This window comes from Oncorhynchus mykiss, chromosome 7, assembly GCF_013265735.2.
Source record: "Oncorhynchus mykiss isolate Arlee chromosome 7, USDA_OmykA_1.1, whole genome shotgun sequence".
Lineage (NCBI taxonomy): Eukaryota > Metazoa > Chordata > Actinopteri > Salmoniformes > Salmonidae > Oncorhynchus > Oncorhynchus mykiss.
In genome coordinates this window covers 73,066,079-73,210,257 of record NC_048571.1, presented here as the reverse complement: position 1 = coordinate 73,210,257, position 144,179 = coordinate 73,066,079, and the positions used below count along the sequence as shown (strand labels likewise).

The window sequence follows — 144,179 nt, the reverse complement described above, 5'->3', positions numbered from 1 at the left end:
AACAGTGATAACCGATTCCATACAACAAGTATTATCAGACTGAGGATCTAAGGTAAGAATTGCTATGATTTTTGCTATTGGATATCAATAGGTAAAAAGTGAGCTCTGAGAGAATTTTTGCATTTGCTTTAGGTTTTATGCTTTCTATGAAGTATACATTAAACCCATAGATAGCTACATTTTTTGGTTCCATTGTATGGTGAATGAATGGTGGCAGTACCAGTATATATTTAGGAATTAACAACCTAAAATTACACTTACTAAGCTCTTCATTTTCAATCCTGCCTTTCTAAGTGGGATCTTGAGAAGAAATTACCACAACAATTGCCTATGAGAAACGGATCTTTGAAGCCCACTGTAAACGTACTGTTTTTGTTTGTGGAGATTTTTCCCTGTGTATAAATATTATTAATATATTGTATTAAATATTTATCCTGCATAAAATTAAGTTATGAGCTGAACACAAAAAAAACTTTCAGGCTTATTGCTTTTTGTTTCTCCAATTGTGCCTCTTCACCAATATTTGAATAATTACCCTCATTTGCCTGGCAGATCAGACGCCGCCATCACACTTCTAACACCAATGTAGCGACCATGTAGCAGTAGGTATGGCCACATCGGGATGTTCAACCCCAGTTGTCTAACCCCAAGGCAAGCATAGTCTCCCTAGGCAGTCAGTTGCCTCCCACAATGTATCCAATGCTACTGTTGCCTAGGGTCGGGTTTACGAGACTAAGGCAAGCATGCAATCCCAAGAGAATGAACTCTCTAGAGAGCTCTAGCGTCATCACAGTATTCTCCCCCTTCTCGCACTTTCTCTCGTTCCCGTGGCGTGAATTGTATAACGATCCCCCATCCCACCCTTTCTTTCCTTGTGAAAGGTGTGCAAGCCTGACATGTGTCTCATGCTCTCTTACCCACACCCTCCCTTTCCTTACATCTCTCCAGCTCCAGTGATGGTGAGTGTGGCTAGGCTGGTGTTGATGCTGGGGCTGCTGCTGTGTCTGGGAGCCCAGCTGTCCTTCTCCCAACACTGGTCCCATGGCTGGTACCCAGGAGGCAAGCGGGAACTGGACTCATTTACCACCTCTGAGGTGGGTCACAGTACTACAATCACAATGACTCAAATGGATATTATGCATGTGTAAAATACACAGTAGCCATTTGTGTCACCATCATTCTATTATCTCTCTCTCTCTCTCAGATTTCAGAGGAGATTAAACTCTGTGAGGCAGGAGAATGCAGCTACCTGAGACCACAGCGAAGGAACATCCTTAGGGACATTCTTGTGAGTGCAGGGGCGCCCTTATGAAAAATATTGCAGTCAGAGTGCAGTATAACTGCAGTATGCAGCAAATACTACATCCAAAATCACACCGTTTTTTTTTACTGCAGTAATTTTGCAGTGTAACTGCAGTTAGAGTGCAATATAATACTGCAGTTATGCTGCATCCAAAATAACACAGTCGATGTATCAGGTGGCATTCACATAGGCCAGGGATACAGTACCTCAAATCTGAGCCTGGGAGGCCGGAATACTGATAGTTTAATTTTCAATGATCGGCCACTCAGAGCCTGAGAGCCATGTTCCGTAGCCAACCGTTGTGGAACATTGCAGATTCTAATCCTTATTCAATGTGTCAGAGAGGCATGTTTGTTGTACATAATGTATTTTTATATGAACGTTCCATAATAATGTTTCATTGTCACATACACCGGATAGGTGCAGTTAAATGTGTTGTTTTCAAGGGCATATGGACATATTTTTCACCTTAACTGCTCAGGTATTTTAACCAGTTACTGGTCCAATGCTCTAACTAACTGCTAGGCTACCTGCCACCCTTTAATGTTGTGCCCTGCTGAATGCAGCACTGGTGTCCCAGGTCTAAATCAGTCCCTGATTAAAGGAGAAGAATAAAAACCCACTTGTATGTGAGCATAGGAGTGTATTGTATCTACATGTGTTACAAGCATGCTGCATAGAGGTGGAAATGGGGGGGGGGGGGGGGGGGTAAATTGCACCTGTAATTCATATGGTGTTACTCTCTTCGCAGTTGGATGCCCTGGCCAGAGAATTCGAGAAGATAAAGTAACCTTACAACTGAAGCTGACTTAAATCCTTCCTTGTCTATCTGTTTATTTCAAATAACCGCTATTCTAATCTTATGTCCTTTGATCCAATTTGATGGTTTATCAATTTTGATAATATGTCACATCCCTCCTTTACCCTTGCACCCCCTTTATTGTCCCTTTGGACTCAATTACAGATGTAGCATCATGCACAAGCCATTTCCTGTAATAAAGTATCTATTTTGTTATTAATGTCTTCATCTTTGTCCTCTTCATTTAATTTGATCCAAAGAAAGAATAGGTATAGAAATATACTGAACAAAAATATAAACGTATAATGCAAAGTGTTGGTCCCATGTTTCATGAGCTGAAATACCATACATTTTCCACACGCACAAAAATGTTATTTCTCTAAAATGTTGTACACAAATTTGTTTACATCCCTGTTAGTGAGAATTTCTCCTTTGCCAACATAATCCATCCACCTGACAGGTGTGGCATATCATGAAGCTGATTAAACAGTGTTACACAGGTGCACCTTGTGCTTGGAAAAATAAAAGTCCACTCCAAAATGTGCCGTTTTGTTACACAACACAATGCTAGACATGTAATTGGCATGCTGAAGGTCCACCAGAGCTGTTCCCAGAAAATGTCATGTTCATATCTCCACTATTTTGAGGTGCTGATGAGTATTTCTGTCTGTAATAAAGCCCTTTTGTGGGGAAAAACTCATCCTGATTGGCTGGGCCTGGCTCCCCGTGGATCGACCTGGCTGCCAAGTGGGTGGGCCTATGCCCTCCCAGGCCCATCCATGGCTGCGCCACCGCCCAGTCATGTGAAATCCATAGACTAGGCCTTAATTAATTTATTTAAATTGACCGATTTCCTTGTATGAACTATAACTCAGTAAACATTTGGAAATTGTTGCATGTTGCCTTTATATTTTTGTTCAGATTTGAAAATACAATTGAGCAGAAAAACATAAACAATACAGTAAAAGGTTCTCAGTTATTATATGCAAGTTGAGCACACAGAATTCCCAACCAAGTCAAAACAAAACTTTAACTTTACAGAGAGTAAATCATGTTATGTTTCACTATATTGGATTGGAGTGATCCATATAGCTCACATAACCGTGGTTAAATACGTAATCTTAGTTATCATGTTCTGCTAACATGTATCGACACATTGCGCCTGCGTTGTTCAGATAGGAAGAAAGATGGAGAAGGGAAGTATCTGTGCTCCGCTGCTAGCGGAGTCAGATACTGAAAATAACATTATTTCTACTCATAACGTGGCTTCTGTATCAGATGCTGACACAGTAATAAACACTAATAATACCAATAGTTCACAGATTGAAGGTGAGTTCATTAAGAACGCGAAATTACAGCGTCTGGTGAATGGATGCCCAGTTCGTAGCAAGCTAGCTAGCAATGCTGACGTTAGCCAAGGGCGTTCTCAAAGTTAGCAAGTTAGCTAACTGTTAAATGTCGAATTAGGCACTTTTGCCTATGATAGGATCAACTTTAGCGAGCTAGTAATCCGATATGACCACTTTCTGTCGGTTAACAATCGTGTCTTTCCCATGTGAACGTCGTTTTACGCATATCCTTGTAATCACTGCCAGCTAGCTAACTATTAGCTATACGTTAGCTAATACGTATAAACACTTGACTGGGAGGCCCTAAAGTAGCTGCCATTGCATTGAAGCCAATTTGCTAGCACAATCCCCCCACTACAGTTGCTGTCACATTGGATGGGTTAGCACGAAATTATTGACTAGTTATTCAACTCCTATTCAATCAGAACCGGTGCCTGGGTTAAGAAACTAGCTATACACAGCAAGGCACATTGTTTTTGTCTTACCTGGGTCACCAGTCTTGAAATAGGGTCTTGGCTAATTTATTCAAAACACTGCCTAACTAGCTATACATGTATTACCTCTTGTGAAACTTTTTGACTTGTCTAGTATTACATTCAATTCCATTATTAGGTATAGGCTATCTCTTTACACAGTGCTCAACATGACTGTCTGGAGAGAGTATGCAATACCAATAGGTTGTCAACATGAACAAACAGTTGTTTTCAGTTCATTGCTATACTTAATATATCTTGTGCAGTAGTAAGGGACTTGTATGCCAATTCTGTCAATTCACATCAGCCATATTGAAAATGCCCACACACTGGTGTTCAAACCTTCTGAACATCAAGTTCAGTTCTATTTCTGCTATCTTGTTTACCATCACTAAAGGGTGCGGTTTACATTTGGTAAGTACTGTACTTTAAAGTAGTATATGTGTGTAGAAATCCAGTTTCTTAATGGGACATTTTGAAAGTAAAGGTTGTGGAAGCAATAGCCATTTTGAGTTCTAGCAATAGCACGAAGTGCATTCTCAATTGTAGATGGTTTTGAAACGATGATTTATAACTCCCAAGATTCAAGCATGGGCATGCGTCAATGAACCTAGTATGTAGCCTGCCGGTGAATTATTCTCCATGGAGTCAAAATTAGGAGAGCAAACAAGTGGGAAAGGAAACATAGTTGATTTCTAAATTAATATTACAGGGTGTAGTCAAGGCAAAATATAGGCTCTTTATAATCCAGACAGATAAGTTATCAGTAACATTGCGTAGTGTTTTTAAGGCCTAATTTACGGTTTATGATTGGGGTACAGTTAAAATGATTTGTGATTAGGCAGAGGACCAGTGCATTGTCTTCACCCAAAGTTTCAGCCACATCTGTGAATTCAATTTTAGTCCTTCCTTCTACAGAAAGATGGTAGTGTACATGATACACCGTCTGCATGCAAGAGATTACAGTATGTGTTGCTTTCTGTTATTATATTTCAGAATGAGCCTTGACAGCATTTGGAATGATCAATTCAGTAAAAGTGATAGTAAGAGTGTTATGGCTTCAGACATCTGATACTTGGAATACATTATGTAGTGAAGTAGATAGTGTACATGTAATGAACTGAGCTTTCACCCTACACAATTGACACAGTAGGTTAGAATCAGTGATTTTCATACCAGTTTATCACATTAAAGGGGCACTTTCTAACCTCACATTCATGATCTCCAGCATCATATCAGTGTCTACGTTATGTGCGAACAGTGATTTGTCTACGTTCTGTTGTCAAAATGATCAGTAGAAAAGGTCCTAATGACCCCCAAATTAGATTACATCTTATCAATCTAATATGAATCAAATAGTGCATTAGTGTTACTGTAGATCACATATAAACATTTAAACATCAGTGGGGAAATTCACTTGCAACAAAGACTGACATTGATTTATTGCAAGACTCAGGTTTGGCAGTCATTGGGTCGAGAAAATTGAATCTGAGTAGTGAGGTTGGTTCTTTATAGTTGTACTTCATATTGTTTCTTCCAACGAAATGGTCACATTTCCTTACTCTTACAACTTGCCCTCTCCATTTTGTCAAATGTCCAAACATTTTCTCATTCATCTGCACACGTGGACTAAGATGTTGACTTGAGTGAAGACCTATGGTCGCTCTTAACTCAGATGCTGCTTTCAATAAGCTCAATGTTTCATAGTTGTTTTATTTGTCTTGGTTATGTACAGTACACGTGTGGGTCGATGTCCCAGGTTTTCTCTTTTGTATTTTCTTTCAACTTTATTATCCATTTCACACAGTGATTCATGCAATCACAACAACAACAGATGTACTCTATTTTTCACAGCATGGTGCAAATATTTATCTTCTGTTTTGAGGATTTCATTTGTATTGTGTATTTTGTCTTTCATCCAGCCAGTCTTTTGTTCAGAACGTTCTCTGAACATTCAAAAATGTTAAAGGAGCGTTCCCTGTTCCCAGCAGACTTGGGAGAAAGTGACCTGAAGGGTCTCTTCACGGACAGCCACTGCCATGTGTGTGAGGCTTCTCTGCTGTTCGAGTCCCAGAGGATCGCACACTACGAGGTATGTGAGTGTGTGTCCGTCTTCCACGTCTCAACACTTGTGTTGTAATTATGATAACCAATAACATTTAAACGGTACATTCCTTTAGGTCTCAACGCACTTGACATTGTTTGGGGGTAACTTGCTCCACCCACCACCAATGTGTCTGTCTACCCACCAACCCAAGTTTAATTCAACAGATACCATCTTCCTCATCATATTTTAGTGTGTTCATTTTACGAGCTGAATGTCTTAATGTTAGCCAACTGTACAGTTTGAGCTCTGCAAAGAAGCTAGAGAAAAAAATTTATAATGCCCTCTGACTGCAGGGAAAGAAGCATGCTCAGAAAGTGAGACTCTACGTGCAGACCAAGAAAGATGAGAAACGAAGTAAAGACTTCCAGGTAAGACTTTGATGGACAAAATGTTATTTGCATTTTTTATTTTTTTTATTTTATTTTTTAAACTAGGCAAGTCGTGTGTGTGTGTGTGTGTGTGTGAGTGAGTTGTCTGTTGTACAACTGAATGCCTTCAACTGAAATGTGTCTTCCGCTTTTAACCCAACCCCTCTGAGTCAGAGAGGTGCGGAGGGCTGCCTTAATCAACATCCACGTCTTCGGGCGCCCGGGGAACAGTGGGTTAACTGGCTTGCTCAAGGGCAGAACGACAGATGTTTACCTTGTCAGCTCGGGGATTTGATCCAGCAACCTTTCGGTTACTGGCCCAACGCTCTAAACACTAGGCTACCTGCAGTGAATGCCATGATCACATCCCTAAAGTGTTGTTGTAATGGGTCCGACATGGTCCAATGCGTTCCAACCCGATCCAGGTGAAATCAATAAGCTTCTAGAGAGCATTAACCTCTGAAAGGTTGTAGACTATCATGTTATTGTTACAGTTATGAGTGTGGGTGTGTGATGTTGTGTTGAGCAGAGAGGAATCACTATGGACAAGGACCGCTTCTGTGAGCTGTGCAGCATGGTATTCAGTTCTCCGGTGGTGGCCCGCTCCCACTACGACGGCAAGGTCCATGCCAAGAACCTGAGAAAACAGGCCCTCTATCCCACCACCCAGCCAGCAGGTTAGTACGGTCTATATCACACTGTCTAATAGATAGGTTAGTACAGCCTATATCACTCTGTCTAATAGACACGCTAGTACTGCCTATATCACACTGTCTAATAGACATGTTAGTATAGCCTATATCACACTGTCTAATAGACAGGTTAGTACAGCCTATATCACACTGTCTAATAGACATGTTAGTATAGCCTATATCACACTGTCTAATAGACAGGTTAGTACAGCCTATATCACTCTGTCTAATAGACACGCTAGTACTGCCTATATCACACTGTCTAATAGACATGTTAGTATAGCCTATATCACACTGTCTAATAGACAGGTTAGTACAGCCTATATCACACTGTCTAATAGACAGGTTAGTATAGCCTATATCACTCTGTCTAATAGACAGGTTAATACAGCCAATATCACACTGTAATAGACAGGTTAGTACTGCCTATATCACTATGTCTAATAGACAGGTTAGTACTTCCTATTTCCCTCTGTCTAATAGACAGGTTAGTACTGCCTATATCACACTGTCTAATAGACAGGTTAGTACTGCCTATATCACACTGTCTAATACACAGGTTAGTACAGCCTAAATCACTCTGTCTAATAGACAGGTTAGTACTGCCTATATCACACTGTTTTATTGACAGGTTAGTATAGCCTATATCACACTGTCTAATAGACAGGTTAGTACAGCCTAAATCACTCTGTCTAATAGACAGGTTAGTACTGCCTATATCACACTGTTTTATTGACAGGTTAGTATAGCCTATATCACACTGTCTAATAGACAGGTTAGTACAGCCTATCACACTGTCTAATAGACAGGTTAGTACAGCCTATATCACACTGTCTAATACACAGGTTAGTACTGCCTATTTCCCTCTGTCTAATAGACAGGTTAGTACTGCCTATATCACACTGTCTAATAGACAGGTTAGTACTGCCTATTTCCCTCTGTCTAATAGACAGGTTAGTACTGCCTATATCACACTGTCTAATAGACAGGTTAGTACTGCCTATATCATTCTGTCTAATACACAGGTTAGTACTGCCTATATCACGCTGTCTAATAGACACGCTAGTACTGCCTATATCACACTGTCTAATAGACAGGTTAGTACAGCCTATATCACTTTGTATAATAGACAGGTTAGTACAGCCTGTATCACTCTGTCTAATAGACAGGTTAGTACAGCCTATATCACACTTTCTAATAGACAGGTTAGTACAGCCTATATCACACTGTAATAGACAGGTTAGTACAGCCTATCACACTGTCTGATACACAGGTTAGTACTGCCTGTATCACACTGTCTAATAGACAGGTTAGTACTGCCTATATCACACTGTCTAATAGACAGGTTAGTACAGCCTAATCACACTGTCTAATAGACAGGTTAGTACAGCCTATATCACTCTGTCTAATAGACATGCTAGTACTGCCTATTTCACACTGTCTAATAGACAGGTTAGCACAGACTATATCACACTGTCTAATAGACAGGTTAGTACAGCCTGTATCACACTGTCTAATATACATGTTAGTACTGTCTAATAGACAGGTTAGTACTGCCTATATCACTCTGTCTAATAGACAGGTTAGTACTGCCTATTTCACACTGTCTAATAGACAGGTTAGCACAGACTATATAACTTTGTATAATAGACAGGTTAGTACAGCCTGCATCACTCTGTCTAATAGACAGGTTAGTACAGCCTATATCACACTGTCTAATAGACAGGTTAGTACAGCCTGTATCACACTGTCTAATAGAAATGTTAGTACTGCCTATTTCACACTGTCCAATAGACAGGTTAGCACAGACTATATCACTTTGTATAATAGACAGGTTAGTACAGCCTGCATCACTCTGTCTAATTGACAGGTTAGTACTGCCTATTTCATACTGTCTAATAGGCAAGTTAGCACAGCCTATATCACACTGTCTAATAGACAGATTAGTACTGCCTATATCACTCTGTCTAATTGACAGGTTAGTACAGCCTATATCACACTTTCTAATAGACAGGTTAGTACAGCCTATATCACTCTGTCTAATAGACAGGTTAGTACAGCCTATATCATTCTGTCTAATAGACAGGTTAGTACTGCCTATATCACTCTGTCTAATAGACAGATTAGTACTGCCTATATCACTCTGTCTAATTGACAGGTTAGTACAGCCTATATCATTCTGTCTAATAGACAGGTTAGCACTGCCTATATCACTCTGTCTAATAGACAGGTTAGTACTGCCTATATCACTCTGTCTAATAGACAGGTTAGTACAGCCTATATCATTCTGTCTTATAGACAGGTTAGTACAGCCTATGTCACACTGTCTAATAGAAATGTTAGTACTGCCTATTTCACACTGTCTAATAGACAGGTTAGTACAGACTATATCACTTTGTATAATAGACAGGTTAGTACAGCCTGCATCACTCTGTCTAATAGACAGGTTAGTACAGCCTATATCACACTGTCTAATAGACAGGTTAGTACAGCCTGTATCACACTGTCTAATAGAAATGTTAGTACTGCCTATTTCACACTGTCTAATAGACAGGTTAGCACAGACTATATCACTTTGTATAATAGACAGGTTAGTACAGCCTATATCACTCTGTCTAATAGACAGGTTAGTACAGCCTATATCACTCTGTCTAATAGACAGGTTAGTACAGCCTATATCACTCTGTCTAATAGACAGGTTAGTACAGCCTATGTCACACTGTCTAATAGACAGGTTAGTACTGCCTAAGCACACTTTCTAATAGGATGGTTAGTACAGCCTATATCACTCTGTAATAGCCAGGTCAGTACAGCCTATATCACACTGTCTAATAGACAGGTTAGTACTGCCTATATCACACTGTCTGATATACAGGTTAGTATAGCCTATATCACGCTGTAATTGACAGGTTAGTAATGCCTATATCACACTGTCTAATAGACAGGTTAGTACTTCCTATATCACTCGTGTCTAATAGACAGGTTAGTACAGCCTATATCACTCTGTCTAATTGACAGGTTGGTTGAGCCTATATCACACTGTCTAATAGACAGGTAAGTACTGCCTATATCAGCCTGTCTAATTGACTGTTCGGTACTGCCTATATCACTCTGTCTAATAGACAGGTAACTATTGTCTATATCAATCTTTCTAATAGACTGGTATGTACTGCCTCTATCACACTGTTTAATAGACTGGTAAGTTCTGTCTAATAGACAGGTAAGTACAGCCTATATCACTCTAATTGACAGGTAAGTACTGCTTATATGACTGTAGTGTGTTCATTGTGTTAAAGTTTATTTCACTCTGCCTAATAGGCAGGTTAGTACAATTAATCTAATACTATTATAGTCAGTGGTTAAAACTGAACCCACACATCTCTCTTTCGCTATCAGACACTCTCCCTCAAAGGGGCCTCGGGTTGGCCAAAGCAGGCCCACTCCAGGCCTCTGGCATTGACCAGGGAATGGTCGAGGAGGGGGGGAAGGGACCCCAGAACACCTCAGAGACTGTGGACCTGAGTGACCCTAACAAGCACTGCCGCCTGTGTGCCGCCTCCTTCAACAACCCCCACATGGCCCAGCAGCACTACGCCGGCCGCAAGCACCAGAGGAACCACTCCCGCCAGCAGCTGCTCAAAGACCTGGGAGAGGACCCTGCACAAGGTACCCATGCCCTACGCTGTCTGTCTCTCTGTGGGAATAGACCTGTCAGTGAAATGGGTGGAAAGGAAAGCATGCCCGGAGAGGAAAGGAAGTAATTGGCCAAGGTTTTTAATCCCTCAAATAGCTCCATCTTCTCCCAAAATGCAAAAACAAGGTTTCTGTCTCCTCTGAGGAGTAATTATGATATTCTGTCCACTATTCCTGTTTGCAGCCAACTCCTTCACATGTCCGGTGTGTAACATTAAGCTTGACTCTGTGGAGATGTACCACGCTCACATGCAAGGAAACAAGCACCAGATCAAGTAAGAGGACAGCCACATTCATTTTGTCCTCATACATTTCATGAAGAACACACTTTGTTTCCTCAAAACAGATAATTTTCACTAAGTTCCCAGCTATGCACTATGTCAAAGCATGTAACCCTTTGGCTCTCACCCTGTGTCCCATCAGAGAGAAGAAGGTTGTTGACCTATGCAAGTCTCAGAAGAAGGTGTATGATTCGTTCGCAGATGAATTGGCCGACTACATCCACGTGCAGAAGGCCCGTGGTATAGCCCCAAAAACCAGCTTCGGGGCTACCGGGGAAGAGGAGGAAGAAGAGGGAGAAGGAGAAGCGAACCTCAGCAAGGTTGACGGCCAAAATAAAACCACCTTGGGCCTTCCTCCTTCTTCCCGCCCTCCTCTTCCTCTCACCTCTCTTCCTCTGCATCCTGCTGCTGCCTTTTATCCTCCTCCACTTTGGTGCCCGCCCTATCAGGCTCCTCCCACTCACTTTGGGTTCAAGGGAGTCACCTATGAGCAAACGGCCTGGGGCCACACTTTCCCTCAGCCCTTCCCTCCAGGATCTGCTCCGGCAGGCTTTATTGGCTGGCCTAAAGCCAGGGGGAGGGACAATGAATGTTCAAGCTCCTCCTCTTCCTACACAAGCTCCTCCTCTTCCTACAGCAGCAGCAGTGACAGCAGTGACAGCAGTGACAGTGACTACAGGCACAGAGAGAGGAAGAGGAGGAAAAGGAAGATGAGGAAGGAGAGAGGGAGGAGGGCGAGGGAGGAGGACTCAGAGGAGAGGAAGAGGAGGAGGAGAGGGAAGAGTCTAAGAGATGATGACACAGAAGGGAGAAGAGGAAGAGAGCATGACGAAGAAGCGGAGGAAGAGAGTAAGAGGAAGAGAAAAAGACTGCACTATAGTAGCAGGAGTCACAGGGAGGGACACAGGGCAAAGAAACGCCGGGAAGAGGATGAAGAAAAAGAAGGAAGGAAGGAGGAGAAAGAAGAGAGTACAGAGGAAAGGGTGGGAAGAGGAGAGGAGAAGGAGGTGCATATTCAGGCTGAGATTCAGGAAGCGATAGAAGAGAGGGAGCAGGCCAAGGAGACCAAGGCCAAACACAGGAAAGACAAGAAGAAGACCAAGGAGAAAGTGGACACCAGGACAGAGGAGGAAAAGCTATGGGATGAGTCCATCATAGGCTTGTGATGCAGAGAACCTCCTGGAACCCACCATCTGAAGACTAAAGCCAGGAACATACTCAATGCAAATATGTCTAGTGACATGATAAAATGTATACAGTTGGTGAACATGAACAAAAGCAACCAAGTTCTACGTGCTTCCCGAACTTTGTTCCCATGTTCTTGTTTTTTTATGTTCACCAACTGTCAGCTCTTGATGATGTCACTAGACGTCTTAACGCGTTAAGTATGTTCCAAGTTTTACAGCTGTCAAGCCGGACATTGCAGACGTCAACAACGACAACAACATTGGCTTACGACGACTGACTTTACACAGTCATGACACAAGCAGTAGTGTAGTAATGCTAGCTGGCTAGCCATATGCTTAGTGTAAAATAAGAGTTTGTGTCATGAATGTAATATAGTTTATTCACATCAGCTGCCATGACTGTTTATTACGTCTGCTATAACGTGCTTCTGACAGCGAGATGATGGGTGTACAAGAAATATGTCATGTTGTCGGCAACCTCGACACGCAACTCTATTGCACATCCATTTTGAAGTAACAGCACACTTCACGGCGCAAAATAATATAATGTTGCAATGACATTAAAGGCCCAGTGCAGTCAAAAATTTGATTTCCTGTGTTTTATGTAAGGTTACAAAGGGAGGGTATATTACTAGAAACTTTTTAAGTTTACCTTTTAAATACCATAGTTTTGGTACTGTATCTTTCAAGGGTTTTATGTAACCTGCCACAAAACATCTAGTGGCCCATTTTGGAACTTCAGATTATCACAGGTGTCTGTAGTCATCTCTGGCCCTCTGTGTGGCCTTAACACATGTCAAATGTATGAAATAATTAAATACGATTTAAAAATAGACTGACAAACCATTAAAACATTATCCTACATATAAACAGTTAAAACTGTTGAGTTTTTACTCTGAGAATTAGAACCATGAAAACTTAATAACTTCTTGGTGATGGGGCAGTATTTTCACGTCCGGATGAAATACATGCCCAAATTCAACTGCCTGCTACTCATCCCTAGAAGATAAGATATGCATATTATTAGTAGATTTGGATAGAAAACACTGACGTTTCTTAAACTGTTTGAATCATGTCTGTGAGTATAACAGAATTTATGTAGCATGCGAAACCCCAAGGAAAAACCATTCAGATTTTTTTGTTTTTTTGAGGTCACTCTCTTTTCAATGGGTTTTCATTGGGAATTCAGATTTCTAAGGGACCTTCTTGCAGTTCCTACCGCTTCCACTGGATGTCACCAGTCTTTAGAAATTGGTTGAGGTTTTTCCTTTGTGTAATGAAGAAGTAGCCCTGTTCAAAACGAGGGTCACTTCAAGTGTATTGTTTGTTAGAGGCACGTGACCAGAAAGGTAGCGTCAGTTTGTTTTCTTCCTGTATTGAACACAGATCATCCTGTCTTCAATTTCATCGATTATTTACTTGAAAAAATACCTAAAGTTGTATTACAAAAGTAGTTTGAAATGTTTTGGCAAAGTTTACAGATAACTTTTGATATATTTTGTAGTCACGTTGCAAGTTGGAACCAGTGTTTTTCTGGATCAAACTCTCCAAATAAATGGACATTTTGGATATATATCGACGGAATTAATCGAACAAAAGGACCATGTGTGATGTTTAATGGGACATATTGGAGTGCAAACAGAAGAAGCTCGTCAAAGGTAAGGCATGATTTATATTTTTATTTCTGCGTTTTGTGTCGAGCCTGCAGGGTTGAAATATGTTTTCTCTCTTGGTTTACTATGGTGCTATCCTCAGATAATAGCATCGTTTGCTTTTGCCCGAAAAGCCTTTTTGAAATCTGACATGTTGGCTGGATTCACAACATGTGTAGCTTTAATTTGGTATCTTACATGTGATTTCATGAAAGTTAGATTTTTATAGTAATTTATTTGAATTTGGCGCTCTGCATTTTCTCTGGCTTTTGGCCAGGTGGGACACTAGCGTCCCACATATCCCAGAGAGGTTTTAAACTAAGTTTATTCTTCCCAAAGGGTCAATACAGCTACATTAGACAAAAACATGTTTACAATAGTTGTGGTATATATACCCCACTTTGGGTGGAGTCTCCTCACTAAACATTGTATCTTTATTGGTAGGCAGGAAACTAAGTGATACAGGTAATGAACTTTTCTTCTACCTTAACGTGACCTGACCTGTCCTCGACCCCCTTCATCACTAATCCATGGCTCTTCCCCCCATATCAATGCCTGCCACATGTGATCGCTTTCCCTACACTCAGTACATTCCAAGCTTAATTGCACCCCCCATATACCTTCTTCCTACAGATAATCATTAACCTCTGGTGTAGCCCCTCGGCTATGGCACCCCTCAGATCCAAACATATCAGTCCCCCCTTTTTGAACACCTGATATCATACTGTTCAACGTTACATACACTTGGAAAGTACTTAAAAATGGACAAACAATGATTAAAAATATATAAACACAAAATTAACCTAAACATGATTAACATTCACCATGAGGTTTACAAACTCAGAGACTTATGTCCTCTGTTCTATGATCACACCACACACAATCTTATTTCCATTTCTCATAGAACACTGATATTATGTCCGCTGGAGCCGTTGACTCCTTTCATTTCACCTTTCTCCTTCTGGTTCCTAAGAGAGTGATAGCACAAGACTTGAAAAGCAACGAGAAACACAAAACATAACAGTATTAACAATGTGGTAAGCTATGCATAATTATATATGCATGAAAACCCAAAGTTTGATAGCATGACAATTCCCACTCTATTCACGTTACTATGCCTTCAGGACACTTTTCTGCTGAGTTTGGTAAAAATGGAAGCCCTAAAAAGCCTCCTCATGCTTTCGCCCAGTTCCCAGTCAGACCACAGGATCCAAGAGGTGTTCCCAAGCCATGGCATTATCACTTTGCTCCACATCTCCTTCTTTGTCACCTGATAGGCACGTCACCTGATAAGCAAGTGCATATCCCTAATCAACGCTACATACTCATGAGGTAACCCAGCACTGTATAGACTTTCACATCAATGCCTCCAAAATGTTTAGAGCACAATTACCCCAACATCTATCCTTTCATATGATGCATTAACCAATAAAGCAGCTAACCCAACCCAACTATGGTGGTTAAAGTAGCTCCTAGACCCAACCCATCTGCATGTCTACAGTGGAAACTAGTCTTCCTTTCACTCTTTAGCTCTGCTTCCTCTGTCATGGCGTCTTCAAGCTCACCCATTATGCAGCTGGACCTCACTTCACGTGAGAACTGTGAACCCACCAAGGAGAGACATGACGATCTTTACCGCTGCAGGTGCTGTAAGGAGTACTGTGTGTGGACCAGACCAACGCTGTCCCAACACCCCGGCCTGGTGTATCTGGATGTACACTCAATCTCCAGAATTCATCCCGTGCCCTCGGTTATCTCCTGCTCCTCATGTGCTGCGTCCACCTGGGTATATACACACTGCAACGCATGGGTCATTTCCTGACAACAGTACAACAAAAACTCCCAGTATGGCCAGATTACTAATTTGTGACGTGAATAACAGCCCCTTGTACTCCCATCGGTCTCCCAATTACCAGCTACCAAGCCATGTGGCACAAGTCCTCATAAAATGATTTCCCAACAATGGCACTAAATTAACCCCTGCTACCACTGACACTGCCCATGACGCATACCTCAAACTCCCTCATTTGTGCCGTAGTCCAATTCCATGCTGTTACCATAGCCTCCTTTAATTACTGTCCCTACAGCGACTGCCGTGACTAACTACTGTATGGAATCTGTCAAAGGGTTCACTGGCTGTTTGAAATTGGGAAAGATTAATGACATTGAAATAATATCCAACCTAACAAAACTCTGAGTCACAGGTTTCTTGAAAGTTGACAATAGTGTCTGAAATGCCAACACTATCTCTGCTACTTTCACCATGATCTGGGTATGTGTAACGTTCAATTTAATATCATAATTGTCCCTATATTGTGCACAGTTAGCTGTCCTCCCTCTCCTACTCCTGTAGCAATATACATACAGTGCCTTGCGAAAGTATTCGGCCCCCTTGAACTTTGTGACCTTTTGCCACATTTCAGGCTTCAAACATAAAGATATAAAACTGTATTTTTTGTGAAGAATCAACAACAAGTGGGACACAATCATGAAGTGGAACGACATTTATTGGATATTTCAAACTTTTTTAACAAATCAAAAACTGAAAAATTGGGCGTGCAAAATTATTCAGCCCCTTTACTTTCAGTGCAGCAAACTCTCTCCAGAAGTTCAGTGAGGATCTCTGAATGATCCAATGTTGACCTAAATGACTAATGATGATAAATACAATCCACCTGTGTGTAATCAAGTCTCCGAATAATTGCACCTGCACTGTGATAGTCTCAGAGGTCCGTTAAAAGCGCAGAGAGCATTATGAAGAACAAGGAACACACCAGGCAGGTCCGATATACTGTTGTGAAGAAGTTTAAAGCCGGATTTGGATACAAAAAGATTTCCCAAGCTTTAAACATCCCAAGGAGCACTGTGCAAGCGATAATATTGAAATGGAAGGAGTATCAGACCACTGCAAATCTACCAAGACCTGGCCGTCCCTCTAAACTTTCAGCTCATACAAGGAGAAGACTGATCAGAGATGCAGCCAAGAGGCCCATGATCACTCTGGATGAACTGCAGAGATCTACAGCTGAGGTGGGAGACTCTGTCCATAGGACAACAATCAGTCGTATATTGCACAAATCTGTCCTTTATGGAAGAGTGGCAAGAAGAAAACCATTTCTTAAAGATATCCATAAAAAGTGTCGTTTAAAGTTTGCCACAAGCCACCTGGGAGACACACCAAACATGTGGAAGAAGGTGCTCTGGTCAGATGAAACCAAAATTGAACTTTTTGGCAACAATGCAAAACGTTATGTTTGGCGTAAAAGCAACACAGCTCATCACCCTGAACACACCATCCCACTGTCAAACATGGTGGTGGCAGCATCATGGTTTGGGCCTGCTTTTCTTCAGCAGGGACAGGGAAGATGGTTAAAATTGATGGGAAGATGGATGGAGCCAAATACAGGACCATTCTGGAGGAAAACCTGATGGAGTCTGCAAAAGACCTGAGACTGGGACGGAGATTTGTCTTCCAACAAGACAATGATCCAAACCATAAAGCAAAATCTACAATGGAATGGTTCAAAAATAAACATATCCAGGTGTTAGAATGGCCAAGTCAAAGTCCAGACCTGAATCCAATCGAGAATCTGTGGAAAGAACTGAAAACTGCTGTTCACAAATGCTCTCCATCCAACCTCACTGAGCTCGAGCTGTTTTGCAAAGAGGAATGGGAAAAAATGTCAGTCTCTCGATGTGCAAAACTGATAGAGACATACCCCAAGCGACTTACAGCTGTAATCGCAGCAAAAGGTGGCGCTACAAAGTATTAACTTAAGGGGGCTGAATAATTTTGCACGCCCAATTTTTCAGTTTTTGATTTGTTAAAAAAGTTTGAAATATCCAATAAATGTCGTTCCACTTCATGATTGTGTCCCACTTGTTGTTGATTCTTCACAAAAAAATACAGTTTTATATCTTTATGTTTGAAGCCTGAAATGTGGCAAAGGGTTGCAAAGTTCAAGGGGGCCAAATACTTTCGCAAGGCACTGTAGTCTCTGGGAATGATACCACTCATTCACCACAACCTTCATTTATGAGCCCCCATAGATCTCCACCCCAGTCACATTCCATACCACTTAACAGCCTTATCTAAACATTCTGTCTCAACCACAGGCCTTGTGTACCTCGCCTCCTGCTACAGATACATTTACACATATATCATTCCATCTAACCCATCACGGCACAAACGGGTTACAAAATGTTTCGATTTAGGCTATAAAAATGGATTTTATCAAAGAAAACGGCACTTCATTTGATCACTGGGACCCTCAGGAAGAGAAATAAGAGCAAGATATCAGAATGTAAGTCATAATTTTACCTTCAGATGTGAATGTGTAAAAACTGTCATGGCGGAAAATGTTTTTGTTGTTGATTGCTCTTCTCAAATAAAAGCATGGTATTTGTTCTCTGTAATAGCTATTTTAAATCGGAAAACATAGTTTGATTACCAAGATCCTAGTCTTTTGAAGGATGTATGACACTTGCATTTTCAAGAATGTTTAATGTTACGACGTTGTATTTTTAGTTGTCACAATGAAATTTCCCCTGATGTTGATCCCTGTACGGGGATCGCAGCCACAAGAGGATTTATTAAAGGACACATACTTGAACACATTTGATATTTTCTAACAAAACAATCTACGACGCTATCATTACTTCATAAATCATCATTATAAAGAGACACATCATCTTCAGAAGAAACTCCACGGGCTCAATGGCATAGGAAGAAAACACAGTGTTGACCACATGTAGTGGAAAGGTTATCTTGTACTTGTTTGATGCTGTAGTAGATCTTTGATCCAGTTTTGCTCAAAAACTGTTTAATAGATGGGGGAAATGTGAAAATCCGGGGGGAAAGCCGTAGGAATCAAAAAAAGTTTAGATTTTTCTTCCTCCTCCAATGTCAAAGCTAGACAATGTCACCCGGCATGTGTTTAGGATGGGTACTGACAATAAACATGGCCGGGTCGCTCCTTCCATTTCTCAATAGGTAGTTCATCACAAGCCCATACTCCACAAAATTGTTTTCCAATCAAGCGGCTCATTAGACCTTCTAACTCTTGGGAATTCATGTTTTTGCTCAACGATCCTTAATATCTTAATAATAATCCACTAAGACCTGTATTCGGGCATTCACTTCCAAGATTGAATCAGAGCATGCATAAACAATCATACTAACTGTACAAGCTAAAGGTGTACGGAAACATATTTCCAGCCTGAGGTTACCTTGGGACACCACAGACAGATATCCTGAGGTGTCATCATCAGGTGAGAAATTGAACGCATACAATGTGTAACCCATTTCTGTCAATAGGTAAAGAGAGATCTTTTAGATGCCTCCCGGTAGCCAGGAATAGATTGTAAAATTCTCACACGATATGTTATTAAATTGTGGTTGGAAAGCCTTAGCAGGGACCTGCCGACCGTCCTGACAGAGAGCTACATACTCTGCATTGAAATGTTGAAAATTAAAAGGGTTTTTATGTAAGCTGCCCGTATTAGAGGCATGATCAACCAAGCCTATAACGATGTAGCGGGGTAAAGGGCCTAGAAACAGATTCTTGACTACAGATTCTACTTCCCACTGGTATGCTAAATGTTTTCATGGTAACTCTCTGGAGAGGGGAAAGGGAATTTCCTTTCATCAAAGCCTGTGAATCACCCAGACGAACGGCCGGAGATACAGACACTTTTTAAATAAAAAGTGTAGCCCCCAACACTTTTAAACTAAAGTTACCGTCTTGGGCAGACATCAGACAAAACTCATCCTTGGCCCTGGTTAATTTTAGCCTTAAATCAACTGAATTTAAGAGTAAACGTCCTTGAAAGAAAATGTCCGAGTGTATAGGCCCTAGCAGATGAAACTCTCGAGATTCAGCACAGTAGCGAGCACATGCCTCCAGTCCTTTGTTTTCACCTGTGCTGGGGTCTATGTCTTCCATAGATGCTCCTGCAGTATCCTTGCTAAACAGCCCGGGGCTGAACTGTGTCTTCAGAGTGTCTTCGGAGTAGTTTAGTAAACATTCCAGGATAGCCCTATAAGGATAGGTGGCACTGCTTTGACTGATTAGGCGTTCACCCAATGTCACATCCACTTGGGAGAAGATGGTCGCCAAGGGGTAATTAATGAGACTCACTTTGGCATCATTTGCAATATTAGTACCATCTCTTTTGGTGACTTTGAGACGTAAATGCACCAAGGTGTTGTTGAGGTCCAGGTAGTTGTCACCGTGGCCTGGTATGAAAAATTCTGTAGGACCGTTGTCTGTAATGGCCGAGAATGGGGCTATATCCACAAAACTGGACCTCTCTATTGAATGTTGGGTTAAGGGGGCCGTGAAAAGATCGAGCTCTGTCTTTATAGCTTCAGAGGACATGCGTTTTTGGTCCAGACCTACTCACTTTACGTCGCCTTCGACTTACTGGGTTTCTTTTAACGGTTAACCTGCACTTTTTAAGGGCTGGCCTGCATCTTGGAGGTCTCTTTTTTGGTCTTCGAGGCAACAGCATAAAACCCGAGCCTTCTTTATGCTCGGGATCTGATGAAGCCCGTCTGGTCATAGCATTGGATACAACCTCACAATTTTGTCCGCTGATTTTAAATGTGGTTTGGCTATGCTGAGGCCTCTCTTCATAAACGGTAAAACCATCCTAAAGAGGTTACGAAATATACTTTCTATACCCCCGAACCGTACATGGTACGGAATCCTTGATAGCTGGGTAATCCATTACCCGCTTGATCAACATAGAAACATATTGGTTAGGGTCGAGATGGTGGTTGTGTTCCATAACCATTTTAATTTATTTGTATTATGTTTATAAAATATATATATATATAATACTAATAATATATTATATATGTAGAGAGGTTTTGGTGGGTCTAAAGTGGAGTTTTACAATCGTTTTACCATAAGTAGATTCGATATTTTCGTTCTGATCCGTTTTAAGCTCAACCAGAATGTTTTCAATATATTTCTTGCTTACAGGTACATAGTGCGGCTTGTCATAGTTAACAGTGACTACATCACCATCCTTTCCCTGTATATGCACTGTTCTCAGGAGGGGCACATACAGTGGGGAGAACAAGTATTTGATACACTGCCGATTTTGCAGGTTTTCCTACTTACAAAGCATGTAGAGGTCTGTAATTTTTATCATAGATACACTTCAACTGTGAGAGACAGAATCTAAAACAAAAATCCAGAAAATTACATTGTATGATTTTTAAGTAATTAATTTGCATTTTATTGCATGACATAAGTATTTGATACATCAGAAAAGCAGATATATATTTGGTACAGAAACTTTTGTTTGCAATTACAGAGATCATACGTTTCCTGTAGTTCTTGACCAGGTTTGCACACACTGCAGCAGGGATTTTGGCCCACTCCTCAATACAGACCTTCTCCAGATCCTTCAGGTTTCGGGGCTGTCGCTGGGCAATACGGACTTTCAGCTCCTTCCAAAGATGTTCTATTGGGTTCAGGTCTGGAGACTGGCTAGGCCACTCCAGGACCTTGAAATGCTTCTTACGGAGCCACACCTTAGTTGCCCTGGCTGTGTGTTTTGGGTCGTTGTCATGCTGGAAGACCCAGGCACGACCCATCTTCAATGATCTTACTGAGGGAAGGAGGTTGTTGGCCAAGATCTCGCGATACATGGCCCCATCCATCCTCCCCTCAATACGGTGCAGTCGTCCTGTCCCCTTTGCAGAAAAGCATCCCCAAAGAAATATGTTTCCACCTCCATGCTTCACGGTTGGGATGGTGTTCTTGGGGTTGTACTCATCCCTCTTCTTCCTCCAAACACGGCGAGTGGAGTTTAGACCAAAAAGCTCTATTTTTGTCTCATCAGACCACATGACCTTCTCCCATTTCTCCTCTGGATCATCCAGATGGTCATTGGCAAACTTCAGACGGGCCTGGACATGCGCTGGCTTGCGCAGGGGGACCTTGCGTGCGCTGCAGGATTTTAATCCATGACGGCGTAGTGTGTTACTAATGGTTTTCTTTGAGACTGTGGTCCCAGCTCTCTTCAGGTCATTGACCAGGTCCTGCCGTGTAGTTCTGTGCTGATCCTTCAACTTCCTCATGATCATTGATTCCCCACGAGGTGAGATCTTGCATGGAGCCCCAGACCGAGGGTGATTGACCGTCATCTTGAACTTCTTCCATTTTCTAATAATTGGACCAACAGTTGCCTTCTCACCAAGCTGCTTGCCTATTGTCCTGTAGCCCATCCCAGCCTTGTGCACGTCTACAATTTTATCCCTGATGTCCTCACACATGTCTCTGGTCTTGGCTATTGTGGAGAGGTTGGAGTCTGTTTGATTGAGTGTGTGGACAGGTGTCTTATACAGGTAATGAGTTCAAACAGGTGCAGTTAATACAGGTAATGAGTGGAGAACAGGAGGGCTTCTTAAAGAAAAACTAACAGGTCTGTGAGAGCCGGAATTCTTACTGGTTGGTAGGTGATCAAATACTTATGTCATGCAATAAAATGCAAATTAATTACTTAAATATCATACAATGTGATTTTCTGGATTTTTGTTTTAGATTCCGTCTCTCACAGTTGAGGTGTACCTATGATAAAAAAATTACACACCTCTACATGCTTTGTAAGTAGGAAAACCTGCAAAATCGGCAGTGTATCAAATACTTGTTCTCCCCACTGTAACTGTCTCCTACCCTTTGATAGGATATGATGTCAGTATACACAAATATGTTGTAAAACCCTGCATGTATATACGCAGGGAATGGGACTAATTTATCTCTCACATATGTCCATTTATTGGAACTCATTCCCAACATGTAGGCTAAATTACCACTGGTCTTTATACCCCATCAGCATCCCCTGAGATTTGTACACGTTTATGAATAGGGTTGTGGTTCAAGAGTATTTCCATACTGTTCGGGGTTACGAGGTCATTCAACTCAGAGATGATCCTCTCTACAGTTCTATAGAACCCTTTTTTAAGCTTTATTACCTTTGGGGATTCCGATATCCTTTTGCAATAAAAATCACGGTCCTTATCCTTGATATTATACCAACTATGGGGGTATGTAATCTCGCTGAGGCCTACTTCCCAGGCCTCTGATAACTCTATAGGCTTTGTAAAAATTGGTTGTATATTTCAAACTTTGGTTGTTCATATATATATGTGCAGACTCATTACTGGGGAGAGTCATGTAAAATCCATTGTGCTCCATATGCACTCCTGTGTACACGCGAATGATGGTGTTTTAATCATGCATGAGGGTTTAAGTTAACCCCCACTGCCTCCACCACCGTGTCCTCTAATACCCAACTGTTGAACTTTTGGAGCCAGTTTTTCCAACGGACCAACATCCATTTTTTACACTTTTCTCTCTTTTGATCCAGAATCTCCTCCACATAAAACACTTTGTCTTTACCAAGCTGTACCTTCTGGAGTTCCTTCTCATAGGAATAAAAGGAACCCTTAATGAGCTCCCCGTCGTAATATTTTAACTTGTAGACGGGGTATACATGGTAGACATTCGGCAACTGTGAACAACTCATCGCTGTAACCTTGTTCATATATATTTTTTAAATCCCTCAACTTGGATATACGTACCAAGTCCCCCACTATGAATTTAAAATCAATTTTTTTCTTACGCCGAAGGGGGAACAAACCATAAAGATTTTTAAAGACTTGAAAAGAGTTTTCAGAAGAGACCTCGGAGGGCTTCATCCGTATACTCTTATGGTAGCTGTTGTTGTACCCCATTACTAAATCTTGAACTATATCCACATACTGTATCTATGGGTGTTGTGAGCCGTAAAGTATTTCCACATCCTCTCCTTCAAAGTTCTGTTAAAGCGTTCAACAACTGAAGCTTTCAAATCCAAAATGTACGATATTGTGCTTCTTCAAGAGTTTCTGAAAAGTATTATTACATTTTTTTTTACCGCCGTCCGTCTCCTTCCTTCAAGATAGAGTCAAAGGCCCGGGGGACCTCTGCCCCACTCTTATTTTTTAAGACCCTTACAAATGCTATTTTAAAGAAAATATCTATATCCGTTAGCATGTAGTGATTTCCATCATTTCTATCTGCAAGACCCTGCATGTCACATTGATCCGCCTGAAACCGGGACAAGGGATGAGTAGAAAAAAGTCTATTTAATGGAAAATTTTTCGCACAGATTTATGCAGAGTGTAAGCAACCTGCTCTGCAAACCATTCATTCACTTGAGCAGCGCCTAACCTGCTACCTGTTTCTTCGGCTATAGCTCTCTGGAACCTCTCCAGAGAGGGGGTATAATAAATGTTTTTCAACATCTGCTCCAGAGTCCTTCTTGCCTCTGATTTTCAATAACATTATTGAGCCCCTTTCAAATAACGAGAACATTTCATTTTCATTTAGCATTTTATTTTTGCAAAAAAAAAATTAAGTATTACGCATCCATACAATTCAGGATACATAGCAAGATACTTGTCCCTATTTTCTCAATGACCCATGCAACACCTTGTATACTTAGTTTACATTTACAGGCTTATATCGCTGAATTTTTAAAACACATACATCCGTTATATAAGTATATAAACAACAAATATCATACATGTTACAATTCAATTATGTTTCAAACAAATAAACTAAAATCTTAGACAAGGATGTTTCTAGTTCTTCAGAATCATCCACAAGACGGGATACCAGTTGTGTCCATTGTAGAGTCTCCCCCGTATGTCTTACCTGACTCATGATTTGCTCCATTTTTAGCACACACTCTGCATTAGCCCTTTGTGGGTTGTGTAGAGCAATATATTGTTCATTTTATTTTCAATAATTTGCTGCATAACATTTGTAAATGTATGAATTAAAAATGTATTTATTCTCTCTAGCGTCATATGCATATTGCTTTACATCTAAATAAAAAATATATATTGTTCCTCATTCTCTTGGTTTATTGAGCCAGAAAGTCACCACATCAGCCACCAAAGCCTGATTTCTTTGAGTTTCTCATGGATGTAGATCACCTCCTTCAGTTCATTTAGGAAAGCATCGGTTACACCATAAAACCTTGGAATAGATGACTCAAGGCCCATAGACTCCAGGGCTCTGACTATTAATGGTATAAAGCGGCAGGACCACAGTCTTTTCACCAGCTCCTCAACATGGTTGAAGAAGTAGTACCGGGGTGGGTCGTATAAACACGGAGGTCGTCGTTGGCTGGGATGACTGATCTCACAACCATGGCATTGTTCTCTTAAATACTCTCCAATCACCACATCTAAAAGTGTGGCTACAGAGGCCTTGATGGTGCCCAGAAAAATAGTACTGACCACCCCATCAAACACATCCTCAGGCTGTGTACATGTAGGGGATGTCAGGGGGCTTGCCTGGAGGGAGTAGAAAGGAGGTATGTGAGGCATAGAGTCCTTAGGGTCTGGTACCCATGACGTATCGGAGTCCTGATATGGTATATGAATATCCATGGTATATGCTGAAATTAAGAACCAGAGGCTTTATGGTCACCCCTTTTATTGTCGAACCATTCCTTTGGTATCGGGGCGTGGTTAACGTAACAGCCACGTACTTAGTTCTTTTCAGGGGATGACCCTTCTGAGGATGACCCTTCTGGGGGTTCCTTTGAATAATAATCCTTAGGATTCGTACATATCATGCGCTTCCTTAGTTGAACAATACTCTGCGGTTGTTGGCTCTGTACAAAAAGATCATCCACTAGCTCTAGCATTTTCAATTCCATTATATCCCAACTTTTAAAAAGAATAAGCATATGCAACGTAAAATCCCCAGTGAGGCCACCTTCACGGATGTTATCGTTGTGGGTTTCCTCGTTGCTGATATAGAACTCCACACCCCCACATGGAAGTCCATTCTTTCTTTTATTTTCACCCTATGAAATATTCTTCCTGAGGAGTCAGGGGCACCTTCCCAACGGGCCTCGTAGCCAGTCTTCAAGCCTGTAGTCCACTCCTAAAGTCTGGTCTGTATATTCTTCTCCTTTGGCTACAGTATAGAGTTTCACTCTACAGGCAGGGTAATCAAACAGATAACCCCATAGCTGTCCATTAGACATCAACACTTGATCTTTCAACACAGTTGGGGGCAGTATTTGGGGTATATACATATTTAGAAAACGCTTTTTTTTGCGCATCATATATTGATGCTTTATACTCTTCCCTTTCTCTATGTTTTAACCGGGGTCCTGCTTCCGTTGTTACGGTCATCACGTGTGTGTCAGTGATCACAAAATCCATGTTTAATTTCTTCTTTAGTGTTCTGGGGTTTATCGAGGTCGCTCGTAGTGTTCACAGATCTTACTTATCTTATCTTACAGATCTTACTTATACTACGGCTGTCCAATACCCCTGGACATTACTGTTTCATATACAACAAGCCCGGCCCTAAGTTCACTACAACAGGGGGGGGGGCATACTCTTTGAAAAGCCTTAACATAAACAGATGCACTATCTGGTTAAATAAACACTCACTCGAGAGCGTGAGAACGGAAGGACAGAATGTACATATATGGGCATAAGCACTCACTCATACCGTGAGAATGGATGGACAGGATGTACATATATGTGCGTAACCACGTGACCCATAAAATAGGTCATAAATCACTGCTTTGACGGATGCCGTCAAATTTGTTGAGGAGTCATTGATGGACAACTATATTAAAATATTGTCTCTGATTGTCAATCAATTTTAAGTCAGGACTGAGGCTGGACCACTCAGGAACACTCCACACCTCTTGGAAGAGCCATCCTGGTGCGTTTTTGGCATACAAAATTGTGTCATTGTCCCGCTGAAAAATGTACCACTAATTCAGGATTAGGTTTTCAGAAGACTGAGGCAGGTTTTCTTCAAATGTTTTACCTGGACTTTGCACCTTTAATATTTATTTTGATCCTGACAAACTCACTAGTACTAGTACTAGTAGTGATAAGCATACCCATAATATCATGCTGCAACAATATTCTGTACATAACATGTGTTTATCTAAGAATTTGGTAGAATGTTATTCAAAATGTTTCACCCCTCTGTAATGGCTGCCAAAGATGCTTCCACACAGATTTAACTTTGGGGTGTAAAAGCATACGCAATCAAGACATCTTTGTTTTATATTTTTTATTTATTTGGAACATTTTCTCTCATTTTTCTTTCAGTTTGGAAATGTGGAGTAGATTGTGCACATTGGTCAGAATAAAATCTAATTAAATCCATTTTTTAATTTAATTTGAAGGCAGCAAAATGTTAAGACTGTGCAAAGGTTGTGTAGACTTTCCCCAGGCACTTTATATCCTTAATTCTTATCACACCACTGTCATTGAAAAAGTGATCATTGTCATATCATTGATGCAAAGTGTTATATTTTGTATTACAGAACTATCCTCCTCCATCATCACCACCATCTCCCTTTATCACAACACGGTGGCAAGGGAATCTCTGTGGTCCTCCAATACCTGCCCCAACTTGTTATACAAAGAGAAAAGGTGAGTGAAAAATATAATCTTTCAACAGTGAGCCTAGAGGTCTGTGTGACTTTGAGTAAAAGTGAGAGTAACTAACAGGAATAGTGTAATTTTATTGAGGCTGATGCTTTCATCATACTAGTGGCCTGTACTTAGCAGAGAGGAGGTTGTGTCCTACTTGTCACTGACCCACAGAGCAGATATGTGTCGTGGACATCCTAGGCCAGCGATAGTCCTGCAGTCCACAAAAGCCCAGTTCAACACCCCACGCAGATTGAACCAGCCTTTTAGCCTCTCCATGTGAAGCTCAACAAGGGCTACGTCAGCTAGCTCTTCAGGCAGAAGGAGGCCAAAAAATCTTTATGAAACCTACAAATCATATCCTGTCCAGAAACATCAGTGGATTAGTACACAGAATATTTGTCCATATTGGTTATACATGTTCTCCCTACTCTTCTGTTGACATAATGGGCTGCTGGGCTAAGGAAAGCTCTTTTTTGTTGGTCGTTACTAGACTCCCATTAGTGCTTTTTCGTTGGGCCACTCTTAGTCGGCATAAGCCAATTAAACTCAACTCCATGGTGGAGTTGACCGGCAACTAATGTGGGCGGACTGGATCTCCAACGTCACATAAAATTAAATAAATGTAATGGTAAGGCAGGTTTGGAAAGGAGAGCTCACCTCTTTGCTGTGCTATGGCCAAGATGTACCATAGGGGGGAGCAGCTGGTCAATCCAACTCTGTAATCTCAGGGCCTCTTTCACTACCATGAAAAATACTTCAAGAAGAGCAAACACACCCATGTTGTCTTCAAGAAAAGTCCTATTCTAGTTTTTAAATTACAATGTAAATCTGTTATGTTGGCTAAAAAACATCAGATCCTTCTCAGGAATCAGGGCTACAAATAGCGTACTATTACCGCTAGTTACCGTAGCTACAATACTGTAGGATTGTTAATCTCAGTGTAATAAAAACCAGTTGAAGGAGGTAATACAACTAGTGAATCTGGTTAAATATAGAGGAGGCCTGATACCTCTATCTACATGGATCTAATTTTGAGTGTCTAGACTCTAGAGAGAGAGAGAGCGACGTCTGCAGAAAATGTGTCTGTGCGTGCATGTGTGTGAGCTTGCATTTGTGTCGGGTCAAACAGGTGCAGGAGGTAAAAATGAGGACACTTGGCATACTAAGGTTTATTGTAGAATGAATGAAAGTTCATATACAGCAGTTACATCTGGTGTATATTTGATCAATGTCTATTGGATCATTGTTATCAAGTAAACATATAGACTTTTAACCTTTCATTCAGAATTGTTTTGCAAACAGCAATACAAATCATACAGATGGGAAGAAGACTTGAACATTCTTAGGTCTCCTTGTCCTGGGATTTACTATGATCTTCTATTCTTAGGTCTCCTTGTCCTGGGATTTACTATGATCTTCTATTCTTAGGTCTCCTTGTCCTGGGATTTACTATGATCTTCTATTCTTAGGTCTCCTTGTCCTGGGATTTACTATGATCTTCTATTCTTAGGTCTCCTTGTCCTGGGATTTACTATGATCTTCTATGTTGCGTCATAGAGCAAAACAGAAAACATGTGTGTGTTTGTGAAAGTCTCAGCTCAAACCTTTCAGATGTTACAGAAGTTTTTGTAAGAATAGCCATTTTTGGGATTCGCCCTTGTCTCACAAACACTGTTCTAGTTCAGCCCCGTCAACCGCACATGCTAATGGTTGGTATTGGTAGATGCAAAAGAAATGGACAAATCCAATGTAAAAACAGGAGTCTGTAGCTCAAACACACAATATTTAAGAGGGGTTAGAAGCACTAAATCACACCAGCGTGACCGTGAGACTCAAAAAAGCTTTCCCACAATATTCTGAAAATCTTGCTTTAAGTTTGTGAACACAAATGTGAACTACTATATTTATCAAACAGCAATATTGGTCATTCATTTTAATATCACTTTATTGTAGGAACAGTGACCTAAAAAGCTGCTTCATTACATCGTACGGTAGAGTTCATGCTCTGATGAAATGGTCAAGCCTTAGTACTTTATTGACAGAGTCAATTCATTTAGATTTTCTCAGATATCTTTGTTTTAGCAATGACAGAAGTACTCATTAAGCACCGTTGTTGGTTGGCTGTGTATTGCTTTAACATGAACTGGAGTTAAGGTAGCTGGATCTGCAGCTGTGCTCCAGTACTCAGTGCTGCTGCAGCTGGTCTAGGTCACACACCTGGGCAGAGCGGTTCGGGTTAGGAGAGGTGATCCACACTTGGCAATTGTGCAAACTAGTCACACCATAAAAAAATGAGGTCTTGATTTTAAATGTGTTGGTATAAAACAATACAATATAGTGCTAAAATAGTGTTGACAAGTACTATTTATACGGACTCTAAATACTTTCGACCTTCACTGAAATTTCTATGCCGGTGGTTCTAGAAGTCCAGAGGTTGGTTGAGACATAAAGTCATTGTTGATATTATGAAATTGTTCACTTTGTAAAGGGCAGCAGCAGCAGCGGCCGGAATCGCAGGACTCCTGGACATGGGAGGAGATTCTGGACTGCAAGGGACCATGGGCACAGGCTGGAGAATATCGCCGCCCCAAGGCTGAGCTGGAGGCAGCGACAGTTGAGAGGCGGTGGTATGAGGCAGCACGGCGGCGCGTTGGAAGCCCGAGAGGCAGCCCCAAAAATGTATTGCGGGGAGGCACACGGGGAGTTTGGCGAAGTCAGGTAGGAGACCTGCGCCAACTCCCCGTGCTTACCGTGGAGAGAGAGGGACTGGGCAGGCACCGTGTTATGCCGTGAGGTGCACGGTGTCCCCAGTGCGTGTGCATAGCCCGGTGCGGTACATTGCAGAGCCTCGTATCAGCAGGGCTAGAGTGGGCATCGAGCCAGGTGCCATGAAGCCGGCTCAGCGCATCTGGTCTCGAGTGCGTCTCCTCGGGCCGGTGTACATGGCAGAGTTGCTGCCAGAGTCTCCCGTCTGCCCTGAGCTGCCGGAGTCTCCCGTCTGCCCTGAGCTGCCGGGTTCTGCCCTGAGCTGCCGGAGTCTGCCCTGAGCTGCCGGAGTCTGCCCTGAGCTGCCGGAGTCTGCCCTGAGCTGCCGGAGTCTGCCCTGAGCTGCCGGGGTCTCCCGTCTGCCCTGAGCTGCCGGAGTCTCCCGTCCGCCCTGAGCTGCCGGAGTCTGCCCTGAGCTGCCGGAGTCTGCCCTGAGCTGCCGGAGTCTGCCCTGAGCTGCCGGAGTCTGCCCTGAGCTGCCGGAGTCCGCCCTGAGCTGCCGGGGTCTCGAGTCCGCCCTGAGCTGCCGGGGTCTCCCGTCCGCCCTGAGCGGCCGGGGTCTCCCGTCCGCCCTGAGCTGCCGGGGTCTCCCGTCCGCCCTGAGCTGCCGGGGTCTCCCGTCCGCCCTGAGCTGCCGGGGTCTCCCGTCCGCCCTGAGCTGCCGGAGTCTCCCCTGAGCTGCCGGGGTCTCCCAGTCCGCCCTGAGCTGCCGGAGTCTCCCGTCCGCCCTGAGCTGCCGGAGTCTCCCGTCCGCCCTGAGCTGCCGGAGTCTCCCGTCCGCCCTGAGCTGCCGGAGTCTCCCGTCCTCCCTGAGCTGCCGGAGTCTCCCGTCCGCCCTGAGGTGCCGGAGTCTCCCGTCCGCCCTGAGCTGCCGGGTTCTGCCCTGAGCTGCCGGAGTCTGCCCTGAGCTGCCGGAGTCTGCCCTGAGCTGCCGGAGTCTGCCCTGAGCTGCCGGGGTCTCCCGTCTGCCCTGAGCTGCCGGAGTCTCCCGTCCGCCCTGAGCTGCCGGAGTCTGCCCTGAGCTGCCGGAGTCTGCCCTGAGCTGCTGGAGTCTGCCCTGAGCTGCCGGAGTCCGCCCTGAGCTGCCGGGGTCTCGAGTCCGCCCTGAGCTGCCGGGGTCTCCCGTCCGCCCTGAGCTGCCGGGGTCTCCCGTCCGCCCTGAGCGGCCGGGGTCTCCCGTCCGCCCTGAGCTGCCGGGGTCTCCCGTCCGCCCTGAGCTGCCGGGGTCTCCCGTCCGCCCTGAGCTGCCGGGGTCTCCCGTCCGCCCTGAGCTGCCGGAGTCTCCCCTGAGCTGCCGGGGTCTCCCAGTCCGCCCTGAGCTGCCGGAGTCTCCCGTCCGCCCTGAGCTGCCGGAGTCTCCCGTCCGCCCTGAGCTGCCGGAGTCTCCCGTCCTCCCTGAGCTGCCGGAGTCTCCCGTCCGCCCTGAGGTGCCGGAGTCTCCCGTCCGCCCTGAGCTGCCGGAGTCTCCCGTCCGCCCTGAGCTGCCGGAGTCCCCCCTGAGCTGCCGGAGTCCCCCCTGAGCTGCCGGAGTCCCCCCTGAGCTGCCGGAGTCCCCCCTGAGCTGCCGGAGTCCGCCCTGAGCTGCCGGAGTCCGCCCTGAGCTGCCGGAGTCGGCCCTGAGCTGCCGGAGTCTCCAGTCCGCCCTGAGCTGCCGGGGTCTCCCGTCCGCCCTGAGCTGCCGGGGTCTCCCGTCCGCCTTGAGCTGCCGGGGTCTCCCGTCTGCCCTGAGCTGCCGGAGTCTCCCCTGAGCTGCCGGAGTCTCCCCTGAGCTGCCGGGGTCTCCCAGTCCGCCCTGAGCTGCCGGAGTCTCCCGTCCGCCCTGAGCTGCCGGAGTCTCCCGTCCGCCCTGAGCTGCCGGAGTCTCCCGTCCGCCCTGAGCTGCCGGAGTCTCCCGTCCGCCCTGAGCTGCCGGAGTCTCCCGTCCTCCCTGCTGGAGTCTCCAGTCTGCCCTGAGCTGCCGGAGTCTGCCCTGAGCTGCCGGAGTCTCCCCTGAGATGCCGGAGTCTCCCCTGAGCTGCCGGAGTCTCCCAGTCCGCCCTGAGCTGCCGGAGTCTCCCAGTCCGCCCTGAGCTGCCGGAGTCTCCCGTCCGCCCTGAGCTGCCGGAGTCTCCCGTCCGCCCTGAGCTGCCGGAGTCTCCCGTCCGCCCTGAGCTGCCGGAGTCTCCCGTCCGCCCTGAGGTGCCGGAGTCTCCCGTCCGCCCTGAGGTGCCGGAGTCTCCCGTCCGCCCTGAGCGGCCGGAGTCTCCCGTCCGCCCTGAGCTGCCGGAGTCTCCCGTCCGCCCTGAGCTGCCGGAGTCCCCCCTGAGCTGCCGGAGTCCCCCCTGAGCTGCCGGAGTCCCCCCTGAGCTGCCGGAGTCCCCCCTGAGCTGCCGGAGTCCGCCCTGAGCTGCCGGAGTCGGCCCTGAGCTGCCGGAGTCGGCCCTGAGCTGCCGGAGTCTCCCGTCCGCCCTGAGCTGCCGGGGTCTCCCGTCCGCCCTGAGCTGCCGGAGTCTCCCCTGAGCTGCCGGAGTCTCCCCTGAGCTGCCGGGGTCTCCCAGTCTGCCCTGAGCTGCCGGGGTCTCCCGTCCACCCTGAGCTGCCGGTGTCTCCCGTCCGCCCTGAGCTGCCGGAGTCTCCCCTGAGCTGCCGGAGTCTCCCCTGAGCTGCCGGGGTCTCCCAGTCTGCCCTGAGCTGCCGGGGTCTCCCGTCTGCCCTGAGCTGCCGGAGTCTCCCGTCCGCCCTGAGCTGCCGGGTTCTGCCCTGAGCTGCCGGAGTCTGCCCTGAGCTGCCGGAGTCTGCCCTGAGCTGCCGGAGTCTGCCCTGAGCTGCCGGAGTCCGCCCTGAGCTGCCGGAGTCCGCCCTGAGCTGCCGGGGTCTCCCGTCCGCCCTGAGCTGCCGGGGTCTCCCGTCCGCCCTGAGCGGCCGGGGTCTCCCGTCCGCCCTGAGCTGCCGGGGTCTCCCGTCCGCCCTGAGCTGCCGGGGTCTCCCGTCCGCCCTGAGCTGCCGGGGTCTCCCGTCCGCCCTGAGCTGCCGGAGTCTCCCCTGAGCTGCCGGAGTCTCCCCTGAGCTGCCGGGGTCTCCCAGTCCGCCCTGAGCTGCCGGAGTCTCCCGTCCGCCCTGAGCTGCCGGAGTCTCCCGTCCGCCCTGAGCTGCCGGAGTCTCCCGTCCACCCTGAGCTGCCGGGGTCTCCCGTCCGCCCTGAGCTGCCGGAGTCTCCCCTGAGCTGCCGGAGTCTCCCCTGAGCTGCCGGGGTCTCCCAGTCTGCCCTGAGCTGCCGGGGTCTCCCAGTCTGCCCTGAGCTGCCGGAGTCTCCCGTCCGCCCTGAGCTGCCGGGTTCTGCCCTGAGCTGCCGGAGTCTGCCCTGAGCTGCCGGAGTCTGCCCTGAGCTGCCGGAGTCTGCCCTGAGCTGCCGGAGTCCGCCCTGAGCTGCCGGGGTCTCGAGTCCGCCCTGAGCTGCCGGGGTCTCCCGTCCGCCCTGAGCTGCCGGGGTCTCCCGTCCGCCCTGAGCGGCCGGGGTCTCCCGTCCGCCCTGAGCTGCCGGGGTCTCCCGTCCGCCCTGAGCTGCCGGGGTCTCGAGTCCGCCCTGAGCTGCCGGGGTCTCCCGTCCGCCCTGAGCTGCCGGAGTCTCCCGTCCGCCCTGAGCTGCCGGAGTCTCCCGTCCGCCCTGAGCTGCCGGAGTCTCCCGTCCGCCCTGAGCTGCCGGAGTCTCCCCTGAGCTGCCGGAGTCTCCCCTGAGCTGCCGGGGTCTCCCAGTCTGCCCTGAGCTGCCGGGGTCTCCCGTCCGCCCTGAGCTGCCGGAGTCTCCCGTCCGCCCTGAGCTGCCGGGTTCTGCCCTGAGCTGCCGGAGTCTGCCCTGAGCTGCCGGAGTCTGCCCTGAGCTGCCGGAGTCGGCCCTGAGCTGCCGGAGTCCGCCCTGAGCTGCCGGAGTCCGCCCTGAGCTGCCGGGGTCTCGAGTCCGCCCTGAGCTGCCGGGTTCTGCCCTGAGCTGCCGGAGTCTGCCCTGAGCTGCCGGAGTCTGCCCTGAGCTGCCGGAGTCCGCCCTGAGCTGCCGGAGTCCGCCCTGAGCTGCCGGGGTCTCGAGTCCGCCCTGAGCTGCCGGGGTCTCCCGTCCGCCCTGAGCTGCCGGGGTCTCCCGTCCGCCCTGAGCTGCCAGGGTCTCCCGTCCGCCCTGAGCTGCCGGGGTCTCCCGTCCGCCCTGAGCTGCCGGGGTCTCCCGTCCGCCCTGAGCTGCCGGAGTCTCCCCTGAGCTGCCGGAGTCTGCCCTGAGCTGCCGGGGTCTCCCAGTCCGCCCTGAGCTGCCGGAGTCTCCCGTCCGCCCTGAGCTGCCGGAGTCTCCCGTCCGCCCTGAGCTGCCGGAGTCTCCCGTCCGCCCTGAGCTGCCGGAGTCTCCCGTCCGCCCTGAGGTGCCGGAGTCTCCCGTCCGCCCTGAGCTGCCGGAGTCTCCCGTCCGCCCTGAGCTGCCGGAGTCCCCCCTGAGCTGCCGGAGTCCCCCCTGAGCTGCCGGAGTCCCCCCTGAGCTGCCGGAGTCCCCCCTGAGCTGCCGGAGTCCCCCCTGAGCTGCCGGAGTCCGCCCTGAGCTGCCGGAGTCGGCCCTGAGCTGCCGGAGTCGGCCCTGAGCTGCCGGAGTCGGCCCTGAGCTGCCGGAGTCTCCCGTCCGCCCTGAGCTGCCGGGGTCTCCCGTCCGCCCTGAGCTGCCGGGGTCTCCCGTCCACCCTGAGCTGCCGGGGTCTCCCGTCTGCCCTGAGCTGCCGGAGTCTCCCCTGAGCTGCCGGAGTCTCCCCTGAGCTGCCGGAGTCTCCCAGTCCGCCCTGAGCTGCCGGAGTCTCCCGTCCGCCCTGAGCTGCCGGAGTCTCCCGTCCGCCCTGAGCTGCCGGAGTCTCCCGTCCGCCCTGAGCTGCCGGAGTCTCCCGTCCGCCCTGAGCTGCCGGAGTCTCCCGTCCGCCCTGAGCTGCCGGAGTCTCCCGTCCGCCCTGCCGGAGTCTCCAGTCTGCCCTGAGCTGCCGGAGTCTGCCCTGAGCTGCCGGAGTCTGCCCTGAGCTGCCGGAGTCTGCCCTGAGCTGCCGGAGTCTCCCCTGAGCTGCTGGAGTCTCCCCTGAGCTGCCGGAGTCCGCCCTGAGCTGCCGGGGTCTCCCAGTCCGTCCTTAGCTGCCGGGGTCTCCCAGTCCGTCCGTGTCCGTGGCTGGGGTCCCCGGTCCGAGGTCGGCGGCGAGGGTCGCCGCTCCAAAGAGGCCACGGAGGCGGGATAAGAGGCGCACAAGGACTATGGTGGGGTCCACGTCCCGCGCCAGAGCCGCCACCGTGGACAGACACCCACCCAGACCCTCCCCTATGGGTTCAGGTTTTGCGGCCGGAGTCCGTACCTTTGCAGGGGGGTACTGTTACGTTCTGACCTTAATTCCTTTTGTTTTGTCTTTTGTTTTAGTATGGCCAGGGCGTGAGTTGGGTGGGTTTGTCTATGTTAGTTTGTCTATGATTTTCTATTTCTGTGTTTTGGCCCGGTATGGTTCTCATTCAGAGGCAGCTGTCAATTGTTGTCCCTGATTGAGAACCATATTTAGGTAGCCTGTTTTCCATTGTGTTTTGTGGGTGGTGTTTTCAGTCTTTGTATTTGCACCAGACAGAACTGTTTTGGTTGTTTCTTTGTTGTTCAGTGTTCAGTTTTGATTATTATTAAAAATCATAAGCACTTACGACGCTGCACCTTGGTCCTCACCTTCTTCCACCGACGACAGCCGTTACAGCATCCCAAACCGCATCCCAAACGGCCGCTGCACCAAAAGCAACTATCAAACCCCAAAAGGTAAGATTCATAAGTTTAACAAGTCTGTCCAATAAGTTGTTTTATTGTAACAGGTTGAATGTTTTAAGCTAAATCCACAAATATTATCCCATTAATTAGTGGTCTCACTCTCTCTTTTGGAGAACCAGGGCTATGTTTGTAACCCCAATGTTATGGAACTAGTTACGTTGACACGATATACGTCACAGCAGTTTAAACATTATTTAACAGGTTTTCTGTTGTGGCTCCAAGGCCAAAGACATACTTGAGATGCGGATGCTTAACTTGGACTTTTGTATAAAATGTGCATTGTTGTCAAAGGAATATTTTTGTGAAAATTTGAGTTACAAGTATGGATAACAAATTAGGAACCCAGGCTCAGAGGCCTTAACAGACACAAACAACATTTCACATGTTTGACAAAGCAAAGGCAATAAAGTACACTTGGGCATAAACAATATCCAAATGTATGCATTCTGTATGGGATATCGATATACATGGAGGCAGTAATGTATTCTTGTTTAATACAGTTTTTGTATGTAGCACATAAAAAATGAAATATATTAGTTACTCTGCTGTTGTTCTGAATTCGTTTTTTGCATGTGCTACCGGACTACCCAAAAAGTGTCGACATCAGTTTGCCAAGTAAGTTCTCGTGTAAACTTCACAAATCTGTGACATCTTTCACTTCTCCTCCTCTCCCCTTTTCTCACGACACGATAAAATCTATCTTCCTGCTGCTGTATCAATCTCTGGGACTTACTCTTTTTCTCAGAAGTAGATCTGAGCCTGTATTCATAGTGTCTCAGAATAGGATCAGTTTGTCCTTTTAGATCACATGTGATTGATCACTTTCTCTATTTGACAGTGTCTTTGTCCCTGTATTCATCTCTGTGTATTTGGCTTTCTTTGACTGTTTGTATCTGCCTCACAGGAAAGGACCATTGGAGTAATTCAGAGCGCCCACACTGCAGACTCAGAGACAGTGCTGTATGTGTCCTTACAGGGATCTCCGTCCACTTTATGAATCTGAAGACTGTTTTTATTAGCATCTTACTTTTCTATTCTTTGTTCATTACAACGAAGAAACAGCCTGAAGTTCCAACTGTCTAAAAGAAAACATTTAGGATTCTGTTCAAAGTTAATGTCTCTGGCTATGGATTTGTAATTAAGTAGATGTTTCAAATATAAAAACCTTTATATTGAGCAGGTATTACTCTCATATGTGCTAGTATTGCACCAATGCTATGCATTCTGCTGCAGTAGCCTAATGTTATGATTATTGGATGTGTGCAACATGTATTGATGATAAATAAAAGCTGTAAAAAACATTTAATTACTTCATGTCTAGTACTGTCATCTTATCACAGGGACCAGAGAAAAGTGTGTGTGGTATTTCCTTGTTTAGCTGTTGAGTTGGAGACTTAATCTCACTGTGTTTAAACAAACATAATCAAGCCTGCTCTCCACTATTTCACTTCACATTGCGGAGAGCAGGGACATTCTGTAACACTGTATATAAAAAGTATTTATTGATGTTAACCACAATATTAGTCTACATGATACACACAAAGATAACGACTGTAGAAAACAGCATGCACACCTTTATCATTTGAATGGGGTGATAAAAACATACCTTTGCTGGTTCTTCGGTTCTCGACGAGTGAACAAGACCATTTCCAAATTTTAAACTGCGAGTCCCTCAACTTGACGCTGAAACAAAACCGCAGCGCTACCACAGACCACGCCACAGGCAGAGAGAGAGAGAGGAAAATAAAGTGAAAAGGCATGTACATTTGTCAGACATTACAAACCCCTCAACTTTATTTAAACTCCTGTCATTGCATGTATGTCACATTGTTTATTTATGTGTCCTAACAAAATAAATTGACAAAGTTGACTGCAGTCGTTGATGGTGGAATTCGGCATCAGAAAAGTGTACTTGTGACACGTTCGCTGGAGTAATTACCGGACCAAGCTGCAGCGCGATATGGTTTCCACATATCGCACAAAACGATGTGCGTTCCACAAACGCACAAAACAACAAAGAAAGAACGAAACAAACAACGAACCGTAACTAAGAGTTGTACCATACACTAACTCAAAACAATATCCCATAAAACACAGGTGGGAAAAAAATGCTCCTTAAATATGATCCCCAATTAGAGACAACGATAGACAGCTGACTCTAATTTGGAATCATACCAAACACCAACATAGAAAAACTAAATTAGAACCCCACATAGAAAATAATAACTAGAAAACCCCCCCAGTCACGCCCTGACCTACCTACCATATAAAATAAGGGCTCTATATGGTCAGGACGTGACAACATGTCATTTTTGTTCATAGTTAGACTTTATTTTACAGTGGTTATTACCTATTCACTTTGTAATAATTACAATTTGGTTTCTTTGGGATTTATTGAAAAAATCATCACTACGTATTTGATATAGTAGCTGACAAACTCTTTCTTTGGCATTGCTATCATATTATTTCCTATTAAATAAATAGGAAACACTTTAATTTACACTCTTGGGTAACACTTTATTTTACAGTCCCCTAAACACCAGTAGAAACAGGACTGTCAAATAAAGAATGACTCAGTTCACTTAAATCAAGCATTCTATGTACTCTGTTTATCAACATGTTCTGGTTTAGAGAACACGTTCACAACAGTCCTAAGACATTACATCTATCTGGAATGGTAAGTGGTTATCCTGAAGAGAGATGTGCTGAACATTTCATAGAATCTGAAGATATTCTAAGAATACTAATAAATGTACAAGAAATATGAATGCTTGTTGCCGGAGCATAATAAAACGTGACAGTGAAAACTATAACTGAAAAGTAATGCTGTCATTTAATCCATGATGTCTGTTTGAGCATAGTACAAATAATGTATATCACTCATAAATATACACTTGAACAAACAATGTAATATCTATCAATGTAATATTAGGATTACATGAAACACAACAGCGCTCCTAAAATTATTATTCTATTTTATTTGATTTGAAAGATATTTGAAAAGAGAATATTTAGTTAAACACATATATAATATATAGTTAATCCTATGTACAAAATCTAATGTAACTATGGTTGAAGATATTATTTTTTATATTTCTGCTATTCTCATCATTTGTAGCATTTGTAATCTCATAACTGTATTTATTTATATTTCCTTCTGACAATATAATTGTTAACTTGGGCTCATCCATTTCTGTTACTATTGTTACACCAAAAGGAAATCAACAGCAGTGGCAAGAACCACTTTAATTTACATTTGTCATTCTTTCATTTTCCACAAGCTTAAAATCCATACAAATAGCTTTTTGAAAAATAACAATTATTAAAAGCCAATCATAGTACTGTACACAAAAGTCCCCTATATCAAACATTTGGTTAAATACTTTACCAAACATTTTTTTTGAAACGTTTAGCAGACACTCTAATACAAAGTGACTTACAGGAAGGAGCAAGTTGCTTAAAGGACACATCGACAGATTTGTCACGTAGTCGGCTCAGGGATTCAAACCAGTGGCATTTCGGTTAATGGCCCAACACTATTTTATTTTAGGGGGTGGATCAGCTTTAATATGCAGATAGATTGTTGCTTCCATCAATGTAATTGTCTGCATCATTTCCAATCCCCCATATATTTTTGGGGTAAATATATATATATAAATATTCATACATATACACATAAATACATACATACATATACACACTTTTTTTTATAGAATATACCTATTCCCAGCAAACCCTACCACCTCTCCCCAATTGGAGTAAACTAATAAACAATAACACTTAGGCTTCTACCTTCAGCTCATACATATTATACACACTTTACAGACAAAATCCATTTTAAAATAGTTATATTTTGTTTGTTTTTAGTCCTTCCTCTATTTCTGATGTCCATCCAGTTTGATTTCTATTTTTAACTGCTATTGAACCTATATACATTTTACAGTCCCCGTATGCTTTACGTTGGTTATATTGTTGTTGTTAGTCCCACCCTTCAGCTCCATTCAATCCGTCCCATCTATCTCAACACCAATCATTTTGGACTTCTATTTGCTATATATTTTTCAACTGTGCTGTGATGCTTCACAAAAGTACTGAACCTTTCTATTCTCATAGCTACTACAGATTGTAAATTAAAGAAACATGTTTGCTAAAATAATGATTATATTATTGATCGATTGACTGTGCCTTTTCAAATCACCCAGTATTGTTATCTGCAGCTTTAGTTCTAGGTAAATGTTGCAATTCCTCAGCCATTCCTGGACCTGTGACAAAAAACGAGCTACATATGGACAATACCGAAATAAATTATCTAATGACTGCGTCCTCGCAGCAGAATCTGCAGAGCTGGGAAGAGTGTATCCCCCATATCAATAACATTCTATTTGTTGCAAGAATTTTGTATCATCATTTAAATTTAAAAATTAGAAGTTTTGAATCAGGCGTCGTTTTGCGTGTGAATTCATAAACCATCGTCCGTGGAGTCGGTTCATCGAAAATCTCTTCCCAACTATTTTGCAATTTATATGGCACATCTGTAAATGTTTTGGTCCCTAAATTAAATTGGTACTTATTTTTATTCATCACAATTTTCTTTAACCATTTTTAGTATTTAATGCAGGGCCGACAGACAAGTTGCTTTCCCCCCCTTCCACTTGCATGTTCCATTTTTGTGGTAATGCTGCAATTAGTTGGTTGTCATTTTGGGTAGAGCAGACATTTCCATATGTCGCATGTGTGACATAACTCCACCAGTCCAACTTATGATATCATTTACAAAAATTATACCTTTTTAAACATTTTAGCAATTAGCATATTTTAGTCTTTTCAGGTTGATTAAACTGAGATTGCAACCAACTTTCTAAGGCTTGTTTTTAAAAAAAACGGTATATTGTTTTCAAATAACCAAATGTTAAGGCCCAACACTCTTAACCACTAGGCTACTTGCTATGATTGGTTAAGTACTGTAAGAAACATTGAAATATAGTTCACCTTGCACAAGCAATTCATTAAACAATGCTAGATGGAACATGTGTGTGTGTGTGTGTGTGTATGTTCGTGTGTATGCGTGTTTGTGTGTGCGTGTGCGTGAGTGTGTGTGTGTGTGTGTGTGTGTTCTGTGTTTGTCTGTGTCTGTCTGTCTGTGTTGGTTATCTAGCTCTAATGATGACAGACAAGGCAAGCTATATCACAGCTAGTCAGCCATTGCTACTTAATGTATGTGAAATGTATTTTATTTCACCTTTATTTAACCAGGTAGGCTAGTTGAGAACAAGTTCACCCAACTGTAGCTTCTGTCTCTTTCCTTCCCACAATGCATAGAGCCCCTATAAGGGCAGGGGAAATTATCCTTATACTGCTGCTGTTCCATCTCAAATGAGAGGAGCCTTCTTCTAACTACATTTGAATGGCAAGTTACTCACACACTCTGTCTAATGTAGTGCTAAATGTTCAAGGAACTCTCTCTCACAGGCATCCCCCGGTCATCCCTTCAGACACAAACAACGCACGCACGCACACAAACACGCAAACACACACACACACACACTGTTTGGGGTCGGAAAGCCCTCGTTGTGAGTAAGACAGGGAAGCCCAGGTAGGGGTAGAGAGAAAGCACTATGGACAGTTAGGTGAATCAACACAGATACAAAGGAATAGAAACTGTCTGACTGGTTCTTCCTAGACACCCACCTTCTAACTACATGACCCACCATCACATTGCACAATCCCCCTGTGGTTACGAGTTATTGTGTCACTTATAGTCCTACAGTATTAGGCAATGACATTCAACATGACATTCAGATCTTTTGTTACTTTAGGCTACATTAAAGCAAGTAAAAGTGCTCTTTCCTTTTCCAATGTCAAGGAAGAGCATGAGGTGACGCAAGACATTATTGCAACATGAACAAGGTGAGAGGAGCACTTAATTGCATCTCTCAAATGGAAAGTCAAATGGAACAGTTGTTATGCCCACAGCCACCCCAGCTAGCAAATTTGGTTCCTTGGAAGTTGTGGGAACATATGTTCTTGGTTTCACATTGGTTGAGGGAACAAAGCCTCAGTGGTGTAAAAAATACCCAATTGTCATACTTGAGTAAAAGTAAAGATACCTTCATAGAAAATGACTAAAGTAAAAGTCACCTAGTAAACACTACTTGAGTAAAAGTCTGAAAGTATTTGGATTTAAATATACTTAAGTATCAAAAAAAAAATGTAATTGCTAAAATATACTTAAGTATCAATAGTAAATGTATAAATCATTTCAAATTCCTTATATTAAGCAAACCAGACTGAAAAAGTTTCTTGTTATTTTAAATTTACAGATAGCTAGGGGAACACTCCAACACTAATTTGTAATTTGCATATATGTAATATGCTGTATACTCAATATACTGTATATTCACAACTCAACTACTCATATGCAGACTTGCCTACAGACCAATCATTCACTCAGTCCATATCTCAGTCCGTAATTTGCAAATGAAGCATTTGTGTTTAGTGAGTCCACCAGATCAGAGGCAGTAGGGATGACCAGGGATGTTCTCTTGATAAGTGAGTGAATTGGACCATTTTCCTGTCCTGCTACGCATTCAAAATGTAACGAGTACTTTTTGGGTGTCAGAGAAAATGTATGGAGCTAAAAGTACATCATTTACTTCAGGAATGTAGTGAAGTAAAAGTTGTCAAGAATATAAATAGTCAAGTACAGATACCCAAAAAAACTACTTAAGTAGTACTTTAAAGTATTTTTACTTAAGTACCGGTAAAACTGAGCGTTTTTTTAAAGTCCTGAGAAATTACAATTTCGCCTGTTCTGGGAATGCTTATTTTTTAGGTTGCAGGTAGGTTCTGAGAACTTTTTACTCTGGTTCCTTGAAAGTTTTCCTGTGAGGTTTTATGCTCTGAGAACAGAAATTATATGTTATTTTGAGGTTTTTCAATAACTTCCTTAAAACTTTCACTGAATGTTCGAATAAGTATTTTAATAACACTGATAGCTTATTTGGGGTAAAAAAAATATTAAAAAAAATAAAAGTTTACTCCAAGCACAGACAGGACACACAGAAATGCACTTCCTTAGGCATTAATCATATAAAATCATCTTTAAAAAAAAAATTGTGACAAGGCATCAGTGAGATTGGAACTTGTAATTTTCGGTTCTTTATCCATGGAATTAGTCCACTGCACTACCAGGATGGAGCTAGCATGCCATTTTTTTTTACGCTTGCGAAGCTGATCATTTTAGTCTATTTTAACAAAGCCCAGCTCAAAGGGAACAAGCACTCATGAAGATCAGGTATGGCAAATTAGTGGGCACGGCCAACACACTGAACAGGATAGAGAGTTTTGTTGACGCTGAAAGGAATTTTTTTAATAACATTCTTAGAATGTCCTCTGAACATTACTAAAGTTTTCATAACGTTCTCTGAACAATTTGAGAACATGACTTTAAATAGAACCATCACAAAACCTGTAGAAAACCTGTAAAAAAGTTGAAGTACTGAAATTCCCACAGAAGAATGTTGTTTCTTAACATTCTCTGAATTATTTGAGAAAAGTCCCAATGTCAAACCAGTTGTATAACATTCCTAGAACAATACCAAACATTTAAATGAAATGTAACCACGTTTGAACCTTTAGGAAAATGTTTTGTTCAAGTAATGAAATACCAAGAAATTGTATTTTTGTTGTCAAGTTCTTAAATGTGCTGAGAATGTTCCAACGCAACTATCCTGCACGGGAAGGTTGTATGCAAAATAACTTTAGGACAACCACGCTCTCACCAATCTCTAAGAAACATGGTTTTCAGAATGTTAAGTGCTAGTGTAATATCCTTGCTTACATTTGGAGATGTTGGCCAAACTACTAATATAATGCGGCCGACAAATTCGACTATGCCAAACAATTGGCAAAAGACAGGTCATTCATTATAACTATAGCCTGTAGGCCAGTAAGACTGACGTAATATCTATGTTGATAGGCATCTAGTCGCATGCGTATAAGGTGGTCAATGTGTCTACAATGAGTCTAGGCTACAATTTAGTTGTTTTTTTGAAAAACGTAAATGCCTCAAAACAAAATATTGGTTTCTGCAGGCGAGTTTCCTTGTTATTTTGACTCGCTTCCTCGTCGAAACCTAGGTCCCCACTGAGTCATTGACAAGAAGTGCAGCCATTTTCATTATCTCGATTTGAATCATAAATGGAAGTAGACTGTTGGCTATTTCCCCAAAATTAGATTCGACTATTTCTTACATTTAGGGGGCAATATAACAAAACATGTATTCACATCATTCAATATCTCCTCGTTATTTTTGATTGAAATGTTATCAAAATGAATTTTGATTATATTTTATTTGCACAAGGGAGGAACCCTAAATGATCTTATGAGCAGAGTCTCACCCTTTAAAACAAACTCAAACATGTATTTGCACGTTGTCTCAAATCATGTGATAATATTCAATCTATTATTTATTGACCATCTGCTAAACAAAATTATTGAGAATCCTCGACTAATACAAAGCCTACTCACAATTTGTGATAAAGAATATGGTGCTGCTGTTTTTTCTATTGTAAAAAAAAACATGAAATAGATTTGTTTCAAACCAGCCATACCTGTCTCTTTTTCAAACACCCAGGTTCAAGTCAATATTTAAACCTTTTTTGGGAACAACTATGGCTGTGCGAAACGATTCCAGGGATATTTCTAATCTGCTATAGCCTATCTATTAAACTTTGACATAACATTACTGACATAGGCTGTAGATTAGTGAATCACAGCCTACGTTTGGCATGATAGGCGTAGGCTACTACATCATGAATACATTATGCAGCAAAAATAATAGTAATAAAACAAATAAATAAAATATACTATTTATTTTGTGTGTTTTTATTTATTTTTTGGGGGGGGATTTTTTTTTATTTCCAAGTATCCAATAGCCTTAATGATTACAGGCCTATTGATAATATTCGGTTATTCTTGCAATATGATGTTTCTCAACAGGTCAACACAGAGTCACGTCCTCAAAAGTGTCTGTAATGATCTGTTGCTCTTGGATTAAATTCCCCCTTTGAAATGTTGACTGCATTCGTATTTACCGTCATCACCCAGTTTATGTCGCCACATTGGGCGGTGTGAGTGCTCAGAGCGCGTACGGTTTGCACGCAAAACCAGTCGGTCGCGAAGCGCAGCGCGGATTGGTGGGCTCTGCTCGAGCAGCCTTGCAGACCACCTTTGGGCGCACGAGCTCTGTGCAATACTCATGCAATGACTTCTTTTACCAGTGATGAAAGAAGACTTTGGGCGGGTTTAAGGTCGTGTTGAGCTCCTCATCACACCTGTTTCTACATCCCATGAAGAAGAGCTTGAACGTGTTGCTGTGCAAAAATACATGAAAATGGTCCAAAAGTGGATGCAGACACTTGTTTAACTGTTCTTTTGTCAATATAAATCAGACTTTTTCATATTACTATACTGTAGTACGTTTATTCCCTTCAGATTATCTTTTTTAAGTAATCGATTTGATGTTGCCAGAATACTTGAACTCTCACAGGTAAAAACTCAACTTGTCGTGTTTGGAGGACAAAGAATGCTGAGTTGCATCCAAAGAACACCATACCTCTTGTGAAGCATGGGGGTGGAAACATCATGCTTTGGGGCTGTTTTTCTGCAAAGGGACCAGGACGACTGATCCGTGTAAAGGAAAGAATGAAGGGGGCCATGTATCGTGAGATTTTGAGTGAAAACCTCCTTTCATCAGCAAGGGCATTGAAGATGAAACGTGGCTGGGTCTTTCAGCATGACAATTCTCCCAAACACACCGCACGGGCAACGAAGGAGTGGCTTCGTAAGAAGCATTTCAAGGTCCTGGAGTGGCCTAGCCAGTCTCCAGATCTCAACCCCATAGAAAATCTTTGGAGGGAGTTGAAAGTCTGTGTTGCCCAGCAACAGCCCCAAAACATCACTGCTCTAGAGGAGATCTGCATGGAGGAATGGGCCAAAATACCAGCAACAGTGTGTGAAAACCTTGTGAAGACTTACAGAAAACGTTTGACCTCTGTCATTGCCAACAAAGGGTATATAACAAAGTATTGAGATACACTTTTGTTATTGACCAAATACTTATTTTCCACCATAATTTGCAAATAAATTCATTAAAAATCCTACAATGTGATTTTCTGGATTTTTTTTCTCATTTTGTCTGTCAGAGTTGAAGAGTACCTATCAGGAAAATTGCAGGCCTCTCTCATCTTTTTAAGTGGGAGAACTTGCACAATTGGTGGCTGACTAAATACTTTTTTGCCCCACTGTATGCAAATATAAATTAATAAGACATCTTCAATAAGAAATAAAGTATTTAGTAATTTATTGAATCTCTAATTTGTACTTTCTTCCCTTAAAAAAAAAAATCACAAACGATATCAGAAACTCTCCAACGGAATGATCTAACAGAGAAAAGGGATGGTGACCATGCACCTTGCTTGGCCAGGTGAGTAGGCTAGCTAGGCTACATTACATAAATCAATTGTATCAGAATAGTAAAGTTCTAAACATCAATGTTTTTTTTAAATCAGAGGTTATTTATAGCCTATTAACAGTCTGAAAGTTATCCATGCTAACACATTCACTTTTTAGCCCCTATGACAACAACAACCACGACGACTACACCAATGACCACAACCATAGAGCTAACCAACTACAACTGCCAAGTCGTACAAAGGTAGAATATTTGACATTGTCAACATCACAATTATTCTTATCATTATATAAATGCCCTCATATCTTTGATAGGGTTGATTTGGATAATCAATGTTGAATTTTCCATTATTGAATGGGGTTGAACATTGTAAATGATTTATCCCAAATGTCTTCCGTGTTTGACTTGTGTTTTTGCAGTGGGAAAGGTGGAACCTAGTGCTCCTGTGATTTGATTGTTTGGGCCCCATTTGGCTGCTGGCTGTGGCCTCCTCTTCAACATCACCGTATCCCATTGCAACCCTGAGTCCTGCATTCACTCACCAATATAGCCCCATGTACCCATTCACTCACCAATATAGCCCCATGTACCCATGAAACACACACCCACCAAACAAAACAAGAGTATTGAACCAACTGATGTAAATATGCTGCCTTCATTTTTCTGTTAGAATGTACACTCTATGACCAAAAGAATGTGGACAGCTGCTCGTTGAACATCTCATTCCAAAATCATGGGGATTCATATGGAGTCGGTCCCCCCCTTTGCTGCTACTCTTCTGGGAAAGCTTTCCGCTAGATGTTGGAACATTGCTGCGGGGACTTGCTTCCATTCAGCCACAAGAGCCTTAGTTAGGTCGGGCACTGATGTTGTGCGATTAGGCCTGGCTGTAGCGTTAAGATTTCCCTTCACTGGAACTAAGGGGCCTAGTCCGAACCATGAAAAACAGCCCTAGATCATAATTTCTCCAACACCAAACATTACAGTTGGCACTATGCATTGGGGCAGGTAGCGTTCTCCTGGCATCTGACAAACCCAGTTTAGTCCGGTGGACTGCCAGATGATTAAACGTGATTCATGCGTTTCCACTGCTCCAAAGTCCAGCGGTGGCGAGCTTTCATATAATTTCCACCACTCCAGCCGATGCTTGGCATTGGGCATGGTGATCTTAGGCTTGTGTGGGGCTGCTCGGCCATGGAAACCCATTTTTGGAAGCTCCCCACGAACATTTATTGTGCTGACATTGCTTCCAGAGGCCGTTTGGAACTCGGTAGTGAGTTTTGCAGAAATGTTGCAACACTCACAGAAGTGTTGCAGAAATGTGACAAACTTACTTTTTGGAAAGGTGGCATCCAATGACAGTGCCACGGTGAAAGTCACTGAGCTCTTAACGCCATTCTACTGCCAATGTTGGTCAAATGAGATTGCATGGCTATACACCTGTCATCAACGGGTGTGGCTGAAATAGCCAAATCCACTAATTTGAAGGGGTGTTCATATACCTTTGTATATATAGTGTAGTAACATTTTCATATACATTTCCATATTTCCATTTTAAATTAATTATAAAAAATATTAAATCAATATTTTTATTTGTTCATTTAAAACGTTACAATTATTTTAATTTAGAACGAAGCAATGCCCACATTACAAAAGACAGGACATTTTCCTTCTTTAATATGTCAAACATGAGTCCTGTTATGATGTATGCAGCCTATAAAATTAGTAGTTGAAAAAAGAGAAGGTCCACACTTTTGGGAGTTTTCTCCCCTAAAAGTCCAACTGAGTTTGTGGTTAGAAAGACAAGTTTCTCTTATTTTTCTATTGTATTCAGGCCGAGAATGGCAACAACATCCTATAGCCAACAACATACTTTTCTAATCCTGGTTAGTGTTTATTATAAAGTAATTACAAGACAGCCCCCCCCCATTGTTTGAGTGATTACATTTTTTAAATAACAATTGAACATATGACATTCACAATGTAGTTAGTGATGCTTATAACACAGGTGATTTATGTAGCTTACTACGTTTGTCTATTCTTCTCACAGGCACAGAGAGACGGAAGACGGTGCGACGTCTCTACTATCAACCATTTAGTTTGTTCTATTACATACATTTTTACTGAGACATTTGTTCCGTAACACCATTGAAATAGTAGAATTCTCGCTCTCTTCATTTAATCAACATAATAGCTTTATGGCAGATTTGTGTAGATGATTCATGTCGTCACTCAGTCTAATGACGAGATATGTATTGCTTATAGCTTAGTTTAAAATGATGTTATGAGATACTTTTCTCCTTCTCATGGCCTGTAAATTAAACCAAAGACAAAAGCTCTGCAGTGAAACTTCAATAAAACCAAGGTAACATTTTCTAACTCAAATTGTTGGAATTCTTCCCGATACTCATATTTACTTTCTTCCTAGAATTCTATGAATGTTTGGTAGAAATGTGCCATATAAAGCAATATTTTGGAATACTTTAATTATTGAACCATAGTGTACGTAATTGTGCGTGTTCTTGTTACTGTAGGACCATGTTAGAGTGAACCTCTATCTCCGTTACTCTCTATTAGTAACCTCTTACAAATCTGAATGAAAAGACAGAAATGGTGAAACCACATCGATTTTTTTGATGTTTTATTTACGACACTCAAATTCTACTCCTCAAGCGCCGAAGGCCGTTGCTTAAACAAAAGACAAAAAAAGAAGACTTGAGTCGAGGTTGAACACACATTCCAAAACTCAAGAGGTGGAAGGAGCTTTGTAAAATAAAATTAAAAACACCTGCGCTGCTTTGTACAAGCGAAAGATGGTCCTAATATTACATGTGAAAATGTTTCTAAAATAGTATGACTTTCTTCCCTTTAACTGCAACACAGATATACAGTAAGTTCCCTATACCGAAAGACCCTCTTACACAAATGTATTATAATACTGTCATGTCTTGTTATAGGCATTCATTTATTTATTGGCAATGTACATTTTAGGTTACCCCATGTTAGTTACAAAAAGTATTTTTCTGTTTTCGATTGTTGAGGGTGCCACAAGGAGTTACTCCAGACACATGAATGCTGAATACACACAACACCATTATTATTTGTATTTATTTAATTAGAATTCCCATTTCCAAAATATCTCTCAAGTTTTAAGTTTGAGACCTGCACCTAAATATGTATAATTCTGTGATACCATTTTGGGGAAATAATCCACAAAGCTTTGGACTTTTTGACTAGAAGTGATAGCCCTTTAGACTGTGTAAATGACAGTGTCCTCATATCTAGAGCAAGTCTTTACAGTATACAAACAAAGACAGTTTACAGACATAGTGAATGCCTAAGTTAACTTCTGTGTCCACTTTCTGAAACCAATAAATGTTTTTATAAGGCAAAGTACACACATATATAAACCCTTCTTAATAGATATTGCTTTACAGAAAGTAAATATATAGAATTGCTCACAGATGCATCCATATCAAGCAGATCATTTCCTGTAAATCCTTTTATAAATCGTTTCAATATTGAGCAGACTATGCTGTACACTAGTGTATTATGGTGGGTGTCCACTTAAGAGAAAACTCACTCTTCTGTGTACAACAATATTGGACAGACGTCCCAATCCTACATAACCCCTATATACTGTTCCTAAACACATGACACTCACTATTACCCCCAACGCTGTAGCAATGTTGCAGCAACATCACTGCAACGTTGGGGCAATGCAGACAGTTAGCTAGGATGGACAGTCAGTCAGGCCACTTGAAAGGCAAAGCCCAGATTAAATTTTCCTTACAGGATTGGACAGATTCTCTGTTCAATCCTGGGAAATAAATCAGGACAAACTCCCTCCCTCGCTCGCTCTCGTTCCCTCTCTTTATTTTGCTCTCCTCATCTCAAATGAAAGAAACCAAAACCTAGTACAATCTTCTGTCATGTGCGAAACCAAGCAGGAAAGGCGTTGCACACTGTGGTGTGTGTGTGTGTGTGTGCACATGTGTGTAAGTGTGTGGTCATGTTTTTTTTAAATCCAGCATATGTTCTCCACCATTTAGAAAAATAGAGTCATTCACAGCAGCTCCCTCGAGTGGCGCCACCGTGTGGCAGGGGACTTGTAGTGCGCTAGAAACCTGCAATATATCAGAAACGTACATCAGTCAATGTCACAGGAGAATAATCAAAAACCTGTCATAATAAGTATGCCAGGCCAGTAGATTCAGACTAAAAAGTATGTATGCTAGTACTTTAGGGAATAAGAGACATGCAAGCATGCATTACAGCCACATTGTCTCCCAAGTGGCGCAGCGGTCTAAGGCACTGCATCTCCGCTAGTTGCGTCACTACAGACAACCTGGTTCGAATACAGACTGTATCACAACCGGCCGTGATTGGGAGTCCCATAGGGCGGCACACAATTGACCCAGCATCGTCTGAGTTTGGCCGGTGTAGGCCGTCATTGTTAATAAGAATGTGTTCTTAACTGACTTGCCTAGTTAAATACAGGTTAAAAAATAAATAAAAACTGTTTCAATAAAGATGGTTGAGTCTTGTAGTCCTTACATAGATGTCTAGCTCTTGCCATCCTTATTTGTGGATGCTGACACTACGTCTGAACTCAGCTGTCCAGACAGATGGTCTGTGGATGACGGATCCTCCTTCCTTTGTTTCTGAGGCAAAAGTTCAAGTCAATTAGAGGACATTGATATCAAATCACATGAATATGGGCATGTATCTCAAATTATTATTAGGATCTAATTTCATTCATGTTTTCTATAGTATCCTTACCTTTGACTTTGACCTTGACTTGGTCTGCAACAAAAAAAGTTGAGACCTTGGTCAGAGTGGATTTAACTTCAGGGGGCACCATGGTCATATGTGATATGGGAGACTTGTAAGAAGTCTGGTTAACACTAGAGGGCGCTGTAAGACAATCAACAACGACTGTCTCTATAACCAAATAATCAATGGTTAGTTAGACTGGGTTTCAATTAAATCGAGGGTTATAAGCAATGTATTTTAAATGCAATGTCTGATTGAGCTGACAAAAGCAGCTTTTGCCGTGAATGCAATCTCCGCGACCGCAGGAACATTGCCTTTTAAAGCTGAATTGCCTATAACCCACAATTGGATTAAATCTCGGCCTTCGTTTGCTTTTCCTAAACTAGAAGTCTACATTAGAAAAATGTGTGAATGTTTTGAGACATAACTAATATGAAAGCCACGGAGACATACAACTACAATGGTAAAATGTTACTATTTTGACATAATTATTGTAATGAGACCATGTTGCTGCTAGATACCCTCCTCACCTTTGGCTTGTCTCCCTTGGATTTGAACTCGGGGGTGTCTGGGAGCAGGGTGCCTGCCAGGTCATCCAGGACAGGGGCAGACATGGGCTGGACAGAGAAACACAAACAGCCAGTCAATTCATTAACCTGCCAACCAACAGAACATCTCAGGGCCTGTATTCAAAAAGCATCTCAGCGTAGGAGTGCTGATTTAGGATTAGGTCTCACCCCTGTCTATATAATCTTATTCATTATGATCTAAAAGGCTAAACTGATCCTAAATCAGCCCTCCTACTCTGAGACTCACTTTAGTGGTCTGTTAGGTTGTTAGTGTGCAGTAGGTAAGTACCTCCAGTCTGGGCTGTCTCTGCTCTGTTGTCACGGCTACTGAGGCTGCAGCTGGACCAGCGGATGAAGACAAGTCTCTAGACAAGAGGTCAAGGGCCTTGCTGTCATCCATCGACGGCTGTAAGGAGAGAAGAAGATGGTCGCTTATGTACTGTACATCTGGTTTACATGACTTAAACATGACCTTTAGGAGTTGCAACACAGTATGACATTGAATATGACGGATCTGTGCGTTTCTAGATACAATTGGACAGAAACCTCACCTGCTTGCGTCTAACATCAGCCTGGACTTTGACCTCTGCCATTGCCTTTGAAAATAAAAGAAACATAACCTTATTCAGCCTTGTTTACACCCTATATCCACCTCACATAACTTATTGGCACAAGGTAAACTGTTTTTTATTATTTAGTCCAAAAGTGATCTGAATGGTACAGTACTATTTATGGTTTATTGCAAAATGTTCTGGGTGTGTAGTGGAGTGTAAATACACAAAGGTTGTTTACCCATTTATTTGCACACCTATTAGCATTTATGTTAACATTAGCACATTAGATTAGCATGTTCAGGATTCCCCATTTTATTTCCTACTACAACTATGGACATATTACCTTTCGGTCTTTCTCTGTGGGCCGGTACTCAACTGGAAGGCTATCATCCCTCTCCCCCACTTTGGTAAGCTTCTCCTCTATAACCTTTTTCTCCTAGGATGAGCAGAGAGCAGACTGATGTCAAATAGCCAATATGAGCTAATGCTATCTGCTACAGGTTTAGTTGCATTGCGGTAAAGCTTCTATTTTGACCAAGGAATAATCTCGAAAATGCAGATTATTTAGCCTTTGTGCAACAAAACTGCCTAAGGCAATTTTCCGTCACACTTTAAACTAAGTATAACTTATGTAGGCTTAATGAAGCATGCATAAACCCTTTATAAAACCTAAGTACCTTGACGATGTCTCTGACTGAGACAGGAGCAGGCTCTGGGATAGGAGCCTTGTCCATCAGGGAGTCTGACAAGGTATCCAGAGCATCTACTGTCCCTCTAGATAGCTACACACACATACACTGACAAGTTACAATGGGAATCTGACTGACCCGATATCTTGGACGTGAATGAAGCATAAGACAACAATGATGTCACATGAAGTGTGTCTCAGTACCTGGCGGTCAACAGCAGATTTGACTGCAGGAGCAACAGCTGGGGCTACAAAGTCCCCTGCCAGGGCATCCAAGGCAAAGTCATCTGAGGCCTGGAGACAGAAGAGAGAGAAATGAAAAAACAAGAACACGGCATGTTAATTAAGCTGTTATACTACTGATAATGAAAAAACGAAGAGACGTAAGCAGCTAGACATAAAAACACATATTGGATGATCATAGATCTATACAGAGCAGACCAATCAGCGGATGGTTTGATAAGTGAACGATCAATCGTAGAGAGTGTTGTTCACCTGTGTGGGAGGAGCTGGGGGGCAGAGGACAGGAGCATGGACAGCTGGAGCCACACAGGAAGACATGAAGTCACCTGACAAGATCTCCAGAGCCTCACCAGAGTCCATGGAGGGCTGGGGGGAGAGAGAGAGAGATTCCCTCGCTTCAAAAATTCCTGGTTCTCTTTAGTGCTGGTTCCTTCTGGTTCTTCTAAAAGTGATACAGAATTTGTCCTCTTATCTCCCAATGACTTGCATTCTGCCAATATGAGACTCACCTCTGGCTTCAGAGGAGGCAGGTCTTTGACTTTGTTTTCTGTGAACCTGTACTTTGGTGGGAGTGTGTCATCTCGCTCACCCACAAAAACTCCCTTCTTCGATGTGAGTTTGCCCTCCTGAAGAGCAGAAATTAACACAAAATAATGTCACACACAAGTTTCGCACCTGTGGCCATACGAAATACCACATTAACTCTTTCCGTCACAGCAGGAGTTTCTGTCATCTTCAGGCTAAACAATTCAGCTATGAGCCCCATAAATAAAGAATAAAGAAAGGGAATACAAGTCCGTGTGAGTATACCGTGACTATGTCCTCATGTCTGATCTTGGGAGGTTCAGGTGCTGGTTCTGGTGCAGGCAGAGAGTCTCCCAGAGCACTGAGAGCATCCAGGGACATGGAGCCACCCTGGAGACACACAGACAGAGGGGGGAAGAGGGGACAGAGAGAGACACACAGACAGAGAAAGGAACACAGAGGCAGAGAGGGGGGAAGTGGGACATAGGGAGGGAGATTAGATCATGTGATCAACAGTACACTGGATGGTGCATAGAACATGAACAACTGCAATACATCTCTACTGGTCTTCCGTAAAATACTAGTATTTCATTGGTTGTTAGATAGAAACTTTAGCCCTCAAATGACAAACCCCATCTGTCTTGGGCTTCACAACCCGACATAAGTATAACATAGAATAGTTGAAGAGTTTGTTGTCTATTTGCATGAATATAGCATTTTTGATGACAAAGTACTCCACACAACAGTAGCACAGCGTCAGCTGCAACATTGGACATCCCAGTTTAACACTGGACATAAGCGTTTGTCACTGTTTATTGTGTATTATGCATGGCTTATGTTATGTAGTCTTGCAGGATGTAGGACCTGCTTTCTTTGGTGTTATTTACCTTTTCCACCTTAGCTTTCTTGTCAACGGGGGGAGCAGGAGACTTGGTCACAGGTGCAGACTTAAACTCTTCAGCTTTCTGGAAGAAGAAGAGAGATTATTTGGTTTGTTAAATACTGTTTCTTAGGTTCTAGTTAAGAGGAACAGGGGAACGTTCATTTGAAGCCTTCACTAGAAAGCTGTCTTTACAGAACATTAAAATTACATCACAGTTGTGATAAACTATTACAGCTGACACTGTCAAAATGATATGACATGTACATCTTGTAAGCATCATTAATATGTCATGAGATGATAAGCAGTAGGTGGCTAGGAAGTCAGCTGTCCAACAAGATAGCCTATATTGTGCTATGTGTCATTATGACTGTGTTATGTCAGTTGACACAACTTGATATTGGTTCTCATAACAGTTTACCATCTCATGCTAATAACAGTTTTACAATGAAGGGTTGAAGAAAAATATTATCAGTCTTTGTTTACCTTGATGGGAGCGGGTGGAGGTGGAGCAAACTTTGAGAAGCCAGCAGACAAGGCATCAATGGCAGCCAAGTCTTCCACTTTCTGTCAACAGATGAAATATCATTGGGTTATAATGACACCTCACTTCTTATTTACAATATCACTGGTCAGGACCTCAGTCTCACCCAAAAGACTATGGGACTAATAATCATTCTGTAACCTTATGCATGTTTTAGGGAACAGGGCTCTAAATTATTTATAAGTGATTATAACCTGTTAATAGTGCAAAGTCTCACCTTCTCCTGTTTCTGAGGGATGGGAGGCATAGAGGTTGTGAACCCAAAGGACAGGGAGTCCAGAGCCTTATCTGTGCTCATGGGTTTCTGATACAAGTAAACAAACAAGCAAACAAATAACCTCAGTTATACACAAAGCATTACAGTAACAGTTTTGCCTTCAACTGCACCACTAGAGGGCGAGTCAAAATAACTCAAACCATTTAAAAGAGACCAGGAGCAAAAGAACCGACACACCCACCAATGAAGAAGAGTTTGTTGTCTATTTGCATGGATATAGCATTTTTGATGACAAAGTACTCCACACAACAGTAGCACAGCGTCAGCTGCAACATATGACATCCCAGTTTAACACTGGACATAAGCGTTTGTCACTGTTTATTGTGTATTATGCATGGCTTATGTTATGTAGTCATGCAGGATGTAGGACCTGCTTTCTTTGGTGTTATTTACCTTTTCCACCTTAGCTTTCTTGTCAACGGGGGGAGCAGGAGACTTGGTCACAGGTGCAGACTTAAACTCTTCAGCTTTCTAGAAAAAGAGAAAGATTATTTGGTTTGTTAAATACTGTTTCTTAGGTTCTAGTTGAGAGGAACAGGGGACAGCTAATTTCAAGCTTTCACTAGAAAGCTGTCTTTACAGAACGTTAGCATGACATATCAGTTGTCATAAGCTATTACAGCTGACACGGTGTTAAAATGATATGTCATGGTCATCTTGTATGTATCATAAATACAACATGTCATTAGCATTAGCAGTAGGTGGCTAGCAAGTTAGCTGTCCAACAAGCTAGGCTACATTGTGCTGTGTCATTATGACTGTGCTATGTCAGTTGACATTGGTTCTCATAACAATTTACCATCTCATGCTAATGACAGTCTGAAGGGTTGAAGAACAATAATTATCAGTCTTTGTTTACCTTGATGGGAGCGGGTGGAGGTGGAGCAAAGTTGGAAAAGCCAGCAGACAAGGCATCAATGGCAGCCAAGTCTTCCACTTTCTGTCAACAGATTAAATATTATCGAGTTATAATGACATCACTTTAGGGCTGGGCGATACATTGAATTCATTCGATTTTTTGTTCTTGCGCGATATTCCAAATGCCTGTACCGCAAGAATCGAGGTTGTTATTTATATTTTTTAAGAGCGTTTACTTCCGCTTGTTCTCGTGTTGTATTTTTGGTCTCGTCTCTTTCGCTCCTTCTGTGCGGTGTGCATTGTTATGGGTGTAAGATGGCACAGTGATGCCATCTGTTGGTAAATGTTCATTACTGCAACTCTTGTGTTTTACCGGGGTGCTTGAGATACCCGGATGTGTTGTGATGTACTGAACAAGACTGGTAACTCGCATCAATGCCTCTGTCTCGTCATTTAGCATTCAAACATGGTGTCAGAGTCGGATAACTAACCATGCTTTCCGCAAATTAGAGTCACCTGCTCTGGTTTACAAACAAATGCTTATTTGTGTAAAATTTCGCCCGGAATTGGCCTTAAGCTAGAGTGAGTTTGCTAGTTAGCTTCAGTGTTGTTAGCACCGGTTAGACATGGCAGCGAACATTCCCCCTCCCGCCGTTATGAAGCTCAGCGGGGATTGGAGCACGAACTGGGATACGTTTAGAGGTGAATGGGAGGACTACGCGCTAGCAACGGGACTTCTGGAAAAGGAAGATGAGGTAGTGGCTGCCACTTTGAGGACTATAATGGGAACTGAATGCCGACACGTATACAAACACAACCTGAACCTAACAGCAGCACAGCAAGGTAACGCTATAGCTATTCTTGATGCTCTTGAACATTACTTTACGCCAGCAAAGAACGTCATCTACGAGCGTTATGTTTTCGGTCGTTGCAAACAGGAGGACGGGGAGTCCATTGACAGCTTTGTCACTAGGTTAAGGGAAAAGGCAGCTACATGTGACTATGGTGCTTTAAGAGATGAACTGATCAGAGATACGATTGTGCTTGGCATAACGGATGAGGGCACCCGCAGACGTTTGCTGAGAGAACGTGACCTGACGCTGGCCTTGGCAGTGGAGACATGCCGTGCAGCAGAGCTTACTGATATACGGATGAGGTCCATGGAGCTAGAAAGGCAACATACGGACAATGTAAATGCTACATTCAGGCAGCCAGTAAAGAAATTCCCCTTTGCCACAGCTAATGCTAATACTACAGCCAACTCTGCAGTAGACAACCTCAATACATGCCGATATTGTGGCATTTCTCATGGACGAGGAAAAGAACACTGCCCAGCCTATGGAAAAATATGCAAATCCTGTGGTACAGCTAATCACTTCACAAGGGTCTGCATGAAAAGCAAGAGAAAGGAGGGTAAAGTGCACTCCATGGAAACAAACACAGATGAATGGAACGACAGCACAGAGGATGTACATGCTAGCGAGTGCATAGGGGCAGTGAGGGCAAAAGGACAAAAGTGGTTTGTCACTCTGCTACTTAATAATAAACCACAGCAATGCCAGCTAGATTCAGGGGCCACATGCAACGTTATGAGCCTTAAAGACAAAAGGAGGCTTGCGCCCAGAGACAAACTCACACAGAGTAGCACCAAGCTGAAACTGTATTCAGGCCAGTTCATGACCTCTTTAGGCCTGTTTGTGACAGAGTGTGTTTTACGTGGCCAGAAATACACCCTTGAGTTTGAAATAGTTGAGGCTAGTCAACAGCCATTACTGTCAGGTTCTACATGCGAGCGCCTTGGACTTATTAACTTCACCATCCCAGCTGATCTTAACATTATAGACAAAGTCCAGGCTGGGCCCCTGAGCAAGGAGACACTCCTAAGCAAGTACCATGATGTCTTCAACGCACCGGTCGAGTCAGTTCCTGGGGAAGTCCACTTTGAGTTGGACGCAGAAATCCAGCCTGTCCAGTGTGCACCCCGCAATGTACCAGTGGCCATGAAAGCAGCTACGAAGGCTCAGCTTGACAAATACGAAGCAGATGGCCACATCATATCCGTCACCGAGCCTACGGACTGGATAAGTAATATGGTTATCGTCAAGAAACCAGACAAGCTACGGATATGCATTGATCCTAAACACCTCAACCGGGCTCTGCGACGTTCACATTACATTATGCCCACGTTGGAGGATGTTCTTTACAAGCTCCCAAAGGCCAGAGTCTTCACGCTCGTGGATGCCAGAGATGCCTTTCTGCAGTGCAAGCTCGACGAGCCCAGCAGCTACATGACCACCTTTTGGACACCCTGGGGCAGGAAGAGGTGGTTGAAGCTTCCGTTTGGTGTCTCCGTGGCTCCAGAGGTGTATCAGCGGAAACAGCATGAGCTGTTGATGGGACTTAGTGGCGTGGAACCCATAGCAGATGACATTCTCGTAGTGGGCTGTGGGGACAGTGATGAGGAGGCAGAATGTGACCATGACGCCAAGCTGCTGGCCCTGATGGTCAGATGCAGACAGGTCAAGCTAAGGCTAAGCATAAAAAAGCTTCAGTTTAAAGTGCCAGAGGTCCGCTTTCATGGGCACATCTTGTCCTCCACCGGATTGAAGGCGGATCCTGAAAAAGTGAAGGCTGTCTTGGAAATGCCCCACCCATCTGACGTGAAGGGAGTGCAGCGCTTCGTCGGATTCGTCACCTACCTGGCCAAATTCCTACCGCGGCTCTCTGAAGTGTGTGAGCCACTGAGGAGGCTCATGGACAAGGACACCATCTGGCATTGGCTCCCAAAACATGACGCAGCGGTGAGGGAAATAAAACAACTGGTCACCCAGACACCTGTACTGCGATACTACAATGTGTCAAAACCTGTCACGATTCAGAGTGACTCAAGCCAGTATGGACTTGGCTGTTGCCTCATGCAGGAGGGCCAGCCTGTGGCATTCGCCTCTAGGGCACTCACCCCAACAGAGCAGAACTATGCCCAGATAGAGAAGGAGTGCCTCAGCATTGTGTTTGCATGCCAACGCTTCCACCACTACCTGTACGGGCGCGACAATATTACCGCAGAGACCGATCACAAGCCCCTTATTGCTATATTCAGCAAGCCTCTCCTGAATGCCCCAAAACGACTGCAGAGCATGCTACTGGCCCTACAAAACTACAACCTCAAGGTGGTGTATAAGCCAGGGCCAGAGATGTATGTGAGTGACACGCTCAGCAGGGCTACTGCATCAGGCACTCACACACGCTCCATGCATGAACAACACGCAGTGTGCAGCTTGCAAACAGAGCAAGTGGATGTTGAACACATCAACCAGGCTGACTACCTTAATGTTACGGACCAGCGCTTTATACAAATCAGACAGCACACAGACAGGGACGGGCAACTCCAGGCATTGAGGTCTGTGATTCTGATGGGCTGGCCCGACTGCAGGGAAGAAACTGCTTTAGCCGTCAGGGAATATTGGCCAATCAAAGAGGAGCTCAGTGTTCAAAACGGAGTGATATTCAAGAGTCAGAGAGTCGTTATTCCCCGGTCTCTGCGCCCTGAGATGTTGGCACGCGTGCACTCAAGTCACATAGGAGGTGAGGCCTGTTACAGACAAGCACGTGACACACTGTATTGGCCAGGAATGCAGAGTGAAATTAAAGACTATGTCAGTAAATGCACAATCTGCAATGAATATGCCATTGAGCAACAGAGAGAGACGATGATGTCCCACGAGCTACCGATGCGCCCCTGGCAGATAGTAAGTCTAGATCTCTTCCAGCACAGTGGCAAAGACTTTCTGCTGGTAGTCGATCATTACTCAGACTTTTGGGAGATCGACCTCCTCCCCGACCTCTCAGCAGAGACAACGATCAAACGCTGCAAGGCTCAGTTTGCCCGCTATGGACAGCCAGATAGGGTAATTTCAGACAATGGACCCCAATTCTCAGGAGTTGAGTTCCGAAAATTTGCTGCAGGATGGGAATTCGAGCACGTCACTTCATCACCACGACACCCAAAAGCTAATGGGAAGGCAGAGTCCGCAGTAAAAATCGCAAAGAACCTCTGCAAAAAGGCTCTGCGAGAGGGCAAAGATGCCTGGAAAGCAATCCTGCAGTGGCGCAATACCCCGACAGAAGGCATGGACAGCAGCCCGGCACAGCGCCTCATGGCACGGCGCTTAAAAGCAGCTCTGCCAGTAGCCAGCACTCTCCTGGAGCCATGTGTGGTGACAGACGTGCTGGTGAAGCTACGTCACAGAAGACAGGTCTCCAAGTTAATCTACGACAAATCAGCAAAAGACTTACCTGAGCTCAGGGTGGGTGAAACGGTGCGAATGAAGCCACTACCAGGGGACCGGGCAGGCCTCTGGAGACTCGGATCCTGTGTACAGAAAGTGGCACCACGCTCCTACTTGGTCGAAGTGAATGGATCACTGTACCGTCGTAACAGGGTTGACCTTCGGATTGCTGAGCCAGCACCTACTCAGAACCCTGATGGTCAAAGGGGTCGCATGACAAAAGACAGAACCCCAGCAAGTCACATGGGCCCTGAGGCACTGGGCGAAGAGCCAGGGGATCACAGGTCGGCCGCTCCCTCACCCATCAATTCTCCCCTTAGACATTCAGGTGACACGCCTGTGCGGGAACCCGCAGTCCTCGCAGACAAGCCCCCTGTCTTTTCACGATGCGGGCGTCTGTCCCAGCCACCAAAAAGACTTAATCTGTAGGTTTCCCATCAGGGATTGTTGACAGAGATAAAAGTGAAGAGAATATCAAAATGTGTTGTTGTTCTGGAAAAAAAAAAAAAAAAAAAAAAAATACTAAACTGTTCATGTTGGAAATTGTTACTAGGTTTGTTTTGTTAGTGAATTGACACCTCCTGTCCTATTTTATTAAAGGGAAGATGTTATGGGTGTAAGATGGCACAGTGATGCCATCTGTTGGTAAATGTTCATTACTGCAACTCTTGTGTTTTACCGGGGTGCTTGAGATACCCGGATGTGTTGTGATGTACTGAACAAGACTGGTAACTCGCATCAATGCCTCTGTCTCGTCATTTAGCATTCAAACATGCATCTCCCCATTTACACGAGGTCTATATATAATGAAGAGATGCACGTCTCCGCCTTAACAAGCTTAGGTCCAAAATAAACCCATAGAAACGCATTGATTGGGCTTATTTTGGACAGATTTGATCGAGAGCGAACCCTTTCGCTTTGCCTCTCTCTCTATGATTTACACACTTGTCCTCTCACGCCTCAAAGTTGAGAGATCACATCTTCCTCTCTGACAAGCGGTTTCAACTCGCTATTTGCATTTTAGTTTTGGTGCAACAGAATCGGTCATATGGACACCAAAACACATTGAAACATTATTTTACTGTAATAGGGGATAAGTTAACTTTTCTAATGATATCCTTTTTATATCTCAACTACTCAAATTGCGCGCAGAGGCGACACGTCTAAAACTAGAGTATTAAAGAAATTGATTGAGCTCACGCATTGGGTACCGCTAGCAGCATTTTAGCCACATTCTGTTGTACTCGCGGTCTCGCCAGTGTTTTATAAATGTGCAATAAGCATAACAAACTATTATATACGGAATTGGCAATTCGTTCTCATTCTGAGAAATAAGGTAGACCACCTGAATTCAACATCTGAACAAAGTGGACAGGCTAACATGCTTTAAAAAACGGTTGGAGACAGACAAAAGGGTGTGTTCATAACAATTAAACTGTTCAACCTTGCTACCTAGCAAATAGATCCAAGCTGGCTAAACTTGAAATATAAAAAGATTAGCTAAAGATTAGATATTGAGACCTGTGCTCATTTTATATAGCCTAATGCCTACTACAAGAACTTAGTCATTATTAGTGAATGTGCATTATGCTTGGTTCTACTTACATTTGTAACAAAAAAGGGCATTTTCACAGACAGACTTGAAAGCCAGATCAGTAATTATGGCAAAAAAAGCAGGTTAAACTATTGTGATAAAATAATGAAATGATTAGTTGGTCTTATGGTTGTGGAAGGCTTGTACACCAAATACAGTGCATTTGGAAAGAATTCAGACCCTTTCCCTTCTTCCACATTTTGTTAAATTACATTCTTATTCTAAAATGTATTACATAATTTCTCCCTTTATTAATCTACACACAATACCCGATAACGACAATGTGAAAACAGGTTGTTTTTTGTTGTTGCTAATTTCTAAAAAATAAATACTGTATTTACATAAAAATGTAAAATGGTACAGTAGACATCCTTCACTGCGTCCAATGCACTTTGAGTCTCTGTTACTGTGCCCATCTGTTAATTCATGATCTTGGATACATTGTGTGAAAACAGCGAAAAAATGACAATGACACAAACAAGTGATCAATGATAGCCCCCTAACCCCAGGGATAGCTCCACCCTCAAGAGCCTTGTACTGTAGCGTGGTTAATACACCAAAGTAAACTGGAGTCTACCTTAGTCTGTGGCCCCTTCAGAGAGGCATCTCCAGCCGCAGCAGCTGGTGCAGCAACAGCCGTAACCAACTTAGCAGGATCCTTTTTAGCCATGTCAACTTGGCTTGATGTGGTGGGCACACTCTATAAACGCATATGGTTCAAGCCATTAGACGAGGTGCAGAGAAGAGTTCAGAGTGCTGCGCATAATCTCACAGTCAGTTTACTGGAGTGATAGGATGATTGTTAGCAGCTTGTCTGTTATTGGTAATGGAAAGGAAAGTTGCCGTGAGAAGAGAAGTACCTGACCAGAATTTGTAGTCACAGTTTAGCAGAGTAAAAGGAAGGTAAACAAACCCCATCAACCAAAACCAGGTAAACAAACCCCATCAACCTAAACCAGGTAAACAATCCCAGAAGCAATACTATATATGGTGTGATGCAACCAGAAGAAAAAGTGGAAATATATTGTGGTTTTTCTGTGGTGACAACAGATGTGACAGACATGGGTTGTCTTGACGTGTTGAGCATACCACAAATGTGGGCATGCTGGGAAGACTTAAAAGTAAGCATAAGAGTGTCTGTCCACTTCCCACTTAGACACAGACACCTTCTAGGCCAGAAGTAAGGAAGTCCAAAGCAGAGATATGTTTTGAAATATATCGGCAGAGAGAAGAGGAAGATAGAATACCATATAAAGGGGTGGATGAACGACTAAAACCTCAAGATCACGGGAGAGATGAGGAAGACATAACACATGGAATAATGACCCAGGAAGAGTGTGTTGAATGGGGAAGTGAGCGTAAAGAGAGCCAGGTCGCGTAAAGAATAAAGATCCAAAGAGAGAGGCCCCACACTCCTCGACTGTCTGCCATCTACCTTGGCTGTCTGTTCCGGAGATTCTTGAAGCTTTGGTACTTCAGCTTTCCATGGCGTTGTTGCCTCCCCTACAATATTGCCTCCTCCCGTGGTAAGAGGTGTAGCTTTGGCTGGGTACATGGGTGCTGGCTACAATCAAGGATTAATTAATACTCAATGTATACAACAGAAAAATAATAAATTCAATGTATTGACACCCTGTAACAACAGTTAATGCAATAACACTGGTTAATGTAATAACTTATCTGAATGTAATAAATATAGATGTTTAATGTAATAAAATTGGTAAACTTAATAACTAATAATAGAGAGAAAAGTGAGAGATGTTTTACCTCTTTGGCTGCCTTAGCTCCTGGGGGAACTACTTCCACCTGTACCTGTAACCCAGAGCAGGAGAGGTTAGTGAATAAAACACTAGGCTACTATCTGGGATACTGCTCAGCTCCTATACCCAACTGAGCTTCTGGATGGCTGTGGGCTCAATTCAACCAAACCTACATAGGTAGAACTCATGCAGGAACAAGAGCACCCTCTTTCTAATGTAGTCAAAAAAAATTGCAGAATGGTAAATCAGGTGGCAGGTAGCCGAGCGGTTAAGAGCTTTGGGCCAGTAACCGAAAGGTTGCTGATTCGAATCCCTGAGCCGACTAGGTGAACAATCTGTCGATGTGCCCTTGAGCAAGGTACTTAACTCTAATTGCTCCTGTAAGTCCCTCTGGATAAGAGCGTCTGATAAATGGCTAAAATGGTACAGTAGAAATCCTTCACTGCATCCAATGCACTGAGGAGTCTCTGTTACTGTGTCAGTCTGTTAATTCATGATCTTCGATACATTGTGTGAAAACAGCGAAAAAATGACAATGTCACAGTTTAGTAGAGTAATAGGAAGGTAAACAAACCCCATCAACCTAAACCAGTTAAACAAACCCCATCATCCTAAAGCAGATAAACAAACCCCATCAACCTAGAAACTGTAGCCCTCATATGACAAACCCCATCTGTCTTGGGCTTGGTGGCCAGTGGGGAGTCCAATCCGGACATCAGAGAGAAGTCATCAGCAAACTGAAACACAAACACAAGTCAATAGATAACAGCTTCACAACCCGACATAAGTATAACATAGAATAGTTGAAGAGTTTGTTGTCTATTTGCATGGATATAGCATTTTTGATGACAAAGTACTCCACACAACAGTAGCACAGCGTCAGCTGCAACATTGGACATCCCAGTTTAACACTGGACATAAGCGTTTGTCACTGTTTATTGTGTATTATGCATGGCTTATGTTATGTAGTCATGCAGGATGTAGGACCTACTTTCTTTGGTGTTATTTACCTTTTCCACATTAGCTTTCTTGTCAACGGGGGGAGCAGGAGACTTGGTCACAGGTGCAGACTTAAACTCTTCAGCTTTCTGGAAGAAGAAGAGAGATTATTTGGTTTGTTAAATACTGTTTCTTAGGTTCTAGTTGAGAGGAACAGGGGACAGCTCATTTCAAGCTTTCACTAGAAAGCTGTCTTTACAGAACGTTAGCATGACATATCAGTTGTCATAAGCTATTACAGCTGACACTGTGTTAAAATTATATGTCATGGTCATCTTGTATGTATCATAAATACAACATGTCATTAGCATTAGCAGTAGGTTGCTAGCAAGTTAGCTGTCCAACAAGCTAGGCTACATTGTGCTGTGTCATTATGACTGTGCTATGTCAGTTGACATTGGTTCTCATAACAGTTTACCATCTCATGCTAATGACAGTCTGAAGGGTTGAAGAACAATAATTATCAGTCTTTGTTTACCTTGATGGGAGCGGTTGGAGGTGGAGCAAAGTTGGAAAAGCCAGCAGACAAGGCATCAATGGCAGCCAAATCCTCAACTTTCTGTCAACAGATTAAATATTATCGAGTTATAATGACATCTCACTTTAGGGCTGGGCGATACATTGAATTCATTCGATTAATTAGATTTTTTGTTCTTGCGCGATATTCCAAATGCCTGTACGCAAGAATCGAGGTTGTTATTTATCTTTTTTAAGAGCGTTTACTTCCGCATGTTCTCGTGTTGTATTTTTGGTCTCGTCTCTTTCGCTCCTTCTGTGCGGTGTGCATCTCCCCATTTACACGAGAGGTCTGTATATAATGAAGAGATGCACGTCTCTGCCTTAGCAAGCTTAGGTCTAAAATAAACCCATAGAAACGCATTGATTGGGTTTATTTTGGACAGATTTGATCGAGAGCGAACCCTTTCGCTTTGCCTCTCTCTCTATGATTTACACACCTGTCCTCTCACGCCAACAAAGTTGAGAGATCACATCTTCCTCTCTGACAAGCGGTTTCAACTCGCTATTTGCATTTTAGTTTTGGTGCAACAGAATCGGTCATATGGACACCAAAACACATTGAAACATTATTTTACTGTAATAGGGGATAAGTTAACTTTTCTAATGATATCCTTTTTATGTCTCAACTACTCAAATTGCGCGCAGAGCCGACACGTTTAAAACTAGAGTATTAAAGAAATTGATTGAGCTCACGCATTGGGTACCGCTAGCAGCATTTTAGCCACATTCTGTTGTACTCGCGGTCTCGCCAGTGTTTTATAAATGTGCAATAAGCATAACAAACTATTATATACGGAATTGGCAATTCGTTCTCATTCTGAGAAATAAGGTAGACCACCTGAATTCAACATCTGAACAAAGTGGACAGGCTAACATGCTTTAATAAAAGGTTGGAGACAGACAAAAGGGTGTGTTCATAACAATTAAACTGTTCAACCTTGTTACCTAGCAAATAGATCCAAGCTGGCTAAACTTGAAATATAAAAAGATTTGCTAAAGATTAGATATTGAGACCTGTGCTCATTTTATATAGCCTAATGCCTACTACAAGAACTTAGTCATTATTAGTGAATGTGCATTATGCTTGGTTCTACTTACATTTGTAACAAAAAAGGGCATTTTCACAGACAGACTTTAAAGCCAGATCAGTAATTATAGCAAAAAAAGCAGGTTAAACTATTTTGATAAAATAATGAAATGATTAGTTGGTCTTATGGTTGTGGAAGGCTTGTACACTATATACAGTGCATTCGGAAAGAATTCAGACCCTTTCCCTTCTTCCACATTTTGTTAAATTACAGCCTTATTCTAAAATGGATTACATAATTTCTCCTCTTATTAATTTACACACAATACCCCATAATGACAAAGTGAAAACAGGTTGTTTTTTTTGTTGCTAATTTCTAAAAAATAAATACCGTATTTACATAAAAATGTAAAATGGTACAGTAGACATCCTTCACTGCGTCCAATGCACTTTGAGTCTCTGTTACTGTGCCCATCTGTTAATTCATGATCTTGGATACATTGTGTGAAAACAGCGAAAAAATGACAATGACACAAACAAGTGATCAATGATAGCCCCCTAACCCCAGGGATAGCTCCACCCTCAAGAGCCTTGTACTGTAGCGTGGTTAATACACCAAAGTAAACTGGAGTCTACCTTAGTCTGTGGCCCCTTCAGAGAGGCATCTCCAGCCGCAGCAGCTGGTGCAGCAATAGCCGTAACCAACTTAGCAGGATCCTTTTTAGCCATGTCAACTTGGCTTGATGTGGTGGGCACAGTCTATAAACGCATATGGTTCAAGCCATTAGACGAGGTGCAGAGAAGTGCATAATCTCACAGTCAATTTACTGGAGTGATAGGATGATTGTTAACAGCTTGTCTGTTATTGGTAATGTAAAGGAAAGGAGCCATGAGGAGAGAAGTACCTGACCAGAATTTGTTGTCAGTTTAGTAAAGTAATAGGAAGGTAAACAAACCCAATCAACCTAAACCAGGTTTTAAAAAACCCTGTCAACCTAAACCAGATAAACAAACCCTGTCAACCTAAACCTGTCAACCTAAACCAACCTAAACCCCATCAACCTAGAAACTGTAGCCCTCATATGACAAACCTCATCTGTCTTGGGCTTGGTGACCAGTGGGGAGTCCAATCCTGACATCAGAGAGAAGTCATCAGCAAACTGAAACACAAGTCAATAGACAACAGCTTCACAACCCGACATAAGTATAACATAGAATAGTTGAAGAGTTTGTTGTCTATTTGAATGAATATAGCATTTTTGATGACAAAGTACTCCACACAACAGTAGCACAGCGTCAGCTGCAACATATGACATCCCAGTTTAACACTGGATATAAGCGTTTGTCACTGTTTATTGTGTATTATGCATGGCTTATGTTATGTAGTCATGCAGGATGTAGGACCTGCTTTCTTTGGTGTTATTTACCTTTTCCACATTAGCTTTCTTGTCAACGGGGGGAGCAGGACACTTGGTCACAGGTGCAGACTTAAACTCTTCAGCTTTCTGGAAGAAGAAGAGAGATTATTTGGTTTGTTAAATACTGTTTCTTAGGTTCTAGTTAAGAGGAACAGGGGAACGTTCATTTGAAGCCTTCACTAGAAAGCTGTCTTTACAGAACATTAAAATTACATCACAGTTGTGATAAACTATTACAGCTGACACTGTCAAAATGATATGACATGGTCATCTTGTAAGCATCATTAATATGTCATGACATGATAAGCAGTAGGTGGCTAGGAAGTTAGCTATCCAACAAGGTAGCCTACATTGTGCTATGTGTCATTATGACTGAATTATGTCAGTTGACACAACTTGATATTGGTTCTCATAACAGTTTACCATCTCATGCTAATAACAGTTTTACAATGAAGAAAAATATTATCAGTCTTTGTTTACCTTGATGGGAGCGGGTGGAGGTGGAGCAAACTTTGAGAAGCCAGCAGACAAGGCATCAATGGCAGCCAAGTCTTCCACTTTCTGTCAACATATGAAATATCATTGGGTTATAATGACACCTCACTTCTTATTTACAGTACCACTGGTCAGGACCTCAGTCTCACCCAAAAGACTATGGGACTAATAATCATTCTGTAACCTTATGCATGTTTTAGGGAACAGGGCTCTAATAGATTTATAAGTGATTATAACCTGTTAATAGTGCAAAGTCTCACCTTCTCCAGTTTCTGGGGGATGGGAGCCATAGAGGTTGTGAACCCAAAGGACAGGGAGTCCAGAGCCTCATCTGTGCTCAGGGGTTTCTGATACAAGTAAACAAACAAGCAAACAAATAACCTCAGTTATACACAAAGCATTACAGTAACAGTTTTGTCTTCAACTGCACCACTAGAGGGTGAGTCTAAATAACTCCAACCATTTAAAAGAGACCAGGAGCAAAATAACCGACACACCCACCAATGAAGAAGAGTTTGTTGTCTATTTGCATGAATATAGCATTTTTGATGACAAAGTACTCCACACAACAGTAGCACAGCGTCAGCTGCAACATTGGACATCCCAGTTTAACACTGGACATAAGCGTTTGTCACTGTTTATTGTGTATTATGCATGGCTTATGTTATGTAGTCATGCAGGATGTAGGACCTGCTTTCTTTGGTGTTATTTACCTTTTCCACCTTAGCTTTCTTGTCAACGGGGGGAGCAGGAGACTTGGTCACAGGTGCAGACTTAAACTCTTCAGCTTTCTAGAAAAAGAGAAAGATTATTTGGTTTGTTAAATACTGTTTCTTAGGTTCTAGTTGAGAGGAACAGGGGACAGCTAATTTCAAGCTTTCACTAGAAAGCTGTCTTTACAGAACGTTAGCATGACATATCAGTTGTCATAAGCTATTACAGCTGACACTGTGTTAAAATTATATGTCATGGTCATCTTGTATGTATCATAAATACAACATGTCATTAGCATTAGCAGTAGGTGGCTAACAAGTTAGCTGTCCAACAAGCTAGGCTACATTGTGCTGTGCCATTATGACTGTGCTATGTCAGTTGACATTGGTTCTCATAACAATTTACCATCTCATGCTAATGACAGTCTGAAGGGTTGAAGAACAATAATTATCAGTCTGTTTACCTTGATGGGAGCGGGTGGAGGTGGAGCAAACTTTGAGAAGCCAGCAGACAAGGCATCAATGGCAGCCAAGTCTTCCACTTTCTGTCAACAGATGAAATATCATTGGGTTATAATGACACCTCACTTCTTATTTACAGTATCACTGGTCAGGACCTCAGTCTCACCCAAAAGACTATGGGACTAATAATCATTCTGTAACCTTATGCATGTTTTAGGGAACAGGGCTCTAATTGATTTATAAGTGATTATAACCTGTTAATAGTGCAAAGTCTCACCTTCTCCAGTTTCTGAGGGATGGGAGGCATAGAGGTTGTGAACCCAAAAGACTGGGAGTCCAGAGCCTTATCTGTGCTCATGGGTTTCTGATACAAGTAAACAAACAAGCAAACAAATAACCTCAGTTATACACAAAGCATTACAGTAACAGTTTTGTCTTCAACTGCACCACTAGAGGGCGAGTCTAAATAACTCCAACCATTTAAAAGAGACCAGGAGCAAAAGAACCGACACACCCACCAATGAAGAAGAGTTTGTTGTCTATTTGCATGAATATAGCATTTTTGATGACAAAGTACTCCACACAACAGTAGCACAGCGTCAGCTGCAACATTGGACATCCCAGTTTAACACTGGCCATAAGCGTTTGTCACTGTTTATTGTGTATTATGCATGGCTTATGTTATGTAGTCATGCAGGATGTAGGACCTGCTTTCTTTGGTGTTATTTACCTTTTCCACATTAGCTTTCTTGTCAACGGGGGGAGCAGGAGACTTGGTCACAGGTGCAGACTTAAACTCTTCAGCTTTCTGGAAGAAGAAGAGAGATTATTTGGTTTGTTAAATACTGTTTCTTAGGTTCTAGTTGAGAGGAACAGGGGACAGCTCATTTCAAGCTTTCACTAGAAAGCTGTCTACAGAACGTTAGCATGACATATCAGTTGTCATAAGCTGACACTGTGTTAAAATTATATGTCATGGTCATCTTGTATGTATCATAAATACAACATGTCATTAGCATTAGCAGTAGGTGGCTAGCAAGTTAGCTGTCCAACAAGCTAGGCTACATTTTAATTTTTAAAATTTTTTTATTTCACCTTTATTTAACCAGGTAGGCAAGTTGAGAACAAGTTCTCATTTACAATTGCGACCTGGCCAGGATAAAGCAAAGCAGTTCGACACATACAACGACACAGAGTTACACATGGAGTAAAACAAACATACAGTCAATAATACAGTATAAACAAGTCTATATACGATGTGAGCAAATGAGGTGAGATAAGGGAGGTAAAGGCAAAAAGGCCATGGTGGCAAAGTAGATACAATATAGCAAGTAAAACACTGGAATGGTAGATTTGCAATGGGAGAATGTGCAAAGTAGAAATAAAAATAATGGGGGTGCAAAGGAGCAAAATAAATAAATAAATAAAATACAGTAGGGAAAGAGGTAGTTGTTTGGGCTAAATTATAGGTGGGCTATGTACAGGTGCAGTAATCTGTGAGCTGCTCTGACAGTTGGTACTTAAAGCTAGTGAGGGAGATAAGTGTTTCCAGTTTCAGAGATTTTTGTAGTTCGTTCCAGTCATTGGCAGCAGAGAACTGGAAGGAGAGGCGGCCAAAGAAATAATTGGTTTTGGGGGTGACTAGAGAGATATACCTGCTGGAGCGTGTGCTACAGGTGGGAGATGCAATGGTGACCAGCGAGCTGAGATAAGGGGGGACTTTACCTAGCAGGGTCTTGTAGATGACATGGAGCCAGTGGGTTTGGCGACGAGTATGAAGCGAGGGCCAGCCAACGAGAGCGTACAGGTCGCAATGGTGGGTAGTATATGGGGCTTTGGTGACAAAACGGATTGCACTGTGATCGACTGCATCCAATTTGTTGAGTAGGGTATTGGAGGCTATTTTGTAAATGACATCGCCAAAGTCGAGGATTGGTAGGATGGTCAGTTTTACAAGGGTATGTTTGGCAGCATGAGTGAAGGATGCTTTGTTGCGAAATAGGAAGCCAATTCTAGATTTAACTTTGGATTGGAGATGTTTGATATGGGTCTGGAAGGAGAGTTTACAGTCTAACCAGACACCTAAGTATTTGTAGTTGTCCACGTATTCTAAGTCGGAGCCGTCCAGAGTAGTAATGTTGGACAGGCGGGTAGGTACAGGTAGCGATCGGTTGAAGAGCATGCATTTAGTTTTACTTGTATTTAAGAGCAATTGGAGGCCACGGAAGGAGAGTTGTATGGCATTGAAGCTTGCCTGGAGGGTTGTTAACACAGTATCCAAAGAAGGGCCAGAAGTATACAGAATGGTGTCGTCTGCATAGAGGTGGATCAGAGACTCACCAGCAGCAAGAGCGACCTCATTGATGTATACAGAGAAGAGAGTCGGTCCAAGAATTGAACCCTGTGGCACCCCCATAGAGACTGCCAGAGGTCCGGACAGCAGACCCTCCGATTTGACACACTGAACTCTATCAGAGAAGTAGTTGGTGAACCAGGCGAGGCAATCATTTGAGAAACCAAGGCTGTCGAGTCTGCCGATGAGGATGTGGTGATTGACAGAGTCGAAAGCCTTGGCCAGGTCAATGAATACGGCTGCACAGTAATGTTTCTTATCGATGGCGGTTAAGATATAATTTAGGACCTTGAGCGTGGCTGAGGTGCACCCATGACCAGCTCTGAAACCAGATTGCATAGCAGAGAAGGTATGGTGAGATTCGAAATGGTCGGTAATCTGTTTGTTGACTTGGCTTTCGAAGACCTTAGAAAGGCATGGTAGGATAGATATAGGTCTGTAGCAGTTTGGGTCAAGAGTGTCACCCCCTTTGAAGAGGGGGATGACCGTAGCTGCTTTCCAATCTTTGGGAATCTCAGACGACACGAAAGAGAGGTTGAACAGGCTAGTAATAGGGGTGGCAACAATTTTGGCAGATCATTTTAGAAAGAAAGGGTCCAGATTGTCTAGCTCGGCTGATTTGTAGGGGTCCAGATTTTGCAGCTCATTCAGAACATCAGCTGAGCAGATTTGGGAGAAGGAGAAATGGGGAAGGCTTGGGCGAGTTGTTGTGGGGGGTGCAGTGCTGTTGACCGGGGTAGGAGTAGCCAGGTGGAAAGCATGGCCAGCCGTAGAAAAATGCTTATTGAAATTCTCAATTATGGTGGATTTATCAGTGGTGACAGTGTTTCCTATCTTCAGTGCAGTGGGCAGCTGGGAGGAGGGGTTCTTATTCTCCATGGACTTTACAGTGTCCGATAATTTTTTTGAGTTTGTGTTGCAGCAAGCAAATTTCTGCTTGAAAAAGCTAGCCTTGGCTTTTCTAACTGCCTGTGTATAATGGTTTCTAGCTTCCCTGAACAGCTGCATATCACGGGGGCTGTTCGATGCTAATGCAGAACGCCATAGGATGTTTTTTTGTTGGTTAAGGGCAGTCAGGTCTGGGGAGAACCAAGGGCTATATCTATTCCTGGTTCTAAATTTATTGAATGGGGCATGTTTATTTAAGATGGTTAGGAAGGCATTTAAAAAAAATATCCAGGCATCCTCTACTGACGGGATGAGATCAATGTCCTTCCAGGATACCCCGGCCAGGTCGATTAGAAAGGCCTGCTCGCTGAAGTGTTTCAGGGAGCGTTTTACAGTGATGAGTGGAGGTCGTTTGACCGCTGACCCATTACGGATGCAGGCAATGAGGCAGTGATCGCTGAGATCTTGGTTGAAAACAGCAGAGGTGTATTTAGAGGGCAAGTTGGTTAGGATGATATCTATGAGGGTGCCCGTGTTTAAGGCTTTGGGGAGGTACCTGGTAGGTTCATTGATCATTTGTGTGAGGTTGAGGGCATCAAGTTTAGATTGTAGGATGGCTGGGGTGTTAAGCATGTTCCAATTTAGGTCGCCTAGCAGCACAAGCTCTGAAGATAGATGGGGGGCAATCAGTTCACATATGGTGTCCAGAGCACAGCTGGGGGCAGAGGGTGGTCTATAGCAGGCGGCAACGGTGAGAGACTTGTTTTTAGAGAGGTGGATTTTTAAAAGTAGAAGTTCAAATTGTTTGGGTACAGACCTGGATAGTAGGACAGAACTCTGCAGGCTATCTTTGCCGTAGATTGCAACACCGCCCCCTTTGGCAGTTCTATCTTGTCTGAAAATGTTGTAGTTTGGAATTAAAATGTCTGAATTTTTAGTGGTCTTCCTAAGCCAGGATTCAGACACAGCTAGAACATCCGGGTTGGCAGAGTGTGCTAAAGCAGTGAATAGAACAAACTTAGGGAGGAGGCTTCTAATGTTAACATGCATGAAACCAAGGCTATTACGGTTACAGAAGTCGTCAAAAGAGAGCGCCTGGGGAATAGGAGTGGAGCTAGGCACTGCAGGGCCTGGATTCACCTCTACATCGCCAGATGAACAGAGTAGTAGTAGAATAAGGGTGCGGCTAAAAGCAATAAGAATTGGTCGTTTAGAACGTCTGGAACAGAGAGTAAAAGGAGGTTTCTGGGGGCGATAAAATAGCATCAAGGTATAATGTACAGACAAAGTTAAGGTAGGATGTGAATACAGTGGAGGTAAACCTAGGTATTGAGTGATGAAGAGAGAGATATTGTCTCTAGAAACATCATTGAAACCAGGAGATGTCATTGCATGTGTGGGTGGTGGAACTAATAGGTTAGATAAGGTATAATGAGCAGGACTAGAGGCTCTACAGTGAAATAAGCCAATAAACACTAACCAGAACAGCAATGGACAAGGCATATTGACATGAAGGAGAGGCATGCTCAGTCGAGTGATCAAAAGGGTCCAGTGAGTGGAGAGGTTGGTTGGGGGTCACGGCGATTTAGACAGCTAAACATTGTGCTGTGCCATTATGACTGTGCTATGTCAGTTGACATTGGTTCTCATAACAATTTACCATCTCATGCTAATGACAGTCTGAAGGGTTGAAGAACAATAATTATCAGTCTTTGTTTACCTTGATGGGAGCGGGTGGAGGTGGAGCAAACTTTGAGAAGCCAGCAGACAAGGCATCAATGGCAGCCAAGTCTTCCACTTTCTGTCAACAGATGAAATATCATTGGGTTATAATGACACCTCACTTCTTATTTACAGTATCACTGGTCAGGACCTCAGTCTCACCCAAAAGACTATGGGACTAATAATCATTCTGTAACCTTATGCATGTTTTAGGGAACAGGGCTCTAATAGATTTATAAGTGATTATAACCTGTTAATAGTGCAAAGTCTCACCTTCTCCGGTTTCTGGGGGATGGGAGCCATAGAGGTTGTGAACCCAAAGGACAGGGAGTCCAGAGCCTCATCTGTGCTCATGGGTTTCTGATACAAGTAAACAAACAAGCAAACAAATAACCTCAGTTATACACAAAGCATTACAGTAACAGTTTTGTCTTCAACTGCACCACTAGAGGGCGAGTCAAAATAACTCCAACCATTTAAAAGAGACCAGGAGCAAAAGAACCGACACACCCACCAATCACATTTCCTAGAATCTAAATCACAACAAAGCACTCCGCAAAGGACTCCGAGCAGAATCTCTTTACAAAACATCAGATTTGGCAGGAAGCCTAGTGGTTAAGAGCATTGGGCTAGTAGGTTGCTGGTTCAAATCCCTGAAGTGGACTAAAATGTAACTGTAATTTAAAAAAAAAACGCTTTATAACCAAACGGGCAACTTTAGATAACTCACTTTTTTTTTTTGACAACTCACACAACACACTTCAGGGGTAAAAGAGTTTGCCTTCTGTCCTAACAAGCTCTTAGAAGCAGAGGTATACTACACAGAGAACTACAGTACAAAACAAGGTGTGGCCCAGAGGGTGAATGTGTGTGCAAGTGTGTATACGTGAATAGGTGTGGAGTAATGAGTGATTGTGTGTTGACTATTTATCTGTTGTTAGTGTGTGGGTGTGTTTATAAAGGATGGGTTTAGCAGAACCAGAGCCAGCTGGTTGAGGTGGGTCTAATGTTGTTTGCAGAGCCAACACCCCACAGCGCAAAGCAACATTCCACACTGTAGGAGGTACCCAAAACTGTCAGAAGAGACCATGGGATGACCTATGGTTTGGTTAGTACCTTTAGTGTGTGTGTGTGTGTGTGTGTGTGTGTGTGTGTGTGTGTGTGTGTGTGTATGCACATGCATTAGTATGTGGGTATGTGAGAAAGATTGAGAGGAGAAAGTCAATATCTCAATATTTCTCCCCAGCATACAGTGTATCCCCTAGCAGTAAATACAATGACTTACCGGGACATCTTTTGGCTTGACATCTGCAACTGGGGCCTATGAAAATGTAATTTAACATTGTAATTCAATGTAATAAAAGTACATTAATGATATATTCTAATTGAGTAAACCTAGATTTAAATAAAATCTGATCATGTTCTGACAAAAGATTGACAAAAGAATATTAAAGTGTGGTAACTATATACAGGCTTTTTTGGCAAAGTCCAGAAACAAACCCTAACTTCATCTTGTCATCTGATCAGCTTGGTGAAAATGTGTCCATATTGCTAAAACCTATCCATTCCTCTCAGATTAACACAAGTGTCCAGGGGATAGGACATGGTCTAGGGGCTGTTTCTGGATTGGGCGTATCTCTCTGTTGGAAGACCTGATAACCAAGGGGTTCCAGTCAAATGTCTCATGTCAAAGGGAGTACTGCAGTACAAAGCTAAAGATACATGCAAACTCAAAGCTCTCTAAAAGCAGAAGGCTGAGGGTTGGATTAAGATGCAGAAGTGATGATGATGAGGAGGAGGAAGAACACTGGAGGGGGAGGGTGATTTAAAGACTGACCATGTCTTCAAATCGGTATCCTGGGGGCAGTGGGCAGTCGTTCCCCCCACAGATCACTCCCTTCTTTGAGGATAATCCATGCTGTGAGACATATACAACAACACACACTGTTTTACATGGTGACCGGGTGCACACACACAACCCAATCTAAATTGCACTGTGCACACACACACACACACACACTCTGTGAAGGTTCTGTACCTCTATCACCTCTGGCCCGGTGTATACATGGGCTGCAGGGGCGAAAGACTCTGATGAGGGTAAGGAATCAGCCAGGGCATCGAACGGGTCCACAGCAAGCTCCTACACATGATGCAACAAAACTCAAACACGAGCAATGCAACTCCATGCCAATCAATTTAGTGCAAAATCAAACCCACATAGAGAAAAGATACATGGATGATTTACCTTTTTGGCTGCCTTAGCTCCTGGGGGAACTACTTCCACCTGTACCTGTAACCCAGAGCAGGAGAGGTTAGTGAATACAACACTAGGCTACTACTGTGATACTGCTCAGCTCCTATACACAACTGAGCTTCTGGGTGGCTGTGGGCTCAATTCAACCAAACCTACATAGGTAGAACTCATGCAGGAACAAGAGCACCCTCTTTCTAATGTAGTCAAAAAAAATTGCAGAATCGTAAATCAGGTGGCAGGTAGCTGAGCGGTTAAGAGCTTTGGGCCAGTAACCGAAAGGTTGCTGATTCGAATCCCTGAGCCGACTAGGTGAACAATCTGTCCATGTGCCCTTGAGCAAGGTACTTAACTCTAATTGCTCCTGTAAGTCCCTCTGGATAAAAGCGTCTGATAAATGGCTAAAATGGTACAGTAGAAATCCTTCACTGCATCCAATGCACTGTGAGTCTCTGTTACTGTGTCACTGTTAATAAATGATCTTGGATACATTGTGTGAAAACAGTGAAAGAATGACAAGGAAACGAACAAGTGCTCAATGATAGCCCCCTAACCTCAGGGATAGCCCCACCCTCAAGAGCCTTGTACTGTAGCGTGGTTAATACACCAAAGTAAACTGGAGTCTACCTTAGTCTGTGGCCCCTTCAGAGAGGCATCTCCAGCCGCAGCAGCTGGTGCAGCAACAGCCGTAACCAACTTAGCAGGATCCTTTTTAGCCATGTCAACTTGGCTTGATGTGGTGGGCACACTCTATAAACGCATATGGTTCAAGCCATTAGACGAGGTGCAGAGAAGAGTTCAGAGTGCTGCGCATAATCTCACAGTCAGTTTACTGGAGTGATAGGATGATTGTTAGCAGCTTGTCTGTTATTGGTAATGGAAAGGAAAGGTGCCGTGAGAAGAGAAGTACCTGACCAGAATATGTTTTCGCAGTTTAGTTGAGTAATAGGGAGGTAAACATACCGCATCAACCTAAACCTGGTAAACAAACCCTGTCAACCTAAACCAGGTAAACAAATCCTGTCAACCTAAACCAGGTAAACAAATCCTGTCAACCTAAACCAGGTAAAAAAAAAACTGTCAACCTAAACCAGGAAAACAAACCCTGTCAACCTAAACCAGGTAAACAAACCCTGTCAACCTAAACCAGGTAAACAAACCCTGTCAACCTAAACCAGGTAAAAAAAAACTGTCAACCTAAACCAGGAAAACAAACCCAGAAGTAATACTAGATATGGTGTGCTGCAACCAGAAGAAAAAGTGGAAATATATTGTGGCTTCTCTGTGGTGACAACAGATGTGACAGACATGGTTTGTCTTGACGTGTTGAGCGCAACAAAGTGTGGGCATGCTGGGAAGACTCAGTCATAGAGCTTAAAAGTAAAAGTGCCTGTTCACTTCCCACTTAGACACACAGACACCTTCTAGGCCAGAAGTAAGGAAGTCCAAAGCAGAGATACGTTTTGAAATATATCGGCAGAGAGAAGAAGATAGAATACCATATAAAGGGGTGGAAGAACGACTAAAACCTCAAGATCACGGGAGAGATGAGGAAGACATAACACATGGAATAATGACACAGGAAGAGTGTGTTGAATGGGGAAGTGAGCGTAAAGAGAGCCAGGTCGGGTAAAGAATAAAGATCCAAAGAGAGAGGCCCCACACTCCTCGACTGTCTGCCATCTACCTTGGCTGTCTGTTTCGGAGACTCTTGAAGTTTTGGTACTTCAGCTTTCCATAGCGTTGTCGCCTCCCCTACAATATTGCCTCCTCCCGTGGTAAGAGGTGTAGCTTTGGCTGGGTGCATGGGTGCCGGCTACAATCAAGGATGAGTTAATACTCAATGTATACAACAGAAAAAGAACAAATTCAATGTATTGACACCCTGTAACAACGGTTAATGCAATAACACTGGTTAATGCAATAACTTATCTGAATGTAATAAATATAGATGTTTAATGTAATAAAATTGGTAAACTTAATAACTAATAATAGAGAGAAAAGTGAGAGATGTTTTACCTCTTTGGCTGCCTTAGCTCCTGGGGGAACTACTTCCACCTGTACCTGTAACCCAGAGCAGGAGAGGTTAGTGAATACAACACTAGGCTATCTGGGATACTGCTCAGCTCCTATACACAACTGAGCTTCTGGATGGCTGTGGGCTCAATTCAACCAAACCTACATAGGTAGAACTCATGCAGGAACAAGAGCACCCTCTTTCTAATGTAGTCCAAAAAAATTGCAGAATGGTAAATCAGGTGGCAGGTAGCTGAGCGGTTAAGAGCTTTGGGCCAGTAACCGAAAGGTTGCTGATTCGAATCCCTGAGCCGACTAGGTGAACAATCTGTCCATGTGCCCTTGAGCAAGGTACTTAACTCTAATTGCTCCTGTAAGTCCCTCTGGATAAGAGCGTCTGCTATATGGCTAAAATGGTTCAGTAGAAATCCTTCACTGCATCCAATGCACTGAGGAGTCTCTGTTCCTGTGTCACTCTGTTAATTCATGATCTTCGATACATTGTGTGAAAACAGCGAAAAAATGACAATGTCACAGTTTAGTAGAGTAATAGGAAGGTAAACAAACCCCATCAACCTAAACCAGTTAAACAAACCCCATCATCCTAAAGCAGATAAACAAACCCCATCAACCTAGAAACTGTAGCCCTCATATGACAAACCCCATCTGTCTTGGGCTTGGTGGCCAGTGGGGAGTCCAATCCGGACATCAGAGAGAAGTCATCAGCAAACTGAAACACAAACACAAGTCAATAGATAACAGCTTCACAACCCGACATAAGTATAACATAGAATAGTTGAAGAGTTTGTTGTCTATTTGCATGGATATAGCATTTTTGATGACAAAGTACTCCACACAACAGTAGCACAGCGTCAGCTGCAACATTGGACATCCCAGTTTAACACTGGACATAAGCGTTTGTCACTGTTTATTGTGTATTATGCATGGCTTATGTTATGTAGTCATGCAGGATGTAGGACCTGCTTTCTTTGGTGTTATTTACCTTTTCCACCTTAGCTTTCTTGTCAACGGGGGGAGCAGGAGACTTGGTCACAGGTGCAGACTTAAACACTTCAGCTTTCTGGAAGAAGAAGAGAGATTATTTGGTTTGTTAAATACTGTTTCTTTGGTTCTAGTTAAGCGGAACAGGGGAACGTTCATTTGAAGCCTTCACTAGAAAGCTGTCTTTACAGAACATTAAAATTACATCACAGTTGTGATAAACTATTACAGCTGACACTGTCAAAATGATATGACATGGTCATCTTGTAAGCATCATTAATATGTCATGACATGATAAGCAGTAGGTGGCTAGGAAGTTAGCTGTCCAACAAGGTAGCCCACATGCAAGCTTCAATGCCATACAACTCTCCTTCCGTGGCCTCCAATTGCTCTTAAATACAAGTAAAACTAAATGCATGCTCTTCAACCGATCGCTACCTGCACCTACCCGCCTGTCCAACATCACTACTCTGGACGGCTCTGACTTAGAATACGTGGACAACTACAAATACTTAGGTGTCTGGTTAGACTGTAAACTCTCCTTCCAGACCCATATCAAACATCTCCAATCCAAAGTTAAATCTAGAATTGGCTTCCTATTTCGCAACAAAGCATCCTTCACTCATGCTGCCAAACATACCCTTGTAAAACTGACCATCCTACCAATCCTCGACTTTGGCGATGTAATTTACAAAATAGCCTCCAATACCCTACTCAACAAATTGGATGCAGTCTATCACAGTGCAATCCGTTTTGTCACCAAAGCCCCATATACTACCCACCATTGCGACCTGTACGCTCTCGTTGGCTGGCCCTCGCTTCATACTCGTCGCCAAACCCACTGGCTCCATGTCATCTACAAGACCCTGCTAGGTAAAGTCCCCCCTTATCTCAGCTCGCTGGTCACCATAGCATCTCCCACCTGTAGCACACGCTCCAGCAGGTATATCTCTCTAGTCACCCCCAAAACCAATTCTTTCTTTGGCCGCCTCTCTTTCCAGTTCTCTGCTGCCAATGACTGGAACGAACTACAAAAATCTCTGAAACTGGAAACACTTATCTCCCTCACTAGCTTTAAGCACCAACTGTCAGAGCAGCTCACAGATTACTGCACCTGTACATAGCCCACCTATAATTTAGCCCTATCAACTACCTCTTTCCCAACTGTATTTAATTTATTTATTTATTTTGCTCCTTTGCACCCCATTATTTGTATTTCTACTTTGCACATTCTTCCATTGCAAAACTACCATTCCAGTGTTTTACTTGCTATATTGTATTTACCTTGCCACCAAGGCCTTTTTTGCCTTTACCTCCCTTCTCACCTCATTTGCTCACATTGTATATAGACTTGTTTATACTTTATTATTGACTGTATGATTGTTTTACTCCATGTGTAACTCTGTGTTGTTGTATCTGTCGAACTGCTTTGCTTTATCTTGGCCAGGTCGCAATTGTAAATGAGAACTTGTTCTCAACTTGCCTACCTGGTTAAATAAAGGTAAAATAAAAAAATAAAAAAAATAAATAAAAATTGTGCTATGTGTCATTATGACTGTGTTATGTCAGTTGACACAACTTGATATTGGTTCTCATAACAGTTTACCATCTCATGCTAATAACAGTTTTACAATGAAGGGTTGAAGAACAATATTATCAGTCTTTGTTTACCTTGATGGGAGCGGGTGGAGGTGGAGCAAAGTTTGAGAAGCCAGCAGACAAGGCATCAATGGCAGCCAAGTCTTCCACTTTCTGTCAACAGATGAAATATCATTGGGTTATAATGACACCTCACTTCTTATTTACAGTATCACTGGTCAGGACCTCAGTCTCACCCAAAAGACTATGGGACTAATAATCATTCTGTAACCTTATGCATGTTTTAGGGAACAGGGCTCTAATTGATTTATAAGTGATTATAACCTGTTAATAGTGCAAAGTCTCACCTTCTCCAGTTTCTGAGGGATGGGAGGCATAGAGGTTGTGAACCCAAAAGACTGGGAGTCCAGAGCCTTATCTGTGCTCATGGGTTTCTGATACAAGTAAACAAACAAGCAAACAAATAACCTCAGTTATACACAAAGCATTACAGTAACAGTTTTGTCTTCAACTGCACCACTAGAGGGCGAGTCAAAATAACTCCAACCATTTAAAAGAGACCAGGAGCAAAAGAACCGACACACCCACCAATGAAGAAGAGTTTGTTGTCTATTTGCATGGATATAGCATTTTTGATGACAAAGTACTCAACACAACAGTAGCACAGCGTCAGCTGCAACATAGGACATCCCAGTTTAACACTGGCCATAAGCGTTTGTCACTGTTTATTGTGTATTATGCATGGCTTATGTTATGTAGTCATGCAGGATGTAGGACCTGCTTTCTTTGGTGTTATTTACCTTTTCCACATTAGCTTTCTTGTCAACGGGGGGAGCAGGAGACTTGGTCACAGGTGCAGACTTAAACTCTTCAGCTTTCTAGAAGAAGAGAAAGATTATTTGGTTTGTTAAATACTGTTTCTTAGGTTCTAGTTGAGAGGAACAGAGGACAGCTAATTTCAAGCTTTCACTAGAAAGCTGTCTTTACAGAACGTTAGCATGACATATCAGTTGTCATAAGCTATTACAGCTGACACTGTGTTAAAATTATATGTCATGGTCATCTTGTATGTATCATAAATACAACATGTCATTAGCATTAGCAGTAGGTGGCTAACAAGTTAGCTGTCCAACAAGCTAGGCTACATTGTGCTGTGCCATTATGACTGTGCTATGTCAGTTGACATTGGTTCTCATAACAATTTACCATCTCATGCTAATGACAGTCTGAAGGGTTGAAGAACAATAATTATCAGTCTTTGTTTACCTTGATGGGAGCGGGTGGAGGTGGAGCAAACTTTGAGAAGCCAGCAGACAAGGCATCAATGGCAGCCAAGTCTTCCACTTTCTGTCAACAGATGAAATATCATTGGGTTATAATGACACCTCACTTCTTATTTACAGTATCACTGGTCAGGACCTCAGTCTCACCCAAAAGACTATGGGACTAATAATCATTCTGTAAACTTATGCATGTTTTAGGGAACAGGGCTCTAATTGATTTATAAGTGATTATAACCTGTTAATAGTGCAAAGTCTCACCTTCTCCAGTTTCTGAGGGATGGGAGGCATAGAGGTTGTGAACCCAAAAGACTGGGAGTCCAGAGCCTTATCTGTGCTCATAGGTTTCTGATATAAGTAAACAAACAAGCAAACAAATAACCTCAGTTATACACAAAGCATTACAGTAACAGTTTTGTCTTCAACTGCACCACTAGAGGGCGAGTCTAAATAACTCCAACCATTTAAAAGAGACCAGGAGCAAAATAACCGACACACCCACCAATGAAGAAGAGTTTGTTGTCTATTTGCATGGATATAGCATTTTTGATGACAAAGTACTCCACACAACAGTAGCACAGCGTCAGCTGCAACATAGGACATCCCAGTTTAACACTGGACATAAGCGTTTGTCACTGTTTATTGTGTATTATGCATGGCTTATGTTATGTAGTCATGCAGGATGTAGGACCTGCTTTCTTTGGTGTTATTTACCTTTTCCACCTTAGCTTTCTTGTCAACGGGGGGAGCAGGAGACTTGGTCACAGGTGCAGACTTAAACTCTTCAGCTTTCTAGAAAAAGAGAAAGATTATTTTTTTTCTTAAATACTGTTTCTTAGGTTCTAGTTGAGAGGAACAGGGGACAGCTAATTTCAAGCTTTCACTAGAAAGCTGTCTTTACAGAACGTTAGCATGACATATCAGTTGTGATAAACTATTACAGCTGACACTGTCAAAATGATATGACATGGTCATCTTGTAAGCATCATTAATATGTCATTGTCATCTTGTATGTATCATAAATACAACATGTCATTAGCATTAGCAGTAGGTGGCTAGCAAGTTAGCTGTCCAACAAGCTGGGCTACATTTTAAAAAATTGTATTTTTTTATTTCACCTTTATTTAACCAGGTAGGCAAGTTGAGAACAAGTTCTCATTTACAATTGCGACCTGGCCAGGATAAAGCAAAGCAGTTCGACACATACAACGACACAGAGTTACACATGGAGTAAAACAAACATACAGTCAATAATACAGTATAAACAAGTCTATATACGATGTGAGCAAATGAGGTGAGATAAGGGAGGTAAAGGCAAAAAGGCCATGGTGGCAAAGTAGATACAATATAGCAAGTAAAACACTGGAATGGTAGATTTGCAATGGGAGAATGTGCAAAGTAGAAATAAAAATAATGGGGGTGCAAAGGAGCAAAATAAATAAATAAATAAAATACAGTAGGGAAAGAGGTAGTTGTTTGGGCTAAATTATAGGTGGGCTATGTACAGGTGCAGTAATCTGTGAGCTGCTCTGACAGTTGGTACTTAAAGCTAGTGAGGGAGATAAGTGTTTCCAGTTTCAGAGATTTTTGTAGTTCGTTCCAGTCATTGGCAGCAGAGAACTGGAAGGAGAGGCGGCCAAAGAAATAATTGGTTTTGGGGGTGACTAGAGAGATATACCTGCTGGAGCGTGTGCTACAGGTGGGAGATGCAATGGTGACCAGCGAGCTGAGATAAGGGGGACTTTACCTAGCAGGGTCTTGTAGATGACATGGAGCCAGTGGGTTTGGCGACGAGTATGAAGCGAGGGCCAGCCAACGAGAGCGTACAGGTCGCAATGGTGGGTAGTATATGGGGCTTTGGTGACAAAACGGATTGCACTGTGATCGACTGCATCCAATTTGTTGAGTAGGGTATTGGAGGCTATTTTGTAAATGACATCGCCAAAGTCGAGGATTGGTAGGATGGTCAGTTTTACAAGGGTATGTTTGGCAGCATGAGTGAAGGATGCTTTGTTGCGAAATAGGAAGCCAATTCTAGATTTAACTTTGGATTGGAGATGTTTGATATGGGTCTGGAAGGAGAGTTTACAGTCTAACCAGACACCTAAGTATTTGTAGTTGTCCACATATTCTAAGTCGGAGCCGTCCAGAGTAGTAATGTTGGACAGGCGGGTAGGTACAGGTAGCGATCGGTTGAAGAGCATGCATTTAGTTTTACTTGTATTTAAGAGCAATTGGAGGCCACGGAAGGAGAGTTGTATGGCATTGAAGCTTGCCTGGAGGGTTGTTAACACAGTATCCAAAGAAGGGCCAGAAGTATACAGAATGGTGTCGTCTGCATAGAGGTGGATCAGAGACTCACCAGCAGCAAAAGCGACCTCATTGATGTATACAGAGAAGAGAGTCGGTCCAAGAATTGAACCCTGTGGCACCCCCATAGAGACTGCCAGAGGTCCGGACAGCAGACCCTCCGATTTGACACACTGAACTCTATCAGAGAAGTAGTTGGTGAACCAGGCGAGGCAATCATTTGAGAAACCAAGGCTGTCGAGTCTGCCGATGAGGATGTGGTGTTTGACAGAGTCGAAAGCCTTGGCCAGATCAATGAATACGGCTGCACAGTAATGTTTCTTATCGATGGCGGTTAAGATATCATTTAGGACCTTGAGCGTGGCTGAGGTGCACCCATGACCAGCTCTGAAACCAGATTGCATAGCAGAGAAGGTATGGTGAGATTCGAAATGGTCGGTAATCTGTTTGTTGACTTGGCTTTCGAAGACCTTAGAAAGGCATGGTAGGATAGATATAGGTCTGTAGCAGTTTGGGTCAAGAGTGTCACCCCCTTTGAAGAGGGGGATGACCGCAGCTGCTTTCCAATCTTTGGGAATCTCAGACGACACGAAAGAGAGGTTGAACAGGCTAGTAATAGGGGTGGCAACAATTTTGGCAGATAATTTTAGAAAGAAAGGGTCCAGATTGTCTAGCCCGGCTGATTTGTAGGGGTCCAGATTTTGCAGCTCATTCAGAACATCAGCTGAGCAGATTTGGGAGAAGGAGAAATGGGGAAGGCTTGGGCGAGTTGTTGTGGGGGGTGCAGTGCTGTTGACCGGGGTAGGAGTAGCCAGGTGGAAAGCATGGCCAGCCGTAGAAAAATGCTTATTGAAATTCTCAATTATGGTGGATTTATCAGTGGTGACAGTGTTTCCTATCTTCAGTGCAGTGGGCAGCTGGGAGGATGGGTTCTTATTCTCCATGGACTTTACAGTGTCCCAGAACTTTTTTGAGTTAGTGTTGCAGGAAGCAAATTTCTGCTTGAAAAAGCTAGCCTTGGCTTTTCTAACTGCCTGTGTATAATGGTTTCTAGCTTCCCTGAACAGCTGCATATCACGGGGGCTGTTCGATGCTAATGCAGAACGCCATAGGATGTTTTTTTGTTGGTTAAGGGCAGTCAGGTCTGGGGAGAACCAAGGGCTATATCTATTCCTGGTTATAAATTTCTTGAATGGGGCATGTTTATTTAAGATGGTTAGGAAGGCATTTAAAAAAAATATCCAGGCATCCTCTACTGACGGGATGAGATCAATATCCTTCCAGGATACCCCGGCCAGGTCGATTAGAAAGGCCTGCTCGCTGAAGTGTTTCAGGGAGCGTTTTACAGTGATGAGTGGAGGTCGTTTGACCGCTGACCCATTACGGATGCAGGCAATGAGGCAGTGATCGCTGAGATCTTGGTTGAAAACAGCAGAGGTGTATTTAGAGGGCAAGTTGGTTAGGATGATATCTATGAGGGTGCCCGTGTTTAAGGCTTTGGGGAGGTACCTGGTAGGTTCATTGATTATTTGTGTGAGGTTGAGGGCATCAAGTTTAGATTGTAGGATGGCTGGGGTGTTAAGCATGTTCCAATTTAGGTCGCCTAGCAGCACAAGCTCTGAAGATAGATGGGGGGCAATCAGTTCACATTTGGTGTCCAGAGCACAGCTGGGGGCAGAGGGTGGTCTATAGCAGGCGGCAACGGTGAGAGACTTGTTTTTAGAGAGGTGGATTTTTAAAAGTAGAAGTTCAAATTGTTTGGGTACAGACCTGGATAGTAGGACAGAACTCTGCAGGCTATCTTTGCCGTAGATTGCAACACCGCCCCCTTTGGCAGTTCTATCTTGTCTGAAAATGTTGTAGTTTGGAATTAAAATGTCTGAATTTTTGGTGGTCTTCCTAAGCCAGGATTCAGACACAGCTAGAACATCCGGGTTGGCAGAGTGTGCTAAAGCAGTGAATAGAACAAACTTAGGGAGGAGGCTTCTAATGTTAACATGCATGAAACCAAGGCTATTACGGTTACAGAAGTCGTCAAAAGAGAGCGCCTGGGGAATAGGAGTGGAGCTAGGCACTGCAGGGCCTGGATTCACCTCTACATCGCCAGATGAACAGAGTAGTAGTAGAATAAGGGTGCGGCTAAAAGCAATAAGAATTGGTCGTTTAGAACGTCTGGAACAGAGAGTAAAAGGAGGTTTCTGGGGGCGATAAAATAGCATCAAGGTATAATGTACAGACAAAGGCAAGGTAGGATGTGAATACAGTGGAGGTAAACCTAGGTATTGAGTGATGAAGAGAGAGATATTGTCTCTAGAAACATCATTGAAACCAGGAGATGTCATTGCATGTGTGGGTGGTGGAACTAATAGGTTAGATAAGGTATAATGAGCAGGACTAGAGGCTCTACAGTGAAATAAGCCAATAAACACTAACCAGAACAGCAATGGACAAGGCATATTGACATGAAGGAGAGGCATGCTCAGTCGAGTGATCAAAAGGGTCCAGTGAGTGGAGAGGTTGGTTGGGGGTCACGGCGATTTAGACAGCTAAACATTGTGCTGTGCCATTATGACTGTGCTATGTCAGTTGACATTGGTTCTCATAACAATTTACCATCTCATGCTAATGACAGTCTGAAGGGTTGAAGAACAATAATTATCAGTCTTTGTTTACCTTGATGGGAGCGGGTGGAGGTGGAGCAAACTTTGAGAAGCCAGCAGACAAGGCATCAATGGCAGCCAAGTCTTCCACTTTCTGTCAACAGATGAAATATCATTGGGTTATAATGACACCTCACTTCTTATTTACAGTATCACTGGTCAGGACCTCAGTCTCACCCAAAAGACTATGGGACTAATAATCATTCTGTAACCTTATGCATGTTTTAGGGAACAGGGCTCTAATAGATTTATAAGTGATTATAACCTGTTAATAGTGCAAAGTCTCACCTTCTCCAGTTTCTGGGGGATGGGAGCCATAGAGGTTGTGAACCCAAAGGACAGGGAGTCCAGAGCCTCATCTGTGCTCATGGGTTTCTGATACAAGTAAACAAACAAGCAAACAAATAACCTCAGTTATACACAAAGCATTACAGTAACAGTTTTGTCTTCAACTGCACCACTAGAGGGCGAGTCAAAATAACTCCAACCATTTAAAAGAGACCAGGAGCAAAAGAACCGACACACCCACCAATCACATTTCCTAGAATCTAAATCACAACAAAGCACTCCGCAAAGGACTCCGAGCAGAATCTCTTTACAAAACATCAGATTTGGCAGGAAGCCTAGTGGTTAAGAGCATTGGGCTAGTAGGTTGCTGGTTCAAATCCCTGAAGTGGACTAAAATGTAACTGTAATTTAAAAAAAAACGCTTTATAACCAAACGGGCAACTTTAGATAACTCACTTTTTTTTTTTGACAACTCACACAACACACTTCAGGGGTAAAAGAGTTTGCCTTCTGTCCTAATAAGCTCTTAGAAGCAGAGGTATACTACACAGAGAACTACAGTACAAAACAAGGTGTGGCCCAGAGGGTGAATGTGTGTGCAAGTGTGTATATGTGAATAGGTGTGGAGTAATGAGTGATTGTGTGTGATGACTATTTATCTGTTGTTAGTGTGTGGGTGTGTTTATAAAGGATGGGTTTAGCAGAACTAGAGCCAGCTGGTTGAGGTGGGTCTAATGTTGTTTGCAGAGCCAACACCCCACAGCGCAAAGCAACATTCCACACTGTAGGAGGTACCCAAAACTGTCAGAAGAGACCATGGGATGACCTATGGTTTGGTTAGTACCTTTAGTGTGTGTGTGTGTGTGTGTGTGTGTGTGTACGCACATGCATTAGTATGTGGGTATGTGAGAAAGATTGAGAGGAGAAAGTCAATATCTCAATATTTCTCCCCAGCATACAGTGTATCCCCTAGCAGTAAATACAATGACTTACCGGGACATCTTTTGGCTTGACATCTGCAACTGGGGCCTATGAAAATGTAATTTAACATTGTAATTCAATGTAATAAAAGTACATTAATGATATATTCTAATTGAGTAAACCTAGATTTAAATAAAATCTGATCATGTTCTGACAAAAGATTGACAAAAGAATATTAAAGTGTGGTAACTATATACAGGCTTTTTTGGCAAAGTCCAGAAACAAACCCTAACTTCATCTTGTCATCTGATCAGCTTGGTGAAAATGTGTCCATATTGCTAAAACCTATCCATTCCTCTCAGATTAACACAAGTGTCCAGGGGATAGGACATGGTCTAGGGGCTGTTTCTGGATGGGGCGTATCTCTCTGTTGGAAGACCTGATAACCAAGGGGTTCCAGTCAAATGTCTCATGTCAAAGGGAGTACTGCAGTACAAAGCTAAAGATACATGCAAACTCAAAGCTCTCTAAAAGCAGAAGGCTGAGGGTTGGATTAAGATGCAGAAGTGATGATGATGAGGAGGAGGAAGAACACTGGAGGGGGAGGGTGATTTAAAGACTGACCATGTCTTCAAATCGGTATCCTGGGGGCAGTGGGCAGTCGTTCCCCCCACAGATCACTCCCTTCTTTGAGGATAATCCATGCTGTGAGACATATACAACAACACACACTGTTTTACATGGTGACCGGGTGCACACACACAACCCAATCTAAATTGCACTGTGCACACACACACACACACACACTCTGTGAAGGTTCTGTACCTCTATCACCTCTGGCCCGGTGTATACATGGGCTGCAGGGGCGAAAGACTCTGATGAGGGTAAGGAATCAGCCAGGGCATCGAACGGGTCCACAGCAAGCTCCTACACATGATGCAACAAAACTCAAACACGAGCAATGCAACTCCATGCCAATCAATTTAGTGCAAAATCAAACCCACATAGAGAAAAGATACATGGATGATTTACCTTTTTGGCTGCCTTAGCTCCTGGGGGAACTACTTCCACCTGTACCTGTAACCCAGAGCAGGAGAGGTTAGTGAATACAACACTAGGCTACTACTGTGATACTGCTCAGCTCCTATACACAACTGAGCTTCTGGGTGGCTGTGGGCTCAATTCAACCAAACCTACATAGGTAGAACTCATGCAGGAACAAGAGCACCCTCTTTCTAATGTAGTCAAAAAAAATTGCAGAATCGTAAATCAGGTGGCAGGTAGCTGAGCGGTTAAGAGCTTTGGGCCAGTAACCGAAAGGTTGCTGATTCGAATCCCTGAGCCGACTAGGTGAACAATCTGTCCATGTGCCCTTGAGCAAGGTACTTAACTCTAATTGCTCCTGTAAGTCCCTCTGGATAAAAGCGTCTGATAAATGGCTAAAATGGTACAGTAGAAATCCTTCACTGCATCCAATGCACTGTGAGTCTCTGTTACTGTGTCACTGTTAATAAATGATCTTGGATACATTGTGTGAAAACAGTGAAAGAATGACAAGGAAACGAACAAGTGCTCAATGATAGCCCCCTAACCTCAGGGATAGCCCCACCCTCAAGAGCCTTGTACTGTAGCGTGGTTAATACACCAAAGTAAACTGGAGTCTACCTTAGTCTGTGGCCCCTTCAGAGAGGCATCTCCAGCCGCAGCAGCTGGTGCAGCAACAGCCGTAACCAACTTAGCAGGATCCTTTTTAGCCATGTCAACTTGGCTTGATGTGGTGGGCACACTCTATAAACGCATATGGTTCAAGCCATTAGACGAGGTGCAGAGAAGAGTTCAGAGTGCTGCGCATAATCTCACAGTCAGTTTACTGGAGTGATAGGATGATTGTCAGCAGCTTGTCTGTTATTGGTAATGGAAAGGAAAGGTGACGTGAGAAGAGAAGTACCTGACCAGAATATGTTTTCGCAGTTTAGTTGAGTAATAGGGAGGTAAACATACCGCATCAACCTAAACCAGGTAAACAAACCCTGTCAACCTAAACCAGGTAAACAAACCCTGTCAACCTAAACCAGGTAAAAAAAAACTGTCAACCTAAACCAGGAAAACAAACCCTGTCAACCTAAACCAGGAAAACAAACCCAGAAGTAATACTAGATATGGTGTGCTGCAACCAGAAGAAAAAGTACAAGTGGAAATATATTGTGGCTTCTCTGTGGTGACAACAGATGTGACAGACATGGTTTGTCTTGACGTGTTGAGCGCAACAAAGTGTGGGCATGCTGGGAAGACTCAGTCATAGAGCTTAAAAGTAAAAGTGCCTGTCCACTTCCCACTTAGACACACAGACACCTCTAGGCCAGAAGTAAGGAAGTCCAAAGCAGAGATACGTTTTGAAATATATCGGCAGAGAGAAGAAGATAGAATACCATATAAAGGGGTGGAAGAACGACTAAAACCTCAAGATCACGGGAGAGATGAGGAAGACATAACACATGGAATAATGACCCAGGAAGAGTGTGTTGAATGGGGAAGTGAGCGTAAAGAGAGCCAGGTCGGGTAAAGAATAAAGATCCAAAGAGAGAGGCCCCACACTCCTCGACTGTCAGCCATCTACCTTGGCTGTCTGTTTCGGAGACTCTTGAAGTTTTGGTACTTCAGCTTTCCATAGCGTTGTCGCCTCCCCTACAATATTGCCTCCTCCCGTGGTAAGAGGTGTAGCTTTGGCTGGGTGCATGGGTGCCGGCTACAATCAAGGATGAGTTAATACTCAATGTATACAACAGAAAAAGAACAAATTCAATGTATTGACACCCTGTAACAACGGTTAATGCAATAACACTGGTTAATGCAATAACTTATCTGAATGTAATAAATATAGATGTTTAATGTAATAAAATTGGTAAACTTAATAACTAATAATAGAGAGAAAAGCGAGAGATGTTTTACTTCTTTGGCTGCCTTAGCTCCTGGGGGAACTACTTCCACCTGTACCTGTAACCCAGAGCAGGAGAGGTTAGTGAATACAACACTAGGCTACTACTGTGATACTGCTCAGCTCCTATATACAACTGAGCTTCTGGATGGCTGTGGGCTCAATTCAACCAAACCTACATAGGTAGAACTCATGCAGGAACAAGAGCACCCTCTTTCTAATGTAGTCCAAAAAAATTGCAGAATGGTAAATCAGGTGGCAGGTAGCTGAGCGGTTAAGAGCTTTGGGCCAGTAACCGAAAGGTTGCTGATTCGAATCCCTGAGCCGACTAGGTGAACAATCTGTCCATGTGCCCTTGAGCAAGGTACTTAACTCTAATTGCTCCTGTAAGTCCCTCTGGATAAGATCGTCTGATAAATGGCTAAAATGGTACAGTAGAAATCCTTCACTGCGTCCAATGCACTGTGAGTCTCTGTTACTGTGTCACTGTTAATTCATGATCTTGGCTACATTGTGTGAAAACAGCGAAAGAATGACAAGGAAACGAACAAGTGATCAATGATAGCCCCCTAACCCCAGGGATAGCCTCACCCTCAAGAGCCTTGTACTGTAGCGTGGTTAATACACCAAAGTAAACTGGAGTCTACCTTAGTCTGTGGCCCCTTCAGAGAGGCATCTCCAGCCGCAGCAGCTGGTGCAGCAACAGCCGTAACCAACTTAGCAGGATCCTTTTTAGCCATGTCAGCTTGGCTTGATGTGGTGGGCACACTCTATAAATGTACATGGTTCAAGCCATTAGACGAGGTGCAGAGAAGAGTTCAGAGTGCTGCGCATAATCTCACAGTCAGTTTACTGGAGTGATAGGATAATTGTCAGCAGCTTGTCTGTTATTGGTAATGGAAAGGAAAGTTGCCGTGAGAAGAGAAGAACCTGACCAGAATTTGTAGTCACAGTTTAGCAGAGTAAAAGGAAGGTAAACAAACCCCATCAACCAAAACCAGGTAAACAAACCCCATCAACCTAAACCAGGTAAACAATCCCAGAAGCAATACTAGATATGGTGTGATGAAACCAGAAGAAAAAGTGGAAATATATTGTGGCTTTTCTGTGGTGACAACAGATGTGACAGACATGGTTTGTCTTGACGTGTTGAGCGTACCACAAATGTGGGCATGCTGGGAAGACTCTTAAAAGTAAGCGTAAGAGTGTCTGTCCACTTCCCACTTAGACACCTTCTAGGCCAGAAGTAAGGAAGTCCAAAGCAGAGATATGTTTTGAAATATATCGGCAGAGAGAAGAAGATAGAATACCATATAAAGGGGTGGAAGAACGACTAAAACCTCAAGATCACGGGAGAGATGAGGAAGACATAACACATGGAATAATGACCCAGGAAGAGTGTGTTGAATGGGGAAGTGAGCGTAAAGAGAGCCAGGTCGGGTAAAGAATAAAGATTCTAAGAGAGAGGCCCCACACTCCTCGACTGTCAGCCATCTACCTTGGCTGTCTGTTTCGGAGACTCTTGAAGTTTTGGTACTTCAGCTTTCCATGGCGTTGTCGCCTCCCCTACAATATTGCCTCCTCCCGTGGTAAGAGGTGTAGCTTTGGCTGGGTGCATGGGTGCCGGCTACAATCAAGGATGAGTTAATACTCAATGTATACAACAGAAAAATAACAAATTCAATGTATTGACACCCTGTAACAACGGTTAATGGAATAACTTATCTGAATGTAATAAATATAGATGTTTAATGTAATAAAATTGGTAAACTTAATAACTAATAATAGAGAGAAAAGTGAGAGATGTTTTACCTCTTTGGCTGCCTTAGCTCCTGGGGGAACTACTTCCACCTGTACCTGTAACCCAGAGCAGGAGAGGTTAGTGAATACAACACTAGACTACTATCTGGGATACTGCTCAGCTCCTATACACAACTGAGCTTCTGGATGGCTGTGGGCTCAATTCAACCAAACCTACATAGGTAGAACTCATGCAGGAACAAGAGCACCCTCTTTCTAATGTAGTCAAAAAAAATTGCAGAATGGTAAATCAGGTGGCAGGTAGCTGAGCGGTTAAGAGCTTTGGGCAAGTAACCGAAAGGTTGCTGATTCGAATCCCTGAGCCGACTAGGTGAACAATCTGTCGATGTGCCCTTGAGCAAGGTACTTAACTCTAATTGCTCCTGTAAGTCCCTCTGGATAAGAGCGTCTGTTAAATGGCTAAAATGGTTCAGTAGAAATCCTTCACTGCGTCCAATGCACTGTGAGTCTCTGTTACTGTGTCACTGTTAATTCATGATCTTGGCTACATTGTGTGAAAACAGCGAAAGAATGACAAGGAAACGAACAAGTGCTCAATGATAGCCCCCTAACCCCAGAGATAGCCCCACCCTCAAGAGCCTTGTACTGTAGCGTGGTTAATACACCGAAGTAAACTGGAGTCTACCTTAGTCTGTGGCCCCTTCAGAGAGGCATCTCCAGCCGCGGCAGCTGGTGCAGCAACAGCCGTAACCAACTTAGCAGGATCCTTTTTAGCCATGTCAACTTGGCTTGATGTGGTGGGCACACTCTATAAACGCATATGGTTCAAGCCATTAGACGAGGTGCAGAGAAGAGTTCAGAGTGCTGCGCATAATCTCACAGTCACAGTCTAGTAGAGTGATAGGATGAAAGTTAGCAGCTTGTCTGTCATTGGTAATGGATAGGAAAGGTGCCGTGAGAAGAGAAGTACCTGACCAGAATTTGTTGTCACAGTTTAGTAAGCTAATAAGAAGGTAAACAAACCCCATCAACCTAAACCAGGTAAACAAATCCTGTCAACCTAAACCAGGTAAACAAACCCTGTCAACCTAAACCAGGTAAACATACCCAGAAGCAATACTAGATATGGTGTGAAGCTACCAGAAGAAAAAGTGGAAATGTATTGTCGCTTTTCTGTGGTGACAACAGATGTGACAGACATGGTTTGTCTTGACGTGTTGAGCGTACCACAAGTGTGGGCATGCTGGGAAGACTCTTAAAGAGTAAGCTTAAGAGTAAGAGTGTCTGTCCACTTCCCACTTAGACACACAGACACCTCTAGGCCAGAAGTAAGGAAGTCCAAAGCAGAGATATGTTTTGAAATATATCGGCAGAGAGAAGAAGATAGAATACCATATAAAGGGGTGGAAGAACGACTAAAACCTCAAGATCACGGGAGAGATGAGGAAGACATAACACATGGAATAATGACACAGGAAGAGTGTGTTGAATGGGGAAGTGAGCGTAAAGAGAGCCAGGTCGGGTAAAGAATAAAGATCCAAAGAGAGAGGCCCCACACTCCTCGACTGTCAGCCATCTACCTTGGATGTCTGTTTCGGAGACTCTTGAAGCTTTGGTACTTCAGCTTTCCATGGTGTTGTAACCTCCACTACAATATTGCCACCTCCCGTGGTAAGAGGTGTAGCTTTGGCCGGGTGCATGGGTGCTGGCTACAATCAAGGATGAGTTAAAACTCAATGTATTCAACAGTATTCAATGTATTGACACACTGGAACAACGGTTAACGTAATAACACTGATTAATGTAATAACTTCACATTCAGTATATCACATAGAACAAGTTTTTAAAAACATACAGTCAATCATACAAACATAGTCAATAATACAGTAGAAAAATAAGTATATATACAATGTGAACAAATGAGAAGAGATAAGGGAGGTAAAGGCAAAAGAAAAGGCCATGGTGGCGAAGTAAATACAATATAGCAAGTAAAACACTGGAATGGTAGATTTGCAGTGGAGGAATGTGCAAAGTAGATATAGAAATAATGGGGTGCAAAGGAGCAAAATAAATACATACAGTAGGGTGTAGAGGTAGTTGTTTGGGCTAAATTCGAGATGGGCTATGTACAGGTGCAGTAATCTGTGAGCTGCTCTGATGGTGCTTAAAGCTAGTGAGGGAGATAAGCGTTTCCAATTTCAGAGATTTTTGTAGTTCGTTCCAGTCATTGGCAGCAGAGAACTGGAAGGAGAGGCGGCCAAAGGATGAATTGGTTTTGGGGCTGACCAGAGAGATATACCTGCTGGAGCGCGTGCTACAGGTGGGTGCTGCTATGGTGACCAGCGAGCTGAGATAAGGGGGGACTTTACCTAGCAGGGTCTTGTAGATGACATGGACCAGTGGGTTTGGCGACGAGTATGAAGAGAGGGCCAGCCAACGAGAGCGTACAGGTTGCAGTGGTGGGTAGTATATGGGGCTTTGGTGACAAAACGGATGGCACTGTGATAGACTGCATCCAATTTATTGAGTAGGGTATTGGAGGCTATTTTGTAAATGACATTGCCGAAGTTGAGGATCGGTAGGATGGTCAGTTTTACAAGGGTATGTTTGGCAGCATGAGTGAAGGATGCTTTGTTGCGAAATAGGAAGCCAATTCTAGATGCAATTTTGGATTGGAGATGCTTGATGTGAGTCTGGAAGGAGAGTTTTCAGTCTAACCAGACACCTAGGTATTTGTAGTTGTCCACATATTCTAAGTCAGAACCACCCAGAGTAGTGATGTTGGACGGGCGGGCAGGTGCAGGCAGCGATCGGTTGAAGAGCATGCATTTAGTTTTACTTGTATTTAAGAGCAATAGGAGGCCACGGAAGGAGAGTTGTATGGCATTGAAGCTTGCCTGGAGAGTTGTTAACACAAAGAAGGGCCAGAAGTATACAGAATGGTGTCGTCTGCGTAGAGGTGGATCAGAGACTCACCAGCAGCAAGAGTGACATCATTGATGTATACAGAGAAGAGAGTCGGCCCAAGAATTGAACCCTGTGGCACCCCCATAGAGACTGCCAGAGGCCTGGACAATAGGCCCTCTGATTTGACACACTGAACTCTATCAGAGAAGTAGTTGGTGAACCAGGCGAGGCAATAATTTGAGAAGCCAAGGCTATCGAGTCTGCATATGAGGATGTGGTGATTGACAGAGTCGAAAGCCTTGGCCAGGTCAATGAATACGGCTGCACAGTATTGTTTCTTATCGATGGCGGTTAAGATATCGTTTAGGACCTTGAGCGTGGCTGAGGTGCACCCATGACCAGCTCTGAAACCAGATTGCATAGCGGAGAAGGTATGGTGGCATTCAAAATGGTCGGTATTCTGTTTGTTGACTTGGCTTTCAAAGACATTAGAAAGGCAGGGTAGGATAGATATAGGTCTGTAGCAGTTTGGGTCAAGAGTGTCACCCCCTTTGAAGAGGGGGATGACCGCAGCTGCTTTCCAATCTTTGGGAAACTCAGGCGACACGAAAGAGAGGTGTGGGTGTATGTGGTGTGGGCACATTTCAATGTATGCTTGTGAGGGTGACTGTATGATGTGCATGAGTTTGTCTGTGTTTGTAATTGCCGGTGGTTGGTGGTTTGTGCATCGAATTAAGGGAAGTCAATCAAAACATTGATTTTGGTATGTTATTACATGATTATTGAAGTTATTCATTAAAAGAAGTTGACTCACCTGACATTGTAATAACTACTGTATAACCTAATAATTTATTAGACTAAAAAAACTTTTTTTTTTACATTATCCAGCAAGTTATTACATTAACCGGCTTCATTACATGAAAAAAAATCATTAACCATTGTTATTACTTACATTAACCGTTGTTTAACATTCCTTAAATTAAATTATGTAAAGGTGAAAGGGGTCCAGTGAGGGTGTGGTGCAGAGGTTGTAAAAATGTAAAGTAGGGTCAAGTTGGCCCTGGACACTGATCTAGGATAATTTTTGCATTTCCTTCTCCTAAGATTAAAATGACTTTATTGGTCAATTGCACATGAGGTCCAATCGAAATTTGACTTCTGCTTTTAACCCTACCACTCCAAAAGAGACACATACATACAAATACAGTTTATTTTTCCTCAAAAGAATGGCGCTGGAGGGAATAGCAGCCGTTTTACAGGCTATTGACCAATTGTGCGATTTTGTATTTTTTGTAGCTTATCTTTATTTTTTTCCACTATCGCTTCCAATTACCGAAAAAGAGCTTCTGGACATCAAAACAGCGATCACTAACCTCGATTTGGATGAGGCTTTCTACTTCAATTAATAGGAGGTAAAGGACATACTGCTCATCCCAGACCAGGCCCAAATACCCCCAACACTAGGAAGAGGAGGCGTCATAGAGGCCGGCGTGAGGGATACTTGACGAGACTACGTCTACCGCGTCTACCATCCGTTCTATTAGTGAACAAGCAATCACTGGAGAATAAACTGGATGAGCTCTTTTCGAGACTATCCTATCAATGTGATATGAAGAACTGTAATATCCTACGTTTCACTGAGTCGTGGCTGAACAAGGACATGGAAAATATAAATCAAGCTGATTTTTCTATACATCGGCAGGACAGAACAGCAGCGCCGCCGGGTAAGCTCGGGGGTGGTTAACAACAGCTGGTGTGCATTCTCTAATATTAAGGAAGTCTCAAGGTTCTGCTCCCCTGAGTTAGAATACCTCATGATCAGCTGTAGACCATGGTATTTACCAAGAGTTTTTATCTATATTTTTCTTACCTGTCTATTTACCACCACAAACCAATGCTGGTACTAAGTCCGCAATCAACGAGCTGTATTGGGCCATAAGAAAACAAGAAAATTCTCACCCAGAGGAAGCGCTCTTAGTGGCCAGTGATTTTAATGCAGGGAAACTGAAATCTGTCTTCAAAATTTCTACCAGCATTTCTACTGTGCAACTAGAGGCGAATAAAAACTTTAGATCAACTTTACGCCACACACAGAGATGCATACAAAGCTCTCCATCGCCCTCCATTTGGTAAATCTGAAAATAACTGTTGACAAGCAAAAGCAGGAAGTACCAGTCACGCTCAATACGGAAGTGGACCGACGAGGCAGATGTTAAACTACAGGACTGTTTCACTAGCAGACTGGAATATATTCCAGTATTCATCAGATGGCATTGAGGAATTTACCACATCAGTCACTGGCTTCACTAATAAGTGACAATGTCGTCCCCACAGTGATCGTTTTCATCCTCTCCCTGATCCAGTCTGTAATACCTACGTGTTTCAAGCAGACCACCATAGACCCACAAGGTAACCTGTCTAGATGACTATCACCCAATAGCACTCACATCTGTAGCCATGAAACGCTTTGATAGGCTGGTCATGGCTCACATCAACACCATCATCCCAGACACCCTGGATCAATTCCAATTGGCATATTCCATGACGCAATCTCTAATTACACTCCACACTGCCCTTACCCACCTGGACAAAAGGAACACCTCTGTGAGGAGGCTGTTCGTTGACTACAGCTCAGCCACAGCGTCCTCCAAGCTCATCAATAAACTAAGGACCCTGGGATTAACACATCTGCCATGCTGACCCTCAGCATGGGGGCCACTCAGGGGTGCGTGCTAATTCCTCTCCTGTACTCCCTGTTCACCCATGACTGAGAGGCAACGCACAACTCCAACATTAAGTTTGCCGACGACACAATGGTGGTACGCCTGATCACCGATGACGATGAGACAGCCTACAGGGAGGTAAGACACTTGGCAGTGTGGTGCCAGGACAACAACCTCTCCCTCAATGTGAGAAGGACTACAGGAAACGTAGAGCCAAGGAAACCCCCATTTACATTGACAGGGCTATAGTGGAGCAGGTTGAAATCTTCAAGGTCCTCTGTCTCCACATCTCAAGGGACCTATCATGGTCCAAACACACCAACACAGTCGTGAAGAGGGAATGGCAATGCTTGTTCCCCATCACGAGGCCAATTTTTTGGGGGGGATGGGCCCTCAGATTCTCAAAAATTGATACAGCTGCACCATTGAGAGCATCTTGACTGGCTGCATCTCCACTTGGTATGGCAACTGCTTGGCATCCGACCGCATGGCGCTACTGAGGATAGTGCGTAAGGCCCAGTACATCGCTGTGGCCGAGCTCCCTGCCATCCAGAACCTCTATACCAGGCGGTGTCAGAGGAAGGCCCTAAAAATTGTCAAAAGACTCTAGTCACCCAAGTCATAGACTGTTCTCTGTGCTACCGCACAGCAAGCGTTACCGGAGCGACAAGTCTGGGACCAAAAGGATCCTGAACAGCGTCTACCCCTAAGCCATAAGACTGCTGAACAGTTAATCAAATGGCTACCTGAACTACTTGTATCGACCAGCTTTTTTTTTAACTGACTCCCTTGCAATGGCCCTATGCACACTCACTGGACTACCCACACGCTCACACATAAACTACGCTCACGCACAAACTACGCTCACGCACATACTACGATCACGCACATACTACGCTCACACACAGAGTACCACTCAAAAGTATGGACACACCTACTCATTCAAGGGTTTTTCTTTATTTTTATTATTTTCTACATTGTAGAATAAGAGTGAAGACAACACAACTATGAAATTACACATATGGAATCATGTAGTAACCAAAAAAGTGTTGAACAAATGTTATATTTGAGGTTCTTCAAAGTAGCTATCCTTTGCCCCGATGACAGCTTTGCACACTCTTGCCATTATCTCAACCAGCTTCATGAGGTAGTCACCTGGAATGCATTTCAATTAACAGCTGTGCCTTCTTAAAAATTAATTTATGGAATTTATTTCCTTCTTAATGCGTTTGAGCCAATCAGTTGTGTTGTGACAAGGTAGGGGTGGTATACAGAAGATAGCACTATTTGGTAAAATACCAAGTACATATTATGGCAAGAACAGCTCAAATAAGCAAAGTGAAATGACATTCCATCATTACTTTAAGACATGAAGTTCAGTCAATGTGGAAAAGTTCAAGAACTTTGAAAGTTTCTTCAAGTGCTGTCATCATAAGTTGGATAAGTTGGAGTTAACAGCCGCAGGAATTGCAGCCCAAATAAATGCTTCAATGAGTTCAAGTAACAGACACATCTCAACATAAACTGTTCAGAGGAGACTGTGTGAATCAGGACTTCATGGTCAAATTGCTGCAAAGAAACCACTACTAAAGGACACCAATAATAAGAAGAGAATTGCTTGGGCCAAGAAGCACGAGCAATGGACATCTGTCTTTTGGTCTGATGAGTCCAAATTTTAGATTTTTGGATCCAACCGCCGTGTCTTTGTGAAGAAAAAAAAGAGTAGGTGAACGGATGATCTGCACATGTGTAGTTCCCACCGTGAAGCATGGAGGAGGTGGTGTGATGGTTACTTTACCATACACTTAACCAGTATGGCTACCACAGCATTCTGCAGTAATATGCTATCCCATCTGGTTTGCGCTTAGTGGGACTATCATTTGTTTTTCAACAGGACAATGACCCAACACACCTCCAGGCTGTGTAAGGGCTATTTGACCAGGAAGGAGAGTGATGGAGTGCTGCATCAGATGACCTGGCCTCCACAATCAACCAACCTCAATCCAATTGAGATGGTTTGGGATGAGTTGGAACGCAGAGTGAAGGAAAGGCAGCCAACAATTGCTCAGCATATGTGGGAACTCCTCCTAGACTGTTGGAAAAGCATTCCAGGTGAAGCTGTTTGAGAGAAAGCCAAGTGTGTCCAAAGCTGTCATCAAGGCAACGGGTGGCTATTTTGAAGAATCTAAAATATCAAATATATTTTGATAGGTTTAATATTTTTTTGGTTACTACATGATTCCATGTTTTATTTCATAGTTTTGATGTCTTCACTATTATTCTAAAATGTAGAACATAGTAAAAATAAAGAAAAACCCTTGAATGAGTAGGTGTCCAAACTTTTGACTGGTACTATATATTGATGCCACATACCCACTCACACTTTCACACTCTTCATACACGCTGTTGCTATTCTGTTTATTATCTTTCCTGATTGCCTTGTCATTTTTACCCCTACCTACATGTACATATTATCTCAATCACCTAAACCACATCGTAACCCAGCCCATTAACTTGGTACCAGTACTCCCTGTATATAGCCTCGTTATTATCTTATTGTGTTACAATTTCCTTTTTTTCCCAGCACATTGTCTTACTTTCTAACTCTGCATTGTTTGGAAAGGGCTCGTAAGTAAGAAGTTCACGGTTCACCCATTGTATTCGGTGCATGCAACACATAAAATTCTATTTGATTTGGATTGCTTTGACAGCTTTTGGAGAGGTGCGGGGAGCTGCCACACACACCTCAATTTGCCAGCTCACTTCCCGCCAGATTTTTCCCCTCGCCTACGGCAGTTAAGGTTAAATTAGGCATGTGAGGAGAGTAAGTTGATCCTAGATATGTGTATACGGGAAACATCTACCCGTAACTTAAAACCCAACAGCCATTCAAATCAAATCACATTTTATTGGTCACATACACATGGTTAGCAAATGTTAATAGACTGTAGCGAAATGCTTGTGCTTCTAGTTCCAACAGTGCGGTAATATCTAACAAGTAATCTAACAATTCCACAACAACTACCTAATGCACACAAATCTAAAGGGATAAAATAAGAATATGTACATATAAATATATGGATGAGTAATGACCGAGCGGCTTAGGCAAGATGCAATAGATGGTATAAAATACAGTATATACATATAAGATGAGTAATGTAAGATATGTAAACATTAACTAAGTACCATTATTTAAAGTGACCCATTTATTAAAATGGCCAATGATTTGAGTCTGTATGTAGGCAGCATCTTCTCTGTGTTAGTGATTCAGAAGATACATACACAATAAGATTCAGAGGATGAAACCATTAACTATATTTAGGGGAGGGGTGTTTTGAGTTACCTTTGGGGTGTCTTTAGGGCTGCCTTTGGTCCCAGGTGTTGGTATGTCAATAATAGTAGCACCTGCTGGAGAGACGAATGCCGTCTACAAACCAAGAAGCAGGCGCAGAACATATTATGGAAATGTGGTTGAGAAAGGGAGGCAACAACACATTTATGCGCCATTCCAATGGACAGTGAAGAGTCCTAATCCCATTCTCCAGCATGTAAAATAGCACAATCAATAAGCTCTTTGCGGTCATGGTGAAGGTTGAAGTAAGCATATCTGAATGCACCATAGGTAAAGCTGAGAAGAAGTCAATGGTAGAGAGCCCAAGCAGCTGCAGACTTTGTGAATGAAGTGTTTCAGAAGATGAAACTGAGCATGAAGAGAAGAGAGGGATAAGAGAGATTCCATGTAACAGAGTACACTACACCCATGTTAATGAGGGAAGGGGGTTAAGAACATCAGAATGCGCCAAGGTTGTCCCAAAGGAATCTCCAAAGACACAGCTAAGTCAGTCAGTCTACCTCTGGCATCGCCACTTTGGCCGTTCCTCGTTGTGTTGTCCCTGCTGTAGTAGGACTTCCTCCCGCTGTGGCACCACTTGCTGTGGCACCACTTGCTGTGGCACCACCCATTGTCACGGACACCGCCCCTGGCTTTGTAGCCATGGTGGAGGCGGCAGATGCACTCTGTAATGCAACGAAGCTCGGTTACATTTGATTACTTTCAGCTTGCCTTATCCAATTGCTTCCCGATTTCATTCTGTGCCTTGTGATCGAACAACAAACGACTGATCATCAAGTCTGTACAGATGCATACGGTATATGCATACGCTATACATAATCGTGTGCGTACAGATGTAGGATCTTAATTTGAGCCAGTTTGCTACAGCAGGATAATAATCCTGCGGCAACAGAAAATTTGAGTTATAATGTGGATTCCTTTCAGCTTGCCTTATCCAATTGCTTCCCGATTTCATTCTGTGCCTTGTGATCGAACAACAAACGACTGATCATCAAGTCTGTACAGATGCATACGGTATATGCATACGCTATACATAATCGTGTGCGTACAGATGTAGGATCTTAATTTGAGCCAGTTTGCTACAGCAGGATAATAATCCTGCGGCAACAGAAAATTTGAATTATAATGTGGATTCCTTTCAGCTTGCCTTATCCAATTGCTTCCCGATTTCATTCTGTGCCTTGTGATCGAACAACAAACGACTGATCATCAAGTCTATACAGATGCATACGGTATATGCATACGCTATACATAATCGTGTGCGTACAGATGTAGGATCTTAATTTGAGCCAGTTTGCTACAGCAGGATAATAATCCTGTGGCAACAGAAAATTTGAATTATAATGTGGATTCCAATACATTGTTGGAGGGGTTGATCTGAAAAATGTTACGGAAAATCAAGTCAGAAATGTAAAAGTAGAAATTACAAACTTCAGAACCCTTTTAAAACCTCAAATACACGACAAGTCTTAAATGTTCTGCATTGCAGGAAAGTTAACCTGCAACAGGGTGATCAAATTAAGATCATACATCTGCAGATACAGTGGGGCTAAAAAGTGTTTAGTCAGCCACCAATTGTGCAAGTTCTCCCACTTAAAAAGATGAGAGAGGCCTGTAATTTTCATCATAGGTACACTTCAACTATGACAGACAAAACAAGAAGAAAAAAAATCCAGAAAATCACATTGTAGGATTTTTTATGAATTTATTTGCAAATTATGATGGAAAATAAGTATTTGGTCACCTACAAACAAGCAAGATTTCTGGCTCTCACAGACCTGTAACTTCTTCTTTAAGAGGCTCCTCTGTCCTCCACTCGTTACCTCTATTAATGGCACCTGTTTGAACTTGTTATCAGTATAAAAGACACCTGTCCACAACCTCAAACAGTCACACTCCAAACTCCACTATGGCCAAGACCAAAGAGCTGTCAAAGGACACCAGAAACAAAATTGTAGACCTGCACCAGGCTGGGAAGACTGAATCTGCAATAGGTAAGCAGCTTGGTTTGAAGAAATCAACTGTGGGAGCAATTATTAGGAAATGGAAGACATACAAGACCACTGATAATCTCCCTCGGTCTGGGGCTCCACGCAAGATCTCACCCCGTGGGGTCAAAAGGATCACAAGAACGGTGAGCAAAAATCCCAGAACCACACGGGGGGAGCTAGTGAATGACCTGCAGAGAGCTGGGACCAAAGTAACAAAGCCTACCATCAGTAACACACTACGCCGCCAGGGACTCAAATCCTGCAGTGCCAGACGTGTCCCCCTGCTTAAGCCAGTACCTGTCCAGGCCCGTCTGAAGTTTGCTAGAGAGCATTTGGATTATCCAGAAGAAGATTGGGAGAATGTCATATGGTCAGATCAAACCAAAATATAACTTTTTGGTAAAAACTCAACTCGTCGTGTTTGGAGGACAAAGAATGCTGAGTTGCATCCAAAGAACACCATACCTACTGTGAAGCAAGGGGATAGAAACATCATGCTTTGGGGCTGTTTTTCTGCAAAGGGACCAGGACGACTGATCCGTGTAAAGGAAAGAATGAATGGGGCCATGTATCGTGAGATTTTGAGTGAAAACCTCCTTCCATCAGCAAGGGCATTGAAGATTAAACGTGGCTGGGTCTTTCAGCATGACAATGATCCCAAACACACCGCCCGGGCAATGAAGGAGTGGCTTCGTAAGAAGCATTTCAAGGTCCTGGAGTGGCCTAGCCAGTCTCCAGATCTCAACCCCATAGAATATCTTTGGAGGGAGTTGAAAGTCTGTGTTGCCCAGCAACAGCCCCAAAACATCACTGCTCTAGAGGAGATATGCATGGAGGAATGGGCCAAAATACCAGCAACAGTGTGTGAAAACCTTGTGAAGACTTACAGCAAAACTTTTGACCTCTGTCATTGCCAACAAAGGGTATATAACAAAGTATTGAGATAAACTTTTGTTATTGACAAAATACTTATTTTCCACCAAATAAATTCATTAAAAATCCTACAATGTGATTTTCTGGATTTTTTTTTCTCATTTTGTCTGTCATAGTTGAAGTATACCTATGATGCAAATTACAGGCCTCTCTCATATTTTTAAGTGGGAGAACTTGCACAATTGGTGGCTGACTAAATACTTTTTTGCCCCACTGTAGGTATGCAGTGCATGCCTGTGTATGATACAAGTGAAACCTGATTAGCTCAGTAGGTCAAGCCAAAGGAATTGAGTAGCTCAAGCCAAAGGAATTTTAACCGGAAGGAGGGCACCTCAAGGTCAAGTTCTTATAAGGAGTAACTATAAAAGCTCTAGTCTAGGGGTACGGTATTTGACTCAAATGACCTTAAAACACCCTATTCAATCAGCATTATCCCATACACTCAATAATGTATGTCAGCTTAGGTGACATAACTATCATGGTTAAATGTGACTATGTTGACATAACATACCACACTGAAGCACATAGTCTGCTTTGATAAATAGCTTTGCATGTTCAACCAAAGCCTCTCCCTGGGTTACACGCAGAGGCAGAAACCAGGATAAGTGACATTTTATGTTGCATTGTCATGGAAAAGGCCCAAAAGGGTAGTTGAGCGACACATGAATACGCCACCACAGGTTGGCATCTCTGCCCTGTGTCGTCACCATGGCATTGTCTGGGCATAGAAGAGAGGACTTTTGGAATACATTCAGGGAAGAAGATTCAGGCAACTGACAACATCTCTGGAGAAACCAGTTCTGCAATCCCTATGTCCCGAGTGGTCAACGACACAACGAACACCTAAACCCATGTTGAAATGTTGGTTGCACTTTGATTAAAACCCATTTATAAGAATATGTTCAGTCCTCCCACAGCCCACCCAATTACCACAACAACAAAAACATTCAACCAAAAGAACAGTTTGTCCAATCTGTTTAGACCCTATAAATATTATTATTGTTATTATTATCACTATTATTATTATAAATATTGGGCTGGAGACCAGTTAAAGAAGGTGCAGTTGAAAGTGTGCCGACTAGAGGCGTTCTCTGTCCTTAATCTTTCTATTTTCTGGAGCAAGACCAACTAGCAGAAAGTTCTACAGTGTTTAGAGTGGAGCTTTTGCACTGACAGAAGTTGGGATCAGATTGACACACACAACAGTCAATCTAAGCTGGACCTAATAATAGAACTAAGAAAGCAATTAACCTCGTGATTTGTACAGTATGTCATTTTTTTCTTAACAACCCATTTCTTATCAACCTATGTCTGGAGGTCAACACATTTTATAGAGCCAAAGAAGTGCTGCATGTTTTCCCTCAATAAAACCAAGCACATAACAATACCAAGCCTACAGGCACATTACCAAGCCTCCTGAACATATATAACGTATAGAGTATAGAAGGTGGAGAACATAAAGAACATAGAACGTATCGAATATAGAAAATGTCATTCTTAAACCATTCTTCCACTTAGGGATGCACGATATATCGGGGAACATATCGGAATCAGACGATATTAGCTGAAAAATGCCAACATCGGTATCGGCCGATGTCTAGCTTAACGCCGACGTGCAACATTGATGTCAAAGCTGACGTGCATACCTATATATATAACGTGACGTAATGACACAGCATTCCTAACCTAACCCACAATGGCTGCTGTGTGGATCGAGCAGTCAACAAGTAGAGCAGTCAATTGAAAGAATAAGAACATTTCAGCGAGACAACTCATAGGCGAAATCCATTGAAGCCAACATAATGGAATTCATTGCCCTTGACAATCAACCGTTCTCTGTCGTGGGTGATGTTGGCTTTCACCGACTGGTTGAGCACTGGTACACACTACCAAGTGCGCTATTTTTCAGATGTTGCCCTACCGGAGTTACACAGCAATAGCATCACTGCTATTAGCTTCACGACATACATACTATGGAACACTGATTGTTTCTTTGCGTGTCAAAAAAGATACAGTAGCACTATCAAAGCTGTACAAAAAAAGTCTACAAACAAGCGAACAGCGGCCACGAACGATGTGTTTACAATACTGCGCTGGTAATAAAGCAAAATTTGTCTGACCTCAACTTCTGGGGTAGCTAGCTTTAGCTTGGTACCTAGCTAGCATCAATACAACCAGCCTGAAAACAATAACCAGTAGAAACTGCAGTCATTTTCATTATTCTTAGCAAAGATTTAGGAATCCTTGTGAGTAAGTATTAGCTAGGTTGGCACTTGTTGTTTGCCTATTGAAATTGAACTTCAGGTCATGAAAATAAATAGCTAGCCAGCTTCTCTGTATATATCAATGATGTCGTTCTTGCTGCTGGTGATTCTCTGATCCACCTCTACGCAGACGACACCATTCTGTATACATCTGGCCCTTCTGTGGACACTGTGCTAAGAAACCTTCAAACGAGCTTCGACGCCATACAACTCTCCTTCAGTGACCTCCAACTGCTTTTAAATGCTAGTAAAACTAAATGCATGCTCTTCAACCGATTGCTGCCTGCACCCTCCCGCCCGACTAGCATCACTACTCTGACCTAGAATATGGGCGGTTCTGACCTAGAATATGTGGACAACTACAAATACCTAGGTGTCTGGTTAGACTGTAAACTCTCATTCCAGACTTGCATTAAGCATCTCCAATCCAAAATTAAATCTAGAATCGGTTTCCTATTTCGCAACAAAGCCTCCTTCAGTCATGCCTCCAAACATACCCTCGTAAAACTGACTATCCTACCGATCCTTGACTTCGGCGATGTCATTCACAAAATAGCCTCCAACACTCTACTCGGCAAACTGGATGCAGTCGATCACAGTGCCATCCGTTTTATCACCAAAGCACCATATACTACCCACCACTGCAACCTGTATGCTCTCGTTGGCTGGCCCTCACTACATATCCGTTGCCAAACCCACTGGCTCCAGGTCATCTATAAGTCTTTGCTAGGGAGGTGTTGGCTTTGGGGATGACCAGTGCGATATACCTGCTAGTGTGTGTGCTACGGGTGGGTGTTGCTTTGGTGAACAGTGAGCTGAGATAAGGCGGGGCTTATCTCAGCTCACTGTTCACCAAAGCAACACCTCATCACCATATTATTACTTACACTCTTGCTCTTTTGCACCCCAGTATATCTACTTGCACATCATCATCTGTACATCTATCACTCCAGTATTAATGCTACATTGTAATTATTTTTGCCCCCACGGCCTATTTATTGCCTACTCTTCTACATTTGCACACACTGTACTTTTGTGTTATTGACTGTATGTTTGTTTATGTGTAACGCTGTTGTTGTTTTTGTCGCACTGCTTTGCTTTGTCTTGGCCAGGTCGCAGTTGTAAATGAGAACTTGTTCTCAACTGGCCTACCTGTTTAAATAAACGTGAAGTAAATAAATAAAACTAAACACTGTTGCCCAAAGCTAACATTATAAGCAGCCAGCTAGCTTAATCTGGCTAGTGAGGCTTGTGAGGTTGTGGCTAGTGAGGTTGTGTTGTGAAGCTAGCCACAATAAGGATTAGGCACAATAGTGGAATTTGTGGTTTGTCTATAATTGACAGTGATGCAAATGAATAAAAGTATTAGAATTATGCAATACTTTTATCTTGAAGGCTAACTGCAAAGTCCAGTATCGTCGCTAATCCTTATTGTGGCTAGCTTCACATAGATGGGTCCGACCACCATTAATCAAATAAGAGTGGTCTTATAAATTAGGGTTATTTAAGAGCTATATAGTAGCTAACTATAGATACTGAAACGTGTCGTTTTGCTATGTTTTTGGGGAAGAACATTGTTTGCAACCATGAGCAAGCTATCTTTTTTTTTATGACCAGCAAGCACTGTAGGTGCACGAGACAACTTTGCCATCATCATTGCATACGTATCGATGAATCGTTGAGACATATGAAATACGAGTGATTGTGTAATCAATGTGTAATAACTACGTAAAAAATTTATGAACTAGTTAAATTATTATGTGACGTGCAGTCATATTCAGGTCCTGATTGGTCAACAAGCTAATTTGACACATCAAATAGTGTTACTTGCCTAGTGGTTAGAGCGCTGGGCCAGTAACCGAGAGGTTGTTGGATCAAATCCCCGAGCTGACAAGGTAAAAATCTGTCGTACTGCCCCTGAACAAGGCAGTTAACCCACTGTTCCTAGGTCGTCATTGTAAATAAGAATGTGTTCTTAACTGACTTGCCTAGTTAAATAAAGGTAAAACTTAAAAATTCTAAGTGTTATTTGAGGTGTATCTTTTTTGACATGCAAAGACCCAAACAGCATTCTATTGCAAAGACCCAAACGGCGTTCCATAGAAATCCTGGTTGAGAATGAAACGACTAAACAAATGAACAAAACAGCACAGCAAGTAAGTGAAAAAAATAGGTTTTGATTATGTTTTATTGGTAATGGGGACATACGTAAATGCCAACTAAATAACTTTTGTGTGTGTGTGTTTGTAGCTTTTATTGAACTAAGCAAGTCAGTTAAGAACAAAATCTTATTTACAATGACGGCCTACCTCGACCAAACCCGGACGACGCTGGGCCAATTGTGCGCCGCCCTATGTGACTCCCAATCACGGCCGGATGTGATAGAGCCTGGATTCGAACCAGGGACTTTAGTGACGCCTCTTGCGCTGCGATGCAGTGCCTAAGACTGCTGAGTCATTGTGTGTGTTAACTATTTAACTGTACTAGAAAGCTTAAAAGGCCACACAAAAAAATGTAATATCTGTTATCAGTATCATTTTTTGGCAAGGAAAATATTGGATATTGGTATCGGCCAAAAATATAATATCGGTGCCTCACAAGTTCCACTCCCTGCAGATTTGGGTGTGACCAATCCTTTGCCTGATTAGGCCACACTGAACAACACTACTCTGTTGAAACAGGAAAGACATTAACAGTACCAAATATCGCCCAAAGAAGGGGTCAAATAGACTAGAAGCCAGATTGGACTAAGACCTATCCCAAAGAAAAGGTGACTGCAGGCTATGGACTGAGCAAAGGAAGAGGTGTGTATGTGTGTGTTGACGTTACCTCAAATTGTGCTGGATTCACAGCCACCTGTGCCACTGAAGTGGGTGAATACTGTCTAGGCTGCGACTGGAGAGAGAGAGAAAAAAAACACAATTAACAGGAATCGTTGTCACTCATAGCAGAAAACACAGACTTGATCATTGTCAGAATCATTGATACCATAATGCATAATTCTGGCTTGAAATGACTCTGAGCAAAACAAAACAAAAAGCATTCCATGCTGCTCAAATGTCTGGAGAAAATAATGAAGGATGCAGTACCATTTCCTCAAACACATTCTCCATGACAAGAGAAACATCACATGAAGCAATCCTGTTCCATTGATAAAATGACCAATGATTCTACGTACAGTATATTCACTAGCGGTGGGCCATCGATGCTAAATGAATAAGGGAAACACTGGTGTGTGTGTGTGTGTGTGCCATATAATTTGATCAAAACAGTTTGTCTAAGGACTTCTATACAGCTGTTTCTCATAATATTACATAACCAGGTGGATCCCATTTCCCACTGTGTTTTGTATATGGAATGTACACATTGTGACTGAAGCAGTGATAGTTAGCTACAAACATTGCAGGTTTAAGAAATGCACTAAACAAGGTGGAATATGTTAAACAGTGTCCTTTCAGTGGTGGTGGGCCACTGGGCAAGAAGCCTACACCCTCTCCACCAATACTAGCTAGCAGAATTAATTTCGTATTCCCAAGAATGTGTGTGAGTGTGTCATGCCCTGAAAAGTACTGTATCTTTAAGTTTCAGAGCGAACCAACCAGTCATGCCGGCTCAGAATAATTCTACATGTTACAGAGAGATGGCTGGGAGATAAAGACAGTCAGACAGAGAGACAGATTGAGAGAGAGAGTAAGTGTGACAGAGAGGGTGTGGTCTTACTAGTCAAACTGCATACTAAATTCTTACTAGTGAAATACTGTACTATAGTATTCAGACAAACTTTATTTTGCCATACTACACTACTTGGAGACGATTACTGTTGTTCACTCTGACGATATTACTTAATCTATGTCCAGTGGGAGGACAGTGGTGTTGACACACTTGACAAAAACCTTGTTGAAACCTAGTTAAGAGCTTTAGCAAGGCTGTGACCTTGCCCTTCAGCCAATACTAAGCAAAATTAGGCCTAGGCCAAGTTCAAATACCTTATAAGTGCTTTCCTCCCTCCTTTTCCTTGAGGCAATCACTGATTTGTTCAGGATTAAATAAGTGAAATCATGATTAACAGCCTGCTGTTTTTCACCAGCCCAATCGTGTGTTGATCAGTTAGTGATGATCAGTAATGAACATCAAAGAAGGAAGGGAAGGAAGGAAAGAAGGAAGGATGCATGTTTAAAATATTGGAACAAGTCCCCACTCGGGTTTGGAGAAAGTAGCAAGGGAGGGGCGGAAAGTAGGCTGACGAGTCACGCTGCCCTCCTTTCTGATAAATATTTGGGCGCTAGGCAACACACCAGAATCCGCAGGCAAATTAAAGGTTAGACAAAGAAAGAGTGGTGTTTTGGCGTGGCACAGGGGCATACTGACTGGTTCATCTTTTGGAAACCAAAGAGATAATACTAATTCTATCTGTTTCTATCTCTATGTTGACTAAATATCCCAGAGACCTCTATTTAAATGCTGTTGAAATATTACCCATGTTTACTTTAAATTGAATAGCAGACTATGGTTGATAAAAACAAATACTTTGTTGAGGTGGAAAACAGATTTTTTATGAAAGGCATTTGGCTGCACTTGAAGTCATTTGATCATGGCAGCCAAGGAACATGGCAGTCTCACTGCCAGCTTTCTCCTCTTGTCTTTCAACCAACAGCACACAACACAGGAAGTGGGTTTTTTGTGTGTAAAAACAAACCATACTTCTCATTTCTAATGTAACACAAACTCTTTATTCAGTATCAAAAAGTACACGCTCAAAATACATATTTGTTAAGTCAAGTGAAAGATCAATTGGACTCACTAAACAACGGTAATGATGAACAGCATTTAGGTTTTATTTATTTCCCCAAGACAAAACAAGATTATTATTATTGTTTACATTGCACACTTGGCCAATATCCATGCATTTTCACCTCTGGTCAGCGAACTATCAATCAATCAAATGTATTTATAAAGCCCTTTTTACATCAGCAGATGTCACAAAGCACTATACAGAAACCCAGCCTAAAACCCCAAACAGCAAGCAATGTAGATGTAGAAGCAGTGGCTAGGAAAAACTAGGAACCTAGGAAGAAACCTAGAGAGGAACCAGGCTCTGAGGGGTAACTACTAGCTAGACAGGTTAGGCTAGCTCACCTAACTACCCAGACACTATATTAGAGGCAGATAGATTAACAACAATCAATCTTACAACACACACCCATGAAGAACCACGCAATGCATTGGGAGGGTAGAGAATACTGGGCAGGTACCAGTCAGCATGAGAGCATGCACTCAGGCATCATCTCCATGACAACCGTGACAGTGCAGATGAAACCAGCCAACCACATCAATGCAACTATCAGACTCCAACCTAAACAGTGTCATAAAATGCCAGTAGCAGTCACTTTTACTGCTGATTGTGATAGGAGACTGAGTCTAAACTATTGAAGGTAGGCATACTTCATTAGTCTAACCCAGTATTGACATTTTTACTGACTAGACATTGTTGTTACTGCTGCCAAAACACTACTGACGTTAAAGGCCAAACATTGTTACCATAACAAAAGTGGCAAAACTTCTGTATTACTGCTTATCAGTTAGTAGAAAAACACGACTATTGATTAGCAATGAGCTAACCAGACATTATTCCATCAAAACAAAAAGTAGCAAAACCGCTATCATTGCTAATCAGACAGTACCAAAACACTGTTACTGAAGTCCAACCAATCCAAAACGGCATAACCTTATCTGAGGGTAAAACATGGTTTATTTTGCTCACCAGATTCTGATCAAGAGTTCCTCCAACTCACACTTGAGACTCACCAAAAGTCTCAGTGTTAATCTATCTGCGTCAGAGAACGAACAAGCTCCTTTTCGGTCTGATATTGGCCTTTTCTAATCTATCAGCCCACTACATAGCAAAACTACTGGTATGCCGGCCACCACTCACTGCCTGAGCATTACACAATGCAGAATGTCTAGCTGGGAAAATCAACAGCAAGCTAGCTCATTCTCAAAAAGAAAGGTTCAGTATTGCACCACATGCACCATTTTTGGTAACGAGCCATTTGACTTGAGGTGTAACGCTAGATATTATACTGGAGTGATGACCTGGCCAGCAGCAACTGTATCCGTAAATTGAAAGTTTATTGTCGGAATATATATAGGCAATAGGTTTAGCTATCTAAGAATCTTCCTGTATGTTTATGGACCAAGAAAGCTATAGATCAGCGTGAATGTGTGCGTTTTTACTTCTCAAACTATGTTTGGGCAGATTTGAGTCATTCAGATAGAACGTGCATCGTCGTTTCATCTTTTTTTAGAATAAAAAAAATATATACGATCACGAAAAACAACAAAAAATATTACTTTCAGAAGCATCCGTGATCACAAGTCATGTAGTTATGTTGGACTAATTTGCATTGAATTGGTGTTCTTTTATATTCTCAAACTAACAGCAGTGCCTATACAGTATGATGTCATACAGGCGTGACATGTTGGAGTGACGTTTCTATGCAAATGTTTCTTTCTTTCATTATTATTTCACCTGTATTTAACCAGGTAGGCTAGTTGAGAACAAGTTCTCATTTACAATTGCGACCTGGTCAAGATAAAGCAAAGCAGTTCGACACATACAACGACACAGAGTTACACATGGAGTAAAACAAACATACAGTCAATAATACAGTAGAAAGAAGTCTATATACGATGTGAGCAAAACGTTGATCAGTAGGCTAATATAAGTCCCAATGGAAGGCAAACAGATTGTTTATCACCAAGCACCATAGACTCAATACCTCAATGCATGCACACACTCCTATTGAATATACATCCACCTGTATTGTGAGTAGGCCTATGTCATCTTAATTGACCCAGTTAATCAAGAGTTTACCATTCAAATAAAAGTACTAACATTATGTTATGCAGTTAGATTACATTTTACTTTGATAAAAACATTGTTTGATTTTAAAATTGGTGCATTAATACCTGGCTGTTGCTGGGAAAGTGGAACTAATATATATATATATATATATATATATATATATATATAAATAAATAATGATGTTGATGATCCAGGTCTAATGCTTTATAACTTGTGTATGAGCCTTTGTAATGTGTAATAACAAGGTTGTATATGTCATTATAATTGATCAAATGTCCAAACTGGCTGTTATTTTGTCCGGGTCATTATGAGATGCTTATATGACATTATAAAGGGGTCATGACAAGTCATAATGCATTATACCTGGATGCACAAGTCTTACTATGATTTCTTCTCAAGAACTGCTACGCTAATGGGTTTTTCACATTCAACAGTTTGCGTGTAGATCAAGAATGGTCCACCACCTAAATGAAATCCAGCCAACTTGACAACTGTGGGAAGCACTGGAGTCAACATGGGCCAGTATCCCTGTGGAATACTTTCGACACTTTGAGAACCACAGTTGAGAACCACAGTTGTAAAGTCCATGCCCCAACGAACTGAGGCTGTTATGAGGGCAGGGGGTAATGTATAATTACTGTTTAAGTACATACATACGTACATACTAGTGATGCGCAGGTTGACTCAACCTGGAGTCTGTGCGGGCGGGTTTAGGGTCATGAAATATTGTGTGAATGAAGGGCGGATGGTTGGCGGCCTGGTTGAATAAAGAGAAAACAATGCATTGAAAATCCATAAGTGTATAATTCCTATCTATAGGCTACTTTGAAGATTTTCTTTCATTATTTTTATCTGGCGTCAGTGTGTGAGCCTAAGCTTTAGGGCCTAACTGTACGCGCAGCAAATACACGCCAAATACTTTTGGGAACTTGGGCAGAAAAAATGTACGTTGATCCACTGAGGCAAAAAAGTACAATGTTGTAGTTTAATTCAATACGAGAAAATCTGCAAAATGGAGTTGAAAATAAAGAAAAGGTGGCCAGAACAGTAGCCTAATGTTGGATAAAGACGTGTGATGATTGTGAGGCGCTGTACAAATTTGACAGTCACAAGATGGGACGTCAATGGTACACTAATGTTCAGATTGGTTAAATGGAACAGTAACTAACAAATGCACATTGACTGTAGGTCTATAACGTCTCACATAGCCTTAATATTAATTTGGACTCGGGAACAGGAGTGAAGAAATATGATTTATTTTTTCAGCATCAATGAGAGAATTAATGCGCGGTTAGGGACCAAATGTAAAGATCGTGGTGCTATCTAGATCAGCATCATAAAAGCTGATAGTATTCCAACCACATAAAATATGCATCCAGGCCGAATGGAAATCTTATCAGAAACATGTTGGGTCGTTTACACATCTTTTAATTCCCTTCAAACTGCCCTCTGGAATTTTTGCACAGAAAACCTTTCAGTTTCTTTTGTTATTGCATTTTCTCCCTGGTCCCTAAACGTTTTTGCTGTGTGAGAGAAGCAGAGATGAAAGAGAACTTCATTGATGTCAACTAAATTCAAACAATAATTATATTGATGTATGTACATTGATGAACATATTTTCTGGTGAGCAAGGATTTATTTTGTCTTCTAGGGCAATAAGTAGGCTAATAACAGAAGAGAAGCTGCATGTATGTACAGGAGGCTGCTGAGGGGAGGACGGCTCATAATAATGGCTGGAATAGAGTTAATGGAATGGTAAAAACCACCTGGAAACCATGTGTTTGATGTGTTCAATACCATTCCATTTATTCCGTTACAACCACCCATCCTCCCCAATTATGGTGCCATGTAGCACCTGTGATCGAATTATAGACAAGTTGACTACCAAATAGCCTACCAAATGTCGGACATTATGAACAGAAACATAGTCTTATCTAAATTAGGCTTAAAAAAAGAAATAATCCCACACCCCGTCAAAAAATTGTTCCAGCACCTGACTGTACAGCTCATTTTCTATTTTAGCGGGCCTCAGAATTTCACTTTAAATCACATATAGTCGGGCGATTGCGGGCGGGTGCGGGTGAACAAACAGATGAACAAGTACACACACACACACACACACACACACACGCACACACACACACACACACACACACACACACAGTAGTGAACCGCAGTGTAAAGCTAAGGGTTATAGTTACTGTGGATAGCAGTAACAACAAGCATACAGTTCCAGCTGATAACTAGACACCAATATCAGCGAATAGAGATAGTTATAGGACGTAACATTGTATCGGTCCCATTATGGCATGTGTGAGAGCCTGGGCAGCAACATTGAGGCCATCTCCATTTTGAGGTAGTACATTTTATTCCTCTTCTACTTCTATGGTCTTGGTAAACAAACTGAAAGGGTGCATACTGCCACCTGGTGTGTAGTCAAGTCAAATGTTTGCAACGGAAACTATTTACTCAAAACTGAAAATATTTGTGACCCATTTCAGGAGATGCATTTTTGGGCAGAAATGTCTTCTCTGAATAACACACTTGTATTTAATCTGTAAATACAAATACAATTGTTAAAGTACGAGACTAGTTGTTTTAGCCACTGAAAAAGTCAGGAACCTTCCGCTAGCAATGATTGGCTGAGATAATGGACGAGCTGGACATCCAGGGAGCTGAGTTTGGATTGGTCTGCCATGTAGCATGCTTTTGTCTATAATGTGAGCTGCTCAGTATGTATTGATAATCCTTTCTACCGCAGATTTTTTGAAAGATATAACGTTAGCCATCCAGAACTACAAAAGGTTTTACTACTTCTCTCAACTACATTGATGCCCTGAATTTAGCAGGTGCTATCGACACAACAAATCAGTTGGAAAAAGTTGTGATGGGCTACTTTCTGCACAAGCCACGGTCAGTGTGAACCGGTGTGACTTGACACAATGCTTTCCAAATAAGCTGTAGCTAGAAACAAAACTGTGTTAAATGGTTCCAGTCTGCCGTGAAGCGTTCATCCATGTATACGGGCATTATACGTTTCAAATTTGGTGAGAAAGTTGTTTTCATTGCAAGTTAAAATGTACTGATAGCTAGCTAGCGAATGTTAGTTTGCTTGTTCGCTAGCTAACATTACATGTATGATCTATGTAGTAATATTATTCAAATCAGAAATCCATTTGCATTGCTAGTTATAACCTAATGTTAGCTAGCTAGCTAACATTGAACCTAGTTGGTTAGCGTTAGCTACCTGCAGATTCATATGACCGTTTGACAATCAGTTTTTATTGGTAGTAGTTTGATTTGGGTTAATGCCTGTTCATTGTTTAGCTAGCTAGCTACATGACTAAACAAAAGACTCTACTTCGCCAGATGATTACATGACCCATCAAGTTAGCCTGGTGTGCTTAATATTAGGACAGTTGAGAAATAAATATATTAGGCCTAGCCTATAGAAAGCTGATGGGATCCTCCTCTTTTTAATAGAGGCCATCACTTTTATATTGCACAATTGCATAGCCTATAGAAATGTGCAACATGAGCTCATGAAGTATTTAATTAGATTTTTGAATACATTTGCATTCATGTCAGAGTGATTAGGGACAATAGAGTGCTGAGTACCAGGCAGTTAGCAAGTATGGTAGGCTACTAATGACCATCAACAGCATCAGAGCTTGGAGAAGCCTAATTACCGTGACTAAATGGTCACATGGAATTTCACTGCCTTCATGACTCGTGACCGCCGGTGTGGCGGTAATATGGTCACCGCAACAGCCCTAGTGTAGACAAAGAGGAGCTCTCCAGTAAGTATACCAAAACAAAAATGGGGTTGCAAGTTTATCAACTTTCAAAGCAGAATGACTTTCCCATTGTTCCTCAACTGCAGTGTATGATGTACAATTTTCTAGCTCTGAGTTTCTACTTTTATGCAATGTAAAAAAAACATTTTAAAGGTTGGTACATTGGACCGAATCCTGGTGGTGGGTCACATTTTGCAACGGAAACAAGAGTTTCTATGGTACAAATTCAGGTAGGTCCCTCCCCGTTTTGTTCCGTTTGGTTATTTTTGTTCCTAATGAATACACCACTGGAGTGTATCGTTTGAACAGGTATAAAGCCAAGGTTGGCAATTTACTGCCACCTGCAGTTATGGAATGTTTGCTCACAAGTATAATTCATTGACCGATCCCTTCGGAATTATGCGATCCTTCCTCAACCTAAGGAAGTCCCACCCAGTTGACTACTTCAAAATGGTAAAAGTCCTCAATGGTTCTGTCCATGCTAAAACAGACTTTCGGGCACTAGAGTGCTCGATCTCTATGGTTTGTTCCTCCTAGTGGTTTAATTGGAACTTATTCCACAATAGGCTTGTTCCGCCTAGTGGTTTAATAGGAGCTTATTCAACAATAGGGTTGAAAGAGGTTGTCTTTGCTCTACTGAGCTGAGTTATGAAAACTGATTACTAATACTGGGCCCCACCCAACAGAACGACACGTGAAAAGGGCTGGGTTTGGCAATGCGGCTAGCTGGGCTCCCGAGTGGCGCAGCGTTGTAAGGCACTGCATCTCCGTGCAAGAAGCGTCACTACAGTCCCTGGTACGAATCCAGGCTGTATCACATCCGCCGTGATTGGGAGTCCCATAGGGCGGCCCACAATTGGCCCAGCGTCGTCCGGGGTAGGACGTCATTGTAAATAAGAATTTGTTCTTAACTGACTTTCCTAGTTTTAAATAAAGGTTACATTTACACTTACAATTCCAAAGCAGTTGGCTAACCTGGGCACAATGTACGTCATTACTTTGAAATTGACCCAAACCCTAATCACAACTAGGCTAGCTGCTACAGTGATCTCAAAGGAGTTGGCTAACCAGCGTAGGCTACAAAGTACTGAACTAGCTAAATTATTTAGGGACAATGATGTCTAGTTGTGTCATATACTAGTTTGGTTGGTGATATAGCTATAGTGCAGTAAATTGGAAAATAGACATCAATGGCTAGAATGCACTCCAAAGGTCACATGCATTCAACATGAGAGACCTGGCCTATGACTGCCTGTGTAACAGTATAACTTTAGACCGTCCCCTCGCCCATACCCGGGCGCGAACCAGGGACCCTCTGCACACATCAACAACAGCCACCCACGAAGCATCGCTCCACAAAACCCGCGGCCCTTGCAGAGCAAGGGGAACTTCAAGGTCTCAGAACAAGTGACGTCACCGATTGAACCGCTATTTAGCACACACCACCGCTAACTAAGCTAGCCGTTTCACATCCGTTACACCTGGACGTATGCTTTGTCTTGCAAAGATGTCATTCAGTAATATTTGACTCTGTCAAACACCGCATACTTCCTGGGGTGGGTATAATTTGTGTTACATTCCAACAAGAATGTTCCAAAAAAACTTCGTAAATAACAAGGATGCCAGCAATCATCGCATACAAAGTAACATGATCAATTCACCTAGCTAACTACCTGCCGAATAGGCATCAACTCACCACGTTGCTTATTCTTAGGACAGACAATTTTCGGAATAAACGCGGTGAGTGAAAAATGTAACAAAATAGCCCACTCCCTACCCGGTATCTTATTCTGCCGCTATACAACTTTGTATGCGTTGTTTGTTGGCAACCTTGTTATTTACGAGGTTTTTGGAACAGATTCCGGTTAGAACGTTTCAGATTATAACCACTCTACTTCCTGTTGTCATAAGCATAATTAATATTATTTTTCACAATGGATCGTATCGTACTTCAAAATGTCACATCAGCAATATGGTAATTGACTGTGTGTGTGTGTGTGTGTGTGTGTGTAAATAAAATTATGTTCGCTCTTAGTTTCAAAGGCTCCAGTTGTCTCTGCCCTGTCTGAATTTCTAGAATATGTGAATGTTGAGAATGTTTTTGAGTGTAAACAAAATCTACACCTTCAGTAGTACTCTGATGACAGTAAGTCTAATTGAATGACTAAGCAATTTGCCTCCAAGCAATGCATACACATCTCTGTATTTTTCCCTAGGTCACGTACAGCTGTATTGAGCTCTTTGCCAAGTTTCTTCGATAACATGTAAAGGACATGTACAGATCAGAAGCCCCATGGTCTCGTCTGAGTGATGTAAGTAACATATGTGGTGGATATGTCTGCTCATGAAAGATAAAACAGAACGTCACTCATCAGAAGTGTCTGCCACTTCGGTGATATTACAAACCCTCAAACTAAATCGATAGGGCTGGCACCAAGAGGGAAAACTACAACACAGAAAAACTATGTTTAGGTACATACCATAGATTTGAGTGTATCCTGTATTTATCTGGGTAATCCCAAACTGTCCCGAGGCCAAGTTAATTTAGATTCACTTTGGATTAAGTATACGATTGACACACAAAACACAGACTAGAGAAAAAAAAAAACTTCTGCTCCTCCGACTAGGATAAACCCGACAGGTCAATTCTGTTCAATCCCCTCCCCCTTTTTCAACAAGGAAGTGACGCTCCCTGAAAGTGACGCAGTCTGGACCTGATTGGTCGAAAGCGGACACTGCCCTCCTTTCAAAAGGATAGCCAGGAAAAACAAGCAAGACCCGTCAATTTCCATTTGTAAGGGAAAGTTTGGGTTGAGTCTTCTGACTGGGTGTGTGTGCGTATATGGAGGTAGGCGCGGCAGCACAAAAATACAGATACAACAGCCTACATGTAGAAACAAGTAATGAGGTCACTTCCAGGTAAAAGGTCCCATGAGCAGCAACGTGAAAGTTCATGGGAGCATGTCAAATTGGGTGTCAAGAGTCTATTTCTTTATTTCTGATTAAGGCATATATATATATATATAAATAAACCATTTTCCTTCCTAAAAATAAGGAACAGCAAAGGCTTTTGATTTTTGGTCAGATTTAAAAGGGGTCTTAGAAAACATCTATCAGAAAAAAAGTGTTAAGGTTTTAGAAATACATCAAAACACGATAATGTTGAAAGACCCCTGCCAACTAATATCAACACTTATATTTAGTTTTGGATAAATGTTTTTGCCTTCTGTAAGTGAAACATTTTCTTGTGCCTTGAAATTCCGTTACCAAAAACCCACATCTTACAGATATTTTCTCATGTCTCTCATGAGGGAGGATAATGAAAGTTCACAGTAGTAACAAGTAAAGGTAAACCTAGCAATTAATTAGTGTTTTTACTGATATCAATTTTGATATCAATTTTATTAAGGAATTTTTAACTGCTTAAGACTCAATTCGTTACCAATTTTAAAAAAAAATAGGTAACGGAATTTCTGCAATTGAATTGGCTACAATGGGAAATCATAGTAATCACAACAGTCGGGTTAACAAGTTTGGACAGCAGAGTACAGTAAAGAAAAGTAGAGTATAGTACACAGTAGAGCACACGAGCTGAGTACACTATAAGGTACTGTATTGTACTGAACTATGCTCTACTTTACTGTATTGTACTGTACTATACTCTACTGTAATCTACTGTACTGAACTCTAATATACTTTACTGTTATATGCTGTGATGTACTCTACTGTGCAGTACTTTGATGTCCAAACTTGTGAAACCTGGTTCCGATTTGGTCCGGTCCGGACCAACCAAATTTGGTCTTGTTTGGAACAGAGCTCATTAAAATAATAGCCAGTGTTTAGAATAATACTGAAATATGCACAAAGTAGGATATTGCATATTTACACCTTTGTGTACCTATTTCGGATACATCACCATGAAGAGAATGACATTCATATGCATAATTATGAATTTCTGCGTAGCACAGATCTAGGACCCATGATGTAATTTCGTTACAGCAACTCTGTTACCGGGTGTAAATCCAATTCACTTACTGTAGTTCAAAGACCAATGTATATTTTTTCACAGTCCATTTGTCATGTCATAGCTGACCCCATTCTATCTACAGACATCGTTGAATCTTAGTTTGGAGCAGATATTTACGTTTTTGGAAAACGTGGACACAAAAAAACTGAGGGAGATTTGAACAAATTTCGGTTACCAAACTTTGCACCTAAACACTTCTTCCAGTAAATGTGCTTTTGTAAAATGTTCTGTGTATTGTTAAAAGTAGTCATTGTGTGTAGAGTTGTATGCTTTGTTAAACTTTGATGATAAAGTAATAAAGTAATAAAATATGATATGCTATTTAGCTGACGCTTTTATCCAAAGCAGTCTTTACATGCATACATATTTCATATACAGTGCCTTGCGAAAGTATTCGGCCCCCTTGAACGTTGCGACCTTTTGCCACATTTCAGGCTTCAAACATAAAGATATAAAACTGTATTTTTTTGTGAAGAATCAACAACAAGTAGGACACAATCATAAAGTGGAACGACATTTATTGGATATTTCAAACTTTTTTAACAAATCAAAAACTGAAAAATTGGGCGTGCAAAATTATTCAGCCCCCTTAAGTTAATACTTTGTAGCGCCACCATTTGCTGCGATTACAGCTGTAAGTCGCTTGGGGTATGTCTCTATCAGTTTTGCACATCGAGAGACTGAAATTTTTTCCCATTCCTAGTTGCAAAACAGCTCGAGCTCAGTGAGGTTGGATGGAGAGCATTTGTGAACAGCAGTTTTCAGTTCTTTCCACAGATTCTCGATTGGATTCAGGTCTGGACTTTGACTTGGCCATTCTAACACCTGGATATGTTTATTTTTGAACCATTCCATTCCATTTTGCTTTATGTTTTGGATCATTGTCTTGTTGGAAGACAAATCTCCGTCCCAGTCTCAGGTCTTTTGCAGACTCCATCAGGTTTTCTTCCAGAATGGTCCTGTATTTGGCTCCATCCATCTTCCCATCAATTTTAACCATCTTCCCTGTCCCTGCTGAAGAAAAGCAGGCCCAAACCATGATGCTGCCACCACCATGTTTGACAGTGGGGATGGTGTGTTCAGGGTGATGAGCTGTGTTGCTTTTATGCCAAACATAACGTTTTGCATTGTTGCCAAAAAGTTCAATTTTGGTTTCATCTGACCAGAGCACCTTCTTCCACATGTTTGGTGTGTCTCCCAGGTGGCTTGTGGCAAACTTTAACCAACACTTTTTATGGATATCTTTAAGAAATGGCTTTCTTCTTGCCACTCTTCCATAAAGGCCAGATTTGTGCAATATACGACTGATTGTTGTCCTATGGACAGAGTCTCCCACCTCAGCTGTAGATCTCTGCAGTTCATCCAGAGTGATCATGGGCCTCTTGGCTGCATCTCTGATCAGTCTTCTCCTTGTATGAGCTGAAAGTTGAGGGACGGCCAGGTCTTGGTAGATTTGCAGTGGTCTGATACTCCTTCCATTTCAATATTATCGCTTGCACAGTGCTCCTTGGGATGTTTAAAGCTTGGGAAATCTTTTTGTATCCAAATCCGGCTTTAAACTTCTTCACAACAGTATCTCGGACCTGCCTGGTGTGTTCCTTGTTCTTCATGATGCTCTCTGCGCTTTTGACGGACCTCTGAGACTATCACAGTGCAGGTGCATTTATACGGAGACTTGATTACACACAGGTGGATTGTATTTATCATCATTAGTCATTTAGGTCAACATTGGATCATTCAGAGATCCTCACTGAACTTCTGGAGAGAGTTTGCTGCACTGAAAGTAAAGGGGCTGAATCATTTTGCACGCCCAATTTTTCAGTTTTTGATTTGTTAAAAAAGTTTGAAATATCCAATAAATGTCATTCCACTTCATGATTGTGTCCCACTTGTTGTTGATTCTTCACAAAAAAATACAGTTTTATATCTTTATGTTTGAAGCCTGAAATGTGGCAAAAGGTCGCAAAGTTCAAGGGGGCCGAATACTTTCGCAAGGCACTGTAGGTTGCCTAAGCAGGAACTGAACCGACAACCCTGGTATTGCCAGGCCATGCTCTACCAACTAAGCTACAGAGGACCAAATCCTATGTGGAGTGAAGGCAACCGACATATAGTTGATGGTGATAGAGATGGGTGTAGCCAAAGCAGTCTGGGCAGAGGTGGTTTGCTGCAAGGTCTGTCTGACTGGCAGCAGTAGGGTGTGTCTGATACACTCACTGCTTAGGAATCTGAACTGCAGTGTCTAAAAAACAGCCAGAGCGAGAAAAGTGGGAGAAAGTGAGAGAAAATGATGAGGGAGAAAAGAGAGGCATATAAATACAGACAGAAAGATATAAAGAACGAGACAAAAGGAGAGAGAAAGAGAGAGAGAGGGAGCATCGCATGCAGCCTCTAGCACAAACTGCACCCTTTTTACAGAGAAGCAATGGTTGGGGGGAGAGAGAAAGAGCAGAGCTAAGTGTATGCTAAGGAAAAGAGGGAGGAGGGAGGAAGGGGAAAGAGAGCAAGGGGACTGGAGGGGGGATGAGAGAGAGGAAATGTTAGAAAATAATGGAGACCCAAACACAAGCACAGCCACGCTGTCTCTCTATGCAAAACAATTGTCAAAGACCTTATTGTAGCTACTATGAAAACACACAGAAAAATGTAGCAATGGGACATTAGCCAAGCCTTAAGTAAGAGTGTGAAACAACATGTTTACACACTACCATGTCATATGAGCTTTGATTTAATTGATTAATAAACATATTGCAAAACTTGTTTGCTTGACTCCTCAGATAGAAGGCAACTTCTTAAACAATGTATTTTCTAAGATGAGGAACCACTATATGTAAAAGTGTTAAACTGAGTAGAGCCTGTCTAGCAGGGTGGCTCCCCCTAGTGTCCAGACACAGTATGGCACCTGGGCTAAATGAGTGGAAGTTATTGTAAACTACAGATCTGAGTGTGTTTTAAAGTGAACAAATTCTATTTCATTCTAAGGGGAAATCCTCAGAACCATTGTAGTGTGACACCCCTTCAATGCACCTTATCCCTTCAAGCTTAATTTGTGATTGTTACTTTGTATCTGTGAAGGTGTTTTAATGAGAATTATACAACGGGTGGATCTAATCCTAAATGCTGATTGGTTAAAACCACATTCCAGACAGAGTCTATTCCACAAGTTACCACCAGCTAAAAAATATATGATGTTAAAATGCCTATTTACGCTGTTCTATCTGACCAATATATCCTCCAAACACCAGCTTCTCGGGCATTTTCACTTAAAGATATAATCTAAAGTACAATACATGTAATGTTCTCAGCCAACGTTTGTTGACAATGAAACATGGGAGATAGAAAGGGCTAGATGAAAATGGACAGATCAGGCAGAACTTGTTTTGGGTGGTCCACGTTGCTCTGGGCGGTTTTATGATGACGCAGCTACAGACAGGGGAGCTGATGAAAGGTTCCACCCAAGTAAAGCTCACACCCTGATGAGTTGTTTGCTGTTGCCATGCCTTTCACTTGTTTTATGTAATAACATCATGTAATACCTATGCAGTGTTCCCCAGACGTTTGTCCTGGATCTGAAGGCTCTGCATTGTATCTGTAGTCCTCCAACCGGATTGGATCTAAAAAAAACTTCCTTAAAAGGAAAACCGAACGAACCACTGAACTCTCTACTTTCTATGTAGTCGCTGCCCTTAGCATTTATTTGTGTTTTACTTGTGTTGAGGGATCTGAGTAAAAATCGCCTCCATCTTTATCTTCCCTACTGACTCTAGCGTTGTACACAGTCCGTGCATTTCCACTAGTGTGTGTGCATGCGTGCATGTGTGTAGGCGTGGCATGCTTACACTGGGGTGGAACAACTCGGGTGGGAACGACTCACTCGGTAACTCTTGGTAACCTTTGGGCGCTTTCTTAAAGCATTGACAGCAGTCAAAAGCAGGCTGTTGCAGTCAAGGGAGAAACAAAAAGTTGCTGGTTAGTTGTATTCTAACACAACATGGCAGTGGTAATATGCTTCCATTGTTTCTAAGAGTTTTTTGTTAGAATGTCAAAATAAACTCTAACCTCCATATTATCCTTACACACTCACAAACTGGAAATCCCAATGGTTGGCGAGAGAGCTTTCTTATTTGAATCTGTCATAACTTGTAAATCTCGCTAGAAAGTTTGGTCCGTTTCAGTCACATCCCCATGAGTCGAGCAAACCCCCTAGTTATTGGTAGACAATTGTGTTCGAGAGCATAAAATTCATGATGGATACATGAGTCAGTCCGCAGTCGACCTCGACCATGGCCATTATGTAGGCGATGGATGCATGGTGCTGTTGATGAGGAACAACTGCAGAAACTTGCAGCAAACATCAAAAACTGCATGACCCTCGATCATGTGGTCCTTGTAACGCTCAAGCAGATGTAGTTCAATAACTTTTATCCTCATAATGCAACACACATTGAAAGTTGCTGATTAGCGACTGCACAATATTGATGCTCTCCAATGCACCCCTTATCTCTGTTGACAACTGAGTGGTTGGCCCACCCATCCCAGGAGAGTAGACAAATCAGATTACTTGGCCTGCATCAGGAACAAATCAGTGCAGGTGAGAGGGTCCAGTCGATAAGGTTTTGTTTCTAGGGAGACACTAGGCAAACAGTGTGTACTCAGCAACGTTATACCCTAGCTAACAATCATGGGCCGGAACAAAGCACAGTCAATGAGGGTCTAAACACAGAATAAAATACAACAAAACAAAGAATAAACTACAATATATGTATATTATATCTAATATATGTATCTCTACAGGTCAAAATGTGTGTTTCATTTGGAACAAAGGGATGAGCCTTCTCATAGAGAAAACTGGAAGTTACTCAATCTGTTCAGGAGACCAGCCTTGTTCAACAATAGATACAAGCTGTCCTATATCCCTCTCCTACAGTACAGAGTACAGCCAGTCAGGCCACTATATGTGGCTCATGTACGTTCAACACCATAAATAACAATAAGTATGTTGTCTGCCAGGTAGTGCCACCCTAAATACACACAAAGAATCCCAATTTCACGATAGAGACACATATACTTTCAAACAGATAAGTACACATAAGTATACTTTTTATTGAATAATATCACAAAATACACACATGTAAACACACAAATGTGTGTTGGGGCGGCAGGTAGCCTAGTGGTTAATGTTGGGCCAGTAACCGAAAGGTTGCTAGATTGAATCCCTGAGCTGACAAGGTACAAATCTGTCGTTCTGCCCCTGAACAAGGCAGTTAACCCACTGTTCCTAGGCCGTCATTGTAAATAAGAATTTGTTCTTAACTGACTTGCCTAGTTTTTAAATAAAGGTTAAAAAAAAATGTACACACACTAGTCAGTCTTCACATTGTCACAGCTGTCAAGTCATTTATCTCTGATAAGTAAATAAAACACAGATGTGTAGTTCTGTCATGCAGGTGAATACTCAAAAGACAATTGTCTTGAAAAATCTCCTTCTGTTGAACATGCATTGACTGACTGGCTACATAAGTGTCAATGTCTCTCTCTCTGTCTGTCTGTCTGTATGTATCGTGTCTTTGGAATCATTAATTTGAAGACTGTTATTTTTATCAAATCAATTCTCTGTAATTATTATTACGTGATTAAACTAATCACAAATCTTCAGATTGCCAAGTTAGAATTTTCCTAATATAACTTTTCAGATATTTTAATATCTGATCAATTAGTCTTCTAATTAATGAATTATTATTTACCTCACGTTAGTCTCATTGTCACACCCTGACCATAGTTTGCTTTGTATGTTTCTATGTTTTGTTTGGTCAGGGTGTGATCTGAGTGGGCATTCTATGTTGTGTGTCTAGTTTGTCTGTTTCTGTGTTTGGCCTGATATGGTTCTCAATCAGAGGCAGGCGTTAGTCATTGTCTCTGATTGGGAACCATATTTAGGTAGCCTGTTTGGTGTTGGGTGTTGTGGGTGATTGTCTCCTGTGTCAGTGTTTGTACCACACGGGACTGGTTTCGGGTTTTCACATTTATTGTTTTGTAGTTTGCTCATGTATAGTTTTTCTTATTAAAAAAACATGAACTTCAACCACGCTGCGTATTGGTCCGATATGGCCGATATGGTGGCTTGGTGGACAAAGGGAAGTGGGTGTGGACTGAGAAGGGCGGGAATTACAAGAGTCACTACACAGTTGATAATTATTAATTGAAATGCTAATCCTTTGCACATGAACGCTCACTCATTCGGGAATAATTGCAATCAATATATATTTACGTTCAGTGTGTCGTCATGATCCCTGTTGGAATCGTAATGGTAATGTGGCTGTATTGTCTTTCAATGAGGTCACAACATGAAACAAAACGGACCGGGTCGTAGCTGGCTTCTCCACCGAACATTTACACATTCACCAAAACATGGATATTGTTCAGTTCTCAAGTTCTGTGATGTACAAGAAGTTCCTTTGTTCTACTGTGAAACTCTATATATATATATATATATATACTGCCTGGCAATGAGGAGAGAGTCTCCTCTAGGAATTTAGACCTGAGATAACAGAACCTGGGTGTAGGGGGAAGAGAGAGTTGGTGAGAGAGAGGGGGATGGTACTCGCTATACTCATGATATATGTATGTATGTCTCTCTATGTCTGTCTGTCTGTCTTAATTTAATTCAGGGTTAGCAGTGTGGTTAAGTTTAAAATCAGATTTTATGACTTTGTGGCTGTGCCAGCTAGTGACCACTCCACAGAGCTGCCTCCAGTGCATGAGTAATTTCAATAAATGCCAACCTGCATTACCTCAACACTTTACAGGGTGTGTGATTACTCAGGACATTGCCTGTCCATTCCTGTTAAACTAAAATATATCTGGTACCAGCAAATAGAGCTGTCCTTTTGCCAAGATCACCTATCAGTGGCAATGAAGGAAAGGAACAAGGGAAGGATGTGAAAGGAAGCAAGAAAAGGAAGTTATCTTAGAGTATTGGGACAGAGCCAGGGTTTGCCTCAACCATAATAGATGGAAATAGACAGGAGAACAAACGAGCAAGTGAAGTCAAAGGCCATGTTATTCAACGCCCTGGTAAACAGCACATTCTCAGGTAAGCCCAAAGGCTTGGAAACCCTCCCAGAGGTGCTTTTATACAACCAGAGCATGAGAGAGCCACTGAGCATGTCATTATTGGATCATCAGTCAGGCTCAAGCCAAACTGACAGTAGAATGAGAAATCTAAAGGCTGTACTGTTTTTCTGATGCACACAGAAACACATAGTACTGAATGTATTCAAAGGGAAACATAAAAACACACACACACACCTCAGGATATTACAGATATTTCCACATGCTGGAATACAGATCCCTCCCCTCTTTACAGCTCTGGTCAATACAACAGACACATTCCACACATTAGAGCTCTGGTCAACACAACAGACACATCCACACATTAGAGCTCTGGTCAACACAACAGACACATCCACACATTAGAGCTCTGGTCAACACAACAGACACATCCACACATTAGAGCTCTGGTCAACACAACAGACACATCCACACATTAGAGCTCTGGTCAATACAACAGGCACATCCACACATTAGAGCTCTGGTCAATACAACAGACACATCCACACATTAGAGCTCTGGTCAATACAACAGACACATCCACACATTAGAGCTCTGGTCAATACAACAGACACATCCACACATTAGAGCTCTGGTCAATACAACAGACACATCCACACATTAGAGCTCTGGTCAACACAACAGACACATCCACACATTAGAGCTCTGGTCAATACAACAGACACATCCACACATTAGAGCTCTGGTCAATACAACAGACACATCCACACATTAGAGCTCTGGTCAATACAACAGACACATCCACACATTAGAGCTCTGGTCAATACAACAGACACATCCACACATTAGAGCTCTGGTCAATACAACAGACACATCCACACATTGCCACAAAACAGGCCTTTACTTAACTGGATCTATAATAGGCCTTTACATTTTTGGTGTGAATATGTTCCTATATTCATTGTGTAACATGACTTGAGATCCATGTAAACAATACTGTGTCGATATATTAGATGTTAGAGAAGCAACAGATTTAAATACATACAGCATATGTTGTGAAAAGCATGTTTTGTACAGCTTAAAGTTATATAGTTACATGCTGAATGTGTGATTAGGAAATGTATTGGGTATGTGTATCACAGATACATTTCCCCTGTGGCTGTTTCCTGTGTGTGTGATGAAAGCAGCAGATGATTCTGAGCCTGAATGGCAGAGGGCACAGTCAGTATGTTGACAACAAAAGTCTGGGAAAGTACCCCAACTAGCCCAAAGCAGAGCCAAGAATCCCCCCCAAAACACAAGAAACAGAGCAAGCAAATAGTCAAATGCCATGTTGTTCAACGCCCTGGTAAACAGCACATTCTCAGGTAAGCCCAAAGGCTTGGAAACCCTCCCAGAGGTGCTTTTATACAACCAGAGCACGAGAGAGCCACTGAGCATGTCATTATTGCAAATTTATAACACAAAACTGATACTTGTGTTATCATACAAATACTACCAGAACACATGCACAAATACAAACATACCCAACTCATAAGCAACTCAAAAAAGAAAACCATGGGAACTATTTTCAAAAACATGCCTGAACATATTCCACTATTAGAATCATACACATGTAACAGGGTTGGTCATGTTTCCACTCCCCACTGCAGAAATATGTATTCAATGTTCATGTATTTCTATTGGTTAATGTGTCTATCATCATAAACACCTATGTTGCAATGTTGCACCATGACAAATAAACAAACATTAAGGAATAGAACATTAGCTGCTCATACTGGCCCTTAAGTCACAAGGTAAACCCATAATGCATGACCAGGTAATTTATTTATATTTTACCTTTATTTAACTAGGCACGTCAGTTAAGAACAAATTCTTATTTGCAATGACGGCCTAGGAACGGTGGGTTAACTGCCTTGTTCAGGGGCAGAACAACAGATTTTTACCTTGTCAGCTTGGGGATTTGATCTAGCAACCTTCCCGTTACTAGTCCAACGCCCTAACCGCTAGGCTACCTGCCACCCCAATAATAATAATGTATGACCAGGTAATGTATTACCAGGTAATAATCCATCTGCAGGTAATACTGTATGTCCAGGTAATAATGTATGACCAGGTAATAGTGTATGACAAGTTAATGGTGTATGACCAGGTAATAATGCATGATCAGGTAATAATGTATATCCAGATAATAGTGTATGACCAGGTAATAATGTATATCCAGGTAATAATGTATGATCAGGTAATAATGTATGTCCAGATAATATTGTATGAACAAGGTAATAATGTATGTCCAGATAATGGTGTATGTCCAGGTAATAATGTATGTCCAGATAATGGTGTATGACCAGGTAATAATGTATGTCCAGGTAATAGTGTATGTCCAGATAATGGTGTATGACCAGGTAATAATGCATGATCAGGTAATAATGTATGTCCAGATAATAGTGTATGACCAGGTAATAATGCATGATCAGGTAATAATGTATGTCCAGATAATGGTGCATGACCAGGTAATAATGTATGTCCAGGTAATAATGTATGTCCAGATAATGGTGTATGTCCAGGTAATAATGTATGTCCAGATAATGGTGTATGACCAGGTAATAATGTATGTCCAGGTAATAATGTATGTCCAGATAATGGTGTATGTCCAGGTAATAATGTATGTCCAGATAATGGTGTATGACCAGGTAATAATGTATGTCCAGATATAATGTATGACCAGATAATGGTGTATGACCAGGTAATAATGTATGTCCAGATATAATGTATGACCAGATAATGGTGTATGACCAGGTAATAATTTATGATCAGGTAATAGTAATAAGGATGTAAAAATAGTTAAATATATTTGATTGGTTGATTGTATCATACCCTAACCAACACACACACACACACACACACACACACAAAAAAATGGGCAAATGAAAAAACTACAGAGACTGACGCATTGACATAACTGGAAGCAACACACTTTGCTGGGCCATGTGAAGAGCACAGACCTTGTCTTCGCTTTGGTGCAATATCCTCTATTCATGACAACAGTACAGACTGTACTGTTCTTCTGTTCAGAGGTTGACAGACTTCAACTACCATGACTTTCAATGCTTCAGACATAGACACACTGACACAACTGGAAGCAACACATACTTTTGCTGGTGCTATGTGAAGAGCACAGCAAAGCTTTTGTCTTTGTCTCAGTTTAATATAATACAGACTGTATTCCAACGCCACTTCTCTTCCCTCCTCCTCCTCCTCCTCCTCCTCCTCTAAGCTCGAGCAGGGTGTATTCATTAAGTCTTGCAACAGAAACCTTTTACCATTTATTTAAGAACCAAATGGAAGCAAATAGAGAAAACGTAACAAAACGGGGAGGGACTTACCTGAATTTATCCAATAGAAACTCTTGTTTTAGTTGCAAAACATTTTCCATTCGGAGTAAACGGTTTCTGTTGCAAAACGTTTAATGAATACACCCCAGGGAAAGATGTCTGACTTGGATTAATGCCAGCAAAACTTTTTTTCTTACTTGCCTTCCCATATAAGCCCGCTACTAAACATACAAAACAACACACACACACACACACACACACACACACACACACACACTAAAGAGCTCTCATTCACAAATACAGACATGCACGCATCCATGGACACCTTTTCACGGACGCAAACTTTCTTTATGCTAAAAACACACTCGCTCCAACTTGTGCACACACACACACACAGACACCTCTCTAACCTGTGAGCAGAGTTGCATTATGAAAGCTCACCTGTTGTTCCACGGCCACATCCTGTAAGGCTTGATTGTCCCGAGGAGCTCGGATCCAGCTGAGTAACTGGCCCATGTTCACCGTCTGTCTGTGTGAGTGTATGTGTCTGACTGTTCCTACTCTGTACCTACTCTGTGAACTGCAGCATGGTTCCCAGCCTTGATCAGGGAAGGGGAGGGAACAGGGAGAAGGGGCAGGGAGCAGAACAGGGGTAAGGGGAAGGGGAAGGAACAGGGAGAAAAGGGGAGGGACAGGGAGCAGAGCAGGGGTAAAGGGAAGGCACACATAGCAGTCAGTAAGACCTGGGTTCAAATCATTTCAAATCATTTTTCTATCCTTTTTTTTATAGCTTGCATGGCTTAAAGTACCAATGAAAAAAAGTCAGGCGGCAAACCCTGCCCATCTGGCACTCAGGTAGACAAAAGGAAACGCTCAAAAGTATTTAAAAGATGACAGATAGTATTTGAACCCAGGTCTGCATTCAGTAGAGCTTGAGCTATAAAGAGAAAGACTCTGATAGAGGAGTGACACCGCCTGACAACCGGCCACATCTGAGTACCTTCTCAGAGAAGACCAACATGTGTGAGCACACACATACACCAATAAATAAAAATGCACATACATGAACACACCCAAACACACAAATGTGCATACACGCACTGTGCTAAAATGCACTGACAGGAAAGAAACCCATAAAACCATAAATTCACACATAAACCTATACAGCAAACAGCCTTATCCACAGAGGAAAAGCACACGCCCTCTTCCACATGGAATACAACTCATACAATCACTAAGCAACAAGAGATAAGTTGTGCAAACAACAGGACAAGCTCATTACGAGGAGGAGGAGGCAGGGGCATTTTTTTCTATCAAAATATGGCCAAGTTCAACTTGGACTTTCTAGACTGTTATCATAACCACCAATGGTTAGAGGCTCCTGGAAGAGGATAGCCTTCCACTGTCCGGAGACTAGCACACAGAATCAAAACAACGAAGTCACATAGCTTCTATTGCAGTTTCTCAGTAGCTATGCTTAGTTCTTGGGTGTGCAAAGATCTGCGACAAATAGCTCTGTGAGGACTGGAGGTATGGGTGTTACCTTTACCTGCCTTCATTCGACTCGCTTGTCTTAAACAAACAACTTTTAATTTGATGTGAGTCCTCAATGAGTCCTATTCACAAAATTTGAATAGTTCGTATGTCAGAAACATGGTGTTCGTCCATAGTCCTGGTCTATATACAATGCAATGTGCTTTGAGTGGACTGTAGATAAAGGGAACGCAAACGAGTTCAACATAAATGTAAATATCCACCTGCCTTGCATGCAGGTATTGCACGTGAAGGCATCCGTTCTAGTATCTATTATCTTTCCCTCATGCCAAAAACAGAATTTAAGACAAGATTGTGGTGTAATTATAAACTGCTGAGAGTGCACAGAACAATCCCCTCACTCCATTTTATCGCAGAGAAATATACCTAATCCATGACCTCACTATGTTCCTGTGGGAAATCTTTGGGTGGGGTGGGTAGACAATGCAGTCTTTGAGTGAGTCATTGTGACAGAATGACAGAACACTTGATCTGTGTCCTTCGTCCCTCAGAAGTGAATTACCAGGTGTAGTCTCCGTATTAAACTACTAGCTAGGTGTAGTCTAAGTATTAAACTACTAGCTAGGTGTAGTCTCTGTATTAAACTACCAGGTGTAGTCTCAGTATTAAACTACTAGCTAGGTGTAGTCTCAGTATTAAACTACTAGCTAGGTGTAGTCTCAGTATTAAATTACCAGGTGTAGTCGCAGTATTAAACTACTAGGAGCAGTTCTAATACTGACCGCGAGGCACCTTAGTCAATAGGTACCTCGAACCCACGCCACTCCCATTGCACCATATACCTCAGGACACTGAGTGTGAGAAACGGAGTAAGACCAGATGACTGAGATTGTGAAAGAACTCTATGGTACCTGTAAAATGATATTGAACGAACCAAGCAGTGAATTTTATCTTCAGTGCATTGGTCAGGCAATAGGTACAGTATGTAAACACATAGGCTGGGTTTAGACCAATGACGTATATCAACTCTGAATAGTATGCATTGGCCATTGAGAGCAATGAATGGAATTCTACAGTATTTAAATTACATTTTTCAAAGATAAATGTACCTGTATTTTTGTTGTTGTCATGGGGACAGTAACATTAGTACTCTCAACAACAAAAATACTTTAGCTCACATAATATAATTTAAAAGTGTGCATTAAGGTGTCTAATATTTTTTTTTGAGTGTCAAAAACGAATGTAGACATTAATAAGTGCATTTCTATAGCTTTCAAAATATATATATTTTTTTACAATTGAGGAGTGCTAATATCACTGCGTGGTGGCTTCAATACAGCGCCTCCTGTCAGTCATCCAGGGTTTTATACACAATTGTTTTTATTTCCAATAATTGGTATTTTGACCAATAACATCAGATAATTTCACATCAGATCCTTTTCATAGCTGATCTAAGTGGTCAAAAGACCAATTAGTGAAAGAAAGCTCAGAAGTGGGATGCCTGTCTAAATGCAGCCAGAGTAACCATTTTAGAACCTGGAGGCACCTGTTGCTATTGCAGATCCCACTTCTGCCACCAGTTGCATCTAAATGTGGCCTCACTACTCTTACAGCTTACATATTCAAACATACATAGATAGACACTGAGACACACAAACACACATTCCAGACTTGTCTTGTCCACACATCATCAAGCACACTCACGCTTTCAGACACACCTTTAAAGATTTGTTGTGTAAGATCACCAAGCCTGTAAAACCAGCTGTTGCACCTAGGGGAACAACATAGTCATACTGGAACCTGTTTTGTTTTGACTTTATTTAAGCAGGGAGTCACCATTGAGACCAGGGTCTCTGCCACAAGGGAGCCTTGCCTACACACTTTCTTATACAAAATGTAAAATCAAATACAATATAAAACAATTAAAATACATCACAACACAAATATTCAACAAAAACAATTACATTCCTCAATTAGAAGGTCCCCAATTTTAAATTGTCAGAGTGGCACCAGATGTATTTTTTAGTTTGTTCCAGAAATGAGGTGCTTTAAAACGGATTTACCTAGTTCAGTGGAGACCCGAGTAACCTCAAGAGTTATACCAAATCCGTTCACAAGGTTGGTTCTTTTATATCTTAACAGAGAAGTTAGGTAAGTCGGAAGCTTGTGTAGTCGAGTTCTGTAAACAAAAAGGGAATAATGAAGTGATCTACGAGACTTTAATGAGGACCAGCCAACCTTTTAATACAGGATGCAGGGTTGAGTATTAAAACTGTCACCTGTGATAAAGTGAAGGGCGCTATGGCAGATGGATTCCAAAGGTTTAAGGCTGCTGCAATCTGATAAATGGTGTCACTATAGTCAAGAACTAGCAGGAAAGTTGACTGTAAATTTTGCTTCCTGCTATTTAGGGACAGAGATCTCTTTAAAAAAAAAATCCCCACTTGTATTCTTAGCTTATTAACTAGCTCAGCTGTATATGAGTTTTTACATAAAGTCTGTCAATCCAAATGCCGAGATATTTATAGGCGGGAACCCAATCGATGGAAAAACCATCTAATGAATAAATATGTAGTCCATTTGAAACATTTTTGCAAGAATTACAGAACAACGTGTTTTTAGTCTTGCCCGCATTAAATACAACTTCTAAACCAACCAGGGCTTTCTGTACGGCAACAAAGTCAGATTGCAGCTCTAACATTTTTTTTCTCTTCACATTTTCAAACAGTCCATTTATATTATCCAACGGTACATTTGGGTGAGGTTTTTTTCTTGCCTGAGTAGCCTCATTTCACTGCCAAAAATAAAATTAAACCATCTAGTGTTCAGCGAAATAACAACACAATGTCAAATAATTAACATCCAATCACCTTAACCTTTACTCTTTCGCAGGAATTCCACAAACAGTCTGTATGTAGCCAAACGTAGCTGCTGCTCATGTTGGTATCTGTACTGATGGCGCAAAAGCCAAGACAGGGAGACATAGTGGAGTGGTAACGCGCGTGCAAGCAAATCCACCGAGAGACTCTTGCTGCCAAGGGAATGCCTGACAGCTTGAAAGACGTTTTGGACACTACAGTGAAAATGTTTAACTTTATTAAAGCAAGGCCCCTGAATTCTCTTGTATTTTCTGCACTATACAATGATATGGGCAGCGACCACGTACCGCTGTTACAACATACAGAAGTGCGCTGGTTATCAAGTGGCAAAGTATTGACCCGTTTTTTTGGGGAATTGAGAGACGAGCTTTAAGTTTTTTTTACTGACCATAATTTTTACTTGTCTAACTGCTTGCATGATGACGAGTTTCTCATACAACTGGCCTGTCTGGGTGATGTTTTTTCTCGCCTGAATGATCTGAATCTAGGATTACAGGGCCTTTCCGCAACTATATTCAATGCACGGGACAAAATTGAGGCTATGACTAAGAAGTTGGAGCTCTTCTCTGTCTGCATTAACAAGGACAACACACAGGTCTTTCCATCATTGTATGATTTTTTGTGTGCAAATGAACTCAACCTTACAGACAATGTCAAATGTGATAAAGCGAAGCACCTTAGTGAGTTGTGTGCGCAATTACACAGGTACTTTCCCAAAACGGATGACACAAACAACTGGATTTGTTATCCCTTTCATGCCCTGCCTCCAGTCCACTTACCGATATCTGAACAAGAGAGCCTCATCGAAATTGCAACAAGTTCTGTGAAAATGTAATCAGAAGCCACTGCCAGATTTCTGGATTGGGCTGCGCTCAAAGTATCCTGCCTTGGCAAATCGCGCTGTTAAGACACTGATCCCCTTTGCAACCACGTACCTATGTGAGAGTGGATTCTCGACCCTCACTAGAAGGAAAACTAAATACAGGCACAGACTGTGTGGAAAATGATTTAAGATAGACTTTTTCCAATACAACCCAACATTGCAGAGTTATGTACATCCTTTAAAGCACACCCTTTTCATTAACCTGTGGTGATTTATTCACAATTTGGGTTTTATGTAAGGTTTTATGTAAGATGGTTAAATAAAGAGCAAAAGTATTGATTATTATTTGTGCCCTGGTCCTATAAGAACTCTTTGTCACTTCCCACAAGCCGGGTTGTGACAAAAACACACTCATTCTTATGTTTAATAAATGTATAGTATAGTGTGTGTGGCAGGCTTACAATGATGTAAAAAAAAACATTTGAGTGCGGGCTGACCCTAGTGCTAGAGGGGGTACGCAGCTGGAGTTTGAATGTTTGAAGGGGTACGGGACTATAAAAAGTTTGGGAACCACTGATCTAGAACAAGCGTAGCAGCTGAAACTATGCAATGTCCAGATCTAAATCCAGACTGGTGAACATTTAGAATAGAATGAGAAGTTTAAAGTTATTAGCTGAGAGTTGGCCAAGGATTCTAAAACTTTGGAAAAGCAAGATAACTAACGTCTAATTTCTCTACGTCAGAATGATCTCCTCCTTTGTGTAGGGGGGAGGACATGAGCCATTTCCTAAATCTTAGGGAAAACACCAGAAACAATTGTCAAGTTAATATAGGTTAATTATTCTGCAATAAGTAGGGATCAAGATAATCATTGATTTTTGCAAGGCACTTAGTACATCATATACATAAAATGGTTAAAATGAAACTAGAGAATGTGTATCTGGGATTGCATAATTGAATATAGTCTGTTTTGAGGTAAATAAGGTACTCCCAGAAACTATTCTTTCAAATTGATGGCCAACTGAGGCAAAATGGTCATTTAAAAACACCAAATGGTGGCGTTTTGTTTCAGAGATTTGACTACTTTTGTCCACCAAGTGTCGGTAATAATCATTGTGAACTACCACCAGCTCGATTTGAATCACTTGATAAGATATATTTAAATTAAAGTCAATAACATGGAGCAAATCTAAATTCTCTGAAGGGAATTAGTGTGCACATATTTGAATGTTGTGCATGTATGTACTTTTGCATGTGCCCTCCATGCATGTCTGGGTGCGTTATTGAAAGCTAGAAGATTGTGACAGTCTGCTCTGGGGCAGGTTAGTGTCCACCCTGGTTCTATAAGGGCAAAAGGTGAGACCCAGATGCAAACACGGAAGGCAGATGGTTAGAGTCTTTGTAGTTTATTTATAATCCAAAAGGGTAGGCAAGAGAATGGTCGTGGACAGGCAAAAGGTCAAAACCAGATTCTGAGTCCAAGAGGTAAATAGTGGAAGACAGGCTCGATGTCAGGGCAGGCAGGTTGGTATGGTGTCCAGGAAAACAGGCAGGGGTCAAAACCGGGAAGACAAGAAAAAGAGAATAGAAAACACGCTGGTTGACATGAAAACATACAAGACGAACTGGCATAGAGAGACAGTAAACACAGGAATAAATACACTCTGGAAAATAAGTAACACCTGGAGGAGGTGGAGACAATCACAAGAACAGGTGAAACAGATCCGTGCGTGACAGTACCCCCCTCCCCCTTTAGGGATGCCACCTGGCATCCTACCTGGGCACATACCTGGCTGACCAGGGTGTCGGTGGCGAGGGGAGAATTTTTTTAAATGTTTAATATTGGCGATGAAGGCCAGGTCCAGGATGTCTTTAGCAGGAACCCAGCACCTCTCCTCTGGACCATAACCCTCCCAGTCAACCAGGTACTGGAAACCCCTGCCCTGTGGTCGAACCCTCAGGAGGTGTCTCACAGTATATGCCGGCTGGCCATCGATGACCCAGGGGAGAGATGGGCCTAGAAAGCGGAAGACAGAGGACTGTGAGACAAGGGCTTAATCCTGGACACATGAAGTAAGGTGAACACAGAGGGGACGGGGCAACAGCAGATGGACAGCAGTGGGACGAATGACTCTCGAAATGGGGAAAGGACCAATGAAACGGGGGAAAGTTTACAGGATTCTGCCCGGAGGGGGTAGGTCCCGGGTGCACAACCATACCCTCGGCCCGACAGCGAGGAGCCAGAGTCCGGTGGCGGTCTGCATGTCAACGATACCTGGGGGTTGTCTTGAGAAGAGCCACCCGAGCTCTTTTCCAGGTACGCCGACAGAGACGGACGAACATCTGGGCTGAAGGTATGTTGATCTCCACTTATTGCTCTGGAAAGAGCAGGGGCTGATATCCCACGGAGCATTCGAATGGGGACAGTCCAGTAGCCAAGCAGGGGAGAGTGTTCCTGGCATATTCCACTCAGACCAGTTGCTGACTTGGGGTGGTGGGGTTACTGGCAACAAGACACCGGAGTACCATCTCCATATCTTGATTAGCTCGCGCAGACTGGCCGTTGGACTGGGGATGAAACCCGGAGGACTTGCTGGCCAACAACCTGATAAGGGTGCAGAACGCCATCCAGAATCGGGACGAAAACTGAGGACCCCGATCTGAGACAATGTCGACCGGGAGTCCATGGATTCGGAAGACGTTGAGCTGGGCCGCCTCCTTGGCGGAAGGTAATTTAGGAAGAGGGATAAAATGGGTGGCCTTGGAGAACCTGTCAAGCACCATCAGGATTGGGGTGTTGCTATCTAACGGAGGAAGCCCGATAACAAAATCCAGGGAAATATGGGACCAGGGGCGATGAGGAACAGGAAGTGTCTGACGGAGACCAGACGGCGCTTGACGTGGAGTCTTGCTTTGGGAACACACCATGCATGCTGCGACAAAGGCCGAGACATCAGGAGCCATGGTGGGCCACCAGAAGCGCTGTCGGAGAAAAGCCAGGGTACGACGAGCACCAGGATGACAGTTAAGCCTGGAGGAGTGAGCCCATTCCAGGACTTGGGACCGAATCAGGAACGAACATCTGGCTAGCCAGGCCTCCCCAGAATCCGGCTGGGAATGTTGTGCTTTGCGAAACAGAGCCTCAATACCCCAGACAACCGCAGCCGCCAAACATGAGGCATTTTACCAGCTGATTAACTGTTGTTGTCTCACCCATTGTTGTCTTAGTTAACTCTCCAAATCAACACCTGTGATTACTTTATGCCTCGCTGTATGTCTCTCTCATATGTCAATATGCCTTGTATACTGTTGTTTAGGTTAGTTATCATTGTTTTAGTTTACAATGGAGCCCCTAGATCCACTCATTATACCTCTGATACCTCCTTTGTCCCACCTCCCACACATGCGGTGACCTCACGCATTATAACCAGCTTATCCAGAGATACAACCTCTCTTATCATCACTCAGTGCCTGGGCTTACCTCCGCTGTACCCGTACCCCACCATACCCCTGTCTGCACATTATTCCCTGAATCTATTCTACCACGCACAGAAATCTGCTCCTTTAATTCTTTGTCCCTAACGCTCTAGGCGACCATGTTTGATAGCCTTTAGCCGTACCCTCATCCTACTCTGTTCCTCGGGTGATGTGGAGGTAAACCCAGGCCCTGCGTGTCTCCAGGCACCCTCATATGTTGACTTCTGTGATCGAAAAAACCTTGGTTTTATGCATGTTAACAACAGAAGCCTCCTCCCTAAGTTTGTTTTACTCACAGCTTTAGCACACTCCGCCAACCCTGATGTCCTTGCCGTGTCTCTGAATCCTGGCTTAGGAAGGCCACCAACAATTCTGAGATTTCCATACCCAGCTACAACATTTATCGTCAAGACAAAGGGGGAGGAATTGCAATGTACTGCAGAGATAGCCTGCAAAGTTCTGTCATACTTTCCAGGTCTATACGAAAACAGTTTGAACTTCTAATTTTAAAAATGAACCTCTCCAGAAATAAATCTCTCTCTGTTGTCGCCTGCTATCAACCCCCCCTCTGCTCCCAGCTGTGCCCTGGACACCATTTGTGAATTGATCGCCCCCCATCTAGCTTCAGAGTTTGTTCTGTTAGGTGACCTAAACTGGGATATGCTTAACACCCCGGCAGTCCTACAATCCTAAGATAGATGCCCTCAATCTCACACAAATCATCAAGGAACCCACCAGGTACAACCCTAAATCTGTAAACATGGGAACCCTCATAAACATTATCCTGACCAACTTGCCCTCCAAATACACCTCTGCTGTTTTCAATCAGGATCTCAGCGATCACTGCCTCATTGCCTGTATCCGCTATGGGTCCCAGGTCAAACGAACACCCCTCATCACTGTCAAACGCTCCCTAAAACACTTGTGCGAGCAGGCCTTTCTAATCGACCTGGCCCAGGTATCCTGGAAGGATATTGACCTCATCCCATCAATCGGGGATGCCTGGTCATTCTTTAAAAGTAATTTCATCACCATCTTAGATAAGCAAGCCCCGTTCAAAAAATGCAGAATTAAGAACAGATATAACCCTTGGTTCACTCCAGACCTGACTGCCCTTGACCAGTACAAAAACATTCTGTGGCGGAATGCAATCTTTGTGGGCTATACTCAGCCTTGTCTCAGGATGGTAAGTTGGTGGTTGAAGATATCCCTCTAGTGGTGTGGGGGCTGTGCTTTGGCAAAGTGGGTGGGGTTATATCCTTCCTGTTTGGCCCTGTCCGGGGGTGTCCTCGGAGTGGGCCACAGTGTCTCCTGACCCCTCCTGTCTCAGCCTCCAGTATTTATGCTGCAGTAGTTTATGTGTCGGGGGGCTAGGGTCAGTTTGTTATATCTGGAGTACTTCTCCTGTCCTATTTGGTGTCCTGTGTGAATCTAAGTGTGCGTTCTCTAATTCTCTCCTTCTCTCTTTCTCTCTCTCGGAGGACCTGAGCCCTAGGACCATGCCCCAGGAATACCTGACATGATGACTCCTTGCTGTCCCCAGTCCACCTGACTGTGCTGCTGCTCCAGTTTCAACTATTCTGCCTTATTATTATTCGACCATGTTGGTCATTTATGAACATTTGAACATCTTGACCATGTTTTGTTATAATCTCCACCCGGCACAGCCAGAAGAGGACTGGCCACCCCACATAGCCTGGTTCCTCTCTAGGTTTCTTCCTAGGTTTTGGCCTTTCTAGGGAGTTTTTCCTAGCCACCGTGCTTCTACACCTGCATTGCTTGCTGTTTGGGGTTTTAGGCTGGGTTTCTGTACAGCACTTTGAGATATCAGCTGATGTACGAAGGGCTATATAAATACATTTGATTTGATTTGAATAGCATCGAATAGTCCCCACGATATGCAACTGTTCAGGGAAGTCAGGAACAAATACACGCAGTCAGTCAGGAAAGCAAAGGCTAGCTTTTTCAAGCAGAAATTCACATCCTGAAGCTCTAACTCCAAAAATCAGTCATACTGACTGACCCAATTTCTCAATTTTTGATTTGTTAAAAAAGTTTGAAATATCCAATAAATGTCGTTCCACTTCATGATTGTGTCCCACTTGTTGTTGATTCTTCACAAAAAAATACAGTTTTATATCTTTATGTTTGAAGCCTGAAATGTGGCAAAAGGTCGCAAAGTTCAAGGGGGCCGAATACTTTCGCAAGGCACTGTATATCAATGATGTCGCTCTTGCTGCGGGCGATTCCCTGAACCACCTCTACGCAGACGACACCATTCTGTATACTTCTGGCCCTTCCTTGGACACTGTGCTAACTAACCTCCAAACGAGATTCAATGCCATACAACACTCCTTCCGTGGCCTCCAACTGCTCTTAAACGCTAGTAAAACCAAATGCATGCTTTTCAACCGTTCGCTGCCCACACCTGCCCGCCCGACTAGAATCACCACCCTGGACGGTTCCGACCTAGAATATGTGGACAACTATAAATACCTAGGTGTCTGGCTAGACTGTAAACTCTCCTTCCAGACTCATATCAAACATCTCCAATCAAAAATCAAATCTAGAATCGGCTTTCTATTTCGCAACAAAGCCTCCTTCACTCACGCCGCCAAACATACCCTCGTAAAACTGACTATCCAAC

The 144,179-nt window shown here is 42.7% G+C and overlaps 3 protein-coding genes and 2 long non-coding RNA genes across 6 annotated transcripts in view; 3 read left to right on the top strand and 2 right to left on the bottom strand.

Annotated features, from left to right (window-relative positions):
- gnrh2 (gonadotropin-releasing hormone 2) overlaps positions 1–2,328 on the top strand; it is a 2,486-nt gene extending 158 nt beyond the window's left edge. Inside the window, exons 1-4 of the mRNA XM_021610547.2 lie at positions 1–52; positions 949–1,094; positions 1,205–1,288; positions 2,055–2,328. The exon at positions 1–52 is cut by the window's left edge and continues 158 nt beyond it. Coding sequence (XP_021466222.1) covers positions 957–1,094; positions 1,205–1,288; positions 2,055–2,093 — 261 coding nt within the window. The 5' untranslated portion in view covers positions 1–52; positions 949–956 and the 3' untranslated portion in view covers positions 2,094–2,328. The remainder of the gene's footprint in view (positions 53–948; positions 1,095–1,204; positions 1,289–2,054) is intronic.
- Positions 2,329–3,261: 933 nt separating this feature from the next.
- zmat1 (zinc finger matrin-type 1) lies at positions 3,262–13,122 on the top strand. Of its 2 annotated transcripts, none has more exons than XM_021610546.2 (7): positions 3,262–3,431; positions 5,916–6,016; positions 6,325–6,399; positions 6,929–7,076; positions 10,488–10,757; positions 10,969–11,059; positions 11,208–13,122. In XM_021610546.2, exons 1-7 carry the CDS (start codon positions 3,290–3,292, stop codon positions 12,229–12,231), a joined length of 1,851 nt encoding a protein of 616 aa, XP_021466221.2. In that variant the 5' UTR covers positions 3,262–3,289; the 3' UTR covers positions 12,232–13,122. The 2 variants fall into 2 exon arrangements, with proteins under 2 accessions (XP_021466221.2, XP_021466219.2); XM_021610544.2 differs by having other exon boundaries at positions 3,275–3,431; positions 5,913–6,016.
- Positions 13,123–35,757: 22,635 nt separating this feature from the next.
- LOC118965392 lies at positions 35,758–38,016 on the bottom strand. Its single transcript, XR_005052720.1, has 3 exons — positions 37,884–38,016; positions 37,551–37,646; positions 35,758–35,918 (listed from the first exon to the last, which is right to left on the bottom strand). It is a non-coding gene; the product is annotated as an uncharacterized LOC118965392 (long non-coding RNA).
- Positions 38,017–46,025: 8,009 nt separating this feature from the next.
- On the top strand, positions 46,026–47,229 carry LOC110528460. The gene is made up of 3 exons (XR_002474258.2): positions 46,026–46,430; positions 46,577–46,661; positions 46,838–47,229. It is a non-coding gene; the product is annotated as an uncharacterized LOC110528460 (long non-coding RNA).
- Positions 47,230–49,825: 2,596 nt separating this feature from the next.
- On the bottom strand, positions 49,826–92,964 carry cast (calpastatin long; the record flags this gene model as incomplete). Its single annotated transcript, NM_001124538.1, is given in 19 exon segments — positions 49,826–50,545; positions 50,976–51,082; positions 51,201–51,224; positions 51,725–51,811; positions 52,053–52,169; positions 52,315–52,359; positions 52,661–52,753; positions 52,995–53,099; positions 53,210–53,299; positions 53,501–53,614; positions 53,758–53,874; positions 54,059–54,163; positions 54,661–54,738; positions 55,140–55,220; positions 55,415–55,501; positions 55,868–55,945; positions 56,334–56,414; positions 62,793–63,137; positions 92,854–92,964. Coding segments are annotated over 17 exon segments (1,494 nt in total). The 3' UTR covers positions 49,826–50,545; positions 50,976–50,983.
- Positions 92,965–144,179: the final 51,215 nt, after the last annotated feature.

Excerpts from the sequence above, each read along its gene's own strand:
- zmat1 (XM_021610544.2), top strand. The coding sequence starts at position 3,290 with ATGGAGAAGGGAAGTATCTGTGCTCCGCTGCTAGCGGAGTCAGATACT. Across the intron at positions 6,017-6,324 it reads AGAGGATCGCACACTACGAG|GGAAAGAAGCATGCTCAGAA; the intron begins GTATGTGAGTGT and ends CTCTGACTGCAG. Across the intron at positions 6,400-6,928 it reads AACGAAGTAAAGACTTCCAG|AGAGGAATCACTATGGACAA; the intron begins GTAAGACTTTGA and ends TGTGTTGAGCAG.